The 119,365-nt window shown below is 42.7% G+C and overlaps 1 protein-coding gene across 1 annotated transcript; it reads left to right on the top strand.

The window, feature by feature from the left end:
• The first annotated feature begins 48,036 nt into the window (after positions 1 to 48,036).
• LOC124757432 (tubulin alpha-3 chain-like) lies at positions 48,037 to 118,885 on the top strand. The gene is made up of 6 exons (XM_047249065.1): positions 48,037 to 48,280; positions 63,243 to 63,544; positions 77,599 to 77,769; positions 110,097 to 110,453; positions 115,348 to 115,597; positions 118,830 to 118,885. The coding sequence occupies exons 1-6, from the start codon at positions 48,037 to 48,039 to the stop codon at positions 118,883 to 118,885; spliced, it is 1,380 nt and encodes a 459-aa protein (XP_047105021.1).
• The last annotated feature ends 480 nt before the right edge of the window (positions 118,886 to 119,365 follow it).

Genomic DNA, 119,365 nt, shown 5'->3' with positions numbered 1-119,365 from the left:
TTATTGATGATCTCTTTATAATCTGTACCCAATGCTAGGACACCTCCTTCCTCCACAACCTCCACACCTTCTCTCCCACCCACTTTACCTGGTCCTCCCCCACTCATCATGCAACCTTCCTAGATGTTGATCTCCTCTTAGATGGCTCCATCCACATCTCGGTCCACATCAGACCCACCAATCACCAACAGTACATGCAATTTTGACATCTACCACCCCTTGCACACCAAAAAATCCCTCCCATACAGCCTGGGCACCCATGGTAGATACATCTCCAGTGATGACAGTCCCTTTCCCAATATGATGAAGACGTCACAAAGGCCTTCGAAGACTGGCCCTCCAGAACTTATTCACAAACAGATTTCCCATACTATATCCTTACAAACACCTGATTCTCACATCCATCCCAAGAATCAACCAAAAAGGAGCACACTCCTTCTCACCCAGTACCACAGGGGACTGAAACCTGCCCTTCGCCATGGCTTTGATTATGTATCATCATGCCCTGAAATTAGGGAGATCTTACCCTAGATACTTCCAGCCACTCCCAAAGTGGTGGCCTACCACCCATCCAACCTCCACAATATCCTAGTCCATCCCTATGCCAATTCCACCTCCAATCCCCTGCCACAAGACCTGCCCAATCCACTCATCCAGCACCACCTATTCCAGTCTTGTGACAGGCTTATCCTACTCATCAGAGGCTGGGCCACCTGTGAAAGCAGCCATGTTATATACCAGCTCTGCTGCAACTACTACATAGTGTTTTACATTGGTATGACACCCAACCAGCTGTCAACTAGAATGAATGGCCACCGCCAAACCATTGCCAGAAACAAGATGGACCACCCAGTGGCACAATATGCAGTAAAGCATGAAATGTGAGATTTCAGTGGCTGCTTAATATCCCATGCCATCTGGATCCTCCCTATCACCACCAGCTTTTCTCAGTTTCAAAGATGGGAAGTATCCTTAAGCATATCCTTCACTCTTATAACCTCACTGGCCTAAACCTAAGGTAACTTTCTGCCCCCCCCCCCCCCTCCAATATTGTGTTGGGTGTGACTGTGTGTACACCATTCCTTACCGCAGTACCCTGGCCAGTTAATGTCAGCTGGTTGTGCGCTGCTATCTCACACCCTAGTCTATGAAATCGCGTGCCCATCCATCTACCACCTGCTCCCCCTAGCTAGCCCATAGACGGCTCCCCACTCCCCACTCTCCCACAATCCGCTACACGCTTCCCACCAACCACCTCCCTGCATCCCGCCTCTCTCCATCCCTCACCCCACCAAACCTGCAAGCACAGGACCCTAGTACACTCACCAAGAGCCAGGAAAGAGCTGTCAGTTGACTGAGTACAGTGTAGAGAGACAGGTGTGCGCATGTTTGTGTTTTTTGGCTTGTGTGCATTTTTCCTACAAACTTGAAAAAGTAAGTTCATTCCAAAAGCTAACAAAACTCTTTACCTTTTGCTTGTGTACTTATCAACAACGCAATACTTCTGCCTTTCAGTGACTTGTTTCCTTTATTCCTAAATAATCTATAATTCTCAGCCAGTACTTTCCGTACTTTATAATACACCGATGTCACTGAAGCCCCAGCGCTTTAGAATCGCAATGTGGCAGTGAGCGGAAAGGACGTATAAACAGCCAGTTGTTTAATGATAAAACAGTCTTAAGAAATGGGGATAAACCGATGTAGCTACGTTATCTTTAGATTCTCGACATAATGGTCAATACATGCGTCGTGTTTGGCAGTAGTTTTTCGTACAGCAGACGGAAGATACAAGGAACGTGTCTAATTGCAAGCATGACTAGAAACGTCTTTCGTATTTTTGCTTTTTAACTGTATTGAAGCCTAAATAATTACGTTACAGTTTGTCTCATATGAAAAAACCGTCAGTCTTTAAATAGCTCATGTATATTTTCAGGGGTTTAATCAATGTAGTTTTAACCAGTTTTGATCAACTTTGGCTTCTCTTCGAATAGTATATTTGTTATGAAAGTGCTCCTATAAGTAGAATACGCTATTTGTAATTGATAAGAAGTGTCTTTATTCATTTGAGTGTTATTATGAAAACCACAGTCTGCTTTAAATGTGTTTATATGTAAGCTGATATTCTCATAATGCGATTCTACAAAGTATGTGTTAAACTCAACTAGTACACAAATATTTGCTCAACTGCAGAACTTGTTTAGTCCAGCTAGTAAAGTTTAAAACGTCATTTCGTTTCAGGAAATTGTAGTAGTATGTTGACAAACTTCCTGATGCTGCCATCTTACCTCACCAAACGTCAGGCTTCAGTAAAAGATGTGCCTTTGCCAGTCTAAGAATGTATGTCTGTGCAAGTAATGAGCACTACAGAGTATAAATTACACTCCTGGAAATTGAAATAAGAACACCGTGAATTCATTGTCCCAGGAAGGGACTGCAGAACTTGTTTAGTCCAGCTAGTAAAGTTTAAAACGTCATTTCGTTTCAGGAAATTGTAGTAGTATGTTGACAAACTTCCTGATGCTGCCATCTTACCTCACCAAACGTCAGGCTTCAGTAAAAGATGTGCCTTTGCCAGTCTAAGAATGTATGTCTGTGCAAGTAATGAGCACTACAGAGTATAAATTACACTCCTCGAAATTGAAATAAGAACACCGTGAATTCATTGTCCCAGGAAGGGGAAACTTTATTGACACATTCCTGGGGTCAGATACATCACATGATCACACTGACAGAACCACAGGCACATAGACACAGGCAACAGAGCATGCACAATGTCGGCACTAGTACAGTGTATATCCACCTTTCACAGCAATGCAGGCTGCTATTCTCCCATGGAGACGATCGTAGAGATGCTGGATGTAGTCCTGTGGAACGGCTTGCCATGCCATTTCCACCTGGCGCCTCAGTTGGACCAGCGTTCGTGCTGGACGTGCAGACCGCGTGAGACGACGCTTCATCCAGTCCCAAACATGCTCAATGGGGGACAGATCCGGAGATCTTGCTGGCCAGGGTAGTTGACTTACACCTTCTAGAGCACGTTGGGTGGCACGGGATACATGCGGACGTGCATTGTCCTGTTGGAACAGCAAGTTCCCTTGCCGGTCTAGGAATGGTAGAACGATGGGTTCGATGACGGTTTGGATGTACCGTGCACTATTCAGTGTCCCCTCGACGATCACCAGTGGTGTACGGCCAGTGTAGGAGATCGCTCCCCACACCATGATGCCGGGTGTTGGCCCTGTGTGCCTCGGTCGTATGCAGTCCTGATTGTGGCGCTCACCTGCACGGCGCCAAACACGCATACGACCATCATTGGCACCAAGGCAGAAGCGACTCTCATCGCTGAAGACGACACGTCTCCATTCGTCCCTCCATTCACGCCTGTCGCGACACCACTGGAGGCGGGTTGCACGATGTTGGGGCGTGAGCGGAAGACGGCCTAACGGTGTGCGGGACCGTAGCCCAGCTTCATGGAGACGGTTGCGAATGGTCCTCGCCGATACCCCAGGAGCAACAGTGTCCCTAATTTGCTGGGAAGTTGCGGTGCGGTCCCCTACGGCACTGCGTAGGATCCTACGGTCTTGGCGTGCATCCGTGCGTCGCTGCGGTCCGGTCCCAGGTCGACGGGCACGTGCACCTTCCGCCGACCACTGGCGACAACATCGATGTACTGTGGAGCCCACACGCCCCACGTGTTGAGCAATTCGGCGGTACGTCCACCCGGCCTCTCACATGCCCACTATACGCCCTCGCTCAAAGTCCGTCAACTGCACATACGGTTCACGTCCACGCTGTCGCGGCATGCTACCAGTGTTAAAGACTGCGATGGAGCTCCGTATGCCACGGCAAACTGGCTGACACTGACGGCGGCGGTGCACAAATGCTGCGCAGCTAGCGCCATTCGACGCCCAACACCGCGGTTCCTGGTGTGTCCGCTGTGCCGTGCGTGTGATCATTGCTTGTACAGCCCTCTCGCAGTGTCCGGAGCAAGTATGGTGGGTCTGACACACCGGTGTCAATGTGTTCTTTTTTCCATTTCCAGGAGTGTATATACATAATAATATTTATTCTCTATAGTGAGCAACAGGGAGTTAGCATATTATTTTAACCTCCTTAGTTACCAATAGTAGGCCTGTTGATTTCACTGACGTCAAGTGAACAGACACTGCAACTGGAATCAATTAGATTGCTATCACATACAGACCGTTTTGGGAATCATTCAGTCACTGTTTTGCCAAGGCTGAAGGGTGAAGCGATTAGTTTCCGCCACAATATAATGGACCACATTCTACATGTGTATGTCATTTCCAATAAACAAGCAACATGAAGACGATTAAGTCCAATTCACATTGGCCATTAGGAATGTCACGTCAATGTTTCTTGGGAAGAAAGTTTCGATGGTGTCGTCAGCTGATGACAATTGAAGTTAATCTAACTGGCTGCTCTCACTCACAGAAATGGGATCTTGTGCTTTTGTTTCTTCTTAACCTTTATTTTTATTGTTGTGCCTTTTTTTCGTGGCAAAGTGCAAATCTTCCATCATGACTTGTATAATTTTTCTATGCAGTGATCTTCCACAAGCGAGGTCAGACATTTGAAAGCGAAAAATTATTTAGGTCGTACAGTAACAGAACAGAGCTGATGCCTATACTGTATATAAATAAGAATGTAAGTTGATGAAGCAGTTTTCAGTAAAAAAAAAACGTTTCAAGTGAAAAAGTCAACAAATAAAGGAAAAAATCAGTCGTTTATGATGTTATTTGCGATACAAGGAAAAAACATAATGGGTAAGGCATACAGGCTCTATTTATTCCCTTATACAATGTGTTTGATGTGTTTGTATATATATTTTTCCGCTAACAAATAAACGTTGATGTTTTGAACTGTTGTTCCACTTCTTAGCACTTTATCACACGAAAGTGATCAAGAACATACGTTATGAAGTTTGCTTTGGCCATTAATAAACTTTATCCTCGATTCTGACACTATACTGTGACTTTTTGTATCACAGATGATAACTCGTGACCTCACTTTCGCCATCAATATTTTGCTAAGAGAATAAAGTGAGTGTTTGAACACATCCTGATGCGACGGTTCTGTGATGTTATGGTCAGTGAGAATTGGCCTTGAGCGTCCACTGCACCCAAACCCAGCGTAATCTACAAACTGGCATGGCACTTATTCTGTTTGTCGAATTACAGTTAATTTGTAGCAAGGGCAGCGGATTGAGGAATGCCTCCCTGATATGGATGGTAGGAGGGCAATCAAATATCTCCTGCAGACCAACAGGCAACTGCAGTGTCCGACTCTGAGTGAGTGAGTGCAAACGAATTTTGACCCAGATTGGGTGGCTAATATCGTATGTGGAAAGCAACTGAAGGCTACCACATCACTATTCACAAAGTACATTTGTCATGGCCATCTATGTGCAAAGTACTGGCACTAGACGTAAAACATCCCGTCAATCAGCTCACCAGGAGAGGAGTACAGGCAATTATAATTAAACTATCACTACTGTAGGATTACCTTAGGGACAGGATTTATCAATGGGTCTCTAACACAAATTGGAAGATGAAGATGAGCATAGCAAGGGAACAGTCAACATCCCACCTGAGATATTTCAGGCAGCGGTACAGCAATCTGCCGTGTGGTTCCAGTCTGTTGTGGGCGTAGATAGTCGTCATATTGTGCAACATTTTTAACCTGGAATCTAATCATGGAACTCAGTTAACAAGTGTTACCTCCTCACATGGAAGTTAAAATGTGTTTCTTTCAATGGTTTATTTGTTATATCTCTTGCAGGTGCCCTCACAAAAGTTTCCACGAAGTTCTATTGTTCTATGATCATTCGTTTTTCATGGGACCCCTCTCAAGTTGTGAAAGCTTAATTATAACTCCCCTGTACACTGAAGTTAATGGAAGCAGTAAAGACAATAAAAAGGAAGAGGAAAAGTTGTGGACTGGTACATGGGGATGTTTGCACTGTGTTAAAATCTGGCAAACTTGAAAATGCAAAAAGGAAGATGAAGTGAAAATACTGGCAGTGATACACTGGTAGATGTACCACTTGTTGTCCCATTTCGTTTGCCAGTTGATCTAACTCGTAAGTGTTTTTGGCACCTTCGATTTCTTTCTTAGACAGGAGTTCAGCCGTCGTTTCATCGACTGAAAATGAAACATTCTTTCTCTTTAAGCACTTCATAATATCTGTCTTGCGCCAATTTGAACGTGGCAGCTTTTCTATCCGAGTGGAGTGGCTGCTGGCGTTATTCATCACGATAACTGACCCTTCTTCCAGCGCAGACAACAGTTGAATAAACCAATTCTTAAAAACTTCTCCATTAATTTCTATATGGAAATCGCATTGGCAAGATCTTTTCCCAACACGAAAAACAAGTTTGGCTTCTGGTATAAAGCCTATGGTTAATGAACCAACATGGGCGATGATTAATCTGCCACCTCTACCAGTCGGCACTTTCAAACCGCCGTTTCCTTTGGAGTCGTGCCATATATACTTATTGGTGTGGTTTTGTGAAACCCAAGTTTCATCCATGTACACTACAGGCCTGGTGTCTTCAGCACGCAAGAAGTGCATTGTACACAAAAACTTCGCTCTTGCTGCTGCAATGTCTCTTCGTTCCATTAAGAATTTCCGTCCGTCTTTACACTTCTTGAATCCGAAACCAAAGAAGTGGAGAAGACGAAGAACGGAGGTCTCTGAGCCCGAGTAATTAATATTTTCACCGAGGTAAGCCTGTATTTTTTTAGCCGTTGGATACTCTCCTCTGTCGTAATATCCAAGTACAGTTCTAAGCACGAGGTCTTTGTTAAAATCGCCAAAGTTGATTTCCGTTCACGTTCGTATCCCTTTCTTGGAGAATCTAAACACTCATTCACGTCTGGAAATTCTGTAAATGACACAGATTTGCTAATAGGCCTACAGTTGACTTGGAGATACCGCACGCTTTAAAGTAAGTTTATGAATTTACGCAAAATTTAAGCTATTCCTCGCTTCTTCATTGTCGGCCAGATCAGTAAAAAACTTGAGTGCATTCGATATGATAATTTTCGATTGTTTACGAATGTCTTTCCGCCCTTTGTGCACAACGACCAGAGGAGTATTACAAGTAGGCCATTGCTCCTGCATTGTTGTTCACCACCGAACACACGTCAAAGCACCTTTCTAAAGAAAGTAAGAAACTGAGATCAGACGTGAACACTCGATACAGCATGGTAACACTGAACTTTCACCTGCTCTGACCTACCGCACTGCTAACGGTATCTCATGGCAACAAAGCCGAGAGGTGGGCGAATCACAGCCCGCAGCCCCTGCTGGCGGCAGGCAGCGGCCGTGACCTTGAATAGTGCCAGCCACAATAGGCACTATTCGCTTGTCTGGCGAGCATTCCCTGCTTGATATGTGTCCAGGTTAAATATCAGAATTATTCACACTAGATCTCTCGATGTGATGTTAGATCAGCTGACTTGCTGGACTGGTCTCAGGAGATGTGGAGATGCTTGTGCTCTAGCTGCTGTGAAGACAGTTATGCTCGCAGCAAGACTGGTCCCTTTTGGTGTGCAGCTGAGTTGTCATGGTGCTGCAGAAAAAGTTGTTCTCTCAGTGTGTCCAGCCAATGTGTTGTTGATCTGCGCTGTTGCTGGTGGCCCAGTTCCAGGATGAGCTTGTTGTGGGATTGACCCAAATTCTCGTACAAGGCACAAGCAGTCTACCATATCCTGTCCTACAGCAATGGGATCCCTATTTCTTTGTGCAACACTGGAGTTGAATACCGAATCAGACCTAGTTTCAGAGCTCACTTCAACACCCTCTGCAGCATTGTGATATTTTAGTCAGTGGCCTTTACCCACACTGCGGCACTTACTCTAGCACTGGTCTGACCAGTGTTAGGTAAAATGTAATGCTGTGAAGCGGAGGCAGCCATGACTGAGGATTAAATAGACGATACAGAGTATGAAGACATTCCACTGTTCAGCTCCCGACATCACATATTTGCTGGGCACATATGAGTCTATGGTCAAGAGTCTCCTTGAGGTGGGATGATGTCTCCCATGATGTTGATAGGTGCAGATCTGGCATCAGCATCCTTTGGGTGATGACTAATGCCTGGCTCCTGGTGGCGTTGAATTTATGTCGCCACTTTGTAGTGCATGCTCCCAGTGCAATGCATCCAAGTTGTAGGCAGCAATCCGTTATCTGCACGTTCATGCTGCAGATGAACAGTGTTGTATCATCAGCGTAAAGCGAAAACTCTACACTCCCTACCAACAGTGTGTTTGCAGTGTAGAAGGACTACAGAAAGGGGCCAGGCACCCATTCCTGTAGTACCCCCACGAGTATCTGCCAGACTGTGGACGACCTGTAATCTACCCTCACATCAAATGTCTTCCCAGCAGTTAGAACTGAAGAAGAACCCCTTGCAACATCAGCATCCCGAGTGCAAAGAGTCTGGACAGGAGGCTGTGATGTCACACAAAGTCAAATGCCCTAGACAGGGAGAAGTACCACCCCAGGGTACTCCCATGTTTCCAGAGCCCTCACCGCCAGCTCCACCAGCTGCTACAGTTGGTAAGAGGTGGACGGGCTATGAGATCCAAACTGTTTGTCTGGTATGATGCTCTCTTGAGTGATGTGTTGCTTCAGTCCCTTTGCATACACCCTCTTGAACACTTTATAGATGGACAGGGCCTTGGTTGGCTGCCTGACGTCGTTCCATGACTTCTACAGGTTTCTGTGTTGAAGGATAGACTAAAGCATCAGACTGAAGAAAATGGTTAAGGGTCGATGGACCCCCAATGGAAGGTTCTTCAGCAGGTGGCTGTTGGCCCCACCATTGCCTCTTGGCCTACTGACGCTCAGAGATTCTTCTAACCCGGTTGCCAGTAAGGTGGGCAACTGCTCTTTGACCTGGTGGATGTGCTTCTCGTTCACAGCGTCAGTCATCAGCGTGAAGTTGGCTGCGAATGTGTCTGCTAGCACACTGGCACTGTATCTGGTCTGCTGATAAAGTCCTGGCTGACCTGCAGTGGCAGACGCGCTGCAGGCGACGCAGGAAGCTTTTGTCGATTTTCCAGGCACTGCCGACGTCAGGGTTGAGTGTGGACACAGTCTCTACCCAGTCCTGGTTTCTGTGCTTCTCAGCAGCCGCCTAAATTTTCGCATCATGCGATTAACGCGGCGTTTCGTGGTTGGTGCCATTTATGGAACAGCAGATGGGGTCGAATGGCCCCTGGGTAACGTCGTCTTTTCGTTGTAGAGTGTGAGAAAGACGGCGCCCTTCCCTATGCTGAGGTCCACCACCTGGAACAGTCCTCTGGGCAGTTAGTAGGTCACGACAAAGACGATCTTCGCAGTGATGGTGTTGACAGCCATCCCTGTGCCTTCCTGCATCCCAATCTCTGGCAGCTGGACTTGGTTATGCTGTCGCGATATCCTCAAGTAGACGACAGGGCTGGCTACTACAGTCAGCCAGTCGGTGCAGTAGCAGCTGTAGTTGGCTGCCCACATGACCCGAAGTTTGAGAAAAATTTCCTGAACAAGACATGTCAGTCACCTCTCGCTGCAGGAACTGGCGAAATTCACCCTGCTGGGGCCAGAGAGTGTTTGCATTAAACATGCAGACAGTTAGTCCATGGATGAGGCCACCATTCCCGATGAGTCTAGTTGTGGCGGCCTGGAGAGCCATAGTAACTACGTCGACAAGGACCGGTAGTTGAGTCTAATGCTGGTTCAGTGACTGTAGGAAGAGGCAGTACTGAGCTACAAAGTGACAACTAAAACTATTCTATTCAGATGAGGAAAAAAGGAAGGAATGATGCAGGTATTAACAGTGAATGCAGTTCAACCACCCCCTGGAAACAACCGGTAAAGAAGCTGTTATATTGGTGAAGTGAAGGGCAGAACAAACCATGGGTTGCCGACTAAATGATTTTGAAGATAGCAGTAAGGAGAAAGTGGAAAAATGCACAAACTGAAGAAGGAGAAAGGCAATGCAGGAAAATGAACAACGCAACTGAGAAGAGTAACTGACCAGGCCAGGAAAAATGGATGACGGAAATCTGCTGAGAAATTGAGACATTAGAGAAAGAGTGTGAGTGCGAAAAGACGCATCGAGTAGCCAAGGAAATAATGTACCAGGAAAGGAAGAATGTTCAAATGTATGTGGAATCTTATGGAAGTGCTAAGGTCATCAGTCCCTAAGCTTACACACTACTTAACCTAAATTATCCTAAGGACAAACACACACACCCGTGCCCGAGGGAGGACTCGAACCTCCGCCAGGACCAGCCGCACAGGGAAAGGAAGAGCAAACCTAATGTAGGCATACACAGAAAAGACGGAACTCTAACAAGCAACCCACGCGAAGTTCGGAATAGGTGGAAAGAACATACTGACAAATCTCTATGGAACTGATCAAAGGCAATTGATCTACAAACTGAGAAGGAAAGAGAAGACATTATCCTAGGACCAGAGATATGTAAGGCGTTGGAGGAAATGAAAAACAACAAACATTGATGTAGACTGTATTCCAGCAGAAATCTTTAAAAGTTTAAGAGAAACATGCGAAAAGGTGTTGACCTCTCTTTGCAATTACAAGTACGACAAAAGGGGTGGCCGGAGCCCTTTCTTGTATTCATCAGTCCCAGGCCCAAAGAGGACAAATTCTAAAAAGTGCGAACAACACAGGAAAATCATCCTAATACTGGAGGCAGCAAACGTTCTTCTTAGATTTCTGAATAGAAGCTTGCGCAGAATGCTCGCAGATGCATTTGAAGAGGAACAACATGGTTTCAGAATGGGAAAAGGGACATTCGATGCCAATGGACTACTAAGGACTATTGGCTAAAATTAGAAAAGGGAAAGAAGTATTTGCGGCCTTCATAGACCACGAAAAGGCCTTTGATGGAGTGCAATGGGATAAGCTTTTGGATATCTTGGAAGTAAAAGTGTGTAACCTCCCCCTTCCAAATCGGCCAACTGGATCGTGATATAATCTACTGTGATGTCATATGTCTAATGTCATTTTAATCTGAGCAAGGGTATAGCTAGCGAAGGAAAATAGTACTGGTTAGTAGGAGGACAGTGTACAACAGACCCTTCTGAAGGAAGAATATACTCTAAACCTAATTCGAACACTGATGATAATTTTGAAATGGGTGGAATATAGTGCAAACGCTCACGACCCACATGGGGGGGGGGGGGGGGAAAGGGTACCACTTAATATTTAATACAAAAAATACTGATAATACAAAAAACACTGATTAGCTAAAAAGAGCAGCTGGGCAATGAATCTCCAGAATCTTAAGAAAGGAAATGTCAAAGAAATTTAAGCAAATAATCACTGGTTTAGCAACAGAAGGTTGTCAAGCTTTTCTACAACACAACAGTTCGCGAGGAAATAAATGAATCAGAAAGAACTAAGTTTGCGGCTACTTATTCTGAAATACTAAATTTTGAAAGTAAAATTAAATGAAGTTACTGGTTAAGTAAACGCAACTAAAACTCTGTTATGTATAAAAAAACTTTCAGTATCCTCCGTATAACGTAATGCAGGAAATTTGCATTTGATTATTGAAAGACTGGCTTGCGTTTAATTGAAGCAAATGAGCAACTCAATTTACTTTTGAAATAACAACAGTAAAATACATATCAACATAGCAGAAGTCACTCGGTAAGCTAAATACAGAAAAAAATGTAATTGCGCGCTCTTGATTTATACTGTATCTTTAGTTATTAGATTTGCCAGTGACATTTTACATTACTTCAAATGAATGAAGTTAATATTCAAAACTACAAATTAGTTAAGCCTTTGTTATGAAATACAACAATAAACAGTTACTGAGGCAGAAAATTTATACTGAAACTGGTCATTACAAAATGTTGTGTACATAGTTCCGTGTAGTCAACGCGTACACAACTTTCCCACTAGAGCGCGCCCCGCTAAGCACAACAGCGCAGGTGCAGCGCTCGTCCTTCTCCGCACTTCGAGATGGCGCTTCCATAGAGATGGACCAAATTCTGCTTCCACCGATCCGCATATTAATATGTAATGCAGCCAATGAGATTGCTGCTAACGTAGAACCTTTTCTCCTTGCAGATCACACTCGCGCAGTGATACATGAACACATGAGGTATTATAACGAGTGTACAGATCTCTGATTAGTCAGTCTGCATCAGTCTGTACCAGTCTGCATTGGTCTGTACCAGTCTGTATGAGTTCTACATTTGTCTGTACCAGTCTATAGTCAAGTTTCAGTCTGCACCTATTAAGATTGCCATATAAATGTATAGACACTTTTGTCAAGTATCAGAGATATATGTGAGAATAAGATTAACGTACCCATACCAAAGGAACTTCAGATTGTCAATTGTAAATAGCATCCAGAACCAAGTGAAGTAATTTTTATGCTTGTTATTATTTTAATAAATGTGTGTGAAAATTAATCAAGTTCTGTTTAAAGTTGGTCACAGGCACAGTCACTCTAAGCGTGCAAGTAGCATTTCTATCGTCTGACCTAACGGCAGAAGATAAAAACGCCAAGATAAGACCATGAGACATATTGCTGACACTCTCCTACTTCGTTAGAGCGACAAGTCAAATAATCTGATGGTGTGTGTACTGAAGGTCTTACAGTACGCACACCACACACAAAGAAAAAAACTGGCAGTAAATCGTTAATCAGTTTTCATATTCCTATGATGGAAAGGAAAAAGACCTTGCTTGTAATAATGTCTGAGGACAATGACAACACAAGTGCCCTACAAGTTTTAAGTATTGCAGGTTATTATTAAAGTTAGTCATACTTTGTGAAAGAAATGTCACTGGTTAACTGGTTAATGCCTGTACAATATTATATTTTTCACTTAAGAGTCTTACGATGTTTTAGCTGCGCGGAAGACGAAGAATGCAGCCGACGACAATGCTGAGCTGCCGCTGTTGCTGCTGCTGGATGAGAGCCCCGAGTTGTCTCCAGAGCCAAGGATAATTACAGGACAGGCAACCGTTATAACTGCAGCTTCCTCCGCCTGTCCACCTCTACCGTGCTCTCGGTACTCGGGGGTTAACGAATTAGATGCGTCAACACTGGCGCGATCATAGCTGCACACCGCGTCTGCGGGCGCGGCCAACAAACACTTCCGCACTCTCTCATGACCCAAGCTGCTCTGCTTCCTCTCTGCTCGCAGTGCGACAGAGACAATGATGAACAACGGCACAACCACTGCCATTTCGTCGTTGCTATCAATACATGAAAATTAACGTTTCCTTGGCTATTACCCAGCAATTTACAGTATTTACATTATAATTATAATCAGTTATATGCATCCAGAAATATATACAGTATTACATCCATTACAAATTAAATATAATTTCTGCAATAAAGCCTACATATTTAGAATCCGAAGTACAGTAAAAGTTATCAACGGATACTGAACGGCGAAAAATTCTGGATAATGCAGAAGGTACGAGGGTAATCCCAAAAGTAAGGTCTCCTACTTTTTTTATAAGTACAGAACTCTGTGTGGCAGTTGGTCACACTGTTATGAAGAGTGCTTTACGCGCTGTGTGTAAACACGCACATACCGCGCTGAGGCGCTCAGTCTTGGCTTGGCAGCCGTTGAGAATGGAGGTCACGTTGGATGTAACCGGTTAGGTTAGGTTAGGTTAGGTTCGCCAAGTGCGAACTGCGCGCAGTTATTCGGTTTCTGAACGCAAAGGGCACTGCGTCGATTGAATTCCATCGCCAACTGACGGAAGTGTGTGGTGAGTCGTGCATGGATGTCAAAAATGTTCATAAGTGGTGTTTGCAGCTGGTCGGACCGAAATTCACGACGAACAAAGGAGCTGGAGACCGTCAATTTCTGAGGAGACAGTGTTGAAGGTTGAGCACTGGGACCACAATTAACGCTGACAGGTACTGTGAGACTCTGAAAAAACTCAAACGGGCAATTCAGAACCGGAGAAGAAGAATGTTGAGCAAGGGCGTACACATTCGCCATGACAACGCTCGCTCACACATCGCTCAGCAAACCGTTGCACTCCTGCAACAGTTTCAGTGGAACATAATCACCCATCCACCCTATATCCCTGACTTGGCGCCCAGTGACTGTCACCTGTTCCCTAAGTTAAAAGAACATTTGGCCGTAAAGCGGTTCAGCTCCGACGACGAGGTGAAAGACGAGGTTCGTAACTTTCTGAACAGCATGGCAGCGAGCTGGTATGACATGAGCATACAAAAACTGCCACAGTGCCTACAAAAATGCATCGACAGAAATGGTGATCATGTCGAAAAATAGCTAAATGTTCAAGCTGTAAACTGATGTAAACCATTGTAGAAATAAACAGGTCTATGTACTTATAAAAAGTAGGAGACCTCGTATTTTATATGCATTTTCGGTGTCACAAGTAGAAGGAGAGAAGACGACAAATCTGTACTTGAAACAGAAGGGAAGGGTACGAATCGCAAATGAAGAGACGCTGATTCAAATACTAAATGACCTGGATGTAGCCTGTGTAGCGTACGGAATGATAAAAATAATAACAGAAAACGAAATGCATGGTTAAAGGCTTAAATAAAAGAAGAACGAAGTATGAGTTAGGGCCTGAAACTATAGAATAGGCGAGAGCATGCAGGTGTTTGGGAAGGGCAATTAGGGAAGTTATGTATTGTGAACATGACATCAAAGTCAGAATGGCGCTGGAGAAAGAGGCATTTCAGAAACAGAAAATACTATTAGCTAGTGGTTTGAACACAGAATTAAGAAACGGACTAGCGAAAAGCCTGATTTAGAGAATGGCCTTGTAGTGAGTAGAGACATGGACATTGGGAAAACGGGCCAAGATGAAAACTGAAGCTTTTGAAATGTGGACATGCCACCCAATGGAGATCAGATGGACTGATAAAGTTAGGAATGAGGGGGCACGGAGGAGAGTTGGAGAAGATCGGAGGAAGTTGCTGACAGTGAAGAATAGGACGCTAAACTGGATGGGACATAATTTTAGACGAGACTGCCTTCTAGTAGAGGCAAATGTAGACTTTGTTACGGGGAAGAGAGGGAACGGCAGACGAAGATACCGGATACTGGATGACGTCAGTAGACCGCAAGGCGAGAACCAAAGAAGGAAGAGGAAAGCAGATGACAGGGAAGCGTAGTGGACTATTAACTCTAAAACTGCCGCAAGGCAGATAAGCAAACAATGATGCATACCTCAATGACTTTACAAATGGAAACGTCTTAGTGTCCTTAATAGATTGAAATACCAATTGTCTCCACTGGTCTCCTGTGTTATCGTCTTTTAGTAACTCAGCGACTCCATATGGTCAGCACAAGCTTCTTGTTGCAATACGGTTTTGTCTTGTTGTCTGCAGTATCTCCTGAAATTCGATTTCTAATCATTGCTTCAATGAATGTCAAGAATTTTGAACAGATGTTCTCAGAACTTTTTTTTCAATAAAATGGCCAGTTACCACATTAGCGAAAAAACACTTTTTCAAGCAGTTTTCCTGGAGTGTTTTCCTTTTTGCTAGGATAAGGGGTAAATAACTGGTTCGTATTCACATGTCCTTAGAAGCAGTACCGGCATGTGCATGTCCCATCCCACATGTGATGCAAGACGTCATAAAGGCAGAGATAGAGAACTGGCAGAATGAGAACGTGTTCACGACCATAGCAACGAGTCCTTGGGTATCCCTTTTAGTCATCCGATTTCTCCACGTTTTTGACGACTTTAGAGCTGTCAGTGATCACAACATTCATGCTCGCGTTATGAATGGACTGATTTTTTTAAAATATTGATTTATCAGATGAACTACCACAAGAATTATTGGTATGAAACACTGATTTTCGACTACACCAATACTACAGCCTCTGTCTTTTCAAACTTTCCGTGTTCCATCCGTTTTTCAAAGAGCAATTCATATTTTAGCTGTATTGATTATGTTCTTGTTACTGGTGCTATAGACAGGAGCATACAGAAAATTTATAGGAATTTTATGGAACTTTGCAATTTGGAGGTCTTACAGTTAGTTGTAATCCAAACAAACGCTTATACTTTCAAAGACTGATGGTGCGTCCAGGCTTTATTGGCAGTAAAAATGTTTATCACCTACTGAACAAGCGACGTGCCACAACCTGAAAGAACTACAGACAACAGATTTTAGGGTAACAAATTGCTACAGCCACTTATAAAAGGCATATATTTCAAATAGATGCGTGAGTGTGAAGAGGTATTTCAAACTCTAAAACGGAAATTACGAGTAGCACTGTGTCTTTTACCATATTTGTCCTGTAAACCTCTGGTTCTCGCCGTGGATCCGTCAAATTATGTTATTAGTGCAGTGTTATTCCACTAGAAAGAAATCAGTATGGTGCAGCCACAGTTTTAAAATCTAAATGCAAAGAAGTTAATTACTTGCACACTGAGGTGGAGTCTCTCACTATAATATATACGCTTAGAAAATTTCGTGCTTTGCTTTACAGAGAAAAATTTCTTGTAAAGCTGACCTCTAACCTCTGTTGTCGCTATTTAGTTCCACATAATAATTAGTGTACGTACAACACACGAAGACTACACAGGCAAGTTCTCTTTCTAAGCAGGTAGTCCCACAGTATTCAGTATAAGCTGACAAGTCAGGATCTAAATGCTAATGTATTCTTGCAGTAACCAATCAGCCTCAACCTAGAGTTCAACATACAGAACATTGTTTCTTTCCAACTCAACAAAACAGTTTGTCACGTGCTGGATGAACTCCTCATCACAGCATCCCATGTAGCTATCAAGTATTCAAAAGATACAGTTTCGAGGAAGGTAAAAGGGTGAATACAAAAAGGCTGGATGAGTCACCTCCCTACCCACATGAAAACTCTGTATTAAAGTATTTTACAGTACGCCAGCAGTTAATAGTGGTCCGAGGAGTTCTACTATTAGCCAAAGAATATGAATCCTACCTGGTTGTCATTCTGCCTTGTCACTGAAAGAAACTTTTCTGCCACCTGCATTATAGTTATTGGGGTATCAAATAAGCGAAAGCTTTAGGTCTTCACCGTTTCTACTGCTCACCCTATGATAAAGGCATCGAATTCTTTGTGCCATCATTTGAAGAAAATGATTGTATGCTGACCTTTTACAGATAAGTCGACGAAACAGCAGTTTTTTTTATGTAAACAACAGATGCAAGTAACTGATTCTTTTGCATAATAAACACAAGTAGCTAAATACACATTGTTAGTAAAATAGAAGAAATTATCCTGAAGAAGACTTTTAAGCTATCTTTGGTGTATTATTTTGTATCATTTCTTTCTCATATGGCAAACTAGGTTATACATATTACAAATATTGTAAAAGAAAACCAAGTTGCGGACACAAATTCAACAAAAAATTCATATCCCGAATTCGAAAAAAACACAGCTAATAAATTATGTAAAAATATCATTTTACTGCAGACATAGACTTTCACAAATCCATACAAATATTAGCTGTCCAATTAACAGATTCAGATGTTGATCTTAGGACATCACTGCACTTCTGGAGTTTTCTTCTCCTGGAGCGCTGTTGGATGATGTCGACCTAGGTCCGTTCTGCTGCTCTGCTGTCACGTTCAGGGCTATTGAGAATATCTCATGTATGTGGGGCTGCCCTAGGTATGGCATGGTGTGTTCTGAGCTCGTTTTTGAGGGCATGAAATCTACCTGGATAATTTACAGTCTAACGTTGCTGTAGAGGGGTTTTGTTCGACTTCCATTTATATTTCCATTCTTTCTCCAGAATAAAAGGTTGCCGCTGAAACAGGACATCATCTCAATGCATATCTGCGTGACTTCAAATGGGAGCATGGAGCATTATTCGTAATTGTGGATTGGAATTGTTCTTGGTAGTCTGCCACTTATTCGGTTTTGAATTGTGGGTTGGGGTCTGCTAAGGTCTGGCAGAGTGAGGTTTGCGAGTACATGGAGCCAAAGTCCCACTGTGGCTTTAGATACAAATTGCACTGACTCATTTAAGTATATATTTATTGTGTCAGTGTGCCTGCTTTTGCACCATACTGGTACACAAAGTTCCAAGAGAGTACACTAGCGATTGGTTGGTGGTGTGTAGAATATATACTCGCAGCCGCCAAGTTATTACAGCCAGTTTTCTTAATGTATTGTTTCTGACCTTTTGTTTTCGTCCACATCAAATGAATAAAGATTTACAAAGCAACTTTATTCATCCCTTTTGTGAGTAAAAACACTTTTAATGAAAGTATTATACTAAGAATAACGAAAGTCATTTTTTCTCTTGATATATGACAAATATGATACCGATCACAAGCGAATCTGATACATAGTATTTCTAGTATTTCAACTAACAAAATACAAACGCGTTTTTTCGAGTATTGTAGTTTAAAGTGTATTATTTTGAAAATAAACCAATCAAATCAGAAAATATAATTTAATTAAGGTTGTTGTAGATGTGATCGATGACTTACCCCGAGGCTTCCTCTGCGTGATATGTTAGGCAACAAATAATACTGTTGTAATTTGGGACCACATTCACACACTAGTACACAGCAGAATCAATAAGCATGTACAAACAAGACAAAACTGATAATTTCATAAGCAAAATAATGATGAATATTTTTGTAGTCAGTAACGACTGTGGTAGTATTCAGTTACAAATTAAAACCGTGGTTATTACGTAAGACAAAAGTGTGATTTTTTAAAATGGACTTAGTGCTAACAGTAGTAATTTCGTAACGAATGCAAGAGTCTCTACTCGAAACTCTTATTATTTTGCAAAATTAATACAACATTTATTCATAACTTCGGTCACATGAATTATCAGAGTTTAATTGCAGGCCTGATTATTAATTCTAACTGAACTCACAGCACGCAAATTTACGATCTCTTTTTGCCACATTTTCTGGAAAAACAATCTTTTTACTTAAATAATCTCGATACCTGCTTATAACAAAGTCGTTCAGTGCAAGTCAGTATGGGGCCTTATATTTCTTACCTTGATATGCCTCTCCATTTACGTCTCGACTCCACGAGTCACATTGTAGTGTGTGGGGGAGGGTTTTTTGTGTAACACTGTGACTCCCCACTTTCCTGTTCTAATCACAAATAGTTCGCCGGAAGAATATTTGTTGGTAAGCCCCATTGTGAGCTCGAATCTGACCAAAACTATCTGGGTATCTATTGGTGGATGCTGTTACAGGGATGTGTTCACCTTCGCCTTTGTGAAGGGTTGAACTCTGCTGGGAACACTTTCAATGATATGTCTGAATGTCTGTGGGGGAATGGCAGAAGCCGGCCGATGTGGCCGAGAGGTTCTATGCGCTTCAGTCTGAAACCGCGCGGCCGCTACGGTCGCAGGTTCGAATTCTGCCTCGGGCATGGATGTGTGTGATGTCCTTAGGTTAGTTAGGTTTAAGTAGTTCTAAGTCTAGGGGACTGATGACCACGGATGTTAAGTCCCATAGTGCTCAGAGCCATTTGAACCATTTTTTTTTTTTTTTTTTTTTTTGAATGGCAGCCCATTCTTCCTCGTGAATCGAAACCCGAACAGGTAGTCATGCTGTACGCTGGGGTCTGGAGTAAAATCTACATTCCAACTCATCTCGAAGACGTTCCACTGGGTTCAGGTCGGTACTCTGGGCAGGCCAGTCCATTTCAGCAATGTTATTGCCCACAAAACGTAACCTAACAGATGTTGTTTTATCACAGGGTTCATTGACATGCTGATTCAATCACCGTCTCCGACCTCTACTGCAACGCAGAACACGATGCTGCAAAACATGTTCATGTCTTTCACATTTAGCATTTTCTTAAGCGCAATAATGGGAACACACCCCTTAATCACGAAAAACATCCCCATACCGTAACACCGCCTGCTACGTACTTCACTGTTGATGCTACACGTGATGGAGGACAATGTGATCCAGAGATTCGCTAAACCCAAACCGTCCCACCAGATTGCCACAGGGTACGGCGTGATTCATCACTCCAAATAAAACGTTTCCAGCCGTCCACTGTCCGCTGGCGTCGCGTTTTATACCACCTGAAGTAGAAATATGTGGTTTATGAGGAGCAACTCGACCATTGTACATTATTTTCAACTCCCTAGGCACAGTCACTCTGCTAGCTGGATAGCCGGTAGTATTTTGGAACTCACGAGTGACTCCTTCCGCCGATTTCTTGTGATTTTTACGACCACCCTCCGCAATTCTCGATGGTCAAGGTCTGCCAGTACATGAGGTCTGATTGATCTTGGATTAAAATATGGTTGTTCCTGTGCGTTTCCACTTCACAGCCATATCGCGAACAGTCGAGTTAGGTAGCTTTTGAAGTTCTGAAATGTGTCTGATGGATTCGTTACTTAGCTGGAATCCAATAATTTGTCCACGTTCTAAGTCACTAAGCTCGCCTGACCGACGCCTTCTGTTATTTATGCTTCTCTACCGACTTCACAGCACCCCAAGCTTTCTTTTATACTGGTGGTCCTGTTATACTGGCGGTCGTTTTATACAAGCGGGTCGGCCTCTTACTCCGCATTACACTGGAGTGTCCGGATACTTTTGATCAGAGACTGAACATAGGAGGGAGCATTAGATAATAGGCTGACTCCTCTAGGAAAGAACACTTTCGAAATTTTAACAGTAAACCACAATATGATCCACATATATCTCATGCTTAGTAAATGAACCTGCGACGAAAAGCCCTGCTCTTCTTCGGATCTTCTCTAATTCCTCTGTCAGTCTTGTCTGATACGAATCCCATACTTATGAGCAATATTCAGGTATTGGTCGAACAGATATTTTGTAAGGTATCTCCTTCGTGGATGTATTACACTCCTGAGGGTACTTGCAATTCGTCTTAGTCTGCATTTATTCGAATGTTTCTCTTTAAATAGCTTCGTATACTTGTTCCCATATGCTTAATGAATGTGATTGCTTCCAGTGATTGTTCCACAATCGAGTAGTCATAAAATAATGAAGCTTTCTGCTTAGTAATGCTCATTAAGTTGCATTTGTTTGTACAGAAGGTAGACCGCCAAATGAAAGCATTCATTTACTGTAATTTGCGATCTTAGGCTGAACTAATGAACCTCTTCATTGATTTGACATTTCATTTAACATGTAACACACTAGGTACTGATAAACACGATTTTCATTGAACAAATTCTAGATCAGATAATCTTCAGAAACAAACGAATTATATCATTATCCAGAAAAATGAAGTGAGGTGGTTGACTTACTTTGAATTATTCTAGTAGTTATATTGTCTTTGGTCTAAAATTTGTGTTTCCAGCAACTTAGCCGAAAGAAGGTGAGGACAAATAGTAATTAGTTTACTTTATAAACACAAAAATATATCTACCAGATCTATTCTTTATGTAATGTGGAGAACGTATGTATTAAGTTCTTAACATAGCAGTTTATTTTCTTGTACATTTGTGAAATATGTCCATGTCCATAATTTATTCTCAGACTATTTGTCTCACACACTACGAGGGATGGTAAATGAGACAGTATGCCAGGAAAAGCTCGAGAATTCATTAATGCTTTTGTTCGTGAGACTAAATCTTTCCGATGCTGCGACATGATCCCGCGCTCCAAATACGAGGGGGCTTCAAAATGTTAGCTGCACATGTCGTCCCTCGCTAAGATCATTGCTTATCAAGTGTGCCTCATTGTTAGAAGAAAGAAAAACTTCTGGGTACCCTGCGGACGCAGTTCTGTTGCGGTACGAATAACGCGCTCATTAAAGTGTGCGAATGAACTGAATCGGTAACCGGAAACGTATTCCAAAGTCAAAGTACCCGACACAGTACGATTCTTGCGGGCAAAACGTTTAAATTCCGCACAAATTCACTGTGAAATTTTGGCAGCCGGTGGATCAAAATGCAATGATGCTTCCAGGTCATTGTGAAATGTTTCCGACAATTTGACGGGTGCCGCACAGACGTGGGTGATGTTGATCAGGAAGGAAAGTCTTGCCATCGACGTCGAACACAAACAACAATGTCTAGGCAGTGAAGGAACGGATTCGCAGCAGTTGCAGATTTTCCGAGCAGCAGTCGCACATTTTCCGACGATGAGACGTTCACGGAGCGGTTCTGGAATGGCTCCGTGACCGGGGAGCGGATTTCTTTATCCGAGGAACTGAACGATTGGCAGGACGTTCCGACCGTTGCCTACAGCTACTTGGTGACCGACCACCTTAGTCCTGAGTTTAGAATTTATGAGTGAAAAGTTTGTATTGGTGGTCAAGGCGTTGATCTGGGTCAAAATAAGTTTAAAACACTAAATTTAAAGAATTTTGTGTGATTCACCAACATTTTTGAACATGTTCAAAGTGAATGCTATTTATGTTAGAAAGTAGCTGAAATACGTGCAATAATCAACAACTCAGTATTAATCACCTAAAAAACGTGAAAAGAGAGCTACTGGAATGTGAACTTATAGGTCATTGCCGGATATACGCTCAATGCCACATCCGAAAATGATGAAATAAGCGTCCAATTATTTGTTAGTTTACATTATATTAAAATACTGCAACATATTATAAAAACATTATAGTCAAAAATTACTAAAAACAAACAGAAATTACGTTTTTTTGTGGAACACATGCTGACACTGCGATAAAAGCTTTCTTGAAGTACTTGCTGTCAACTATAAGAAACATAGAAACGAAGACGAGTGATCTACTGAATGCACGTAGTGTAAAATACCTGCCACAAACCGGCACAGCTGGTCTAGATTATTCTCCGAGCTGTAAGGGGCGATAAAAAGTTTCCGTAGGAAGGACGTACAATCCAGAATCGGTACGCCAATCAGGCAAAATCACCGTGAGTACTGAGGCAATCACAGCACCGACGCACTAGGTTGAAGATTGTCGTTTGATAAACCACCGTGTCCTGCTGCGTAAAGAAGCCAATAACTAGATACTGCACATTCTCACCCGACAGAAATCGTCGATCCTTCAAGACCTTTTTAAAAGGACCGACGGCTTGATAATCGCATGGGAAGAGACTTGAGATGGCTTTAACTTCTGCATTACGACATTTGCGATATGCGGACGTGCGTTATCAAGAAGCAGCAGCAGCAGCAGCCCTTGGCGCACCATTGCACTACTGTGGTTTTCCACAAACATGCTACCCTACACACATTCTACTGGTGTTTTTCCTACGGCAACTAATAAAAGAATAACGGCGCTTTGGTCCTGTCTGACTGGATTTGGTAATAATGTCGCCATAGTTCATGTTTCCGCATTTACCGCACTCACATCCGAAGGACACGATTGCTACACCAATGCCTTGCCTACATGTCGGTGCTTATATACCTGCAGCGGTGCTTACCGCATAGGTGTCGTATTACGTCGTATATATCCTGCAGAAATGCCCTCAAACGAAAACTTCCTGAACGTCCCTTACAGAAAAGTAAAATTTGATGATACATGAGGATGGAGGATGCTTTCTTTGTTGAAAAAAAAAAAGTCATGCATCGGTGTCACTTTGAAGTGTAGTGGAGCATTCAGTAAAACTTACTTGGCCTGCCATAATAATTTGTAACTCAGTTTTTGGAATCACATCGTATTTTAGGGGCTCTTCGACAGGAAACAGAAAGTCACTTTTAATACTTAGAACAAATAGAATAGCTAATTCAGAGGATAAAGTTAAAATCGTATGTTCAGTTGTGAAGGAAGTGTCTGGTCAGCAGCACAAGGTTGACGATATAGTCAGTTCGCAATAACAATATTTCTGTTACAGATAAATCAGACAAATGTACAGTATTTAACAATCATTTTCTGAGCATTGCTGGTGAATTAAATAAAAATTTAGTTTCTACAGGAGATCATATAACTTTCTTGGCAAATGCCTTTCCAAGATTGATGTCTGATACACTCCTCTGTGACACAAGCAAAAGGGAGATTGAGTCAATAATTAAATCACTGAAGATAAGGATTCTCGTGTTTATGATGCACATGTTAGCCCTGCATTTAAGCATATTTGTAATTTTTCCATTAGGAATGGTCAGTTTCCTGAGCGATCTAAGTACTCAGTAGTAAAGCCGCTTTATAAAAAGGGAGAAAGGGATTTGAGACCTATTTCTATGCCATCAATGTTAGCAAAAGTTATTGAAAAGGCTGTGTATGTAAGGATAATTGATCATTTTATATCATACGATTTGCTATCAAATGTACAGTTCGGCTTTAGAAGTCATTTAATTACTGAAAATGCTATATTCTCTTTACGCTTGGCGTATTTTTGGATTTAACTAAGGCATTTTATTGTGTTGATCACAAAATATTGCTCCAGAAGTTGGACCATTACAGAACACAGGGAGTAGCTCACAATTGGTTTACATCTTACCTTAGCAACAGGCAGCAAAAGGTCATTATTCACAAGTTTGATAACGGCTGTGATGTGGGATCTGAGTGGGGTACTGTCAAGTAGAGGGTGCCCCAGGGATCAGTGTTGAGGCTGTTCCTGTTCCTTATTTATATAAATGTTATGCCCTCTAGTATTATGGGTAACTCTAAAATATTTCTGTTTGCTGATGACACTAGCTTGGTAGTAAAGGATGTTGTGTGCAACATTGACTCGGTTTCAAATGGTACATGACCCCAGTTCATGGCTTGTAAAAAAATAAACTAACGTTAAATCACAGTAAGGCTCAGTTTTTAGAGTTACAGTTCAACAAAACCTGACCTTTTAATTTCACAGAACGGTCATATGATTAGTGAAACTGAACAGTACAAATTTCTAGGTGTTCAGATAGATAGTAAGCTGTCGTGTAAAGCCCACGGTCAGGATATTGTTCAAAGACTTAATACTGCCATTTTTACTATTCGAACGGTATCAAAAGTGAGTGATACTTCGACGCGAAAATTAGTCTACATTGATTATTTTCATTGGATTATATCCTATGGTATTATATTTTGGGGTGACTCTTCCCATTCTACAAGGATATTTTTGGCTCAGAAACGGGCGGTTCGGGCAACAAGTGGCGTGAGTTCACGAACCTCTTGTCGACCTCTGTTCACGAGTCTGGGTATTTTGACATTGGCCTCTCAATACGTATATTCCTTATTGTCGCTTCTTGTTGCCAATATTAGTTTATTCCCAAGAATAAGCAGCTTTCACTCTGTTAATACTCGTCAGAAATCAAACCTGCATTTGGATCGGACTTCCTTAACTCTTGTGCAAAAAGGTGTGCAGTATAGTGCTGCATCTATTTTCAATAAGCTGCCACTCGAATTTAAAAATCTTAGCAATAATCAACGCGCTTTCAAATCGAAACTGAAGAATTTCCTCATGGGTCACTCCTTCTGTTCTGTCGAGGAGTTCCTTGAAAAATTAAGCTGATTCTTATTGTATTGCTGATAGCGTTTACTTAAACTTATGGACCGACTTTTTTTCAGGTTCATGAACATTTATTTTTATGTTATTACTTTTATGTTGTAATTTCGTGTACTGACACTTTCCATGACCTTGGAGATTTACTCCTCAATTTGGTCCTAAGGAACTTCACGTGTAAATAAATAAAATAAATAAATTCGGGCAAACTGGAAATCCAGGCAACTTGAGGTAACGGATGCACGCGTAACGTGATTTCGGAGGGAAAGAGGCGCCGGGAGAAGATGGTTAGGTAACGAGCTATGAACAATGACATGAGCGCACATTTCATTTCCATAACAACGCATTTGTTTCAAGATGTAGATTGTGTTTGGTTAGCAAAATTCCTTATCTCCTTTTTCGTGCTTTAGATTTGGGCTACATGGTGAGTGAGTATCAATATTGAGCTATTCCATACGGTTAGGTTATGTCCATTAACTACGGAACTCCATACGATGATTTGAAATAAACGTTCTAGATGTCCTCGTGTAAATGTATTTTTTGTCGTGTAAAATTCCGCAACTGTAGATGATCGAAAAGTTTTTCCTAACTTGAATGTATAGTATTATCTTCATCATTGCAGTCAAGGGATAGTGTTCCTTTCGCAGCACTTTCGTGTGTTGAACAGCTTCGATCTCGTCGAATATTTATTTAGGTCAAGAGCCCCCACTTTCAAAACATCAGATTTTAAACACTATATTTGCTGGAATATTTAGACAACTTATATATAAGCCCAATCTCATAGTCTTCAGTAGTTTGTTTCCCAGTATATGTAGTGGAAGTTCCTGAGAGGACAGAAAGGTAAGGAATTTCTTTTTAACTGGCCATGATGAAAACGACTTATTACACCAATCCTGTCCGCAGTTAAAAATAGTACTTTATTTTAGTACAACGCATTTAAAAACATAATTTCAGTACGAGTGCATTACTGTGCTGAAGAGAAGTTTTATCAGCCGTTCACTGCAGTTTTATTTCTGCTTCTTTCAGGACAAAGAACAGGAGTAAAGAGATGGCGGAACTACATTCTGTCAAGGGAACACCCTAAACAGGCAATTTGGGAAAGAATGAACTGTTCTACCTAACGAACGACAAGTGGCTACAATGGTGAGTTGTTTTATAACACTCTTTTTCCTAGCGCTTATCCATCGTCCGGAGCCCACTGCTGTCATGAATCATGTAAACCAAAGTTTTTCTATAGCGGTAGAGCCAGATTTGCTATTGGTCGCTGAAATGACGTCAGTGACGAAGCTTAGCTGATAGTTAAGGGCGCGAAGCTCTGCTGCATCGTTAGGAATAAGGCTACGAACACAAAATTTACTATCACTTATCTCGTTAGATCCTTCCGAGGATTTCACTTTCTCCACTGTGATGCTGCTATTTTAAGCTTTATAATGAGGTGTGTAAGGATATTTTAATTGCCTTCGGAGCCGCGTGAGGATTCTCATGAATTCACTGTCGACTAATCTCTTAGAGATATTTGTTCTCTTTTGAGCAGGTGCCAGTTCTGCTTCCTTCACGGATAATGAGCTCAAATTCTAAAATCAGTCGTATCCACTTATCAGAGAGCACTACCAAACGTCCACTTGATAGTAATTTTGGTCATCCGTGTTCTGAGAGGAGCGTTGGTGGAGGGTAAGATATTTCTTGCGAAACACGACGTGCAGAGTAAGCTGCCAGATATATGAAACCTTCCGTTAAGCATACAACGTCTGTCGTTGCAGAGAGTGCAGCAGCCTCACAACGGAAACGTATGTCCGGTATTTCTGCTTCCCTGCCTAGCATGGCCATCGCTTCATACATTTCAGGTTAAACTCCATGAAGTAAAGTCGATTACAGGAATTTCTGGTAGTCGTCTTCCAGTCAATAGGTGAAGTACTCGAAAGTGGAATGTCTTCAGTGTTCTTTCTCAGAAGCAACAAACGCAAGCGGTACTCCATTTCTTTTCAGCAAGATGCTGATAACAAAGACCAATACATCAAAGTTTTTGAGGCAATCATGGGTCCGTCGTCTTGCTAAAAAAAAAAAAAAAAAAAAATGCAACACCAAGAAGGAGTTGCGCGACATAAACGAAATTTGGTGGGCTTGTTTCTACATCTGAAAGATGATGTCTATTAAAACTTTGCTAGTAACGCCACTATGAAGATTCGGATCAGGTTTGCTCTAAATACGCGCTGCAACGGTTATGAGTGTTAGATACCTTTGAAATTGGATGTGGTTAGTAGATGTTAATCAAGAATGCCTTTAAGGCGACAAAGCCGCCATTATCAACACCTCACTGATTTTGAACGAGGTCGTGTAATAGGGCTACGAAAAACTGGATGTTCCTTATCCGACATTGCGGAATGTAGCCACTGTACAGGATTGTTAGGGTCGCAAGAAGACCAGGCTCTAGATGGCCACGTGGCACTATCCAGAGGGAAGACCATCGTGTTCCGCGTTTGGCTCTGGCGCATTGTACTGCATCTGCAACAGCACTTTCAACAGCAGTTGGCACCACAGTGACATCTATTTTTTTTATTTTTTTCATCTTACAAATTACTACTGGTCTGTTTTCTAGAGGACAGTGAACAGACCCTCAGCTTGCTACGACTAAACAATTCTACTTCTTTATTATACGTTTCCTATTTACAGTAGTTTTGCTTTCTACTTTTTATCTTGTTACAATATATCCCGCCTCTTACAATCCCCAGAAGGTGGCCAGTACCCGTACCTAGCTACGTGGAAGTGGGCGGGGATTAGCACGTAGCACAAACTTCAGCCAATTCCAGAATAAGATTTTCACTCTGCAGCGGAGTGTTCGCTGATATGAAACTTCCTGGCAGATTACAACTGTGTGCCGGACCGAGATTCGAACTCGGGAACTTTGCCTCTCGCGGGCAAGTGCTCTATCATCTGAGCTATCCAAGCACGACTCACGCCCCGTCCTCACAGCTTTACTTCTGCCAGTACCTCGTCTCCTACCTTCCAAACTTTACAGAAGCTCTTCTGCGGACCTTTCAGAACTAGCACTCCTGAAAGAAAGGATACTGCGGAGACATGGCTTAGTCACAGCCTGGGGGATGTTTCCAGAATGAGATTTTCACTCTGCAACGGAGTGTTCGCTGATATGAAACTTTCTGGCAGATTAAAACTGTGTGCCGGACCGAGACTCGAACTCAGGTCCTTTGCCTTTCGCGGACAAGTGCTCTTACAGCCAATTATATAACATACTTTTTAATACTCATTTTTCAATATTAACAGTTATTTATTTTTCCTACTGGTGCTCACATTAACAAATTCACCACCAAGAGCATCCCCATACATTATTTGATTTTAGTTAGGTTAAGTTTGAAGGTCAGAAAATGGCAAACCATCGGCTATTTCCATTCCTATAGATTTCACCCTGTCCCTAGATTTCGCTAGGTGGGGAAGTGTCACCTGGTCTTCATCCCTGTCTCTATGACCTTCCTAGTGAGTCAGGTATTTATATCCATTACAAGGAGAAGCGGCCTGGCCAAAGGCCGGCCTGCCCTCGTCGGCGGAAGACACTGATTTAGTGTAACTCATGTCCAGTTGCTGACAATGTATGCCTCTCAGCACATACGGCTTTTCTCTCCATCTTTCGCGCGCTGCAGCATTGCTCTTTGATAGATGTTCTGAGCGTGGACCTAGATATTTTCGGTCAAATCTAGAAGCATCTTGCATTTATCTACACTACGTAAAGCATTATATGTATCTTGACCCCCAATTATTTGCTCTCCCTATAGGCAACTTGGGCACCCGAAGACTATATGTTCTGGGGTGCCAACCTGTGCTCCACAGTCACAGGCTGGCCCTGGCCTTTTCTCTATCGAGTTTAAATACAACGGATAAGGTTCCTGACCAGTTAGAATGTGTACTATCCCTCTTGCGGGCTGGAAATATTTCATTTTTAATCTTTCTCGAATAGAAGGTAAGAAACCATGTACTCGTCTATCTGTCTCTGAGGATTCCCACTCGCTTTGCCAGATTTCTTAGATTTGATTTTTAATATGTGTACTACTCTGACAAGCACTTCCCATTATGTTCTCTACCCTGATATAACCCTGATTTTTCAACCAGTACATTGCAGCTCGATGCCTTATAATTAAATCAACTGGACATGAACCCCTTATAACGTTTATCCCATCAGTGGGGAAGTTCCAAACGCCCTAATCGATCTTATAATTAAGTTTCTCTGGACTCATCTAACGGCCATAGACGGCCTGACCAGCCTGAGTCTATGGGCCCAGACACTTGCCCCGTACCTAAGTATTGATGCAAGCAGACTCGTATGTTAGATCTTTATTGCATTTGATGGGAGATGAAATCTCTGTTGCCCTATATTTATTATTTTATTGTATAAAGCAAGAGTTTTACTTGGAGCTTGCTCAATATGTGAGTCAAAGTTCAGCCTCTGGTCGAGGTGGACATCCAAGTATCTTGCCTCTATTTGACATCTTATCGCCACATCATTTATATTGATACCTGTATCTCTTTGGATTTTGCCTCTGAACATTATAAAATTAGACTTTTGTGGTGCCACTTCCAATTTGGATCTTTCGCACCAGCCCATCACCCTTAGCATTGCTAATGCTGCTCTTTCTTCCATCTGCCTTCTAGAATTGGATTGGACCATAACTAGCAGATTATCTGCATAAGCCATGGCCCCCAGGACGATTGCCTCTTGCTGCAAGGTGTTCAGCAGCGGCTCCATGTTGATGTCCCAAAATATGGGACCACATACCGAGCTTTGAGGGCAACCTTTAATTATCCTCTTTGTGACAGAATGTCCTGGGGCCTCTAACTCTACCAACGCCAGACACTCCATCTCCCTTAACTGGGGGAAGGGGGAGGGCCACCACAGGTTGTCGAAAGCGTCTGCAATATCGACCGTGATTCCAGTTACATATTTGCACTCCAAAGAGCGTACAAGATTGATTGCCTTGTAATTGCGTCTTCCATCGATTTTTCTTTCCGAAATCCGAATTGCCACTCTTTCATGCCGTGCAAAAGCCGATGACTAGCCAGTCTATAGCAGAGAAGCTTTTCAAACGTTTTCCCCATATGTCCAGTACACGAATTGGTCTGTAAGACTTTGGATTCGCCGGATCTCTGTCCTTTCCTTTTTGAAGAACTACTACTTTGGCCTTCTTCCAGCACTTGGGAAATTTCGTCTGTTCTAAACAGACAATATACAGTTGAGCCAACACTGGGGCCAATTTAGGTAGCTTTTGAAGCACAACAACTGGTATACCATCCGGACCAGATGCTTTTCTCTTTTAAACATCATTAGTTTCTCTGTTACCTCACGAATCGAAAATGGATGAATCGATCACAATTTTCTTCAAGAGCAAGCCTTAATTCGACCTGTACAGGTGTGTCCTCTTGGGGATTATCGTCTGGTAAGAAAATCTTTAATAATTCACCTGCTGCACTATCTCAGTCCAGAGTAGTCTCAGCATCCCTGTTGTCCTCTTTGATGGTGGAGAGGACTGTGGGCGCTCGAATTTTCTCTCAGACGATCTTATGGATCCAGAGAAAAATTATCCTTAGCAAATTTATCCCAGCTTCGTTTTCGTACCTCCTTTATTCTTTCCTTATACGTCTGACGATTCCTTCTATAAATTTGTAATAAAAATTGTCTTCCATCCGGTGTATAGATTTTGTGGTATCTGGAGACCACGGTACAAGACTCGGAGCAAGTGATCCCCTCGTCTCTGGTACTGTCCTATTTATTACGTCCTTCACAGAAGCCGTCACACTCTCTGCGGTTATGTCAACTTCGGACAAAAGTCCGCCGTCCTGCTCTGTAGGTTGAAACTCCCGGAGAAGCAGTTCCCAGTTAGTTTTAGTGTGATTCTTCATTGTTTGCCACTGATGTGGGTATTCCTGATCATCTCCTACCTCTGTTTCAATCACATTATCATCATTGGTGGTAACAGAATCCAGGACCCGCCAGCCCTGAACTCTGGTCACCATTGACTCAGTTACAAGCGTTACATCTATTTTAGTATTCACTCCAGCTCTATATGAGTAGGCAGTAGGATTCTCGTCTTCATTAACAACATGTAAATTAAATTCCATTATAAAATATTCTAAGGCCGCGCCTTTGTCATCTTGTGTTCCAATATACCACATCAGTGACTCAGCATTCGCATCAAGAGCTATTATGACTCTTTTACCCTCTAATGCCCGCACTGTTTCTCTCAACTGTGCCATATATATTTCTATCTTATGCCTGTACTGGAAATATATATTAACTACAAACCAATGACAGTTGAAAATATTTACAATACGACTACATGTTCGTTACGATAATTAGTTAACTTCTCTACTCGTATTTCTTTATTAAGTATTACTACAGAAGTCATTGGAGCATCTCCTTCTACAACTAATTGATATGTCACAGGCATGTTTGGGAGTCTGCACCTCCAGGTATAAGGTTCCCGAACAAATAGTATGTCTCCTTGTCATTCTTAGGCCACTTTTCTAATTTCTTGTGTTACAACTTGGGCTTCTCATAGCATTTAACTGTAAAATTTTAATTTTAAATAATGATCAAGGAATTTGAGGGGGAGGGGGATGACCCGTACAAACAGTCGAGTCAGACGACGTTTTAGAACCATCTACTTGTACAGATTTGTTAAATCTAACTTCCTACCCCGCCTTTTGTATACTTTTTCTACTAACTTCCAAAGCTGTTCATGATTTGTTGGGAGATTTAGAGAAGCCAACTGTATGAAATCAACATCCTCCAGAACAGGATAGGTAATTCTATCTCCCTCCGGGTGCCTCTAACGCACAAGCTGTCTTAAAGCCACTTTCAACCTTGCTAAACGCAAGGCATCTTCCCAGGCTACTGTTCTCAACTCATCCGGATTCTTTTCTTGCCAGCTGCCTGCCAATCCATGGTGCCATCTTGTTCCCCTGTTTGAATCCCAACACCCCGAGCGGGATGTTTACTTTCATCACTCTGCCAGGCTTCGCCACACTTATCTACATCATCGTTGTTCTCAACTTCAACACTCGAAGCGCTCCCATGAAGAGCTGTTCGTCTTAAATGTCCCCTCCTTGCGTCCCTCCTAGCCTTACTGGGTGATCTATACCTTTGGCCTTGCACCTTCACTAGCCATAGTCCGTTCGTTGTATCAATCTTGTCAGCTGCTTTTTATTTGTCGGACAGTCAACATCTTGTGACTCACACTTTTTGCCCCGATACTTGCACGAAATGCACACTGCTTTCTCGTCCTTTTTCGGACAGTCCTTCTTCATATGGTCAACTTCGCCACAATGGGCACACACTGATTTCTCATTATCACAGAATCTGGCCAAATGGATCCAATCACAACATTTATTGCACCTTGACACTACCGAGTAGTCCTTAACAGGACCAGAACTGAACCCTACATACAGTCTTCCCGTCACAAAGATCTTTTTCCTTAAATCTGGCGAAGTTTCCAATACACGATGGACAGTTTCTTTATCCTTCTGTCCTCGTTTGAAACGAAATTTAAATTCTTTCATAAACTGTTCCCTGGTATAAACCTCTGCAAAATTTTGACTGTAAATTGTCTCATAACATCCTCATCCCTCCTGTATGATGGAACACCATACATTATTGACAATGGACGTCTTTTACTAGGCGTTTCACAGTTATACTTACCTTTCAACACACCATTGATCAAAATTTTCGCAGAGTCCTCAATTGTTGATAACTCTGAATGCATTTTTTGCCATTCTTATTTTATTAATCTTTACTTTTTCCTTTTTAGGATCCACTGTTTTAATAAATGTCTCTCTCACTTCCTTGATATCATTTCCTTCTTTAGGCTTTATAAATAAGATTGTTATTGGTATCACTGGCGCTTCAGTGGATCCCTTTCCAGCAGTTGTACTAGCGACTGCAGAATAAGACTTTGGTGGAATTCTTACCAATATCTCATTTTGTCTTTGCAATTCCTGCACCTGTTATTCGAACTAGGCTGTTGTTACCACCCAGTTTACTAACTTCTCTCTTAGTGTCTTCAACTGTTGTGCGGTCACCTTCACATGACCAGCACTGATGGAGTCAATTAATCCCATGACCTAGAAATACTGCGCAGAGGCAATAAAACCGAGTTCCACTTCTTGTCTAGTCTCTGACTTTGCCCCCCTCAGCCAAGCATCCCGTCGGCGCATACAAGCCTTGAGACTGGGGGTGGGGGTTGTTTATAGAGGACCATCCTTGCAATCCGGGCGGTTAAGCCAAGATATCCATTCCTATAGGTCCACAACGTTCGTCCGCGCGCCTCATGGCGGTCGCTAAAGTCCACTGCACATGTACGGAAACGGAGCTGGCAACACCTTTCCAGCTCTGCGCCCCCTGTCCTTTGGTCGCCCGAAGGCTTAACAGTTTCACCACGAGAAGGCGGACAGGGGCATTTGGGAAGCAGAGGCTATTGGAGACGCGTACTTCTCTTCCCCCCACCCCCACATCCCTCCACCCACCCACCCGGTTCGAACACCGCCCCGAGACCGACCACTCGGTCGCTTGGGCAGAAACCGGCCAAGTAGACACCGAGCCGGTCCCGTTGCGGCTCCTCGCTACCGGGACTATTACCAGCCGCGAAGCCGCCCAGCTGATGGCAATGGATACATCCTCCTAACGGAGAAAGAACCGAAGACCAATCCGGCCAAGAAGGGTCACAGCATGAGACAGCCGGAGTTCCAGGGACACAATGACCTGTTACAAACCGGTTAATTCGGCGACAACTCCGAGCCAGACGCCCTGTAACGTGCATTCCACTGACCCCAAACCACAGCCATTTTCGACTTCAGTGGCCTCAAGCGAGAGCTGATTGGAGATCTGTTGTGTTTTCTGATGAAAAGTGGTTCTGCCCCATTGCCAGTGAAGGTCAGAATAAGGACAGTTGAGGGCATGCAACCAATCTGTCTGCGTGCTAGGCACACTGGACCTACACCTGGGATTATGGCGTGGTGTGTGATTTCGTTATGACAGCAGGACACTCTCGTGGTTATCCCACGCAACCTGACTCCAAATTTGTCAGTCAGTCTGGTGGTGCGACTTGTGCTGCCATTCATGAACAGCATTCCAGAGGGTTTTTTCCAGCAGAATAACGCTCGTCTGAATACCATTGTCGTGACTCAGTATGCTCTACAGAGTGTCGACATGTTCCCTTAGTCTGCTTGATCACCAGATCTGTCTCCAGTCGAGCACATTTGGGACACCATCGGACAGCACCAGCGTCATCCAGAACCAGCATTAACCGTCCCTGTATTGACCGACCGAGTGCAACAGGTATGGAACTCCATCCCACAAACTGGCATCCGGCACCTGTACAGCGCACCGCATGCACGTTTGCGTGCTTTCATTCGATATTCTTGCGGCTACACCGGTTATTAATGCACCATCATTTCACATTTTCAATGGCTTATGTCGTGCTTACATTAACCTGTGATTTCGCAGTGTTGATCACTTAAATATGTTACTTAGACAAATGTATTCCCGAAATTTCATTATTGTATATTAACAATTTTTTGGTGTTGCGATTTTTTTCCCGTCAGTGCATTCGAGGGTGTGCTGAAAAATAATGCCTTCGAATTTTTTATGTGAAAACTGTTAAAGCTTTTTCAATAAAACAAACGTTATTAACTTTCTGCATCTTTATTGTTCATGTCGACATATTAACAACCCTGTGCCGCTAGGGGGCTTCGAATTGTATCGTGTAACATGATGGTGCGTAGCGTAACTGTGTCGACGCGTGAGAAGCAGCGTATTGTAATCAAGTTCGAATTCGAAGAGTTCGTCCACACATGGAGAACCCTCTCCATCAGCATGACAGTGCCAGACCATACACAAGCGCAGCAACATCTCCAACAATCCGCCGCCTTGGGATCACTGCCATCGATCATCCCCCATCTGATTTTCATCTGTTTCGAATGCTTGAAGAACATCTTCGAGGATTTATCTTTGATGGTGACGAAGCGGTGCAAGCAGAGGTGAGGTTACGGCACAGTGGGATAAACGTATTGACAGCTTTGGCGATTGCTTTTGAAATAGTAAGCAGTTTACTTCCCTTTTCCCATCTGTCTCGATTTCATTTGACTAGCCCTTATAAATAACTTAATAAGTAATGAAATTAACTTCAAACACTAACTGAAAACACATCTGCTGGACAACTCCTCCTGCTGCATAGAATAATTTCTGAATGCGTAGCACTCGTGTGTGTGAGTGTGTGTGTGTGTGTGTGTGTGTGTGTGTGAGAGAGAGAGAGAGAGAGAGAGAGAGAGAGAGAGGGGTGGGGGGGGGGGGGAGAGAGAGAGAGAAAGTATGCATGTGAGAAAGAGAGAGAGTCTGAGAAAAGAGCATGTACTACCGGAAAAAAATTAGCACATCCTTTTACAGGTTTCCAGTTCACTCAAGACTTATTGTTGCAATAGAGCATAAGGAGCGCATGAAATGATTACATTCACAGATCAAACTTCCTGGCAGATTAAAACTGTGTGCCAGACCGAGACTCGAACTCGGGACCTTTGCCTTTCGCGGGCAAGTGCTCTACCAAGTAAAGCTGTGAGGACGGCGTGTGAGTCGTGCTTTGGTAGCTCAGTTGATAGAGCACTTGCCCATGAAAGGCAAAGGTCCCGAGTTCGAGTCTCGGTCCGGCAGACAGTTTTAATCTTCCAGGAAGTTTCATATCAGCGCACACTCTGCAGAGTGAAAATCTCATTCTATTCACAGATCAGTAGCACAGGCGTTCTGAGGCACCAGGTCTCGATCCGTGCTGAAACACCCTTGTTATTGTGTGGTTCAAAAAATGGCTCTGAGCACTATGGGACTTAACTACTGTGGTCATCAGTCCCCTAGAACTTAGAACTACTTAAACCTAACTAACCTAAGGACATCACACACATCCATGCCCGAGGCAGGATTCGAACCTGCGACCGTAGCAGCCGCGCGGTTCCGGACTGCGCGCCTAGAACCGCTAGACCACCGCGGCCGGCTTATTGTGTGGTGTAGCGTCCGTGGACGGCAATGCAGGCGCTGACATTGGCATCAAGTAGATCCTACAGACGGCGAATACTATGCTGAGATCCATTATGCCACAGCTGCTTAACCTGTTCACGTATTTCTATAGGAGTTGTTGATTGAAGAGTCGCACGTTTCACTTGTCGTCCCATCATATCCCACAAGTATTCGGTCGTACTCGATTGGAAACAAGTCTGGAGATCATGCTGGCAAGAGAAGCTGCTGCAAGTCTTGCAAAGCACGTTGAGTTTCACGGACAGTGTGGGGGCGAGCTCTGTCCTGGTCACGAGAACATTCTCACACCCATAGACGTACATCTGCTATCCCCCAGGTGGCATATGCCTTCATCGGATCCAGATCGACGTCATCTTTCCAGGTGTAATAATTCTTTTCCGGCCGTATATAGAGAGACAACATAGCTAAGTATAAATTGCTGCCGGCCGGAGTGGCCGAGCGGTTCTAGGCGCTACAGTCTGGAGCCACGCGACCGCTACGGTCGCAGGTTCGAATCCTGCCTCGGGCATGGATGTGTGTGTTGTCCTTAGGTTAGTTAGGCTTAAGTAGTTCTAAGTTCTAGGGGACTGATGACCACAGCAGTTAAGTCACATAGTGCTCAGAGCCATTTGAACCATTTTATAAATTTCTGTATGTAATAACGTAGCTTAAGAGCATCATGTAAATGACCGAAACATTCCTTCTGTTCATTTCTCAGAGCTTCCATAGCGTCGCACCAAGTCCCAGTGGCGGCCATGTCCTAAACCCAAAGCATACTTAGCAACGTGAGGCGATGTACTGTTCCATAGATATAATCGGAAACGTTTACTGGTGGACCTAGATTATTTAGCTGCACTCCTGTACTAACACTGATTCTAAATAAGGGTCACGTGCCTCGTTCTGACCCGCAAGAAAAAGTTCAATTTTTCAAATCTCCAAACTCAATAATTAAAAGCCCTGTCTAACCACTTTCAGGAAAGATTATGTTACCGAACGTTGGACTGGAATATGTTCATCACTAACAGTGCATTCACAGCCTCACCACAACAACACTGGAATACAGCTGTAAGTCAATAGGCAAAGACTCGCAACAAAAATCACTCAAATTTCTGCGGAAACAAATATAGGTTACTTGCTACTACTAATGTTCGGGAAGTCAGTCTTGTGAACTAAAACACTACCGTCCAGCTACATATTCGCCCCTCGATCTCATGTGAGGGCTCTGCATACCGAGCTCGTACACGCTCACTGAATGACAAAACTCGCCTAGAACACTGGCACCTTCAGTCCAAATCAACGTCCGCGAATGGTAATGCACTTAGGGAGTCTCTCAGTTTCTCGTACTTCAAGAAATAACTCCGCTGATCGTGGAGGATCAGGACCACTCTTCCCGATTTCTTAACTTTTTTTTAAATTTTGAGTCATCAGTCTTTTGACTAAATTCTTCTAACGTGCCAATGTCTTCATGTCACAGTACCTCTTGCACACAATGTTCTCAATTACTTGTTGAATGTATTCCAATCTCTGTCTTTCTCTATAATTTTTGCCCTCTACAGCTCATTATAGACCATCAAAATCATTCCCTGACGTCTTAACAGATGTCCTATCAATCTTGTCTCTTCCCCTTGTCAGTGTTTTCCACATATTCCTTTCCACCCCAATTCTACAGAGAACCTCCACATTCCTTATCTTATCAGTCGACCTGATTTTCAACATTCTTCTGTCGCACCACATCCCACCAACTTAGATTCTGTCCTGTTCAGGTTACCTCATAGTCCATGATTCGCTACCACATAATGTTCGTGCTCCAAACGCAGATTTTCAGAAATTTTTTCCTCAATTTAAGATCTATGTCTGATACTAGTATACGTTTCTAGCCGAGAACGCGCTCTTTGCTTATGCTAGTTCGCTTTTTTGTCCTCCTTGCTTCGTCCGTCTTCCAAGGTAGCAGAATCCCTTAACTCCGTCTGCTTTGTGATCACTAATTTTGATTTTAAGCCTCTCGCTATTCTTATTTCTGCCATTTCTCATTACTTTCATCTTCCTTCGGTTTACTCTCAGTTAATATTCTGCACTCATAAGATTGTGCGTTCCATTCAACATATTCCGTAATTCTGCTTCACATTCAGAGAGGATGATAGCGTTTTCATCAGTGAATCTTATAATTGATATCCTTTCACCTCGACTTTAAATCCCACCCTTCAGCCTTTCTTTTATTTCCGTCATTGTTTCTTCGATATATGGATTGAGTAGTAGAGGGTGAAAGACTACATCCCTGCCAAACTCTTTTTAATACAAGCACTTTGTTTTTGGTCTTCTAGTCCTATTCTTCCCTCTTGGTTCTTGTGCATGTTACATATTACCCGTCTTTTCCTATACCTTACTCCTATTTCCCCAGAATTTCGAACGTCTTGCATCGTTTTATACTGTCGAACGCTTTTTCTAGGACGACGAATGCTACGAATTTCTCTTGATTTCTTTTCAGTCTTGCTTCCATTATCAACCGCAACGTGAGAACTGGCTCTCTGGTGCCTTTACCTTTCCTAAAGTAAAATTGATCGTCATCTAACACATCCTCCATTTTCTTTTCAATCAGTCCTTCTGTATATTAATCTTGTCAGCAACTTGAGTACATGAACTGTTAAGTTGATTGTGCAATAATTCTCTCACTTATCTCCTCTTCCAGTCTTAGGAATTGGGGGAAGATATTTTTCCGAAAAATCTGATGGTACGTTGCCTGTCTCAAAGATTCTATATACGAACTTGAATAGTCGTTCGGCTGCCATTTCCCTCAAGAATTTGAGAAATTTCGATGGATTTCTTAAATACACTACGAAAATACCACTTCCACCCCACAGGGCACACGACTTCTACACCCCAAGAGTGCCACAGCCGACTCTTGGGTTTCGCGAACTCCATACAGCACCACGAAATTATTTAAGCTGTAGACCTTTTGGCCAAACAGAATCAAGTGTAGAGTGTAGTCATTTTCTTTAGCTATTTCCTGCTCTCACTTAAATCACTTCTGTGAGGTGCTGGTTCCTGCGAGGACTTTTACAAGTTTCTCTGCAGTGGGTATTGGAGACCACCGGCCACCACGAGAAAATCACACGTGCTAGAGCCGGCCTCGCATATCCGAATTACTACCCATCTAGGGTGTTTAGGGAAACACCGGGCCCTTAGTTCCAGACTGGGGGAATCTTCTTTTCCTGGGAACACAATAACTGCAGAAACGAGTAAACAGGCTTGGTCTGGAAATGATATGTTGTAATATTGGAGTTATATCGTTTCCTGGCAGGCTGAGCCAAGTAAGTGCGCTGTCGTTGTAACTGCTTATTTTGGTATGGTAACGGCCCTACTACCTTTCAGTGGCTTAGATCAGCAAGTTTAATATACTTAGTGTTCTCTGTCTGTTAAATGTTAATGTTTATGTGCAAAACTTAATTTATATGTCAGTCCATAGTATTGAATCTGACTGCATTTATGAATGGAAACTGATTGCAAGGAAAGTTATTTATAGATTCTGTGACTTGCATAGAACACTGGTATTCTCTAGTCGTTCTCTTCTTGGTCTGAGGTGCTATGCAGCAACTGATGCAACACAATTCTGTTCTTTGTTACCTTAATATGAGCTGAGCTGAGCTGCTGTGGACTGTGTCGCTCCTTTCTTGATGTAAAGTTGTACGCAAATGTCGTACTGAAATGTAAGAGCCCTACATTTATTTATTTTACCTTATGACTTACCATTTCCTCCGTTTCCTTACGTCGCCACTATTATTACCTGTTGCACCAAACCGTTTTCTCTATGTTGCATTTGTTAGAATACCTTTTTTTCAGTCTACAGCACTACCTTCTGTCCTCAGTGTCCTATCTCAAAACTGTTAATTATCTTATTATGTAATTGTATAATGTCTGTGTTGACAGATTACATAGAAAGAAACAAACAAAGTGTGACGATCCACAACTGCTCATTAAACATTTAGAAATCTGATTCGCAAACTGAGAACCTACATTGACTTCAGCTGTGCTGTTTATCAATGAGGTATGAAAATTTGTGGGTGCCCGGGACTCGAACTCAGATTTCCCGCTTTACGCGAGTGGTCCCCTTAAACGCTTCGGCTATCCGAGCACGCGTTCCAATCAAGCACAAATGTTCATACGTCACCGATGAGTAGTACAGCTGATAGGGTGCAAATCACATTTCGAAATATTTAATGAGCAACTGTGTATCGTCACTTAGTGTCTCCTCATTCAGAAATGCATGGATGTCAGAAGGAGCATCGTTTCACGTAATAATAATAATAATTATTATTATTTCGTGTCAGGTAGATCGTTCGCCGGGTACAAGTTTTTCGAGTTGACGCCACTTCGGCGACTTGCGCGTCGATGGGGCTGAAATGATAATGATTAGGAAAACAAACACCCAGTCCCTGAGGAGAGAAAATCTCCGAGCCAGACGGGAATCGAAGCCGGGCCCTTAGGATTGAAATTCTGTCGCGCTGACCACTCAGCTACCGGGGCGGATATTGTTTCATGTGAATTGTTAACGCAGGCCTTGTACAATCACCTAATAAGTATTACATGCCTTAATGGGTTAAAAGGACGGTCACGCAGAATGGCCCCATCTAGCGGGAATCATATAGTGTTTGTACCAGCCTTACGAGAGGTGGATAAGTGTGACATAGAAGACTGGATCGCTCCTGGAAGTTAGCTCGGATAGCCGAAGCGATTAGGGCGACCACTCACAGATTTTCATATGTCACCGATAAACAGCACGGCTAAAGTCAATTTAGATTCGTAGTCTGCGAATCATATTTCTCCCTATTCCTTCAGATAATTCGACCTCATTCGCCACTGTTTACCCAAGACATGCAGGCCCAACTTTCTCTCGTCCCCAAACCTCCTCCACCACCGATCTTTGGCCACAACGGCCTGCAGGTGTCTATGTCTGTTCCGCTGGCAGTAGTGTTCCTATGTCATTTGTGACGATTCACAAGTATTACAAGGCATGTCTTCACATGATTTAACGATGAATGCAATACGATTTCTGTAATTTCGTTTTCTGAGTGGAGCATTTTTCTAATCAAACTGCTACGCAGTCTGGGGTTTGAGTTCAGAATTAATTTATCTGTTACGTTACATATTTCACGTTTGAATGATTGCACTGATATGGCCATCTTACACATGCTCAGCAAACTGCTATGGTTCTCGTTATGGAAATCTATATACACTGAAGAGCCAAAGAAACTGGTAGTATCTGGTACACCTGCCTAATATCGTGTAGGGCCCCTGCGAACAGGCAGAAGTGCCGCAGCACGACGTGGCATGGATTAGACTAATGCCTGAAGTAGTGGTGGAGGGAACTGACACCACGAATCCTGCAGGGCTGTCCGTACATCCCTTAGAGTACGATGGGGTGGAGATCTCTTCTGAACAGCGCCTTGTATGGAATCAGAGATATGCTCAATAATGTTCATGTCTGGGGAATTTGGTGGCCGGCGGAAGTGCTTAAGCTCAGAAAGGTGTTCCTGGAGCCACTCTATGGCGATTCTGGATTTGTGAGGTGTCGCACTGTCCTGCTGGAATTCCCCAAGTCTGTCGGAATGCACAATCGACATGAGATTACGCAGGTGATCAGACAGGATGCTTATGTACGTGTCACGCGCCAGAGTCGTATCTAGACGTATCAGGGGTCTCATATCACTCCAACTGTAACCCCCCCCCCCCCCCCACACACACACACACCATTACAGAGCCTCCACGAGCTTGAACAGTCCCCTGCTAACATGCAGGGTCCATGGATTCATGACGTTGTCGCCATGTCCATCCGCTCGATACAACTTCAAATAAGACTCGTCCGACCAGGCAACATCTTTGCAGTCATCAACAGTCCAATATCGGTGTTGATGGGCGCAGGCGAGCGTAAAGCTTTGTGTCGTGCGGTCATCAAGGGTACACCAGTGGGCCATCGGCTCCGAAAACCCTATCGATGATGTTTCGTTGAATGCTTCGCACGCTGACACTTGTTGATGGCGCAGCATTGAAATCTGCAGCAATTTGCGGAAGAGTTGCACTTCCGTCGCGTTGAACGATTCTCTTCAGTCGTCGTCTTTTACCTGCCGCAGCGATGTCATAGATTTGATGTCTTAACGTGTTACTGATATTCACGTTACACTCGTGAAATGGTCGTACGGGAAAATCCCCACTTCATCGCTATCTAGGATATGGTGTGTCCGTTCGCTCTTGCGCCAACTGTAGCGCAACGTTCAAACCCACTTAAATCTAATCTGCCACCTGCCATTATAGCAGCAGTAACCGATCTAACAACTGCGCCAGACACTTATTGTCTTACATAGGCGTTACCGACCGCAGCGCCGTATTCACGGGTAATCCCAAAAGTAAGGTCTTCTATTTTTTTATAAGTACACATACCTGTTTATTTCTACAATGATTTACATCAGTTTACAGCTTGAACATTTAGCTATTTTTCGACATAGTCACCATTTCTGTCGATGCATTTTTGTAGACACTGTGGCAGTTTTTGTATGCCCATATCATACCAGGTCGCCGTTATGCTGTTCAGAAAGTTATGAACCTCTTCTTTCACCTCGTCGTCGGAGCTGAATCGCTGGGACCACAATCAAGCTGACAGGTGCTGTGAAACTCTGCAAAACTCAAACGGGCAATTCAGAACCGGAGAAGAGGAATTGTGAGCAAGAGCGTACAAATTCTCCATGACAAAGCTCGCCCACACATCGCTCGGCAAGCCATTGCTCTCCTGCTACACTTTCAGTGGAACATAATCACACACCTACCCTACAGTCCTGACCCGGTGTCCAGTGCCTATCACCAGTTCCCTAGGTTAAAAGAACATTTGGACGGTAAAGTGATTCAGCTCCGACGACGAGGTGAAAGAAGAGGTTCATAACTTTCTGAACAGCATGACGGTGAGCTGGTACGACATGGGCATACAAAAACTGCCATATCGTCTACAAAAATGCATCGGCAGAAATGGTGATTATGTCGAAAAATAGTTAAATGTTCAAGCTGTAAACTGATGTAAGCCATTGTAGAAATAAACAGGTCTATGTACTTATAAAAAAAATAGCAGACCTTACTTTTGGGATTACTCTCGGACATACCTCTGCATTTGAATAGGCATGGCTATACCAGTTTCTTCGACGCTTCAGTGTAATTGTAAACTATTAACGACTCTCTCGACATCGTAGTGAGAGGTGGCAGTTTTAACTAACGGATGATGCAACTAACTTAAAGCTAAAGTAAACTACAGTCCACTGTGCCATGGAGAAAGGTCACTTATTTGTTACATAGTTTAATTCTTAACTTCTTTGCGTGTTTTTGGTATTTGCATTGTTTATTCATAAATTTCGGGCGTATTATAGTATTTGAGAGTTGTAGCATCGTGTTTTAGTACCTGAATAGTGTAAAATCGCGTAGTCTCCTTCCGCCGCCGAGCAGTGTGTCAGCAGTGCGCAAGTAACAGCATTACTGCATTTACTAGGCAATCTTTTATTTTAATAACTGTTTAAATTTTGTGTCGAATTGTTTGTGCTCTCTGTAGATTAGTTCAGACGTTCTTTGCACAACAGTTTTTAGCATGAATAGGGACTGCAACTGCAGTGTTCGGATGCGGGCTGAGTTGGCATCCCTTCGCTCCCAGCTTCAGGCAGTGTTGGCTCCGGTCACACAGCTTGAGGCTGTTGCCAATGGGAATAACTGCGGGGGTCCGGATGGGGGTTTGTCGGGGACGGCCAGCTCGTCCCACGCATCCCCAGATCGGACTACGGCTGTGGTTGCCCGGGATACTACCCACATTGAAGCTGCCCCCTCACTCATGGTAGAGTGGGAGGTCGTCTCGAGGTGTGGCACGGGGCGAAAGACATTCTGGAGGGCTGAACGGAAGGCCTCTCCAGTTTGTCTGACGAACCGGTTTCAGGCTCTGTCTCAGGCTGATACTGATCTTCTGCCGGACATGGCTGCTTGTCCTGTTCCAGAGGTTGCCCCTCAGTTTGCAAGATCCAGGCGGTCGCAGAGGGTGGGCTTACTGGTAGTTGGGAGCTCCAACGTCAGGCGTGTAATGGGGCCCCTTAGGGATATGGCAGCAAGAGAGGGGAAGAAAACCAATGTGTACTCCGAGTGCATACCGGGGGGAGTCATTCCAGATGTGGAAAGGGTCCTCCCGGATGCCATGAAGGGTACAGGGTGCACCCATCTGCAGGTGGTCGCTCATGTCGACACCAATGATGTGTGTCGCTATGGATCGGAGGAAATCCTCTCTGGCTTCCGGCGGCTATCTGATTTGGTGAAGACTGCCAGTCTCGCTAGCGGGATGAAAGCAGAGCTCACCATCTGCAGCATCGTCGACAGGACTGACTGCAGACCTTTGGTTCAGAGCCGAGTGGAGGGTCTGAATCAGAGGCTGAGACGGTTCTGCGACCGTGTGGGCTGCAGATTCCTCGACTTGCGCCATAGGGTGGTGGGGTTTCGGGTTTCGCCGGATAGGTTAGGAGTCCACTGCACGCAGCAAGCGGCTACACGGGTAGCAGGGGTTGTGTGGCGTGGACTGGGCGGTTTTTTAGGTTAGATGGTCTCGGGCAAGTACAGAAAGGGCAGCAGCCTCAAAGGGTGCGGGGCAAAATCAGGACATGCGGGGGCCAAGCAGCAATCGGTATTGTAATTGTAAACTGTCGAAGCTGCATTGGTAAAGTACCGGAACTTCAAGCGCTGATAGAAAGCACCGAAGCTGAAATCGTTATAGGTACAGAAAGCTGGATGAAGCCAGAGATAAATTCTGTCGAAATTTTTACAAAGGCACAGGCGGTGTTTAGAAGGGATAGATTGCCTGCAACCGGTGGTGGCGTGTTTGTCGCTCTTAGTAGTAGTTTATCCTGTAGTGAAGTAGAAGTGGATAGTTCCTGTGAATTATTATGGGTGGAGGTTAAACTCAACAACCGAGCTAGGTTAATAGTTGGCTCCTTTTACCGACCTCCCGAATCAGCAGCATTAGTGGCAGAACAACTGGGAGAAAATTTGGAATACATTTCACATAAATTTTCTCAGCATGTTATAGTCTTAGGTGGAGATTTCAGTTTACCAGATATAGACTGGGACACTCAGATGTTTAGGACGGGTGGTAGGGACAGAGCATCGAGTGACATTATACTGAGTGCACTATCCGAAAACTACCTCGAGCAATTAAACAGAGAACCGACTCATGGAGATAACATCTTGGACCTACTGATGACAAACAGACCCGAACTTTTCCACACTGTATGTGCAGAACAGGGAATCAGTGATCATAAGGCCGTTGCAGCATCCCTGAATATGGAAGTTAATAGGAATATAAAAAAAAGGGAGGAAGGTTTATCTGTTTAGCAAGAGTAATAGAAGGCAGATTTCAGACTACCTAACAGATCAAAACGAAAATTTCTGTTCCGACACTGACAATGTTGAGTGTTTATGGAAAAAGTTCAAGGCAATCGTCAAATGCGTTTTAGACAGGTAAGTGCCAAGTAAAACTGTGAGGGACGGGAAAAACCCACCGTGGTTCAACAACAAAGTTAGGAAACTACTGCGAGAGCAAAGAGAGCTTCACTCCAAGTGTAAACGCAGCCAAAACCCCTCAGACAAACAGAAGCTAAACGATGTCAAAGTTAGCGTAAGGAGGGCTATGCTTGAAGCGTTCAGTGAATTCGAAAGTAAAATTCTATGTACCGACTTGACAGAAAATCCTAGGAAGTTCTGGTCTTACGTTAAATCAGTAAGTGGACCGAAACACCATATCCAGACACTCTGGGTAATGGCATTGAAACAGAGGATGACACGTGTAAAGCTAAAATACTGAACACCTTTTTCCAAAGCTGTTTCACAGAAGAAGACCGCATTGCAGTTCCTTCTCTAAATCCTCGCACAAACGAAAAAATGGCTGACATCGACATAAGTGTCCAAGGAATAGAAAAGCAACTGGAATCACCCAACAGAGGAAAGTCCACTGGACCTGACGGGATACCAATTCGATTCTACACTGAGTACGCGAAAGAACTTGCCCCCCTTCTAACAGCCGTGTACCGCAAGTCTCTAGAGGAACGGAAGGTTCCAAATGATTGGAAAAGAGCACAGGTAGTCCCAGTCTTCAAGAAGGGTCGTCGAGCAGATGCGCAAAACTATAGACGTATATCTCTGACGTCGATCTGTTGTAGAATTTTAGAACATGTTTTTTGCTCGTGTATCATGTCGTTTTTGGAAACCCAGAACCTACTCTGTAGGAATCAACATGGATTCCGGAAACAGAGATCGTGTGAGACCCAACTCGCTTTATTTGTTCATGAGACCCAGAAAATATTAGATACAGGCTCCCAGGTAGATGCTATTTTCCTTGACTTCCGGAAGGCGTTCGATACAGTTCCGCACTGTCGCCTGATAAACAGAGTAAGAGCCTACGGAATATCAGACCAGCTGTGTGACTGGATTGAAGAGTTTTTAGCAAACAGAACACAGCATCCAGAATGAGATTTTCACTCTGCAACGGAGTGTGCGCTGATATGAAACTTCCTGGCAGATTAAAACTGTGTGATGGTAGAGTACTTGCCCGCGAAAGGCAAAGGTCCCGAGTTCGAGTCTCGGTCGGGCACACAGTTTTAATCTGCCAGGAAGTTTCAGAACACAGCATGTTGTTATGAATGGAGAGACGTCTACAGACGTTAAAGTAATCTCTGGCGTGCCACAGGGGAGTGTTATGGGACCATTGCTTTTCACAATATATATAAATGACCTAGTAGATAGTGTCGGAAGTTCCATGCGGCTTTTCGCGGATGATGCTGTAGTATACAGAGAAGTTGCAGCATTAGAAAAGTGTAGCGAAATGCAGGAAGATCTGCAGCGGATAGGCACTTGGTGCAGGGAGTGGCAACTGACCCTTAACATAGACAAATGAAATGTATTGCGAATACATAGAAAGAAGGGTCCTTTATTGTATGATTATACGATAGCGGAACAAACACTGGTAGCAGTTACTTCTGTAAAATATCTGGGAGTATGCGTGCGGAACGATTTGAAGTGGAATGATCATATAAAATTAATTGTTGGTTGAGATTCATTGGGAGAGTCCTTAGAAAATGTAGTCCATCAACAAAGGAGGTGGCTTACAAAACACTCGTTCGACCTATACTTGAGTATTGCTCATCAGTGTGGGATCCGTACCAGATCGGGTTGACGGAGGAGATAGAGAAGATCCAAAGAAGAGCGGCGCGTTTCGTCACAGGGTTATTTGGTAACCGTGATAGCGTTACGGAGATGTTTAGCAAACTCAAGTGGCAGACTCTGCAAGAGAGGCGCTCTGCATCGCGGTGTAGCTTGCTCGCCAGGTTTCGAGAGGGTGCGTTTCTGGATGAGGTATCGAATATATTGCTTCCCCCTACTTATACCTCCCGAGGAGATCACGAATGTAAAATTAGAGAGATTCGAGCGCGCACGGAGGCTTTCAGACAGTCGTTCTTCCCGCGAACCATACGCGACTGGAACAGAAAAGGGAGGTAATGACAGTGGCACGTAAAGTGCCCTCCGCCAAATGTAGATCTAGATGTAGATGTATTGGCGATGTACAGAGGTGGCTGCCGCCTTCCGCAGCGGGCGGTGATCTCGCTGCACGTGGGCCAGGCGGGCGTGCAGGTGATGAACGCGGTGTGGGAGCTGTTCTGCCTGGAGCACGGCGTGCTGCCCAACGGGAACCTCACGCGCTGCTGCTACGGCGTCGACGACTACAACGCGTTCTTCGGCGAGGGCCTCGGCGGCAAGTGCGTGCCCCGACTCGTCGCCGTCGACCTCGAGCCTACCGTCATCGGTACGTCCGTGTCCGGATAGACTGCCTTCACGTCGGTCAGCATAAGATATTAATAACAGTTGCTCCTAATGCCGCGTGCCTGTGTTTGCATCACACGCAACAAGATGCACCGGTGCAGCCGCACTTTTTCTTCAGCCGTCCACTATGGCCAGCGGTTCTAGGCGCTTCAGTAAGGAACAGCGCGCCTGCTATGGTCGCAGGTTCGAATCCTGCCTCGGGCATGGATGTGTGTGATGTCCATAGGTTAGTTAGGTTTAAGTAGTTCTAAGTCTAGGGGACTGATGACCTCAGATGATAAGTCCCATAGTGCTTAGAGTCATTTGAACCATTTGAACACTTTCTTCTCGACATGCACGCTTGCGCTATTCTGTTCGCACCTACATACAACGACGCACGCTGTTCCATTGATAAAGATGTCCGCTTTGTTAACATCAGTTGTCGCAGCAACTGGTATATTTTGAGACAGAACGAATTCGTAGAAAATAGCCCAAGTACTAGGCTAATTAATGTAATGGGCGATCGGAAAGTTTCCGTTGGCAGGCCGTACATTCCGGGATCGGTAACCAGTAATACAAAATCGCCGTAAGCATTGAGGCAATCACTCCACCGACGCACCAGGTTGAAAATACCTGTTTGGGAAAACATAATGTCCCGCTCTGTGAAGGGCTCATTAACTGCCTGCTGCACATCTTTGTCCGACAGGAAACGTCGACCCTTCAAGGCCTTTTCTAAGGGGCCGAGGGCGTGATAAACACTTACATCTACATCTACGTGATTACTCTCCTATTCACAATAAAGTGCCTGGCAGAGGGTTTCATGAACCACCTTCATGCTGTCTCTTTACCGTTCCACTCTCTAACGGCACGTAGGAAAAACAAGCACTTAAATTTTTCCGTGCGAGCCCTGATTTCTCTTATTTTATCGTGATTATCATTTCTCCCTATGTAGGTGGATGCCAACAGAATGTTTTCACAATCGGAGGAGAAAACTAGTGATTGAAATTTCATGAGAAAATCCCGTCGCAACGAAAAACGCCTTTGTTTTAATGATTGCCACTCCAATTCAAGTATCATGTCTGTGACATTATCTTCCCTATTTCGCGATAATACAAAACGAGCTGCCCTTCTTTGTACTTTTTCGTTGTCATCCGTCACTCCTATCTGGTAAGGATCCCACAGCAGTACTCCAGAATAGGGCGGACAAGCGTGGTGAAAGCAGTCTCTTTGGTAGACCTGTAGCGCCTTCTAAGTGCTCTGCCAGTGAATCCCAGTGGTTGGTTTGCTCTACCCACAATATTATCTGTGTGATCGTTCCAATTTAGGTTATTTCTAATTGTAATACCTAAGTATTTAGTTGAATTTACAGCCCTCAGATTTGTGTGACTTATCGCATAATCGAAATTTAGCTGATTTCTTTTAGTACTCATGTGAATAATTTCGCACTTTTCTTTATTCGGGGTCAATTGCCACTTTTCGCACTATACAGATATCTTATCTAAATCATTTTGCAAGTCGTTTTGATCATCTGATGACTTTACAAAACAGTAAATGACAGCATCATCTGCAAGCAATGTAAGACGGCTACTCAGTTTGTCTCCTATGTCGTTAATATAGATCAGGAACAATAGAGGGCCTATAACATTTCCTTGGGGAACGCCGGATATTACTTCTGTTTTACTCGATGGCTTTCCGTCTATTACTACAGGAAATCACGAATCCAGTCGCACAACTGAGGCGATACTCCGTAGGCACGCAGTTTGATTAGAAAACGCTTGTGAGGAACGGTGTCGAAAGCCTTCTGGAAATCTAAAAATCTAAAAAAAAAATGGTTCAAATGGCTCTGAGCGCTATGGGACTTAACATCTGTGGTCATCGGTCGCCTAGAACTTAGAACTACTTAAACCTAACTAACCTAAGGACATCACACACATCCATGCCCGAGGCAAGATACGAACCTGCGACCGTAGCAGTAGCGCGGTTCCGGACTCTAAAAATCTAAAACCTGGGGAGGGATAAGAACTGTAGTGCGTGTACTCGAGTGTCCCTCACTTGAGTTCGCGTTACTTCTCCATCGCGACATTTGCGATACGAGGACGTGCGTTATCATGAAGCAGGAGCACTCCTTGCAGCAGTTTTCCCGTGTTTCGACAGACATGCTGCCCCATAAACATTCTTCATTCTCTGGTGGATGTCTACCGGCTCTGTCCTTCGGCAGCCAAGAAAAGAATAACAGCACGTTCGTCCCGTCCGTTCACATTGGTAATAACGCCACTATAGTTCACGTTTTCGCATATACCGCACGCACGTCGGAAAAACGCGAACGCCATACTAATCCCTTGCCTAGATGTCGGTGCTTGTATGCAGAGTCGCGTTGCGTTGCATGTATGCTATAGCAACGGAAGCGTTTTGATTGTCACTTGTACCTTTTGTGTGATTTCGGAAGAAGAGATAAGGATGGAAATGAATTTTATCTTTAATTATTGTAGTCGTGATTTCGAAGTAATACTCCACCCTGTTGGGTCACTGATAGCTAAGGAAAACACAAAATAGGATACACTACACCAGTGGCAATAAGGTTTGCCGTGACACTTCGACTTCCTCAGGTTACCTTCCATTGGGAAGGTGCACTAAATGGAAAAGAGCGTATGGCATCGTTAGCCGGGAGGCCCCTATTCGGGGAAGTTCGGCCGCCAAGTGCGAATCTTATTTCATTCGACGCCACATTGGGCGACTTGCGCGCCGGTGATGAGGATGAAATTACGACGTGGACAACACAACACCCAGTCCCCGAGCGGAGAAAATCTCCAATCCAGCCTGGCCCGCTTGCATGGGAGGCGAGCACGGTAAAAGCCAGCTAAGCAGGCGGTCAGGAAGGTGCACTCAGCGACTGTGATACGATTTATAAATTATAGAGCGCAGCAGTCAGTCGTCCTTTTTTGCAGGTTTTATTTGGTAAATCCAGACTTCGGCTAGTGACTAGCCATTGGAACTGTGACTGACACCCGAACAACAGGGACCTGTCATGCATTGAGACTAGAAAATAGTGCACTGATAATGGCTAGGCACTAGCCGAAATCTGGATTTGCCAAATAAAACCTGCAAAACAAGGACGACTGATTGCTGGGCTCAATAATTTTTAAATTTATAAATAATAATTCGACTTCTTATTACTGGGGACAATTACCTCTGCTTCAAGCTCCAGTTCAAGGTGTCTATTGGATAGAAACCTAACATCGCCAAATGATATTTCAAGGTTCTTGTGAAATCCCTAAAAAACTGCACTCGGTTGATGACCACTTAAAGTGTTAGCTTCGTAGACTTCCACGGCCAATCACAATCTAAAAAAAAAAAAAGCATTTTGAGTACTGCGCCGCATCATTGTGAGATATTAAATAACTCAAATGCCGAGCCACGTGGGATTATCCGAGCGGTCTGAGGCGCTGCAGTCATGGTCTGTGCGGATGGTCCCGACGGAGGTTCGAGTCCTCCCTCGGGCATGGGTGTGTGTGTTTGTCCTTAGGATAGTTTAGGTTAAGTAGTGTGTAAGCTTAGGGACTGATGACCTTAGCAGTTAAGTTCCATCAGATTTCACACACATTTGAACATTTTTGAACATAAATGCCGACGCTTCGATCGACTTTGTAGTGGACTCTTCAGCACTGCTAGTAGTCACCCTGGGGAGGACAGCTGCAAAGTCGGTCGAAACGTCCACATTTCAGTTGTTTTAGTGTTTCATAATGACGTCCTAATACCCAAAAGAATTTTATTCAAATTTACTTTTAATGTTTCTTTTTCCGAAAAACGAAATACTTATTCCATGGTTAACGTTTATCGCCAACAGTTCAACAATAGGCAAATTGTGTTTGTTTCTGAACATACAACACTGTAGGAAAGAAAGCGCTGAAAGGATAACTCATTTATGTTTGCATACACGTGAGTCAAATCCAATTAACCAGCGTGTGTGTGTGTGTGTGTGTGTGTGTGTGTGTGTGTGTGTGTGTATGTGTGTGTGTGTGTGTGTGTGTGCGTGTGTGTGTGTGTCGATGAGGGAAGTACTTCCTTTGTCAAAAGCATTTAATTCGATTTTTTGTTTTGTCTTCTGCGTCCACACTCCTCAAGAGCGTTTTGGACGTCGCGCGAGATTTAGAAGTAAGGTGGAATTTTCCTCACTATCATGGGTTTATGAACGGAAAACATACAGTTCTGCAGTACCCACACAACAGCGAAAGTAGCCATTTCAATATTATAAGCACTATTTATGTATTCTTTTAGTTGCTTTCGTCGATACAAACTATTCGTGAATCAAGGCGACTGGTAAAGGTACCAGGCGACGTCGGCACATGAACGGCTCAAGAATCACACCTTTTCTTCAATATGTAATCGTCGGAAACGCGGAGGATGTCTTTGTTTTCATAATCCGCGGTATTAACCAGCCACGAACAAGAAAATGCACGCTAATACTCTTCCAATTCCTTGTGCTTTTCGTAAGACCAGTCAGGTGACGCAGAGACAGATTTGTATGTATGCGAAAAACTGAATATTTCAATAGTGAGACATAGTAAAGAAATACACCAACTGAGCAGAAGCGCGGACAGGCGCACGACTGTTACACGTGCCTCTCCGTCAGTCAGTGGGAGACTTCTGCGCCTAAGTGCGGCGGCCTGAGTGCTCAAATCAGGGTCATGCGTGACTTCGCGCCGTTGCACACGCTCTCTTGCCTCTTCGTGCAACGGCCACTTGTACGTAGTGCACAAGGAAAGTTGCACAGGTGTAAACGAATGCTGATCCTGCATGTCGTTCGCAGTCTAAATCGGAAATTTTTGTAAGTAATCGGCACCTTTAAGTTCTTTCTCGGTGGTAACATTAAATTCAAATAACTGGCCACTAAATTCAGATAATTAGTAGCTGAAAAGACAAGGACAAAAATTACTCCATCAGTAGTGTATCCATTAGACTTACTGCTATTTATACTGCCACTGCAAGCTCCATCAGACAGTGTTTTGCCAAATCATTAGTGAGAGACATCTCAGAAATAATTAAATCACCAAAAAACAGTAACTCTTTTTCCTATGCTCATGTATTATCCAAATACTGTACCAAGTTATTGTGGTGAGTTCAGCAAGCGTATGTCCTGAAAGACTGAGCTATGCGGTACTAATTACGCATTTATGAAAACGGAGATAAACGATTTTACTCTAACTTCAGACCTACCTCCGTCCTTCCCGTGTTATCAAAACATTTTTTAACCGGTAGCTTACAACAAAATACTGAACCGTTCTGAGGTTACTAGCGCAGTTGGCTACCGTAAAGGCTTCTGTATTGTGAAAGCAATATATGGTCTCACTAACTTGGTTTTGGTTCTGTTAAACAATTAAAAAATCCTGTTGGCGATTTCAGTAGTATTACGAATGCCTCCGGTTGTATACGAGATAAATTCTACTCCGGAAACTAAAATGATATGCAGTTAAAGGCATCGATGCAGTCACTTCTTAACAATAGGAAGTATAAGAATTCATTAACAAGTGACATGAGAGGAATAAGGCTAAATTTGCAATGGGGAAAGATTAAATATGGTGTCCCAGAAAGTTCGGTGCTCGTTGTTGTTGTGGTCTTCAGTCCTGAGACTGGTTTGATGCAGCTCTCCATGCTACTCTATCCTGTGCAAGTTTCTTCACCTCCCAGTACATACTGCAGCCTACATCCTTCTGAATCTGCTTAGTGTATTCATCTCTTGGTCTCCCTCTATGATTTTTACGATCCACGCTGCCCTCCAATACTAAATTGGTGATCACTTGATGCCTCAGAACATGTCCTACCAACCGATCCCTTCTTCAAGTCAAGTTGTGCCAAAAATTGCTCTTCTCCCCAATTCTATTCAATACCTCCTCATTAGTTATGTGATCTACCCATCTAATCTTCAGCATTCTTCTGTAGCACCACATTTCGAAAGCTTCTATTCTCTTCTTGTCTAAACTATTTATCGTTCACGTTTCACTTCCATACATGGCTACACTCCATACAAATACTTTCAGAAACGACTTCCTGAAATTTAACTATATACTCGATGTTAACAAATTTCTCTTCTTCAGAAACGCTTTCCTTGCCATTGCCAGTCTACATTTTATATCTTCTCTACTTCGACCATCATCAGTTATTTTGCTTCCCAAATAGCAAAACTCCTTTACTACTTTAAGTGTCTCATTTTCTAATCTAATTCCCTCAGCATCACCCGACTTAATACGACTACATTCCATTATCCTCGTTTTGCTTTTGTTGATGTTCATCTTATACCCTCCTTTCAAGACACTGTCAATTCCGTTCAACTGCTCTTCCAAGTCCTTTGCTGTCTCTGACAGAATTACAACGTCATCGGCGAACCTCAAAGCTTTTATTTCCTCTCCATGGAGTTTAATACCTACTCTGGACTTTTCTTTTGTTTCCCTTATTGCTTGCTCAATATACAGATTGAATAACATCGGGGAGAGGCTACAACCCTGTCTCACTCCCTTCCCAACCACTGCTTCCCTTTCATATCCCTCGACTCTTATAACTGCCAAGCCCATCTTTATTCTTGAATAACATAAGTGATTTAACCGGAAAATTCAAACAACCTGTTAAATTTTATGTTTACACTAGTATAATCACAAAGTACCCAGACACGTACATACCAGACACAACCACGCGAAAAAGGAAATGGGCTTACAACTGGTGTACAACAAACAGTTTAACACTTAATCTTACAAAGACTCGTGTTCCACAATTACAGACAAATCAAATTACTTACAGGTACCCGAAGTAGAGATGAGGCTTTAGGTGTGAAGCTCCTAGGTGTGCAGATGGATAAGAAACTGAGCTGGTACCAGCACTCGGATAAGACAACTAAAACTCTGAATTACGCCTGTCTTGTGCTTAGAACTCTGTCTCAAAACGTTGACCTGCAAATGAAATGGTTAGGATACTTTGTATACTTTCGTTCATCACAGCCCTGTGGCATACATAATCATCTGGATCAATGCAGCTAAGGTCAAAAAAGTATCTATTCTACAGAAGCGGGCAGTAAGAATATTGTGTAAAGTTGACAACTGAGCATCAATCGAAAACCCCTGAGTGTTGTTTGGATTCTCACATCACCTAACACACACAAAAAAAGAAATCATCGTGTGGCATTGTGTGCCGGAAGGACCCTTTTGGGTAAGTTCGGTCACTGAGTTGCAAGTCTTATTTCAGGTGACGCAACATTGGGCGCCTTGCGTGTCAGTAATGATGAGTACAACGCAACAACCAGTCCAGGAGCGGAGAAAATCTCCATCTTGGCTGGGAATCGAATCCGGGCCAGCTGCTTCGGAGGAAAACATGTTACTACTTTTTTCTTTTGCATTTTGTCCGTTATTGTTCCCGTTGAAGTTCGTTTTTTTCTTTTTCTTTTTTTGCAGAGAGCAGCCAGCTCTCTGACAAGATTAAAATTAAGATGTGCGCTGAAATTCACGACCAAAATCCTGGAAATAAAAACTATGTATAGACGTTTATATACTGGTACAGAAGTCTATAGTATGTAAGTGAGTAAAACCGTCTGGGGTGAATGGCTTGGAGACCATGAAGGTGAGGCCTACTTGGAAAGGTTTTCCCTATCCTTCACGACTGCAGGCATAATTCCTTCGAGAAGCAGGAGAGCCATGTGCGGAAATGTAACTGTTAAGTGTAGTGTGACTGTAAAGGGTGTGTGTGTGTGTGTGTGTGTGTGTGTGTGTGTGTGTGTGTGTGTGTGTGTGTGTGTGTCTAGTGTAGGTCCACGTTCGTGTTGGAGGAGACGAGAGAAGGGAGAGTGTAAAACGCGGTGCCGGCTCATAGGCTACTCCTCTTGATTTGGACCAGGGAATCGTCCACTTTAAAGACACCATTCGATGGACGGATCATCAACAGTGTCCCATACCCTCGCTTCATGAGACACTTCGGAGAGGTTTGGAATTTAATCCAGGACATTGGCTCAACGACTGGTGATAAGAAATCTTAAGGGGAGCCGGAGGTGCCTATGCTGCCCATGTTAAAATCACTAAGTTTGAGGAACATTTATGAATAAACTACCAAGTAGAAAAATTTGAATTTTTTTTACATATAGAATGGTTTAGTATTGCAGTTTTGACAGAGGGATTTTGGAGTATCTTTTCTAGTTTCCTTCCAATTATTTTTTTTTATTAATGACCCAAATTTGTTTTACAAATAATTGCTTTATAATTAAACTGAAATGAAACTACTGAACATATTGCCAAATGGCTGTGTTACAATGTAAGTTTGACCACTAGGAGTGCTGTATAAAAATTTCATCTCTCTAGCTTGAGTGGATTTTGAGAAAATGTTCCTTATATTCGAAAAATTCTAATTTACTGGAAATGGCTATCAAAGTTTCTCAATACATTCCTGCACTATAGGACGGATTATCAGGGTCTTCCAAAAGCTTCCTCTTCTGTCTTCTTTTCTGGCCTGTTGTTCCATCATACTTCATATGCCTTTCTCTTCTTTCTGCTCCTCTTATCCTTTCTCTGTCAATATTTCTTAGTGCTCATACAGTGTTCACCCCAGCTGTAAATCCTAATGCCTTCAGAACTTCACACTTCACACTGTTCCCTTGGTTGTAGGTTGCTATTGCATCATAAATGTCAAAGTGCAGTGTTTTTATGCTTACAAACACCCTTTTAGGAATCACTTTCCAAATCAAATTGTTTACGCTCTCATTAGGATTCTGCATCTTTCCGTGTAGACATTTGTGTAACAATTCTGGCTGTGCTAAGTCATGAAAAATTGGTTTTATTGCATTTATCACAGCTGCTGGCAAACCATGTTTGTGATTATAGCCCTTTTTTGCATTATATTTGCACCAGGAATCTTTTGGGCACAGGCTGTGTTGAGGGTATTCATTGGAAGAGGCAGTATGAAGGAACAATGCCCATACTGCTTTTCGCATGTCACTAAAATTACTAGTATTTTGCCTTATAGCATACCCATAGTATCTCTGTAGACGTTCAATCACCTCATCAGTAAGCCTGCCTCTCCCTCCTATTGTCTTTCCACCACTGAGCTTACTTGAACCCAAAGTTTGTTTGAGCCTTCGAAGCCGTGCACCCCATACGCTTTTGCACATGCCCAATGCATTCCAACTTTTCAACTACAAATTCATTTCCATATGGTTGCAGTTCCTCTATAGTCTTGAAACCTTTGGAGTCACCATCCCCAAGGTAGTATTTGTACCTAACGTTGTATCTGGGAACTGAACATTCAAAAATTTGTTTCACTCCATCCAATTCCATTGCTCCACTTGATCCACTAAAATTTGCCTCACAGGTCCCACTGTGCTCTCCTTTGATTTTATTTTTTCACCTACAATGTTTTGATAATATTGCAACATCTATCACTTTTGCACTATCACCACAAGTAGCAGTTACAACCCCATTCAGGGATTTATGAATCCTCTTTTGCCAGGAACCATCTAATGCCACTACCAAACCCCTAGAACCACCGTTTATTTCTACAGATTCCTCCACTGCTTCCTTCATGGTTTTCAAAGCCACATCATCAACAGAGGATTCTACCAGTTCACAGTAGTACCCAAATTTGCTTGGAAGTGATGGCAAGTTCATAATACCACAAAACAGTTTACCAGCAGCAGACCCTTTTCCAATGGATCGAAGACAATACACAAGTCGAACATTCACATCAAACACTCTAGATCGTCCATTTTCACCAAAGAGACTGGCATGTGAATTGTAGAAAGTCACTTGATACTTGCAACATGCACAGATTATCTTCATCTCACAAGCTAAACCAAAGTGCTTTGTTATCTCTAGTCCCACTCCTACACTTGAACATATTTTGCACAGAACACTTTCTTTCAGCACAGAAGATAATAATCCAATATTCAGTACTTCGTTAATATCATCACTGTCACTAACATATTCACGAAATCTGTCACTTCCACCAGTCAGCTTCTTGCTAGAAGATGTCACAGGGCTATGGCCAGCTATGTGTTGCTTAGCAGAAGAACGCACTGTTTCAGTAATTGTAGTATCGCAACTTGGTATTAGTGTTAATTTTCTTTTCCCTACGTTCTTCCTCTTCTTATATACACGCTTACTAAAACGTGGCATCGTAACCAGAACAACGCTTTACACAAGAAGTGTAATACTACCAACAACAGGCGCAACACTGAACTAATTCGAAACGGTAAACAGTAAAGAGACGATGTTCCGCGTTCTTAGTGCTTCATTTGTCACAGAAAACAATGTAGCCAACCCTTGCACACTCGTTGTATGCGTAACATAAGGCGCTGTATGCGTAACAGGCCGAGAAAATCCCAAGCAGTTCGCCAGGAAGTCACGAGAGGGTGTTAGATGCATTCAGCAGCCGCCCATTTCCTCTGCAGGCGTGGGGGAAAATGGTAATAACTCCACTTCTAGGGCGAGTAGAACAATAATTCAAAGTTTACATTAAAGAGGAATGTTCCAATTAATTTTCGGTAGCAAAAAAATCGTAATTTTTTGGATTTGACCACCTCCGGCTCCCCTTAAACCACCACTTCTCCTCCCATTGCCTGCCAAACGCTGGAAGTGAAAATTTCATCCACCGCCATGATTCGAACCGACCTACCTCGAGTCGAGCACCACCCCACAGGTACGTGTTGGGCACTTCAGTTACGGGGCCTGGTCTGTCATAGATTACTGTCAAACATCAGGCAAGAAATAGAAAATTGCTATATATTTACATACATAGTATAAGAATTCCTTATCAGTAAGTAACTTCTTCTACAATTTATCAGAATATTTGACTTCAGAGATGTAAATGCCACATAAATCTAGTGTTTGAATTAAACAGATGTTGGACTTTCTAATACAGACAGTTGATAGTAGTCTGTGTAAAGCTACATAAATGCTTTGTTTGAAGTATTAGCCAAAAGCAGCAGCTTAATGATACATGGTCCAGTCACATTAACGTGACCACGAGGTCAACGTGCAATAACCGCTCACAGATTGTAGGTTGCAGTAGGAGCACTGGAGGGTATATAACGCGTGTCAGGCGGACAAGAAAAACAGTGAAGCCGTTTTCATAATGCGGAAACGGAGCAATTTATATGACGTCCAAAAGGGCATGCTCATTGGCTTTCAGGCCAAGGTTGGAAGTATTTCCGAACCGGCTAAGTTTGTAAACTGTTCGCGAGCCACCGTGATTAAAGTGTACCGTGGATGGCAGAACGGCGCTGTCCAAAACTGGCATCGAGGCAACTATGGTGCACCATGGGCCATAGGTGACACTGGTGAATGACGGCCACGGATATGTGTACGGACGAATAGATGTGCAACTGTTGAGCAGTGTACCTTCCAACTGAATCAAGGGGCTATCAACAGCTTCTCCTGAATGATTGTTCAGCAAATCTTGCTGCAGATGGGCCTCCACAGCAGGCGCCTGGTTCGTGCATCCATCTCTGATTGCTCTTCATCAGGGAAAAAGGCTTGAATTTGCACTGCATGACCGCATCTGGACTTCTACTGAGTGACTACAGGCGGTCTTCCCAGATGGAACACGTTTGTACTGCATGAAATGTCTGACAGGAAATTGCTCCAGGCTACAGGTGGCGGTGTTATGGCCTGGCGAATGTTTTTGTGGTATTCCCTAGTAGTGCGGGGATGGTGTTTCTAGCTCAATGTTGATATCAAATTGATATGACAATTAATCAAAACGATCAATTAATCACCGCCACCCCCGCCCACCCCCCGGTGGCGTCATGTATTTTCTCAGCTGCACATGTGCTCCTGGCCCCTCCTCCTCCTCCCACCTCCCCCCTCCCCCAGCCTCTCCCTCAACCTATCCTATTGGCAGGAATTTCGAATTTTGGCGGGAATTTCGAATTTCGTGGGAATTTTTTAGTCCCAGGTCTGTGCTGACGTCCTAACCCACCCCCATCCGGGAATTTGCGGGAAATTAAAATTGGCAGTTCCCCTTCTGCGACTCGAACCCTGGTCCTCCTAGGCGGAAAGCCCAAGTGCACCCCTCTAACACAAACCACCAGAGGCGATTGGAACTGACAGGAAATTAAAAGTGGCATTTCCCTTTCTGGGACTCGAGACCTGATTACAGTGGATGGAAAGCCCAAGAGCACCCACAATACATGGAAACCGTCCAGATGCAGGAGAGGATGACTAGGTTAGTGTACTTTATTTATTTTGGTCAGGAAACTGATGCAAAGATCGATCCTAAATGCGTAATTGATCACAAAGATAGGGCCTAATTACATGCCCATATGCATAGTGCTACACAAGGGTGGAATAAAATCGCAGTACAATTCAGAAACTCATGATACCGTAAAACTGGTGTTACCCCACTGGGATAAAATTTCGTAATACCACTCGAAACTAGCGACAGACACTCAGAATCTACCTTACACCTACATGCTGGCAGGAAAAAGGCTGGGGTGTAAGGTACTATCTTTATTCTTTTTGGTGGGAAATACGTTCAACTGACGAGATGCTGGTGTTGGACAAAGAGGAGTTTAAAAAGGGTATTACCTGTAAACATACAGAATCTGTCATTGTTTGATGTCAGAGTTCGCTACAGATGTCTGCTCAAAAACCACCCTGCAGCCCAGGTAATCGAAGCCAATACACGCTACCACAACTCATTGGAAAAAAATGCGTCACAGTTCTAATTGCACTTCGAAATTGTCGTGAGAAACCAGCACTCGTAATGAACGGGTCATAACGCAGTACATGTACTGGGGAAAATCGTCGTCCTAAAAGACTGCAGAGGAGGCGGTAGTTGAAGATGTATGTGGTCTCCTCGATAGGCGTCCACAAACTGCTGAAAATCGAGATCCCCTTTCTCCCTTTTTTTTCCAGGAAAGAACTGTTCGCGTTTTGGATTTCAATCAACTCGCCGTAGGCGTCCACGCATTGTTCTTATTTTTATTATTATTATTATTTTTTATTCGACAGTCAAGGCGTACAGGATAAACTTTTCACACACTTCTACGTTCTTCAAAACATTCTAGAGAATGCCTGGGACACTTGATTTAGAGATGTTGCTCCATTGTGATCTACGACACATCAACGTTGACACAATACAGTCGCACGTCCATTTCTTAGCACTATCTGCTCACAACTAAAAATGGTTCAAATGGCTCTGATCACTATGGGACTTAACATCTGAGGACATCAGTCCCCTAGAACTTAGAACTACTTAAACCTAACTAACCTAAGGACATCACACACATTCATGCCCGAGGCAGGATTCGAACCTGCGACCGTAGTGGTCGCGCGGTTCCACACTGAAGTGCCTAGAACCGCTCGGCCAAATCGGCCGGCTGCTCACAACTGACCGGGCTAATGCACATGTGTTGTTTACAGCTGTTAGTTCAAGCTACCACCGTAGTTACTGCCCTGACGTCACCTATACGCCAGGAACAAAATGAGTCTCGAAACTTCTTGGATGGACGGTGTTTGCACCTGTCATAGTTCTTTGTTTAGAAGTAGTATCCAGTTAATGTACCGGGTGAGCAAAAATCAGTATAAATTTGAAAACTGAATAAATCACGGAATAATGTAGATGGAGAGGTACAAATTGACACACATGCTTGAAATGATATGGGGTTTTATTAGAACCAAAAATATACAAACGTTCAAAAATGTCCGACAGATGGCGCTTCACCTGATTAGAATAGCAATAATTAGCATAACAAAGTAATACAAAGCAAAGATGATGTTCTTTACAGGAAATGCTCAATATGTCCACCATCATTCGTCAACAATAGCTGCAGTCGAGGAATAATGTTGTGAACAGCACTGTAAAGCATGTCCGGAGTTATGGTGAGGCATTGGCGTCGGATATCGTCTTTCAGCATCCCTAGAGATGTCGGTCGATCACGATACACTTGCGACTTCAGGTAACCCCAAAGACAATAATCGCACGGACTGACGTCTGGGGACCTGGGAGGCCAAGCATGAGGAAAGTGGCGGCTGAGCACACGATCATCACCAAACGACGCGCGCGAGAGATCTTTCACGCGTCTAGAAATGATGGTTGGTTGTAATAAAACCCCATGTCATTCCAAGCACGTGTGTCAGTTTTTACCTCTCTATCTACATTATTTCGTAGTTTATTAAGTTTTCAAATACATACGGACTTCTTGATCACCTGGTATTTCGGAGCACAGGGTTCATCGCAAATTGTTGAGCGTGGCACTACGCAACCAATGACCGTTACATGTTCCCATGTTGGCCTAACGAATTATCAATTGCGGTTGCAGACAGCACGGGATTATCGAAACCGGATCGTGAATCAGTGCAAACGGGTCTTCTAATCTCATAACTCACATTTCTTGTTGCACCAGTTCGACAGTCGTGTGTGGAAGTGCTGTCACCCATGGGAACGGCTGCTCGAAACATGCACCGCCCCAAGAACGCTGGTCGGTGGGGGCGGCATTATGCTAAGGACATTCACCTGGCCTCACATGGGACACTTGGCAGTAATCGAAAACAATGTGCCTACTTAACGTTACTGCGGATGATCTGCATCTCTTCATGCTTGACGTCTCCCCCGATGGCGATGGCATCTTCCAACAGGATAACTGTCTGTGTCCCAAAGTCAAAGTTTTTTATTTGGTTCTAATAAAACCCCATGTCATTCCAAGCATGTGTGTCAATTTTTACCTCTCTATCTACATTATTCCGTGCTTTATTAAGTTTTCAAATGAATACTGACTTTTTGATCACCCGGTATATTTAAGGCGTTCCTCGCCCAGAAGACTCTCATTCATGATGGGATTTCTGGACCATGATGTGTGAATGAACGAATGACTGAATGGCTATTACAAAGGATATAACAAATGTTAGTATGGGCGCCAGTAACCACGAAGGTGAGCGCCCGAAACGCAAAGCAATCGAGCTGGCAGCAGCCGAGCGTGAGCGTGTGCGTGTGCGCAGACGAGGTGAGGAAGGGCTGCTACCGCGGGCTGTTCCACCCGGAGCAGCTGGTGACGGGCAAGGAGGACGCGTCTAACTGCTACGCCCGTGGCCACTACCAGCTGGGCCGCGAGATGATCGACTTGGTGATGGACCGCGTGCGGCGCGTCGCTGAGGCCTGCCCCTCGGTCGCCGGCTTCCTGCTCTTCCGCAGCTTCGGCGGCGGCACCGGCTCCGGATTCGGAAACCTCATGCTCGAGTGTCTCTGCCGCGACTACGGCCGCCTGCCCAAGATCGAGTTCGGCATCTTCCCTGCGCCCAGGGTTCGTATCCGTCACTCGCCATATTGTATTAGGAGACAATCTGAGCAGCCGTCTTAGTTTGTTTGCAGGTGATGCTATCGTTTATCAGCTAGTAAAGTCATCAGAAGATCAAAACAAACCGTTAACCGCTGATATTCTTCACGGGTTTGCAGCCGGATCATGTCGTCGTCCACATACAATATTTCGGCGGACCAGCTGGCCGCCATCTTCAGGTGAGTTAATGCTCGTGCACTGCCTCGCCGGAACTGAGTTCCAGCCACAACTACGGAAACCTTTATACACCACGGACAGAGCACCGCGCGTGCGCGAGATGATGGGGAGCACCTTCTGGCGGCAAGTAGACACGAAGTGCGCTAATGGGAGAAGACGGCAGAAACGATAAATCGCAACAGCACTAGTTGCAAGAATCCAATGATGGAAAATAAGACCGTTGTTGTTTAATGTCGGACAAACTCAGATTCCATATCTTACTTAGAAGAAAACCTTTGTCCCTGTTAATAATATTACTTGATAATCTAATTTCAATGGATTCTTTAAGAACACATTCCCAATAGCGAGAAGCGGGAGAGATCAATTGTGTCTTGTCATCCATCATCCTGTGCCCTTTGTTAAGGCAGTGTTCCGCCACTGCCGACTTTTCAGGTTGGAACAACTGAGTGTGCCGACGATGTTCCACACACCGGTCCTGAATACTTCGAATTGTTTGACCAATATACTTCTTTCCACAGTCACACGGAATTTCATAAACCCCGGGCTTCCTCAAGCCCAAATTATCTTTAACTGAGCCAAGAAGGGCTCTAGTCTTGGCCACAGGCGTAAAAACACTTTTAATATCATATTTGCTTAAAATTCTTGAAATTTTGGATGATATACTTCCCGCAAAAGGTAAATAAACAACAGCTTCAAAAGTATCCTCTATTGGCTCGCGTGATGGACCAAACTGAAGAGCACGGCATATTTGTTGTTCCGTATATCCATTCTGTTTGAAAACAATCTTCAAATGATCAAGTTCTTCTTTCAAATGTTCCTCGTCAGAAATGGCATAAGCTATTTTTACCAGAGTCCGCGAAACTCCACTACGTTGGTATGGTTGATGACAGCTGGTCGCATGAAGATAGCGGTCAGTATGAGTAGGTTTCCGATACACACTATGCACAATAGTCCCATCGTCCTTTCTTTGAACTGCCAGTTGGTCCGCCGAAATATTGTGTCTGGACGACGACATGATCCGGCTGCAAAACCTTGAAGAATATCAGCAGTTATTACGCCGGGAAAGTCTACGAAATCACAAACCGTTAACCGATTTAGAAAAGGTATCTTTGTGGTCCTAAATTGGCATTTGACGCTAAATAATGAAAAGTGTGAGGATGCCACGTGATTACTAAAAGGAATGCACTGAACGTCGGTTACATTATAAATCAAATCTAAAACCCGTAAAGTGAACTAAATACACTGCTGGCCACCGTAAATGCAACACCAAGAAAGACAAGAGGTAGCACAACAAGATTTATTTTGTAGATAACATGTTGACCAAGTATCAAATGATTACGTTTACAGACGTCCGTGACATGTGGTTCCTGCCAGAATCAGTAGCCAGAGTAGCCGCCATTGTTGGAGATCACCGCTGCCACACGTCTCGGCATTGAGTCAAAGAGACGTTGGATGTGTTCCTGGGGTACAGCAGCCCAAGCAGCTTCCACACGTTGCCAAAGAGCATCTGGTGTGGCAGCTGGGGATGTAATCTGGGTCACTCGTTGAGCAACCATGGACCACATGTTTTCTATCGGCGAAAGATCCGGAGAGCGAACCGGCCAGGGAAGCAATTCAATCTGGTTATTGACGAAGAACCTTTGGACAATGCGTGCCACGTGGGGTCGCGCATTATCCTGTTGAAATATGGCTGTGGCAGAGCCCTGAAGGTAAGGAAGGACAACTGGCTCCAGCACCTCGGATATGTAGCGCCGGCTATTTAAAGTACCGGCAATGCGTACTAGAGGCGTGCGAGAGTAATATCCAATACCGCCCCGTACCATAATACCCGGTGCAAGACCAGTGTGGCGGTGCATAATGCAGCTGTCCAGCATCCTCTCTCCACGGTGTCTCCACACTCGAATCCGACCATCGTGGTGCTGCAGACAGAAGCATACCTCGTCAGTAAAGACAACGTCATTCCATTCTGCCGTCCACATCCGTCTGTCATCACACCATTGGCGACGGAGACGTCTGTGGTTCTGCGTCAATGGTAGACGAAGCAATGGACGTCTTGCGGACAGACCACTCTGCTGTAAACGGCGTCGAATGGTACGCGCAGACACTGGATGATGCGTTACAGACGCAATGTGCTGTGCTATGGTTCGGGATGTCACTGAGCGATCCGTCACGGCCATGCGCACAATTTGCCTATCAGCACGTGCAGTGGTGCACCGAGGTGAATGCGATCGACCACGTCGGTCCGTCGTACCCTCCTGCATCCAACGGTCACATATCCGCATTACAGTTGTTTGGTTTCGTCCAACACGACTAGCGATTTCTCTGTATGATAATCCACAATCTCGGTAAGCCACTATCCTTCCTCTGTCGAACTCGGATACTTGATCAAAAGATGTTCGCTGTTGTCTACGAGGCATAACTGATCGTCTTGTGAAACAACCACAAGGTAAACACACGTGCCGAACGTACACTCGTCGAAATCGCCAAGCCTTAAATGGTGCTATGAGGTGGCGCCACAGGCGCGCGTGATGTGCGTCTGCGCTGAAATTCTAATCAGTTGCATATCTCATCGCTGCAAACCCATGGTGTAAATTTCACTTGATTCGGATGATTCCTTCAGGGTGTTGCATTTACGGTGGCCAGCAGTGTACTTAGGAAGTACGATTACGGCCATTTAAATTGGAAAGGACGCATATAAAATGTTGTGCGAAAGGCGAACCAAAGACTGCGATTCCTTGTCAGAACACCTAGAAGATGCAACAGGCACTACACTTGTCCGTCCACTTTTGGAATACTGCTGTGCGGCGTGCGATCCTTACCAGATAGGATTCCCGGAATATGTCGAGAAAGTTGAAAGAAGAGCAGCATGTTTTGTATTATCGAGAAATAGAGGAGAGAGTGTCACTGACACGGTACAGGATTTGCGGTGGACATAATTAAAACAAAGGCGTTTATCGTTGTGACGGGATCTTTTCACGAAATTTCAGTCACCAACTTTCTTCTCCGAATGCGAAAATATTTTACTAACGCCGACCTACATAGGGAGAAATTGTCGTCATAATAAAATAAGGGAAATCAGAGCCCTCATGGAAAGCTATAGCTGTTCGTATTTTTTTCCACGCGCTGTTCGAGAGTGGAATAATAGAGACTTATTGTGAAGGTGGTTCGATGAGTCCTCTGCCAGGCACTTAACTGTAATTTGCAGAGTATCCATCTAAATGTAAATCTATCACTTCTGACAGAACTAACGTTCCTGTCACTTCTTGTTTCTATGAGTACTCCTCCTTCAACTTGCAAAGAGCAATGGCGAAACTAGGACATGGTAGCTATGGTGTTGTTAGCTCATGTTTGCTTAGTGTAGAGCATATCGCTGTCTCCCTTGTCCGTTTAATGATCTGTAGCTCGTCGCCTGGCCAATAAAGTAAGATTTAAATTAAGATTGGCCACGATACACCTGCCAGGTTAGCCGAGAGCGCTAATGCGCTGCTTCCTGGACTCGAGTAGGCGCACGGGTCCCCGATCGAATCCGCCCAGCGGATTACCGACGTCAGTCGGTGTCCCGGCCAGCCTGGATGTGGTTTTTAGGTACATACCAGGCTGTTCCCCACGTTCCGCCTCAGCTACACGACTCGCAGACATCTGAACACGTTCGCACTATTCTATGAATTACACCAGACGCAGACAGCAGGGGTACACTAATTCCGTCTCGGGGGTTACGGGGTGGAGGCAGGAAGGGCATCCAGCCATCCCTTCCACTAACCTTGCCAAATCCGTTTCTAACAATGCCGACCCTGCGTCAGCGTGGGACATGGCACCAGTGAAAGAAAGAAGAAAAAAAGAATTGGTCACCATACATTATGCTCTGTGCCAGTCACAATCAATAAGAGAGCAACAAAATAACATATGTTTCTATTTCTTTCGATAAAGCTATCTAATTATTCACTAGCATCTTCTTTTCTTTCACTGCAGCGACAACATTAATCTGACCAACACTTATGTTCAACGTGAACGTGCAATAACCATTCACAGATGGCAGGTGGCAGCACTAGCAGTGTGGGATATACACTGAAGCGCCAAAGAAACTGTTAGAGGCATGCGTATTCAAATTCAGGTATATATAAACAGGCAGAATACGGCGCTGCTGTCGACAACGTCTATATAAGACACTAAGTATCTGGCGCAGTTGTTAAATCGATTACTGCTGCTATAATGGCAGGTTATCAAGATTTAACTGAGACTGAACGTGGTGTTAGTCAGCGCACGAGCGATGAGACATAGCATCTCCGAGGTAGCGATGAAGTGGGGATATTCCCTTACAACCATTTCACGAGTGTACCGTGAATATCAGGAATCCGTTAAAACATCAAATCTCCGACATCGCTGCGACCGGAAAAAGGTCCTGCAAGAACGGGACCAATGACGACTGAAGAGAATCATTCAACGTGGCAGAAGTACACCCTTGTGCAAATTGCCTGCAGATTTTAATGCTGTGGCATCAACAAGTGTCAACGTGAGAAGCATTCAACGAAACATCATCGATATGGGCTTTCGGAGCTGAAGGCTCACTGGTGTACCTTTCATGACTGCACAACACAAAGCTTTTCGCCTCACCTGGGCCCCTCAACACAGACATTGAACTGTTGATGACTGGAAACATGTTGCTTAGTCGGACGAGTCTAGTTTCAAACTCCATCGAGCGGATGGACATGTACGGGTATGGAGGCAATCTCATGAATCCAAAGACCCTGCATGTCAGCAGGGGACTATTCAAGCTGGTGGGGGCTCTGCAATGGTGTGGGGTGTATGCAGTTGGAGTGATATCGGACACCTCGTACGTCTAGAAACGATTCTGACAGGTGACACGTAAGCATCCTGTCTGATCACCTGCATTCATTCATGTCCATTGCGAATTTCGACGAACTTGGGCAATTGCAGCAGGACAGTGCGACAACCCACACGTCCAAAATTGCTACAAGTGGCTTCAAGAACACTCTTCTGAGTTTAAACACTTCCGCTGACCTCCAAACTCCCCAGGCATGAACATTATTGAGCATATCTGGGATTCCATGCAACCCTCTATTCAGAAGAGACCTCCACCCCCTCGTACTCTTACGGATTTATGGACAGGCCTCCAGGATTCATGGTGTCTATTCCCTCCAGCACCTCTCCAGACATTAGGCAGGTGTACCAGTTTCTTTGGCTCTCCAGTGTATAAACCGTGTCTGGGGGGAGGGGGGAGGGGGGAGGGGGGGGAGAGGGGGGGGGCGGGCTGAGCGGGACGCGGAAAGCAGTGCAATCGTTTTCGCAATGCGGACGTCCAAGAGGGTATGACCATTGGCTTTCGGGCCAATGTTGAAACCATTTCCGAAACGGCTAAGTTTGTAAACTGTTCGCGTGCCGTCATGGTGAAAGTATACTGTTCATGGCAACATGACGCTATCCAAAACCGGCGCCGATACATCTATGCTGCATCACTGGCCATAGATGACAGGGGCGAACGACGGGTGCGGAAATGTGTACGGGCGAACAGATTTGCAATTGCTGAACAACTGACCGCCCAGATGAAGCAAAGGGCTACAAAAAGTGTCTCCTCGACGACTGTTCAGTTAACGTTGCTGCTTCTGGGCCTTCGCAGCAAGTGCCTGGTTCATGCACCAATGCTGACATCTGTTCATTGGCGAAGAACGCAACTGGATGCCTATCGAATGACGACAGGTGGCCTTTTCAGATGAATCGCGTTTTATCCTCCATCGTAAATATGGCTGTTGGTGCGTGTGACGTGAAACGTCTCAAAGCAAACACCTTGTAACAATCGTCCGATGGTTCTAGGCCGGAGGAAGAAGAGTTATAGTCCGGGGAATGTTTTCGTGGAATTGCCTGGGCGATATTCTCATTCTGGAGGCACAATGAGTCAACACAAGGATCCGACGCAGCGTATCACTCGGAATACGAATCGATTAATCAAGGCGTCTTCTCTGCCGGCGGACATACAGAGAAACATGCGCAACACAGAAGCCCTACCACCTCGGCTGTATGGATTACCCAAGATCCATAAGAACAACGTTCCACTGAGACCGATCGTTAGCGCTCCTGGCTCACCAACGTATAAACTGGCGAAACACTTGGCCTCTCTGCTCCAGCCACACGTGGGGAAGACCGACACATACATTAAGGACTCAGGACATTTCATTGAGAAGCTGAAGAAACTGAAACTTGCGCCAAACGACATCCTGGTCAGTTTTGATGTTGTTTCGTTATTTATGAAAGTGCCACTCAGTGACGCTCTGGAGCACATCGGTTCCATGTTCCCGCAAGACATCAAAAAGCTCTTCCATGCATGTCTCACCACGAGCTATTTCACGTGGAATGGCGATATCTACGAACAGCTGGAGGGCGTCGCCATGGGTAGTCTTCTCAGTCCAGTGGTGGCCAACTTCTTCATGGAACAGATCGAAGCACAGGCACTGGACTAGGCGACTTGCAAACCTAAGGTGTGGTACGGGTACGTCGATGATACTTTCGTGGTCTGGAGCCATGGTGAAGAACAGCTCGGTGAATTCCTGAGACACTTGAACAGCCTCCATGCCAACTTAACATTTACCATGGAAGTAGAAAAGGACAAGAAACTGCCATTTCTAGATGTGCTGGTCACAAGGGACGGCGAAAACCTGGGACACAGCGTGTATCGAAAACCGACACACACGGACCGATACCTGCACAAACTGTCAAACCACCACCCGAGCCAGAAAAGAGGCATGATTAGTACGCTCGTAACGAGAGCAGGACGAATATGTGAGCCGCAACACCTCAAACGAGAAATGCAACACCTGGAAACTGTTCTGAGGAGCAATGGGTACTCCACAAATTATATTAGAAGTGTAACAGAGCCAAACACTCGGCGAAGTAAGGAACCAAAAAAAGAAATGTCGGGTACGGCCTTTCTGCCATACATTCCCAGAGTGACGGACAGAATCGGCCGTATATTGCGCAAACACGGCGTAAAGACTATTTTCAAACCGACAAGGAAGATCAAAGAGTGTCTTAGATCGGCGAAGGAGAAAAGAGACCCACTTGCAATGTCAGGAATATACCGTATACCATGCACATGCGGAAAAGCTTATGTCGGAATGACTGGACGATCAATTAACACCGGGATCAAAGAGCATAAGCGACATTGCAGGTTGGGGCAGGTGGAGAAATAGGCTGTGGCAGAGCACGCACTGAATGAGTCCGACCACGTAATAAAATTCGCCGACACGGAAGTTCTGGCTGTAGAGAAGCACTATCACACGCGCTTGTTCAGAGAAGCTGTAGAAATCCAAAAACACGCGAACAGTTTCAACAAGAAAGAGGAAAGCCTTAAGGTAAACGGATCCTGGCTTCCCGTGCTGCAGCGAACGACCGTCGATGGTAGCAAGAGGAGAACCGCACCGGAAATGACCGCGGAGAAGCCCTCGGACGTTGGCGCGCCAGGTACATATAGTCTGCGGCCGCGAGCTCGCCTCCAGTTCACCACCGGCAATGGTGGGTGAAGCTTTGACAATGCCAGCCACTCGTGCTGGCGAAACGTCAGAAAAATCATTAGATGAACGTCGGCCGAAGAACCCGAGACAGAAGCCAATAGGCAGTTTGTCAACAAGTGGCCACGAAAGCCTTAACAATTTTGAACTCTTCCTCTATTTCTGTATCGATCCGTTGGTTTCCATAATAACTTTGCTTCGTGCGTTCTTCCATTACTCATGTGTAGAACATACTCTGCAAGCTTCAGTATTCTTCCAATAACGATTATGTGCAGGCTGCGTAGATCACTCCTCACCACATCATTTGAAACGTGATCACGATAACTGACTTTCAAAATTCACTCCAAGCATTGTTGACAAAAAACATTAAGTTTATGTACTGATTTTACTGACATTTACAGATCTGAAAGATTATTAAATTGTATCATAATATTAATACGTGAACACGAAAATTGAAGTACCGATTTATAATATTAACTATACAAGGAGGCCAATGAAACTTACGTAATTCGAAAGGCTCTTTGCCATAGATGTGCACAAAGATAACATCATGTGTGTACGTAGCCGTTAAGAGTGGTAAAACGAACTAGATGTTTCATTTGTAACTCTGATGATACCTTCTCTTCCAATAATTAAAATCTGCAATCAGTGAACATCGATAATTGAAGTGCTGCCAACTTGTGCCCTGCGTACCAATCATGTTCTGTGGTGGAACTGACAAGTAACAACGTTTCGTGGAATCTCATTCTAGGGACGTTCATGTTTATTTGGTTCATTTGCAGTAACACAACCATACCGGGCAGCTACCACGTGACAATTGCTAGGTCGATGATGATGTCAGCAGCGAAAATCAAGTCTGTAAATAGCGTTGTATATTGGTGTCATTATTTCGCTTACTTTTCTGTAAGAGTATCTTTGGGGTCATTTGCGGCCGTTACCAGAAGATTTGAAAAAAAGCTCGTAATTTTTAGTTTCTTCATTTTGAATAAGAATGACTTCTGACTTCCGTTATTATACGGATCCTATGTTTGTTTTAGGCTACGAATAAAAATATTTAGCACAAAACTGGAAAATGCGGTAAAGACCATGTTATTTGAAGAATAACCTGTGTTTAGAATGGGTCTACCTTGAACAGGCGACGTAATGGTTTTTAGTTACACACATTGAGACACACCTTGCTTTTATTGATTACGAAGAAGCATTTGATAGAGGCAAAATGACCATCCTATTGGCTTTCATAAAAGCGTACGCATTGCACAAAATTAATATTGGAAATAGAAAACCTACTAGCCTAGGAAGTACACTTCAACCAAAGAAGTTGGTAGCAATGCGAAGGACAAAGGAAACGTTTTCTCTTTCCTCAGGAGTGTACGTCCACTTGTTTTTACTGCTCTTAATGGCTATATAAACACATGATTTTTTAGTCCACCTGCATGGCAAAGTACCTTTCGAATTATATATAATGTATTGGTCTCCTTGTATAATTAATTTTAAAAATCGGTTCTTCAATTTTTGACGTTCACCTATTAATATTACGACCGTTCACTTAATCAGATGCATTACCATTATCAATGTCCATATTACTTTTTCTTTCACTACGCAAACATTATCTGTCTAGCTCTGCGTTTTTCAGTCCGACCTGTTAGTTCTTTACACTAACTTCCATAAATTATACACGCCTCATTAGAACAGAAGTAACTCGAGACAACGTAAGCGGCTGTATGCTTTAAACACAGTGGTGCTGTACGGAACAACTATTTGCAACGCAGTGACACTATATTCTGCTTGTGTCGTATATACAAAGAAATCATCTCTGTGTTTGGAGTATAGGGATAGATTGTGCTATGATAGAGTGAAGATATGAGGGGCATCAAATGAGACAAATGGAAAAAGTAAGTAAACTGTTTATTACTTTGAAAGTAATTGCCATAACTATTAATACATTTACCCCACTGTGACACAAGGCGGTCGATGCTTTGTTGAATAGATGTGAGCGGTCCCACCCATTGGCAAGGTTGTTTCGAGTACGCTGCAGAAGTTTCGCTGGGAAGCACTTGCGCATCCTCCATACAGTCCCGATCTCTCCCCATGCGATTTCCATATTGTTGGAGCCATAAAGAAAGACATTCGTGGCCGTCAATTTGTTGTGAACGAAGAGGTGCACGCTTGGGCACAGTCATGGCTCTGTAGGCAACCGCAAACACTTTTTTAGCAGAGCACTGACAGTCTTGTCTCACAGTGGGGTAAACGTATAAACGGTTATGGCGGTTACTTTCAAAGTAGTAAACAGTTTACTTGCTTTTTTCATCCGTTTCGCTTGCATTTGACTGCCCCTTATGAAACTCACTCACTTCACTGAGTCATAAGACTGCCCCATAACAAGCAGAGAAGTGAGCCTTTAGAACTAACAAATCCGAGATTGATGAAAGATTCGTTATACTTTCTTTTTTTCCACCTTTAGTTAGCCGTCAGATACTTCACTGCTTGAAACCAAGGTGCTTTGATGTATTTACATCACCTTCTTGATACTCGTAGTACTGATCGAAGATCTTTGGGTCGATGTCGCATCTTCCGGCCACACTGCCTTTGAAATTTCGCTGCAAGATTTTGTTGAAACACCTTTAAACCAATGCTCCACTCTATCTTTTAAAATCAACGGTTTAATTTTATATGTCAAACATAGACTAATATTGCCACAACGTACTGAATTTCACAACTGTGCTCAATAACAAATACGAATGGAATATACTGCGGTCTGAGAGTGTTCGGGATTCGTCGTGCAAAATTGGACTGTGTTTTGTAACTGCGAACTAGAGCAGGAACTATATACTCTGCGCTGCGCGGTGAGGATCTATGCTCTGAGGTGACGAAAGTCATATCGCGTCGGACCTGTTATCGCCCGGGGTAGTACAACAATTCAACGTGGCCTGGACTCAACAAGTCGTTAAAAGTCCTCTGCGGAAATATTGCCTCTATAGCCGTCCGTGATTGCGAAAGTGTTGCCGGTGCAGGTTTTTGTGCACTAACTGAGCTCTCGATTATGTCCCATAAATGTTCAAACGGATTCACGTCGGGCGAACAGGGTGGCCAAATCACTCGCTCGAATTGTCCAGAATGTTCTCCAGACCAACAGCGAACAGCTGTTAAAAATGGTGAGTTGCATATGCACCCACTGACCTCTGTGAAAAATGGGAACAGATTTTCTGGATAATTTGAAACAACGAAACGATTTCTAATATCTCTCTCCAGCCTCATTCACAATTTGTTTCTCGTAATAATGTACATTGGCCGACGTTATGTTAGCGACGACGGTACCGGCTGATCATTCGCGCCTTTCTAGGTTAGCGGTTAATTATAGCAACGGATACGTAAAATAGCAACTGAACGATGAGTAAGCTTGGCGAATGGTTCAGATGAGTGGAATTTGCAGTAGGATTTGAGAAAACATCGTTTTGTATTATATGAAGCGCATCATCTAGACGTTAACAGAAATATTATAAAGGGCAGTGAGAAACTTAAATATCTAAGCTGAACATATAATAGAGAACTTCATTGTGAGAAGGACATAACTGATCTAGTTAAGGAACTACGTACAGTACAAAAACTGATAGAGTTAGTTGATCAGAAAAGACATTTAAGAAAACTATATTATTTAATTGTTGAAGGAATTATTCTGGATAATCATGAAGCGTGGGTAACTGCCAAGACACAATATAATAAAATGTAAAATCTAGAGAAACGTAATGATGTCAAGTTGTATAGTACACTAGATTCTTGCTAATCCGGCCATTCCTGGCACATATGGGTGCCGGATTAACGGAAGTGCCGGATTATTGGGTGTCTGAAAGTTTTTTATTCATTTATGTTGTTTTTTATTTATTTTGAAAACATAGGGGATATAGTGTACTGTACTTTGCTAAGCCGAAGGATACAATTTTAAAACATAGAGGATATACTTTATTAAATCCAAAAATACATTAATTTTCAAAGGAAACTTAGTCCTTGGGTGTATACTGTACATAATTATACAGTCGTATCACTCACTATGAAACATGTCCCTAATTTTTAACTGTCGCAATGATGATACTCGACGGTGGCATACTTTATCACGCAACTGCTTTACAAGCATTACATCGGTACTGCATGTATTTGGTTGTTGCATAATGTACTCCAGGATGACCTCGGAAGCTTCAGCACCAGCAGTGTGAGAAATCTTCATGCTCTCTCCTCCTGTGTCCTCTTCTTCATCACTATCATCATTGTTTTCTTGCATGCTTTTGATTATTTCTTCATCTGTTAAAGTTTGGTCCGTATCAGAGTTTTCCTCATTCAGCCACTTAGTAACATCTTCATCATCAATTGCTTCTCCTCCTGGAAGGTTGTGGAACATGACAGGGTACAAAGTACTGTAATTGATAATTCCAAATTTACTGGCTCATCGCTGTCACTCACTACTGGATCCAACTCGGCATCAATGCATGGCCACAGTTTTCTCCAGCTCTTCATTATGGTAGCGCTCTCCACTTTATCCCTTGCTCCGGCTGCTTGGAAAACAAGATCACGTATGTTAATTGCTTTCCACGCCTTCTGCATAGTCTCGATAGAGCCGCTTTCACTTTCGTTCAGCAAGGAGACGAGAAGTGAATGTCGATAATGACATTTAATTGATTCCAAAATTCCCTGGTCCATGGACTGAATTAGGACATGTATACCATCCGACTTTAGAGAAACATCTGAAGGATGACTGGGAGCATTGTCAATTACAAGGAAAGCTTTCAGTGGAAGCTTTCTCTTCTTTAGCTCTTTTCTCACTGTTGGTACAAATGTTTCATCGAACCACCGAGAGAATATTTGTCAGTCCATCCACGCTTTCGTGTGAGCGCAATACTGTGTGTTGAAAACAATGTGGATGTTGGGATTTTCCAGTCACCATGAGCGGTAGTTTATGACTCCCACTCGCGTTACAAAACGCAATTAATGTTACGCGCTGTTTCTGTTGCTTCTAACCACGAGTTATCTTCTCGTTCTTGACAGTTAATGCTTTTGAAGGAAGCATCTCGTAAAAAAGTCTTGTTTCATCAGCATTATACAAGGCATTAGCAGTTAAATCTTTTTCCTCTATTATCTTCCGTATCTTGCTTGCAAACTCATCAGCATCCTTATCGTTAGCTGAGCGACTTTCCCCGGTGACTGTCAGCTGCCGAATGCCATGTCGTTTTTGCCAGTTTCTAAGCCAACCTTCGCTCGTTGCCTCTATCAAATGCTTCTACCGCCAAGTTGTTTGTTAAATGCAGCTGCTTTTCCTTTATAATCGGCCATTGACTGGAATTCCTTTACTGCGTTGTTGTATGAACCATCTATGAACAGCTAGGTCCAGTTCTTCATTCTCACTCTTTCGCATAACCTTCCGCTTTTCCCAACTCACTATCCATTTGCGTTGAGTACTGTCGAATAACATCTTCTTTCTTTTTGATGTCATAAATGGTTGCTCGTCCAACAATGAACTCAGCAGCAATTTACCTAAAATTTCGCGTTTCTGCTTGACGTCTAACGTAACGTGTTTCCGAACTGTAAGGAGAGCTACAATTTCAAATACAGTATATGAAGCATTGTTTAACTGAGTAATGCTGCGCATGATAATTCATTGTGCACGTGTTTTTGGATGTGCGCCGGATTACCGAGAGGCCGGACTACTGAGGGCCGGATTAGCGAGAGTCTAGTGCATTACTATTATCATACGTACTTCCACAGCCGGTGCAGAACGATCGACGACGTCGGATTATACATGAATCGAAAGTCAGTCTTGCTATGGGCATTAGTATCATCAGTACTTTTCTAATTTTATTTTTATTATTTTACTTGTTACCATTCTTTCTGACAGTCGTGTGAGATTCGTGTTTCTATTTCCTGTTAAACCATTTACTACTTTCTTGGTCCAAGTTTTTTTCGTCCTGTTTCCTTCTCGCAAGACTACTCATTGCTGCTGTGCAACACTACATCACGTAGTCGTGCAACTCGCCGCTGAATTTAAGGATTTTCATACTTTGGCTCTCGAGTTTACAGTAACTTGTTTAATTTTCATTGGAGAAAATAAATTAAGAAAATTACGATAGGCTGTGGAAAGCAACATGGGCGGAAATGACAGAGGGGAATCCACAACTTTTGGTTCTGCATCCTTTACTGCCGAGAATGAGCCACAGCCTGGTTTGAATCGTACGAGCACCTTCTAGCCGGGCAAAGAAATGTCGACGAGTACGCCCAGAAGCAAATGTCATTTTTTGCAGCTAGTCACATTCAGTAACAGACCTGATGGTTTCTTTACAGTTGTCGCCCACAATAGTGGAGCCGTACAACGCAGTTTTCACAATGCACGGCTCGCTCGAGTTCGAGGACTGCAACTTCCTTCTGGACAACGAGGCGCTGTACGACATCTGCGCGAGGTTCCTGGACGTGCCGCGGCCCACCTACACCAACGTCAACCGCTTAATAGCACAGGTCAGCCTCCCGCGGCTATTTTTCTGCCGTCGTTACGTCCGTTTGAATGGCGCGCAGTCCGAAGGATTACGCCATGTTTAAATCTCTCGAAAGCCTAACGCATTATGCCTGACGCCTCGACGGCGGGGGGTGGCATAAACTTATGGGCCCCGCACTATTCAAATCGGGCCAACAGCAGCACCAAAATCTCAACGTTCAATGTGTTTGTACTCAGTAAATCCTTGTCAGTCCTGCGAAGTAGTAATACAGGTCTGTCTGTCTCAAACACTTCCCTTACTCTGTTGCGAAAAATACACTGGTGTTCAAAAGCAAAGGAACAAACGGGAATTTTGCATGGTTGCGTTTATTTTGCCACAAAATAGTATAAATATGTGATAGTAAAGTAGAAACAACGTAAAGAACGCAGAACGCAAACAATTGCTACATGCATAGCGGTAGACAAAAATCTTCTTCGTTTTTTTCAGCTTAACGGATTTGTGCACACATTCTGACAACTGGTTAATGTGCTCAGTAAGTGATGTGACCACCTCTGGCAGCAATACAAGCCTGACAGTGACGGAACATGCTGTGAATGATGTCATCAATCTCATGTTGAGCCAATAACGCCCATTCTTCCTGCTGAACTTGGTTCAAATGGCTCTAAGCACTATGGGACTTAAAGATCTGTGGTCATCAGTCCCCTAGAACGTAGAACTACTTAAACCTAACTAACCTAAGGACATCACACACATCCATGCCCGAGGCAGGATTCGAACCTGCAACCGTAGCGGTCAGGCGGTTCCAGACTGAAGCTCCTAGAACCGCACGGTCACACCAGCCGGCTGCTGTTGAACTGCTCACAAGTCTTGGAGAGTGGTTGGTGAATGCTGACGTGATGCAATCCGTCTCCCTAGTGCACCCCGGACATGCTCTATGAGATTCAAAACGGGAAAGCGAGCAGTCCACGCCATTCGTGCAATATCTTCCGCTTCCAAAAAACATCGACCATCTGTGATCTATGAGGCCGAGCATTATCGTCCATCAACACCAAGTCCGTGCCCACAACACCTCGCAACAATCGCACATGAGATCCCAATGTCTCCTCACGGAACCGACGACAGTTAAATCTTGGTGGTTCAGCCGTACTATTTCAAGAAGAGGTGACCGATGGTCAACATAATCCCTGCACACACCATTAGGGATCCTCCTCGATATCGGTCTCTTTCCACGCTGTTTTGGTCCCGAAATCGTGTCCCACGTGCCCTCCAGATTCGAATCCGTCGAGAATCACTCCGCAGACCAAATTGGGACTCATCTGAGGAAAGAACATTGGCCCATCGTTCGACCGTCCAGATGGCCTGTTGACGGCTCCTCTCTAAACGTTCCCTTCCGTGAAGACACGCCCGAGGTAAACAGACAGCAGACCTCCAACAATAGAGGCCACTCTGCTGAAGCTTTCCGTACACCGTTTGCCTCTATACAACACATCCAGGGGATGGTGCGAGGACAGATGGCAGTTGCAGTGCAGTAGTAAGGCGGTACCGCTGTGCCCTTACAGCCAAATAACGGTCCACTCTTTCTTATGTCACGCGTGATCGGCCCTGTTCTGGTCTCCAAGATACAGTTTCGGTCTCTATAAACTGTCACCTCATCCGAGGAACAACAGAACGATTCACGTTAAGCCATCGGTCCACATATTCCTATGGCTCTCCAAAGCAGAGAGTTTGAAGGCGTCTTTTTTGTGCCATACTGCACCGTATGTGACTGTGTACACAGCGACTGTGGATGTGGCATTACCCCGCAAACACTACCCCGCTTGATAGATGCCCTGACGTCATTGCTGGCGTGGTTGTCCATTGATCAGAATGCCATCTTCCGTGCAGAACACGATCGTAACGACATCTGTTGACAGTTTGTAAGATTATATCGTGAATTAGACACAAATACCAGTTTGTTGCTTTAATTTTGGACCCCAATGTATTACGCCCATTAAAAAAAAATGGAGCCTGGACTTCGTTCCATCAGCCCATTGTCAACATCTGTCTAGGTGGAAAAACATTGCAAATATCCGTAACGGGCCAAAACTTATTCGAGAATCACCTGAAAGTTGTGCCTCTTTAATTTCGTCAGCAGCTCAAGATATCGAAACAAGATTTTCTGAAAATAACAGTGCGAAATCGGGCATGTAATATTGTTGTCTCTTCTATCACTATAAATATTCAAACAAGTACTTTTTTAGGATTTGGTACCTCAGTCGTTAAAAACGGAACCCTTGTAGGATCACGTTGTTGTCCGTCCGTCTGTCTGTCTGTCCGACATTTCAAAAGCCTTTTTCTGAGGAATGGGTAGACGTGTGAAGTTGAAATTCATGTCACATATTAACGTCTACGGCCTCTTGCTGAGGTAAAAAAAGTGAAGCCAGTGCAATCAAAAGATACGACCATTTATGTCACATATTTTGGCACTCGCAAACTCCCTCATCAAAACCTACAGTGTACTTCCCGTTGACCAAGAATCATGAAATTTTTCATTAAGGAAGGTTTCACAGTATAACCAAAGCAAACAAATCTGAAAATTGTTAATTCATAATTATATTACATGAAAAAAATTGTTATTTCTTATCAGACTGTCTGTCTGTTCGTTCGTGTGTTAACATCCCTTTTTCTTAGGGGCGGGTAAACGTATTAAGTTTAACTGTATATCGCATATTAAGGTGTATGGTCCCATGCCAATGTATAAATATAAAGCTTCTAAGTCAGTGCAATCAAAACATACGGCCACTTATGTTACATATTTTGATACTCGCAAACTCAATCGTTAACACCTTTAGGGTACTTTCCGTTGACGTATAATTATAAAATTTGGCAAGGAGAAAGGTTTTACAGTACAAAGAAAGAGAAAAAAATGAGAAATTCGTTACTTTGTAACCATATCACATTCAAAAATATTTTTCATTTGTTATCCGACTTCAAACTCGAAATTAAAACATTCTAGAGAGTTTTGGAATCCTTTGGGACCTATATCTTGCCAGTATTAATGTCACGAAAAGGAAAATTCGTCGATATGCTCGATTCCCAGAACAGATGAACTGTCTGTATACGTAAAAGTTTTTTAAAATGGAATGATACACTTTTCCCGGCATTCGGAACACACCAAGAACAATCCAAGAAAAAGAAAGTATTCAAACGAAACTTTACTACTGGGAGACAGACAGCAAGTGTGAAAATTGTGCTTGAGTGCTGGTGTCTGTAAGGTGTAAGGTCACTTTTACGATTTCGTGGTACTACCTCGAACGTGAAGTTTTGAGGCTAAAGCACGCACCCAAGCGTAGACCAGGCGTTACCCAACATCATATTTGCTCACACTTGGTGAGTATGTTTTCCCAGATCACGATCATCATTTGCTGCTTTTTGTGACACCGAAAGCAAATGCTGTTGGTACTAAACAGTTATTCCGGCTGATATTATACGTAAAATAACAGAAACAACATTAGTGCATTCCTGTTTCCTGCATATAATTTTTCAAACGTAAATTAAGCTCTTTGTATAGCTCCACAAGAGAAATACAAATGATGATGAAATCTGGCGAACCGGAGAGAAGGCCACTGGGTCGTCCTGTTTATCCTCAGCTTTCTAAAATGGTTAAGAGATGCACATGAACTCACCACAGTACAGTAGCAGCATATTTCGTTCTGATGTCCATAGTTGCATATGAAAATAAATGTAGCAGTGTTTGCCCAAGGAATACATATTATCTATCACTTCGAAACAGCAGTGCAGTGCCGGCCGCTGTGGCCGAGCGGTTCTAGGCGCTTCAGTCTGGAACCCCGCGACGCTGCGGTCGCAGGTTCGAATCCTGCCTGGGGCATGGATTCGTGTGCTGTCCTTAGGTTAGTTAGGTTTAAGTAGTTCTAAGTTCTAGGGGACTGATGACCTGAGATGTTAAGTCCCATAGTGCTCAGAGCCATTTGAAGCAACCAGCATTGTAGTAGTGGCAAGAAATGCCATTTCTGTGAGAAACTAGACCTGTTCTAAACGTCTGGTGAAAAGCAGTGTTGAGAAGAGTTTTGATCTATGGTCCTTTCTTAGATCGGACAAGCGTTTCACACATACAGTACCTTTCTTGCATCACAGATACTTAAGAAAAAACAATTTTAACATGACAAATAGTATTAAAACGATTTGACTATCAATAGTGATATGTGTGTAAATAATACTGACTATGAAGTAATAAAGTTAATACTAGCAGTACTTCTGCTGCTGCTGCCACTAATAGTGATAACACACTGACGAAAAAAAAAATCGCAACAGCAAGAAGGAGTTGTGCGACATAAACGAAAGTTGGTAAGCGTATTTTTACATCAAAAAGATGATATCTATTCAAATTTAGCGCCAATCGCACAAGAGTGGCACTGGTTGCACCTTTATGAAGATGTAAATCGGGCTTGCTATAGTTAACTTTGAGATTGGACGTTGTTGATCTTAGTCAGTAATGCCTTTAAGGCGACAAAGATGCCATTATTAACATCTCACTGAGTTTGAACTAGGTCGTATAATAGGGCTACGAGAAGCTGGATGTTCCTTCTGCGCTATCGCAGAAAGACTTGTCAGGAATGTAGCCACTGTACATGATTGCTGGCAGCGGTGTTCACGGGAAGACCGAGCTCCGGGCGGCCACGTGACACTACCAAGGGGAGACCATGCCCTGGCGCATCCTGCTGTATCTGCAACAGCAGTTTGAGCAGCAGTTGGCACCAAAGTGACATAACAAACTGTTTCAAATCAGTTACTTCAAGGACATCTCCGTGCCAGACGCCATGCAGCGTTCATTCCACTGATCCGAAACCACCTCTATTTGCGACCTCGGCGGAGGGCAAGGTGGAGGTATGCTGTGTTTTCTGATGAAAGACGGTTCTGCCTCCGTGCCAGTGAAGGCCATGTGCGGGTTAGGAGGAGGCCAGTTGAGGGTCTGTAACCAACCTGTTTGCGTATTAGACGCTCTGGACCTATACCTGGTTAAAATGGCTCTGAACGCTATGGGACTTAACTTCTGAGGTCATCAGTCCCCTAGAACTTAGAGCTACTTAAACCTAACTAACCTAAGGACGGCACACACATCCAGGCCCTAGGCAGGATTCGAACCGTAGCGGTCGCGCGGTTCCAGACTGTAGTGCCTAGAACCGCTCGGCCACCCCGGCCGGCCTATACCTGGAGTTACGGTTTGGAGCACTCCCGTGGCTATACAACACACCCTAACTGCAAATCTGTACGCCAGTCTGGTGATTCGAGCTGTTGGTTGCTGTTTGTGATCAGCATTACAGAGAGTGTTTTCCAACTGGTTGACGCGCGCCCGTATACCGCTGTTGTAACCCAACAATCTCTACAGAGTGTCGCGTTTTTGCCATGGCCTGCTCGATCGCCAGATCTGTCCGCAGCTGAGCACCAATGGGACATCGTCGTACAACAAATCCAGCGTCATCCACAAGCAGCATTAACCGCTCCACCAGCCCCTGTACAATACAATGCATGCACGTTCTCATGACTGTCTCCAACATTCTGGCGGTTACAACGGTTATTAATGTACTAACATTTCGCATTTGCACTGGCTTATCTCGTTCTTACCTGTAACCTTGCAACGTTAATTACTAAAATGTGTTAACTAGGCAAATGTATTCCAGAAATTTCATTACTCTACATGAGTTATTTTTTGGTATTGAGATTTTTTGACGGAATAATAATAAAAATAATAGTGACAAAAGCAAAACGAGGATAATGGAATGTAGTCGAATTAAGTCGGGTGATGCTGAGGGAATTAGATTAGGAAATGAGACACTTAAAGTAGTAAAGGAGATTTGCTATTTAGGGAGTAAAATAACTGATGATGGTCGAAGTAGAGAGGATATAAAATGTAGACTGGCAATGGCAAGGAAAGCCTTTCTGAAGAAGAGAAATTTGTTAACATCGAGTATAGATTTAAGTGTCAGGAAGTCATTTCTGAAAGTATTTGTATGGAGTGTAGCCATGTATGGAAGTGAAACATGGACGATAAATAGTTTGGACAAGAAGAGAATAGAAGCTTTCGAAATGTGGTGCTACAGAAGAATGCTGAAGATTACATGGTTAGATCACATAACTAATGAGGATGTATTGAATAGGATTGGGAAGAAGAGAAGTTTGTGGCACAACTTGACCAGAAGAAGGGATCGGTTGGTAGGACATGTTCTGAGGCATCAAGGGATCGTAAATTTAGTATTGGTGGGCAGCGTGGAGGGTAAAAATCGTAGAGGGAGACCAAGAGATGAATACACTAAGCAGATTCAGAAGGATGTAGGTTGCAGTAGGTACTGAGAGATGAAGAAGCTTGCATAGTATAGAGTAGCACGGAGAGCTGCATCAAACCGGTCTCAAGACTGAAGACCACAACAACAACAAATATAAAAATGATTTATGGGTGTAAAAATAGAGGTTTTCTGACAACGAATTCTGCGGTAAGGAAATTTAAGGAGATTGGAGAGCTAAGAATACTGGTAATGAAGGAAGATCTGGTTCTGAACAAGGATGTACAAGTGTAACAAGTGTGTACAAAGACAATGACAATCCATATTGTTGCTTTAGTAGATATTTCGTTAACTGTCTCCTGAAACCGTAGATGTTATTCAGTTCTCTAATACAATACCGAAAGTTAATCCAGAATCGAGTTCCTGCTATTGAGAAGGTCTTTGCTTTCGGCGGGCAAGTGCTTATCAACTGAGCTACCCAAGCACGACTCGCTACCCGCCATCACAATATGGAAGGCAACAGACGAGCTCCTGGCTGAAGTAAAGCTGTGAGAGGAAAGGGCGAGTTGTATCGTGCTTCGCGAGCTCCGTCGATAGCGCACTTGCCCGAGAAAGGCAAAGGTCCCGAGTTCGAACCGCGGTCCCGAGTTTTAACTTGCCAGAAAGTTTCGTATCAGCGCAAACTCAACTGCAGATTGAAAATTTTATTCTGGAGAATAGTATTGGTCTGCAATACTCGCAATCGTCGCACTGTCAAAACTACTGTTTGTCACAGCAAATGCGACTTCTTTGGGCGACTAGGCTGTGTAGGAGCGGATATTTTGTGGGAAGCAGCACCAATTTTATAATTTTTGCAAAAATTACTAAATTAAATTTATTTTCTTAATGGAAAACTAAAATAATTATAAAATCAAAATTAAAAATATTGAACAAAAATGTAATCTATAGCTCATTCAAAGCCGAATATTAAATATGTATTATAGGTTAATGTACCTTCAGATGTTATCACCTAAAGAAGAAATAAGTTAATATTTAAACTTAAAGATTCAGTAAAACAAAATTTAGTATAAAAATTGTTTTCATCTTAAGAAATAAAATACCTTGAATATGTTTAACATTTAATTTCTACAAATAATTATATTAACTACGAATTATAAACCAACCTATATTGAGGTAAATAAAAAAATAGTAAGATTTAGGTAAACTCTAATACGAGAGGTACAATACATAAAATGTACTTCAATAAACATAAAAAATTTCATAGTCACTTATTTTACAAATCAACTACAATAAAACCAATCCATTTTTACAAAATAGGCTAATAAAATGAATTCAATAATATTATTTCCATTAAATAAAAAAATATAAAAAGCAACCATAGTACAATCTGCGGACAGGAATCTTGATTTGCACAGAAAAGTTTTCAGTGTAGATGAAATACTTCCCTAATGTTAGATCTAATATGTATCAGAGTTCTCTAGTCATTCTCTGTGAGGCATGACAGTCCTGCTCCTCCTGGATTATTATAAGCGCTGTTATGATCCAACAACAATGTCTCAGGTCCTTATAGCGGAGAGAGGTCTGTCAAGCATCTGTTGTACCAGTCTACTAGATCGGCAGTCGCTACGAACACTGTTAGTTCTTTTTCGCTCCAATTTCAGTTGTCTCAGTAATATTATTACCATTTATCGCCGTTTAATGTGTTTTCCAAGTCTCAACCTATAATAAAATGAGAGTGTAGCTACAGAAGGAAAACGATTGTGTAGGCGTAATGCACTCAGGAAAAAGTTTTTGCTATACTTTAGTGGGTCGTTAAGAGGCTAGTTACGCATTAAAACAGTTCTGTGGATGAGAAAGAGACTGTTCGTACCGCAATGTATGTCTGTTCTTGCTTTGTTTTAAATAACTTAAGAATGCAATGATTCGCCGCCACTTATCCATTACAGTTACAAAACGCTTCAGACCTTTCCCTGCGTTTGAAAGAACGCGTACTGTTAACGTTAATACAGCAATGCATTCCAATTGCACAAAAAACTTCATTTTTAAAATCGCAATTTGTTTATTAGTTTTACTCACGCAGCGGTTTTTTTTAATGTTCTGTATTCTACGTAAGAAATAAACGTCGTAGCAATCGTATAATTCTGTATTTTTCTGTATTAATGATTAACTTCTTCAGTACGGGTGCAACAGCCTCGATAAATGTGAAGAATGATGTCGTTTTCATCAGACTGTTTTTTTAGTAGTACTTTATTGAACATAGATAGCTAGTTCTCGGCTTTGCTCATTGTCAAGAGCGTTATATATACGGGTTCATCATTACCGTAAACATTATAAAATCAATGTCGCATACCACGCACGGTTTATGCAATGCATGGTCTGCAATATATACGGCCTCGAAATAAATATACAGATACAAGACTTATACACAGCAGTTTAGACTTTCCCATACACATATCTTTGTGTCCCCCAAACTCACAGATATTCTACAAGTGCAGCAGATGACGTATGCTGCAAAGATCGAACGGCATTCCGTTACCTTTGTATTTTTATCGTCTGATTCGTGCGTATGAATACATTCGACCAGGATCGGTAAGTTAGAAGTGGCAAAGACTGTACTGTTCAGCGCTTTATTTTCTGTGTTACTGTGGTGTATTTCTTATCCGTTCACCCAATGAAGTTTTTATTTCTAATCGTTAGATTTAAGATTATGACGTGAATTAAATGCACGGAAATGTAATGTACTAATGAGAATGGAAATAAGCGCGGAATTTGTTGTGGGATATCGTGAAACATTCCCGCTTCAGCCTCTATAGTTTCATGAAGTTCCGATAGGTGGCGGCGCTATATGTAGCCTTCAAAATGGCTTCTGTAATGCAGGTCCATTCCAAGCATGGAGTTGCCATTGAATTTCTCTTGGCGAAATACCATAGCATTGTAGATATTCATAAGCACCAGCAGAATGTCTATGAAGACTTGGCAGTGAACAAAAGCACAGTGAATCATTGGATGAGGCGTCCGTCATTATCGCAACAAGGTCGCGCAGACCTGTCCTATCAACCCACGTGCCGGCCGGCAGCGTACAGCTGTGACTCCTGTGATGTTGGAACGCGCGGACACTCTCATTCGAAGTGACCAATGGATCACAATCAAATACCTTGCTCCACAACTGGACGTCTCTGTTGGTAGTGCTGACGCTCTGGTCTAGCAGCTGGGGTGCTGAAAGCTGTGTGCCCACTGGGTTCCTCAACGCCTAATAAAAGGCCATAATGAACAACAAAGGGCCATCTGTGCAGAATCACTCGCTCGTTGCGGAGCTGATAGTGACAATTTTTTTCGAGTACCGTCACAAGCGATAAAACATGGAATCATCACTTCGAACCGGAAAGAAAACGGCAATCCATGGAATGGCACCACACCACCTTTCCTCTGGACAACTAGTTCAAACCGCACCCTCAGCTGGTAGAGTCATGACGACGGTCTTCTGGGATTCTAAAGGGATTTTTCTATATGATGTCCTCCATCGTGGTGCTACGATCAACTCTGAAGTGTATTGTGCTACTCTCAGGAAACTGAAGAAACGATCTCAGCGTGTTCGTCGCCACAAAAATGTAACAAGCTTCTCCTTCATGGCAACGTAAGGCTCAAACAAGTCTGCGCATCCGAGAGAAGCTCACCAATCTTGATTAAACTGTTCTTCCCTATCATCCTCACAGCCCGTATCTCGCACCTTCAAACTTCCAACTGTTTGGCCCAATGAAGAATGCACTCCGCGGGAAGCGATATGTAGATGGTGGGGAGGTTATTGATACAGCAGGACGTTGGCTCCGACATCGACCAGTAGAGTGGTTCAAGCGGGCATACAGGCCCTCCAAAATGTTGTTGTAAGGCTGTCGGGCTGAATGGAGATTATGGTGAAAAATAGGGTTTTGTAGTCTAAAGAGTGGCGAATAATGTGGCTGTAATTTTTTCTCCTATCTACGTAATTCTGTAGCTCTCAATTCGTTCGAGCAATCAATCATTCATGATAGGAAACACAGTCATAGCTCAGTCACTCAAAATGATTCTGAAATTTTACTTGTTAGAATGAAATCAGGCGATGATTCTTCTTCTCTGCAGGCTCGTGCTTTGCGGCAGTCTACTAATCTGTACAAATAAAATGCCTCGTAATTTTGGGAGCGTTGTATAATCAGTCGGGAAACCTCATATCAAGCGGATATTTGGCTTTGATGAAGTTTAACCTTCCGAAGAAGTAATGGAGCTCTTGGATTATTAAATGCAGGTTCGTATCCAGTCTTTCGGAAGTTCCCTTCTGATTAACAACTACGCAATATATCGATACATATCATTAATTCTCAAATTTCAAATACACACCTTTCATGTGAAGGAGCAATCTATATATATTTCCTTTTAATCGTACAGTTCGTATCAGTTATGTTCTGTGATAAATCTCAATAATCAGATTACAGTTCATCCAAACCAAGCTCAGGCTCGGAAGCTCTCTTTCTTTTTTTTTTCTAACAACCACCAGAGAGAGTACTACAAAGAATACTTATGCGCTCATGGCATAGCTATTGTATGAACTACTTTTCGCATGGATTCTGCGAGTATGTAGATAGAAAATTAGTAAACGTCATTCAAGGGTAGAATTGTATCTGAATAATTCATCGAATATAAAGAGATATTACAATTGCTCCTCGCAGCGAGCAAAGTTAATGATAATACACTTTGCGAGCTAACAGAAAAAATTTGTTGGGTTGTTTATTCAAAAGAGAAATATTTTGAATTAGTAGAATTTTACTATAGAGAGTATGGGTAACATGTTAAGACAATAAGTTACGAGAATACGTAAGCTGTAGCTTTTACATGTACCGGGGTATACCCGCATCCCGAGTACATAACCAGGGAAGATGTAGATTGGTGTAATTACGAAAAAGGTCTACCCATTTGGGAACTGGCCTTCACAGGGAAACCCTGGAAAACCCGGAAGAATAGACCCCAGCTCAGGTATTAAAGAAGATAGGAAAGCCTAAATCCAGTAATTTTGAAATGTATAGAAGCTCCATAGATTAGATCGAAGGAAAAGTGCCTCATAGCCAAAAAAAAAATTTACAATATTGCTCAAAAAAAAAATAATTTCAAAATTCTTCTTTCGACGATGTAGCCGGCGATCTCGTTGTGAAGTCGATGGAACAGGAACACGTACAGCGTTTGTTGGAGGCGGCACGGAGGACAGGCGATGGCTTATGGTACAGGATAGAAGCTGGTAACGTGCCGTAGAAACAGGAAGATGATCTCAGAAACAGATGGTCAGGGACGTGAACATGAAACAGGTTTAAAGTGGAATAAGAAAAGGTTCTGACTGGATAAATCCCTGGAAGAGAGTGGATTAAGCAACGAAGTCCATATTTATCGTTGAACTCAAAATCGGAGTGGATTCTTATATTCTTCCATCTGTACCAGACTGGAACATCCATCAGTCCTGACAATCGCGAATTATTTTTGCGGTCCTCAATACCAAAGTTGTTTTGCATTACAACTGCTGATTGTCCAAAACATTGCCAAATAGACTGTGGGCATTTAAATTTTGTTGTAGCTCATATCGAATGTATTCCTCTCAAAAAAATTTTTAATCAAATCTTCGTTTTGTTATAGTGCAGGTGGAAGTAGAGCATTGAATCTGTCTGAGGTTTGCTTTCAATTACGAAATTATGGATAAAATTTAAGTTTACACTTGATGAAAAATTTTAAACATAGGCATATGACACTGACTGCACAAAAGGAATAATTTGAAAAATTTTCATTATTCTTATAATTAATTGGTTTATAGATCCACTTGCAAATAAATATCATTAATGATGACATATGTTCATTTAACAAATCATCCACTGGCAGAATCTTCTTCATTCTCTCATGAACATTTATGGAAATATATTTCAACAATTATGTCCATAATATGAAACACACAAACTGCTATTCTTAAAATGTTAATTAAAATTCTTAAATTAATTCTCCTGGTAAAGAAGGCATAATGAAAAATCTAAAAATTATAATATTTTCTCTCGCGCAACCAGAGAGTTTCTTCAATTGTTTGCAACAGTGATATTATCGACTAATATTTACCTACATATCCCACACTGTTCAAGTTTCACACGCAATTCTCACATAAGTGCCGTGTCTTGAGGAAATGTAGATGCACTTTCATTGTATATCACTGTGGCTTCTGCTCATAGTCCACACTTACAAACACTAGTAATTAACAAATTCTTCTACCTATCTTAAAATTTTTGTGCTAAGCTATCACAGGAGTAATCTCACTGTCTCTTAACTTGTCACAGGAGTAATCTCACTGTCTCTTAACCTATCACAGGAGTAATCTCACTGTCTCTTAACCTCTAGACAACATAAACTTCTTGATATTTATATACACATTCGACTCATAGTCAAATTCCACTCTAAATTCTTCTGCATATTTGGTATCACAGATCTACGATCCTTCAAAAAATTTCTTAATATCAATATGCGGGAATAATCCCTTTATTCTTTTCGATTCGGGATATGCCAACAAGTATGATCCAGGATTTGGTATATTTACAATAACATATGGTCCGGTATAAATAAGATTCCATTTCTTTGTTCTTCATCAGTTTCGAGGAATGGATGTGTCGCCTCAATAAAACCTTTTCTCCAAGATGAAACGTCTGAATCCGGTGAATCTGTTTATCATATGTCAATTTCTGTTGTATTGCCTTTTTAGTTAAATTGACAAGTGCAAGTCGAATCTTTTCTTCTATTTTAAATTCTGGTCTTCATACCTTTCGTCCGTTGCCTCCAGGTTTTGGAACGACTAAGAGCGGAGAACAGTATGGACTAGTTGATGGCTCAATCAAGTTCCATTCTAACATTCTATTTACCTCCCTTTGAACAGATTGTTTTAAACGCCAGGGGATCGGATAGTGCGTGTAACAGTAAGTCTGATGTGGCTTCACCTGTAGGTGACAAATATACCCTTTAATAATTCCTGGTTTCTCATTAAAAATCTCTTCATATGCCTCTAACAAATAATGAAGCTACTGCCTTTGTTCTCCGGTAAGCTGATTTTTCTCTAGCTTTTATCATTGTTGTTTGGTTAAAGTCCTCCTGTTGTATCAAATCCTTTGAAACCTCCTTCCAACGACCGTTTGTAGTGTCAATTAATTGAATTATGGCACCGCGACAATATTTCTCATGCACTGTTTCCTTTCTATTTAAATCCAGTGCTATCTCTTCTCCATTTAATCTAAATTTAACTATTCCTTCCAAAAAATCAATCTGACAATCGTACTCCTGCATACTCCCAATACCAAGTTTACAGTCCACTAATAACTTCTCCACTACAAGGAACGTGCATTTTATTGCTACATTTCCCATTTTCATCTCTAATTGTGTTTGTATTTTGACATTGGGAGAGCGTGCTCCAACAGCTCCGATGATTTTGCAGTTCTGTACTGGCAAAATTGGTACCTTCTTCTTCCTAATAATTCTCCGAAAAAGAGCGCCTGAGATGACATTGGCGGAAGCGGCGGTGTCTAATATCACATTCGTTGGAACTTCCTCTATTTCAACAAATACTTCCGATACCGGAACACTCGATCCGTCATTATGACACGTTATTAAATCCTTTGTTAACTCTTCAGTCAACAGCTCACCATCATTATATCTTAACAATTGTAATTTTACTGTTTCGCCCCTAACAGATCCCCTGACCTCTCCACCGGGGCATGATGTGGTCATGTTTAGTTTGACTGATTGTTGGTCCGATTGGTATTTGTCTCTTCAGCTACTTCAGTGATTATCGGTTGTTGTGGTGAATTCTGTCTATGTTGTCTTGCTTGATTCGTGTAATTATTGTTGTTGTTCTGCTGGTGTTGGTAGAACTGTCCTGTGTTGCCATACATTGGATTATATCGATTAAAATTCCTACTGTTCCTAAAATAGCCCCTCGCTGCACCATTACTAAAGTTTCCATTATGGTAATAATTATTGTTTGCATTTTGTCCATTTCTAAGTCTCCTCGGAGAGTGTAGTTGGTTATGATTATTGTTACTGCTACCATTACTGCCATTCCCACTCGAGTTGCAGCTCGGATTCACTTCTATTGCTCTTCTTTGATATGACATTTCTCTTGCCCTTTTATTGTCCTCCTCAATTATATCAATACGATCAAGCGCAGTCATAAATGAGTCTATATCCTTATCGTTTATATATAACAGCTGATTCCTTATACTGGTGGGTAGTCTGGACTTGAGTATTCTAAGTATATCCGGCAAAGGAATCGGTACATCCCAATACAAATATTTATTAATGTATTTCTCAAAATATCTCTTTAGAAATCCTCTAGAAAATGAGAAAGGCTCAGGATATAATACTTCCTGCCTAAGTCTTTCTTGTATCCCAGCAGACATATTTTGCTAGAAAAGCCTGCTCAGATTCTTTGTAGCATTTACAAGAAGATGTTTGTTCAGATGCCCACAATGCTCCTGATCCTTGTATATATCCAGATACAAAATTAATCTTTTGTCATTCTGTCCAAGATCGTGGAAATAGACCTCTGAAACTTCGAATAAAGACTACAGGATGAACATTCTTTTTGTCAGGGTTAAAGATTTGAAATTGTCTCTGTTTAATCATCTTTTCCTCAACGGTACTACGATTCCAAAAATTATCCTGTTCGTACTTTTCCCTGTGGCTATCCGTTATATCGAATCTAACTTGTGACGTTCCAGTTTTGTCTACATCGGATCTCGACGTGGACGGAATTTCACGCGCAGATTGAGAATGTTGTTTCCTACTTCTCGCTGTTTCTAAATCCTCCTGCGAGAGATTTAGTGATCTTTCGATATTTTCTTTCCAACGCGAGAATTCTTCGCCAAGTTGTTCTCGAACTTCCTTTAACCCTTTGTTGAAAAAATTCTCCTCGGAACTCTCTGAAATTGACTGTAAAGCTACTTTCACAGTTTCTTCTATGGTTTCCGAAGGAAAATTTTGCCGCTCTAATGTCATTTCTAAAAAGTTTCCCGCAAGTACATTCGTTCTATGTTCCACTATCGTCTGTTTTTCCTTCACTTCGTCAAATTGCTTCTTTAGATTATCTTGGGATTTTTTAATTTCTGGTATCATAGCTACGGAACACTGTATGTCCTCTTGAGCTTGTATTACTTGAGGAAACAGTTCTACTTGTTTTTGCAACGTGTCAATTTTGACGGATACATATTTGGTTAGTTCCGCTTTTAATTTACTATTGTTTTCTTGGCATTGTTGGCGGACCTGCTCAATTTGAGCAATAAGATTCTGTTCGGTCCTTTCTGCCTGTTCTTTTATTTCCTGTGTCTGGGTATTTAATCTCTGATCTAATTCGGTAAAGGTTGCTCTTAACTGATTTTGTAATTCTGTTTGATTTTCGGCTAATTGATTTTGGAGTTCATTTTGTATAACGGATAAGTCTCGTTTTACCTCCGCTTGGCCTTCGGCTAATAGAGACAACTGTTGCATAAGAACAACTAATGTGTCAACAACCCTCTGATCAGCTGTTGTATGAATGGTTTCTGAACCAGCGGGATTATTTATATTGCTACCGCTAGCCACAACAGTCTCAGAATTGCTATCCGTGGCCTCTGCTTCTGCGCAAACAGCTGAAGGCTGTTGCGCATCTCGTGCTGATTTAATGACATTTTAAATGCCGCTCTAGTCAATACCATTAAATAACTGTCAATATCAGGTTCTAATCACTAAATACAGTTTCAAATTTACTGTCGTAGACACACTTAACTTTCAAATTACTTCACAGATGGTATAAAGTTCAATGCCCAGATACGAAAATCACACAATATACAGTTCTACAATCTAACTACTATCTGGAAAAAAGTTCTTTCTAAATTGATTTCAAACTATTTTAACTACAGGATAAAAAAATAAGATTTCTCTGGCCTTGTTCTGTAGTCTCGGTGTTGTCCAATAGTTGAAATCGTTTCTTGGTATCAGCAATCTTTTCCTATGGGCACCGAATCTCTCTTCAGATTAGTTACCTCTCTTTCTCGTTGGTTTTCATGAAACAAAAAATACATATATTACATAACAATCCAAGAGAGTCCTGTCACACTGGCGCCACTGTAATTTTTTCTCCTATCTACGTAATTCTGTAGCTCTCAATTCGTTCGAGCAATCAATCATTCATGATAGGAAACACAGTCATAGCTCAGTCACTCAAAATGATTCTGAAATTTTACTTGTTAGAATGAAATCAGGCGATGATTCTTCTTCTCTGCAGGCTCGTGCTTTGCGGCAGTCTACTAATCTGTACAAATAAAATGCCTCGTAATTTTGGGAGCGTTGTATAATCAGTCGGGAAACCTCATATCAAGCGGATATTTGGCTTTGATGAAGTTTAACCTTCCGAAGAAGTAATGGAGTTCTTGGATTATTAAATGCAGGTTCGTATCCAGTCTTTCGGAAGTTCCCTTCTGATTAGCAACTACGCAATATATCGATACATATCATTAATTCTCAAATTTCAAATACACACCTTTTATGTGAAGGAGCAATCTATATATATTTCCTTTTAATCGTACAGTTCGTATCAGTTATGTTCTGTGATAAATCTCAATAATCAGATTACAGTTCATCCAAACCAAGCTCAGGCTAATCGGCACGAAGACAATCTCGGAAGCTCTCTTTCTTTTTTTTTTTTTTCTAACAACCACCAGAGAGAGTACTACAAAGAATACTTATGCGCTCATGGCATAGCTATTGTATGAACTACTTTTCGCATGGATTCTGCGAGTATGAAGATAGAAAATTAGTAAACTTCATTCAAGGGTAGAATTGTATCTGAATAATTCATCGAATATAAAGAGATATTACATGGCTTATTGGAATCCTGAATGCAACCAACCTGCTTTCAGGAAGAAATATTAGGATTACTTATTGAACGCCCCTCGTACAATTTATAGCAAGAATTAGAGCATTCACATCTACATCTATACTTCAAAACCCATCTCACCATGCATGGCGAAGATTACTTTGCGTCCCACCATCACTTTTGCAACTCCTGTTCGAGTCGTGGATGATTCGCGGGAAGAACGTTTGTTGGATATCCTCCGTGAGAGCTCGAGTCTCTCTAATTTTACATTCATAGTCTTTTCGTGATATATACGCAGGAGGAAGTAGTATATTAGTTGGTAATTCGAGGAAGTACGCTCACGAAATTTTAACTGTATACCACACCATGATGCAAAACGCCTCTCCTGCAACGTCTGTCACTGGAGTTGGCTGAGCACCTTAGTGACACTTCCGCATTTGGTAAATGAACCTGTAGCGAGATGTGCTTCTCCTCTTTCGACTGTCTCTGTTTCCCTGTTAACCGTATCTGGTACTCATCACAGACTGATGAGCAATATTCAAGCCAACAGTTTTGTAAGCTACTTCCATTGCGAGTGGGCTGTACTTCCTGAAGATCCATCCAGTGGATTTCAGTCTGGTATCTAGCTTACCGGTGATTAATATTGTGCTCGTTCCACTTTAAGCTGCTCCATATGCACACTGGAGATACTTATTGATTGCGGCTACTCCAGTAACTGTTCTACTATCACACAATATCTGGTCTTTTTGCCTTATTATTAACGTGTCTATACACATAATTGCAATCTACCAAATGCTGCCATGGACATAACGAATTCTGTTTTCACTCAGTTTTTGAAGATGTGTCTTCATGATCTTGCACAGAATCAGAATGAGTGTGCCAAAACACTGATTTGGATACTCAGGTCACTGCCGTTAGCATTGTCCACATTATCAAAAGTAACAGTCATTTTTCAGTTCAATAAACTTCACCAACAGTCGTACACTTTAAGATATTTTATTTCATTTCGAAAGCAACCAGTTTCGGCAATTCGCTTTGCCATTTTCTGGTCCCATAAACTTTTTGCAGATCAACGAGCTTATCATATAGTGTCATTAAACTGTATATGCTTTCGTATGAATCAGCTGCACAACGATTAGGATCCATGATATCCAGATGTAACACCATATCTAAGTCAAATAAGTGATCTTTAGAAAAGAATGTGTGACAAACAAACTGAAATTTGATTTTAATACTGGTTCAGGAATACTGAAACACACATTTGGGTATGATGTAAAAATCAAGAGCATTATTTTATTTGGAGCCAATGTAAATCGTGACCTGTCACCTACTGACTTCAAAATAGAGATAAAAAGATTCAATGTTGATGAACTGCAAATTTCTTATCCAATACAGTTCAATAATCCAGTCGAAATGGATTCTGGCAAACTGAAAGGAATTTTGAAGACAAATTGAGGATATAAATATTTATTGACTGTTATTGATGTCGTTTCTAGATTTCCTTGGGCTATCCCAGTTAAAGATAAAACGGGTAAGAATGTTGTTTATGCTTTTGAAAAAATATTCAACTCGAGACAACCAAAAAATTTACAGACAGATAATGGCAAAGAATTCTACAATAAAGAGTTTTGTGAGCTGATGAAGAAATGCAACATTAATCATTATTCAACTTTTATAGAATTTAAAGCATCTGTTGTTGAAGGAAATTATAAATGGATCGATCTAGTCTGGAAATTAATTGATGAATACAATAGCGCAAAATAGTCAACTATAAAAATGAAACCAATAGAAGTTAATGAGAAAAATTAAATGATAGGCACCATTGTAGCAAATGAAAAAGCGATATTTTTAAAAAAAGGTGATAAATGGTGATAAATTGACAATAAGTACATTAAAAGGAATTTTTGAAAAAGGATATTCTGCCAAATGGTCGACGAAAATATTTGAAATTGCATCAGTTATGCAGTCTAATCCAATCACATATAAATTAAAGGCCTTAGATGGAAAAGAAATAAAAGGAATTTTTTATGAGTATGAACTACAGAAAACAAAATATTCAGATGTGTATCTCATTGAAAAGTGTTGAATAAGAAAGGTGATAAAGTGTATGTAAAATGGTTGAGTTTTGATAATTCGCAAATAATTGGGTAAATAAAGAGAATGTAATTCTATAAAGTGTAAGAGATTGACTTACACTTAATTCATTATTGATAATTAGGTTGGGATCCAATTTGGGGCCCATATAAATTTAACAAATTTTTCTTATATTTATCAGCAATATGCACTTGCAAAGTTTTTTAAGATTCTGATAAATGATTTTTAATCCTTTTTCATGTGTATGAAATTTCTAAGGGGGGAATTTTCCTCCTCTAGAATTCCATACAAAAAACAAAATGTTTGTTATCAAAACATTTTTATCCACATTTCAGAGTGGCCAGTGTTGCCAAGCTGATTTTTTATGTAAATTACTTTTTCGATCTTCATGAGAATATTCAGATTCGTGTGGAATCCCATAATGAATAAAATATGATATTGATTCAGCGACTGATGAAGCAGATGCGGTCTAAGACTAGCAACAGCTAAAGCTGTCTTAGACTGTGTGAAGCGTATTAATACCATTAATCGACTGTTATTGAGTGTAATTATTCAAAATATTAAAGTAATTGTGTCAACAAATAATTCTTTAAGTTGCTTTCATTCATTGATAAAAATTTATTGCGTTATAATTCAGTCTTAATAGTTCTTCACAATAAGGATGTCAATCTTCTATTCTATATAGCTTTTTTCGTAAATTTTTCCTCTGTGGTTTATCACATAATAATCATATTCACATTGATCATCAAATAACTTCAAAAGGATAAAAGTTGCTTTTAAATTTTCATTAAGTGTTTGAGGAACAACATGTGTAATAATGTACTTATTTCTTCATTTCTTTCATGTAAAATTTCTACGGTCTATCGTGTTATTCATCTGATTTTTTTATACAGTTATCCTTAATTTTATTCAGTTCTAGTAAGTGATTTATTTAATCTTTATACATTTCTTTTATTTCTTTTTTAATTATATATTCTCCAAGTTTCCAAATTGAAGGTGAAACTTCTTTATAAACCTAGCTTGAAAATCTTCTGCAAAAGGCATCTTGGATTTCATAACTAAAGAATATAAACCAGTTTCATTGATAAACGTAATTGTATTTTGTATATGTTTTGGTAGTTCTGAATTTTCAAATGATTTACAATATTTTTGTTTAACAAAGTCTTGAACTGCTTTCCTACGTCAGATAGAGCCTAAAAGATTAGCAGCTTCATTTGCATGAAACCAAGACTTATTCTTTTCATCAGTAATCATGAACACTTGCTTATTGTTGTATGTGAGCATGCTGTTAATGAGATCTACAATCGACTCAATTTACTAGAAATAATTTTTAATAGTTTTCTAAAAACATTTAAAATTTTAGAAATAAGTTTATATAGAGCTGATTAGACAACTGCCTAAGCTTTCTTTAGACTGCATCTCTGTGATGGAAATTGTTTGTTTTTCATTATGCATGAGGGGTCTTTAGTCCCTCTATAAGCTTTCATAATTATTTGTGCCTTCAACATCCACATTCTCTATCATTTTCAGTCATGTTATCATAAACAGCTTGGTAAAAAATGAACCTCTGGAATTCCACAATGAATAGAGTATAAAATATTTTAGATAATTCTTTTCTTTTTTGATACAATTTCTGGCACTATAAATGTAGTGCATGGTATACTGTATAGAATTCAATAGATTTATTCGATTGATGACTCTCATAAAATATCTTTTTTTATAACTAAAAAATATATTTATAATAAATGCTGAGAGTGAATAACCTGCGAAAACAACTCATTGAGCTCACTAACAATGAGATGAATGAAAAACAATTAATTGGGACGAATATGTTATGTGTAAAAATTTAAATTTTGAACAATCATATGCCCTGTATTTAATAAATGCAATGTGTGGAAATACAGTTGTTGAATATATTAAAAAGGAAAATCCATTTAGTGAATATTTCTGGAAGTATGTAATTCCAAGAGTGTATAAATTACCTGCAAAATTTATAAGAGAATTTCATGATAAATTGGATTTGGATTATATAGTAAGAAGCTGTAATATATCTGAAGATTTTATAAGAAAATTTCAAGAACTATTATATTAGAATAATTTATCAATCTATCAAAATTTATCTGAAAATTTTATGAGAAAATTTCAGGATGAGTTGAATTGGATTCATGTATGTATGTGCAAAAAATTATCTGAAGATTTTATAAGAAAATTTCAAGGTAAAATTGAATGGGGTTTGTGTATCATAAAATCAAAAATTATCTGAAGTCTTTAAGAGAGAATTTCAAGATAAATTAGACTGGTTTGATATATCAATGTCTCAAAGATTATCTGAAGATTTTATAAGAGAATTTCAAGACAAATTAAACTGGGAAGAAATATCATATAAACAAATGATGTCAGAAGATTTTTTGAGAGAATTTCAAGATAAATTGAAGTGGGATCATATATCAACTGCTCAAAAACTGTCTGAAAATTTCGTAAAGAATTTCAAGATCAAGTAGATAAGAAACTTATATCAAGATCTGAGTGCAGATTTCATGAGAGAATTTCAAGATAAATTAGGTTAGGAAGGTATATCAAGGTATCAAGATTTGATTGGAGAATTTCAAGATAAATTAGTCTGGGAAAGAATATCATATAATCAAATATTATCTGAAGATTTTATAAGAGATTTCAAGATAAACTGAATTGCGATTGTACATCAACTGCTCAAAAATTGACTGAGGTTATTTTTTAATGGAATTCAAAGATAAAGTTAATTGGGGATTAATTTTAGAATATAAACATCTATCAAAAACATTCTTAGGCAAAGTATTTAAACCTTAAGAACTAATTGAACACTCTTAAAGTATTGCTGAATGGCTAAAAGAATAAGACACTTGTCCATATTGTAGAAAACGTATTAAAATAAATCTTCTATCTCAAACAGATGAAAATGAAATTGAGCATTAACCAATTCTCGCTGGGAAAAAATGTTTTATAGTATGTTAATTACATATAAATGAATATACTTCTGCTGTTGTTGTTTGCAGAGATAATGGTTGCAATGTAGTCAATGTATGGATGAAAAAAAAAACACTGACTTTCATAAAGATATACATCGAAAAGATGGACATAGAAATATTTGTAGGAAATGTGTATATTATTACCAAACTATTAAAGTGACACGTGAATGTGGTAAAACTGTAAAGAGACCTTATTTAAAAAGACATTTACGAACTGCTCTTCATAAAAATCTTATGGCTGCTAGTAAATAATTTTCATTAACCAATTCATTTTATTTATTTTCTTACTTTCACCTTTTATTAGAAATTATATTATATTTATTTTCTTACATTGATCTTTTATAAGAAATTTATATGAGAGTAGGAATAAATTGGGGTACTGGCTAACTTTTGACGAAATAGCTCATGAACGGAGTGAGTGAGTTAGTGAAACAAAAGCGAGCCAGTACCCCCAAATTCATTCTTATTCTATTCCCTCCAAATCATTCGATTTCAGTCATCCACTGTCCAGTGGCGTCTCGCTTGACACCACCTCGAACGTCACTTGCATTAACTACAGCAATGTGCGGCTTAAGAAGAGCTGCTCGACCATTGTATCCCATTGTTTGTTACTCGTTACTCATAGTTATTGTGCTGCATACACGGGATAGGCAAAATAATGTGAACAGTGGTAGTAATGGGATGGTTGTGTTGGATGGTCAACAACGCAGGAAAGGCACATGTCGCTCTGGACTATGCGTGTTCAGTATGGATTAGGCATCAGTGCAGGTTGTTCACGAGTAGTGCACACTTCGTATTTGCGTTCAGGGGCCGATGTCGATGAGCAATGAGAGACCTAACAGAGTTCCACATAGGGCAGATTGCAGGGGCCTTATTAACCGGAGCCAACTTATTGAATGTTTGAAGAGCATCTGTTTCAACAGTCATGGCCACCTACACAAAACATGGAATGGCGTCATCGTCCAAACATAATAGTGGGCGAAATCAAAACTAAATGCCAGAGATCGTCGTATGCTAACACAAGCTGCTCAAAACAGCACAAAACTGTGGCGGCTAAAGTGACTGCGGAAATCAATAGCCATCTTCGAGACCCCATGCCTATCGATATTGTCCGGCGAGAACTCCATAAAGCGAATATTCATGCACGAGCTGCTATGCCGAAACCATTAGTGACGACAACCAACGGAAAGAAGCGTACAACATGTGTGTCAGGAGCATAAATACTGAGCGGCTGCCGGCTGGTGTGACCGAGCGGTTTTAGGCGCTACAGTCTGGAGCCGCGCGACCGATACGGTCGCAGGTTCGAGTCCTGCCTCGGACGTGGATGTGTGTGATATCCTTAGGTTAGTTAGGTTTAAGTAGTTCTAAGTTCTAGGGGGCTGATGACCTCAGAAGTTAAGTCCCATAATGCTCAGAGCCATTGGAACTGATCGGCTGATCAGTGGAAACAAGTCATATATATTCCGACGAGACAACGTTTTCGTTATTTCCAATCCTGCCTGCTTGATTCCACCGGTTAAGCTTGGAGGTGGAAGTGTGATGGTGTGGGCAGGCATATCATGGTATTCTGCTGGTCCCATAATTACTCTCAAAGGACGTGTTACAGCCAACGATTATGTGAACATTTTAGGTGATCAGGTGCACCCCATGATTCAAATGTTGTTCCGCACCAATGACGCCATATTTCAAGACGATAATGCACCCAGTCACACAGACAGAACAGTACAACCGTAGTATGAGGAGCATGCAACTAAACTGCAGCCTCATCACTGGCCAGCACAGTCCCCGGACTTTTAACATTATCGAACCCTTTTGAGAGATATTGGAGCACAGAATCCGGAGCAGATTTTCGCCTCCCTCGCCACTACAGGAGACAGAAGAGGTTCTGATCGAAGAGTGGCTTAACATTCCACTTGTGGCTATAGAATCATTATATGCCAGTAATCCAAGAAGATTCGCAGCTATACTGCGGGCAAATGGGGTTCCAACCCCTTATTAATAAATCATTCCCAAGTAAGTACAGGTGTTCACATTATTTTGCCTATCCCCTGTGCACTGCTGACAGTACTTTGGAATCCACGATTTCTGCCGCTGATTTCATACGAATTTTTACAACCACAATGCGCGAGGATCTCCGTCCGTCAGTACATGAGATATCCATGGTCTTGGTTCAGCTGTGGTTGTTACTCTGTGTCTCTGTTTCACAATCACGTCACCAACAGGCAACTTAGGCAACTTTGAAGGATTGAGGAGTCTCCGATGGATCTGTTACTCAGATGGCATCGAATGACTGGTCCACGTTCGACGTCATTTAGCTCTGCTGACAACAGAATACTCTTCACCTCCCTTTTTATTCTGGCGAGTCCGTCTCTCGTTATATTATTGGCCAATTCCGCATTACGCATTACATAGGGGTATCCAGATGTTTTACATTTGGTGGTGCGAATAATCGATGGAATTACTACAAGTTCGAATGACAGTATTTTGTAGCGAACATGCGACAAACCCGTAACGGCACGTTTTAGAAAGTTATTTAAAATATTTAGAATTAAGTATAACATAATTTTGTCATTTTAAACGGCTGTTCGCGATAAATAGTAAATCTGGGTTCCATTTCTGGTGTGACAGAAATTTTCAGCTATCGCTTTATATTCATAGCTTTTGTTGAACGTAAAAGACCATTGTCGAAAACTGATACGGTAAATTTGATGCAAAATATTCCTCCACGTGGATTCTCTTGCTCATGTGTGTACACTGAAGAGCCAAAGAAACTGGTATAGGCATACATATTCAAATAGAGAGATATGTAAACGGACAGAATACGGCGCTGCTGTCGACAACGCCTATAACACAACGAGTGTCTGGCGCCTGTTGCATTATTGATGCACAGAAGGAACTATCAAACTGAAAAAAAGACGCCATTTAAAGATTGATTTTGTAAAAATTTATTACTCTTCATACAAGTGAGATAACAAGAGTAATGTACACTGAAGTGCCAAACAAACTGCTATAGGCACGCTTATTCATATACACAGATATGTAAACAGACTAGCCGCCCGCTGTGACCGAGCGTTTCTAGGCGCTTCAGTCCGGAAGTACGTGGGTGCTACGGTCGCAGGTTGGAATCCTGCCTCGGGCGTGGATATGTGTGATGTCCTTAGGTTAGTTAGGTTTAACTAGTTCTAAGTCTAGGGACTGATGACCTCAGATGTTAAGTCCCATAGTGCTTAGAGCCATTTGAACCATTTTGTAAACGGACTGAACACGATGCCGCGGTCGGCAACGTCTATATAAGACTTCAAGTGTCTGGCGCAGTTGCTAAATCGGTTACTGCTGCTACAATGGCTATATATATATATATATATATATATATATATATATATTGGCCACGACATCTTGGTAGATGATTGTTGCAGTGTCTGTGTGTTTATGGGTTGCATTTTTTCATATGACTTGTCAAGCCAATGGCAGCACGGCATCTCTTGCCGCAATTGTCACAAGTGTATCTGGCCGCTGAGGCAGGAGCAGTGGTAGCATTGCGAAGTCTTTTTTTCTGCCTTAATCTGTCTAACAAGCCTTCATCATGCTTCGACATTCCAGACGATATATCATCATGCCACTCTGGTCTCATGCTAGCCCGTGCCTTCCATCTGTTTGTGTCGATTCCAAAACTCTCCATATCTCGTTTACGGAAGTCCTTGAACCTCAATACAGGACGTCCTACAGGTCTTTTGGCTACAGAGATCTCTCCAAGCATCACCTCACGTGGTAATCTGTCAGGATCCATACGGTGGACGTGTCGCAGCTAGCGGAGTCGTCTCTGCTTCAAGATAGCTGAAATACTGTTGCAGTTAGTTTTAGATAGCACTGCTTCGTTGGTCACTCGGTCCTTCCACGTTACTCCGAGGATGGATCTCAGGCACCGCATGTGGAAAGCATTAAGGCGACGTTCTTGTTTGGCATAGGTAGTCCATGTTTCCGGTGCATACAAAAGTATGCTGAGGACGCAAGTTTGATATACAAGAATTTTCGTGGTCAAAGAGAATTTGGCAGGTTATCAAATTTTAAGTGAGTTTGAACGTGGTGTTACAGTCACCGCGCGAGCGATGAGGCACAGTATCTCCGAGGTAGCGATGAATTGGGGATGTTCCCGCACGACCATTTCTCGAGTGTATCGTGAATATCAAGAATCCGATAAAACATCAAGTCTCCGACTCGCTGCAACCGGAAAAAGATCCTACAAGAACGGGACTGACGACGACTGAAGAGAGTCGTTCAACGTGACAGAAGTGCAACCCTTCCGCAAATTGCTGCAGGTTTCAATGCTGTGCCATCAAAAAGTGTCAGTGTGCGAACAATTCAACGAAACATCATCGATATGGGCTTTCGGAGCCGAAGGCCCAGTTATGTACTCTTGATGACTGTACGACACAAAGCTTTACGTATCTCCTATGCCCGTGAACACCAACATTGGACTGTTGATGACTGGAAACATGTTGCCTGGTCGGACGAATCTAGTTTGAAATTGTATCGAGCGGATGGACATTTGCGGGTATGGAGACAACGTCGTAAATCCATGGACGCTGCATGTGAGCAGGGGACTGTTCAAGGTGGTGGAGTCTCTGCAATGGTGTGAGATGTGTGCAGTTGGAGTGATATAGGAGCCCTGATACGAGCAGATACCACTCTGACAGGTGACACGTAAGCATCCTGTCTGATCACCTGCATCAAAAATGGTTCAAATGGCTCTGAGCACTATGGGACTTAACTTCTGAGGTTATCAGTCCCCTAGAACTTAGAACTACTTAAACCTAACTAACCTAGGGACATCACACACATCCATGCCCGAGGCAGGATTCGAACCTGCGACCGTAGCGATCGGGCGGTTCCAGACTGAAGCACCTAGAACCGCTCGGTCACTCTGGCCGGCCTCACCTGCATCCATTCATGTCCATTGCGTAATTCCAGCAGGACAATGCAACACCTAACACGTCCAGAACTGTTACAGAGTGGCTCCAGGAACACTCTTCTGTGTTTAAAGACTTACCCTGGCCACCAAACTCCCCAGGCAAGAACATTATGGAGCATACCTGGAATGCCTTCCTACCTGCTGTACAGAAGAGATCTCCACCTCCTCGTACTCTTGCTGATTTATGGACAGCCCTGCAGGATTCATGGTGTCTATTCCCTCCAGCACCACTCCAGACATTAGTCGAGTTCTATGCCACGTCGTGCTGGGGCACTTCTGCGTGCTCCCTGGGGCCCTACACGATATTGGGCAGGTGCACCAGTTTCTCTGGCTCTTCAGTGTATATACGGCTTTAGATTTTCGCTGCGTTCGTATTTACTATCACAAGGAGACCTCGTAATTCTCTTCGATTTTCTTCAGTCTCGTAGGACTTGAAGCTCAGTACCCGTAAATAAATCGTCTAAAGCAGTACGACGCAGTGCCAAAGAAAAAGCAAGAAAAATCACTTTTGAATATTAGCTGTTTTTCGAGGATTGTTATATGTAAAAGAATTCAAAGGTTCTTTACTAATCGCCGGTGGATGAATGGATCTTATCATCAATGAGGTACTTTGTGACACGCAGCTACATTTTTGAAGTGACATATGACGCGTCAGCACTCGCTTGCAATGAAGGAGGATTAAATCTTCATATGTACACTGACTGACAAACAAAGTCAAGCACCAAGAAGTGGAGAAGGAAACGAAATGAAACTTCACAGGTTGAGAGAGTATGTTATGTTACTTCAGTAATTATAAAATTAAGTCAAATTTACAAAGATCTTGACAGCATGAGGTTACTTAACGGAATTAAGTCCATCCCTTATGCACTAATTCGGTTGGGGACATTGTCATAAGTCTGACCTGTTCCTGAAATGCAGATGCAAGTATAAAGGGGTTGCGATGTGCTTGGTGCACAATACGACGATTCTCCCTTGTGATGGCCAGTCGTTGTCGATCAGTACCCTGATGACGGGAATGCATCTCCTCACGCTCACATGCAAATCCAACACCAGGCCATTACCTTATTCGAATGCTCCAAAAATCTGGATATCGCATGATTCGCCCAGCCAGCCAAACGGAGACCCACAATGAAGCCGTTTTGAAACTGTCAGATGCTGATAACGCTGTCTCATAAGAGTACGCGGCACATCCGTATTCGTAAAAGTGATCACTCAGCATCTGATGCTGTTCGATCCCCTTAACCTATAAGCCCTAACAGAGCTTTGTAATAAAACCAAATCGAAGAGCAGTAATGTACCCTGGTGACGGTTTTACCTGTCACAGAGAACTGCAGCTCTCATCACTGACACACCCTCCAACGATACGTACATGTACGAAGTTACACTGATATTCGACTCAGTCTTCTGAGTGCTTCACTTTTTTTGCTAGGTATAGTATGTAACAAATCAATAACGCATCTGTGTATAGTATGTACAGCATTTTAAGTGTATAGGAGGAGGAGGAGGAGGAGGAGGAGATTACTGTTTAACGTCCCGTCGACAACGAGGTCATTAGAGACGGAGCACAAGCTCGGATTACGGAAGGATGGGGAACGAAATCGGCCGTGCCCTTTCTAAGGAACCATCCCGGCATTTGCCTGAAGCGATTTAGGGAAATCACGGAAAACCTAAATCAGGATGGCTGGACGCGGGATTGAACCGTCGTCCTCCCGAATGCGAGTCCAGTGTGCTAACCACTGCGCCACCTCGCTCGGTTTTAAGTGTATAAATGCAGATATTTTTATAGGTGACTGAGGACAGTATATCGAACTTCATTATATCATTTTCAGACAAGTAATTGTAGCTATTAGGAGTAGTATGTTTTCGTGTTGCTTAGTACCTCCAAGTAAATGTAGCAAGGGCAAGCCATTAATGCTTATTTTCTCCTGGGCAGCAGGTCATCAGGTGTTGAAGTTTGGATGCAGGCAAAATTATTACTCTATACTGCCAGACGTAGTCCACTTAACGGTGCAGTTACGGCCATACAGAAAACATCAGTTAGTAAATTATGTGACGTATTTGCGGCAAGATTGTTAGATGCAGAGAAAAAACAATTAACACACTGAAGTGGGTACATAATAAGGTACCGAACACTAAAATATCTGTACAATAGCCCTAACAGTCTGCATAAACAGTGGATAAAGACATCGAATAATTTAATTGCTCACTTGATCAGTAACATAGTTCCAACCAACTTGCATGTCCCAGTTTATGTGAATTCCTTCACCTCAAGTATTTTATATGGAATATGGCGGCTTTCAGCTAAAAACTCCAGAAAAGTTGACATGCAAAGTGAAAGATCGTACACATGAACATAATGGAAGGCAAGGATAAGACCTTCACTCAACAGCAATATTCTGTTTTTGACTGACCATCAATATCGAGAAAATCTATGATCGTGACCTACCATCTGAAGCGAAATTTGCTTTGTATCGCACAGCTAACAGGAAAAGAACTATCAGCTTCAAACTAAATGGCATACATTTAGCCGATTCATCGACCTGTTGCATATTTAATTTAACAGACGCAGAATAGCAGCGATTTGTATATAAAAGCATGGAAAAATAGGGAACTGCGCCAGACAGAATAATCATTTGCGTCAATAGAATGTTTCCAAACGCTGAAACACCGACAGATTTCTTAAATCCCTACAAGGTACCGTTCTCAAATGCAAATAAGGCATGCAACTGATTTGATTAAATGACACATAACATATTTTATTATGAAGAACAAAAAGAAAACCACAGAAGATTACGGATATATCTCAGTACACAACACCACGAAAAAGTACAACGAAAAGTATGTATATTTTCTGAAAATTAGCGTTTGATAAAAATTTCAACGATCACATGAGAACTACTGTGCCGTAGTACAGAAGTGAGACCACAAGAAAGCAGTTTTTTTTTACAGTTTATTTTAAATTTTAATTTGTTAATCAACTGTATATTATTTATTTACAAGACACGTAATTATTGGACTTACCGTGTGAAAAATTAGACAGCTCTAAAGAAAAAAGTGCGTACCTTAGGAGTTTTGTATTCCTAAAGATAGGATTTCGTGTCTTACTTTTAGCAATCTATTTTTTACGTTCATTTAAATTGCATATTTATTAACAAATAGAAATGTTAATTAACAATTATTTGTCGTAATTTTTAATGAGATAATAGTATTTTTGCTTTTAATTATCAACTGTATGAAAATGCGAGTACCACAATAAATTAATATTCGGTACTAAAATGCGAGCCATCAGTAGAAAATAGCATATTTTTAATTCCATGTGTTTAACAGTATTATTGACACATACATGTTTCCTTTATCGCATGTCAGTCTCATATTTCAATTTGATTTCATGCAACTACTATTTTAAAAAAGGATATTGTTTTATTAAGAAGTTGTGAATACGTATTTGTTAATTATCGTTCCCATTTGATAAAAAATACACAACGTAAACAAATGTTTAAAAAATAACCAAAACGAGAATCAGCGATCTTAGGATTACTACACTACTGGCCATTAAAATTGGTTCACCGAGAAGAAATGCAGATGATAAATAGGTATTCATTAGACAAATATATTATACTAGAACTGACATGTGATTACATTTTCACGCAATTTGGGTGCATAGATCCTGAGAAATCAGTACCCAGAACGACCACCTCTGTTCGTAATAACGGCTTTGATACGCCTGGGCATTGAGTCAAACAGAGCTTGGATGGCGTGTACAGGTACAGCTGCCCATACACCTTCAACACGATGCCACATTTCATCAAGAGTAGTGACTGCCGTATTGTGACGAGTCAGTTGCTAGGCCACCATTGACCAGACGTTTTCAGTTGGTGAGAGATCTGGAGAATGTGCTGGCCAGGGAAGCAGTCGAACGTTTTCTGTGTCCAGAAAGGCCCGTACAGGACCTGAAATATGCGGTCGTGCATTATCCTGCTGAAATGTAGGGTTTCGCAGGGATCGAATGAAGGGTAGATCCACGGGTCGTAACACATCTGAAATGTAACGTCCATTGTTCAAAGTGCCGTCAGTGCGAACAAGAGGTGACCGAGACGTTTAACCAATGGCACCCCATACCATCACACCGGGTGATACACCCGCTATGGCGATGCCGAATACACGCTTTCAATGTGCGTTCACCGTGATGTCGCCAAGCACGGATGTGACTATCATGATGCTGTAACAGAACCTGGATTAATCCGAAAAATGACGTTTTGCCATTAGTGCACCCAGGTTCGTCATTGAGTACACCATCACAGGCACTCCTGTCTGTGACGCAGCGTCAAGGGTAACCGCAGCCATGGTCTCCGAGCTCATAGTCCATGCTGTTGCAAACATCGTCGAACTGTTCGTGCAAACGTCCCCGTCTGTTGACTCAGGGATCTAGACGTGGCTGCACGATCCGTTACAGCCATGCGGATAAGATGCCTGTCATCTCGACTGCTAGTGATACGAGGCCATTGGGATCCAGCACAGCGTTCCGTATTACCCTCATGAACCCACCGATTCCATATTCTCCTAACAGTCATTGGATCTCGAACAACGCGTGCAGCAATGTCGCGATACGATAAACCGCAATTTCTCCTTCTTACACGAGGCATAACAACATCGTTTCACCAGGCAACGACGGTCAACTGCTGTTTGTGTATGAGAAATCGCTTGGAAACTTTCCTCATGTCAGCAAGTTGTAGGTGTCGCCACAGGCGCCAACCTTGTGTGAATACTGTGAAAAGCTAATCATTTGCATATTACAGCGTCTTCTTCGCGTCTGTAGCACGTCATATTCGTGGTGTAGCAATTTTAATGGCCAGTAGTGTATATTTTCACGTTACGTAAACAGCTATCGGCGGCTACCGTACTAAACGCTTTTTACTCAAGAGCATTCGGGAACTTTTTAATGTTCAAAGACGATTTATCTAGATGGTTTAAGAAAATGAGCGGCACAGTATTGCTTTAGGAAGCTGGTCGAAGATAGTCAATCCGTGAGGTTCCCTTGTTTACATTGTCTTGAGAGATGCACAGGTTGGTAGTCACGCTCAGAGCAGAGCTTTTGTGGTCCCTGAACAGGTGGTTTCTTCCGTGACGACCTCGCTGCGGTTCCCGGGCGACAAAAACGTGGACCTGATGGAGGTGCAGACGAACCTGGTGCCGTTCCCACGTGTCCACTTCCCTGTTCTGTCGTACGCGCCGCTGATGCCTCCCGGCAGGGCATCCTTCTCGTCCATCTCCGCCGACCGCCTGCTCACGGCTTGCTTCGAGCCAGCCGCGCAGATGGTCCGCTGTGACCCTCGCTACGGCAAATACATGTCCTGCTGCATTCTGTACCGCGGCAGCGTGGCGCCCAACGAGATCAGCCTGGCCGTGGCCAACATCAAGGCCATGCGATCCGTGCGCTTCGTCAGTTGGTGCCCTACTGGTTTCAAAGTAAGTGCCAGTAGTAGTATAAGCAACAAGAGTTAGATTTGTAGGATTTCATTGATATTTATGGTTTATTGTATGCAAGACCTTTACCCGCCAGGGTAGTCGAGAGTGCTAATTCGCTGCTTCCTGGACTCGGGTAGGCGCCCCGGCCCCAGATCGAATCCGCCCGGCGGATTAACGACGAGGGCCGATGTGCCGGCCAGCCTGGATGTGGTTTTTAGGCGGTTTTCCATATTCCGCTAGGTGAATAACGGGCTGGTCCCCATGTTCCGCCTCAGTTACACGGCTCGCAGACATTTGAACACATTCGCACTATTCCACGGATTACACTCGACACAGACAGTTGGCGTACACCAATTCCGTCCCGGGGGGTACGGGGTGGCGGCAGGAAGGGCATACGGCCACCCCTTAAACATTAACATGCCAAATCCGATTAACGATGGCTGACCCTGCGTAACTGCGGGACAAATCTCAAGCGATAGATAGATAGATAGATAGAATTATGCAAGACGTTTACGCGGTCTTGAATTCATAATCAGTTGATTTTCACTGTGTGTGTTATGGAGTTAGTATGAATCTATTTAAATGTAAGCTGCAACACGAGCTCTATCTCAGGAATAATTCTCGAGTGAAGGGCTGGGGAATTATCCCAATTACAATACCTTATTTCAACAACCAAACAACCGGCCAGAACCGACAACACACTTGGGCCGCTAGGGCGCACACCAATTGCCGTTACGCAAGCCTGAAGGATATAGTTGTTTCACAGCATTCTACGACTACTGTCATCCTCGCCTTCCGACGCAAATGGATTTTAATCCGATAACAACGGACAATTTCATAATCATTGAAGTATAATCCAACGGTTACTACTGCGGTTCTAACAGAAATGGTTAATATCGGCAATAGCTGCTTTCAGTTCAGAACTGTCATGAGGACCCGTAATGTCAACTTCCTGACTCGTTAATTAACTCAAAAAATGTTCAAATATGTGTGAAATCTTATGTGACTTAACTGCTAAGGTCATCAGTCCCTAAGCTCACACACTACTTAACCTAAATTATCCTAAGGCCAAACACACACACCCATGCCCGAGGGAGGACTCGAACCTCCGCAGGGACCAGCCGCACAGTCCATGACTGCAGCGCCCTAGACCGCTCAACTAATCCCTCGCGGCCGTTAATTAACTCAAAAGCTGCTAGCCTGAGCAGCGCAGTAATTATATCCACATTAATATACAACAACAAAATCTGCAGCAACGTCAATCACACCAACAGGTGCCCGGCTAATCTTTGTAGCAGTTAAAACCCACGAAAATTGAGTCAACAACTACTACAGCTCAAATGAAGTCAACAGCTGCCCAGTTGATCTGAGCAGTACCTAAAACCACGGTGAACTTAAATAACAAACTGCTACAAAGGCAACGAATACAATGGCTGCCCAGTTGATCTATGTAGCACTTAAAATATACGACAACTCAGTCAACAACTAAAGCAACTCAGATGAATTCAACAGCTGCCCAGCTGATCTGAACAGCCACTAAAACCACTGGTAGGCTTAAGCAGCAAACTGCTAAAAAGCTAACGAACGCACAGCGCACAGACTGCCAAACTCATCTTTGTAGTTCTTAAAACCACACTACAACAACGCAAACGATTTCAATAACTGTCCAGCTGATCCCTCCCAACAACCTTTCGCCTCCGTGCCTTCACTGGAGCTCCCCGTGTCCCCTGCGCTCCGCAAGAGGGCATTCATTGTTAGCTTACGCTGAGCGCAATAGATCGAACCAGCGGGTCTTTCAAAGTAAACCATAGCCGACCCGAGTCGAAAGGCGAAGGATACGCGTATGGCAAGTGATGTGTCGACAGAAGTGCCGACACAATGTGATTTGAGGGGACCGCAATGCACGCTATAAACACACGAAGGATGGCGTGAGGTCTGAAACAGGATACGTAATGAATGCTATAAAGAAAAGTACGTAGCTGCTGGAATACTTAACTTTAATCCATCCTTGTTGTACATCGCTATTGACGATACAAGTGAGACTCTGTAGATTCAGGCAATAAACTACTAATGGCGCCTTGCTAGGTCGTAGCCATTGACTTAGCTGAAGGCTATTCTAACTATCTGCTCTGCAAATGAGCGAAAGGCTTCGTCAGTGTAGTCGCTAGCAAAGTCGTCCGTACAACTGGGGCGAGTGCCGTGTGGTGGCGCTCGGTCTGCGATCACTGACAGTGGCGACACGCGGGTCCGACATGTACTAATGGACCACGGCCGATTTAAAGCTACCACCTAGTAAGTGTGGTGTCTGGCGGTGATACCACAGCAAGTGCCATATACCACAAGTTATGGAAGCAAATTGCATCTCATAGTACCACAAGAGACTAGAATGTCGTGACGCGTACAAATTTTTTAGAAAACTCCGACAGAACGGATGCTAGATGCTAGGTGACTTCACTTTGGGTTAGCGTCCACACTGCTTGCCAGCTAGCTGTTGTTGTTACCCGTGTCAATGGCAAGGGAAAAAAAACGATAACAAACTGCTGCCTATAAAGATTCCAACGCTAGGAAGGATAGCAAAAAATGAAAATTAATCTGTTGTAGCTTTTACAACGTTGCAGAAACAACGCATGATTAAATTTGTAGATGATTTGTGTCTGTGCAGAGTGCGAAATATAAAACACAGTGCTGTAACCTCTAGTAGATACAACAGCTCCGAGGCTCGGTTCACACAGACGAGTAACAGCCCAGCCGCGCGACCCTGCAGCGAGACCGCGGCGTCAGAAACTGTTTCAGTGCACACATAGTGACACCACAGCGATAGCCTCGCAGCGGTACTGTACTGTGTTCACCATAAGAATGAACTTGATGTAAGCGTTACACCACGTATTCTTGTGCGTTTGCTGGGATCTCATGGGATTTCGTTTCATCTCTTTCACGTGGAGCGGAAGCCAAGCTGTCTCGAGTACAGTTATGTACGATAATAAGGTTACATTTTATGCTGCGCCTTACACGCACGTCGACTGGGCGACAATACGCGATAACAGCTTACCCAGTGCGTTTAACTTGCACAGCACTGGGCAGCCAGCTGGTCCATCTAACCTGCGGTGATGTGAGCAGTTGCATTTACGACGTAAAAAGAGAGCAGCAGACAAACATTATAGCTCCGAATGTCTAATTTTTTTTTCTAGGCGACTGATGACAACACCAACAATACCGCACTCTTTTTAGAGGACCAGACGCGTTGCATAACAGGCTCTCGTACTTAGCTATTATACACTGAAGCACCAAACAAACTGGTATAGTCATGCGTATTCAATAGAGAGGTATGTAAACAGGCAGAATACGGCGCTGCGTTGGTTACGCCTATACAAGACAACAAGTGTCTGGCGCAGTTGTTAGATCGCTTACTGCTGCTAGAATCGTAGGTTATCAAGATTTAAGAGAGTTTGAATGTGGTGTTATAGTCGGTGCACGAGCGATGGGACACGATATCTCCGAGGTAGCGATGAAGTGGGGATTATCCCGTTCGACCATTTCACGAGTGTACGTGAATGTCAGGAATCCGGTAAAGCATCAAATCTCCGACATCGCCGCGACCGGAAAAAGACCCTTCAAGAACGGGACCGACGATTACTGAAGAGAATCATTCAATAATGACAGAAGTGCAGCCCTTCCCCAAATTTCTGCAGATTTCAATGTTGGGCCATCAACAAGTGTCAGCGTGCGAACCATTTCTCCTACTTACACAAGGCATAACAGCGATCTTCTCACCAGCAGCCAACATACAAATGCGATTTCTTAATAAGGAGGCCGGCCGGAGTGGCCGTGCGGTTCTGGGCGCTACAGTCTGGAACCGAGCGACCGCTACGGTCGCAGGTTCGAATCCTGCCTCGGGCATGGATGTGTGTGATGTCCTTAGGTTAGTTAGGTTTAATTAGTTCTAAGTTCTAGGCGACTGGTGACCTTAGAAGTTAAGTCGCATAGTGCTCAGAGCTATTTGAACCAATCTTAATAAGGAACACACTGCTTAATCTTTTGTCGTGTACAGGTTATAGATGGCGTTACTCGTACCTACGTAGTGTGACTGCACCGAAAATGCATATCCAAGAGCCGGCCGGAGTGGCCGTGCGGTTCTAGGCGCTACAGTCTGGAACCGAGCGACCGCTACGGTCGCAGGTTCGAATTCTGCCTCGGGCATGGATGTGTATGATGTCCTTAGGTTACTTAGGTTTAATTGGTTCTAAGTTCTAGGCGACTGATGACCTCAGAAGTTAAGTCGCATAGTGCTAAGAGCCATTTTTCTTTTTTTTTTTTTTTACATGTCCAAGAATGTAGTATTTAGAATGTAGTATTTTTCATGACAATTTGATGTTTGTTGCATGTTATCTGATTGAATTGTAGTTTTAATGGAGATTTTGAGATAATATAGTGCTATAATATAGTTAGCTGCAAGGGGAGGGAGGAAATGATATTGTGAGTTAGTTATGCTGAATATATCTTACATCAGAATATTCCAAATAATTATTACAATTGTAGCTGATTAACGACTCACGAATGTGAAAGGTACAATTGTGATTTCTACAGTATGGTTGTGAGAGGTGGTAAACAGAGTGACTGATATTTGATAATAAATTCAAAGTTGTCCTGAAACTTAAACGGTCATATTCAGTAGTTTCACAGTCATTAATAGTACATTCTCGTAATAATGACTTTAGCTGTATTTGTATTGGTTAGAGCACGCACTCATTGTTAAAAAAACAAGTATGATCCTCTGATCTGAGCTTTACAATCAGTTAAACAGCCAGCTTGCCGAAAATTAATTAAACTGTGATAATTTATTATCAGAGAGTTTAAGCATGCAGACGTAGATGTTTTGAGATTGGCACCACTGCAGGTCGGGATGAACAGCGAGCCTCCAGTGCCGGTGCCCTGCGGCGACCTGGCTCCAACGCCGAGCGCTGCCTGCATGCTGGCCAACTCCACGGCCGTGAAGGAGGCGTGGATACGCCTCGGGCGCAAGTTCGACCTCATGTTCGCCAAGCGCGCCTTCGTGCACCACTACGTCGGAGAGGGCATGGAGGAGGGAGAGTTCGGCGAAGCGCGCAGCAACCTTCGCGCCTTGGTACGGGACTACAAAGAGGTGGAGAGAGACACCTGAGCACTGGTACGCAGGCCAAAAAGCAGTAGTATAGTCGTATCAGGTTAAGTGAGAGCTGGAAAAGTGAGAAAACACCGTGATAGTGTAGCTCGAATAATGTAATTTTGTGAATGGCAGACCGCGAGGCGGAGAACAGTGTTGACTAGGTTCTGCACGTACCCACAAAACTGACAACACAGGATGCATGTGGCGCTGGAGAAAGAAGAAATGCGACTGTCTGTTGGCTGTCCCTCCCCCTCCCCCCTCCCCCCCCACTCCTGACGGTGGGGGAAGACAGAGGCCTCGATAAGTGGGAATCGTTTTTCATGTCTGTATGAATGAGACCACCTGACCTTCCATCTCTACAGACTCTCTCTCCAAAGAGTTGTTAGGCCGATTTTTCTGGTTCAAATGGCTCTGAGCACTATGGGACTTAACATCTGAGGTCATCAGCCCCCTAGAACTTAGAACTACTTAAACCTAACTAACCTAAGGACATCACACACATCCATGCCCGAGGCAGGATTCGAACCTGCGACCGTAGCAGTCGCGCAGTTCCGGACTGAGCGCCTAGAACCGCTAGACCACCGCGGCCGGCATTTTTCTGGTCTTTCCACAGGTATCTTCAGCGTATGTTATTCAGTTGATATATGTAGACATTCGAAACAAATAACTGCTTTTACCGTGTTTCTGGTGATACCCGATGCTCACGTAAAACGGGGGATTCTTTCTGGTTACGGATAAAAATGTTTTCTAATATGAAGCCTTACGTGCCCAAATTAGTTCAGCGCAATATTAGGTTTAACGATGTGTCCTGTATCAGGTCACACATCTCGTCGTAAGTGTTTGCTTCGCGGAACAAGATTCGCTGTATATATGCTATTTGTCGTGCTAGACTGTTGGCTAGCTGGTAGTAGGGACAGCTATCTCGCATGCAAAATCTGTCACACAGTTTAACCCTAGAACACTTAGGAAGGCATTGTTACACTGTTACTAAACCATCGTAAATTTTACTACTGCAAATTTAATGCAAAGAAAGTCATAATTATTTTTAGCAACAATTATAAGGTCTCCTGTGGTACGTCACGTAAAAAAAAGTACAAAATATTCTTTTTTACACCTAAAACTGACAATATCAGAACTGGTGATAACTGCAATCGTAAATTGTACGAGAATTTAGTAATCTAGCATTAAGGTCTGCAGTACTGGAATATAATTCCTTCCTCTTTCTGGCAGATTTATACTTAGAATATCTTTCGTTTGTGCCTTTAAGTCCCACGTTAGATATTTCTTACAATTGTTTGACCGACTCGTCTCTTATCATGGGAGACGGAATTTTATAAAACAATTTCTTCTACTTCTGATCCTCTGTGACCACTGTGTTGGAAACATAAAAATTGATTTCGTTATTTGCTTCGGTCACCAAAATGTTGACCGTCATGCAACATGGACTTATCATATAATGCTACGTAAGAGCACTGCAGTAAATATCGCTAAATAATCAGTAACCCGTGGAGCACGTTACTAATGCGCCTAACACTTTGAGCCCGCCGGCCGGGGTGGCCGAGCGGTTCTGGGCGCTACAGTCTGGAACCGCGCGACCGATACGGTCACAGGTTCGAATCCTGCCTCGGTCATGGATGTTTGTGATGTCCTTAGGTTAGTTGGGTTTAAGTAGTTCTAAGTTCTAGAGGACTGATGACCTTAGATGTTAAGTCCCATAGTGCTCAGAGCCATTTGAACCATTTGAACTTTGAGCCGATAAACGTGTACGATACTTTATTTGGTGTCATCTCCGTCTTTGCAAAGAGGGATACTTTTGTAGTCCTAAAAAATAAATGAAATCTTTTCTCTACCCACGGTAGAAGCCAATATCTTTAAATTAATACGTCTGTGCGTGGATTGTGTCACATTAGGAGCGCAAAATAAAACTGAGACGCGACAGTTCTGTCGAGGCAACTGAGGTGACAGAAGTCATGGAGCAGCGATATGCACATATACAGATTGCGGTAACATCACGTACACAATGTTTAAAAGGGCAGTGCATTGGTAGAGCTGTCATTGTAGTCAGGCGATTCATATGAAAAGCTTTCCGATGTGGTTATAGTCGCACGACGGGAATTTGAATGCGGAATGGTGCTTGAAGCTAGACTCATGGAACATTCCATTGCGGAAATTATTAGGGTATTCAACATTCTGTGATCCACGGTGTCAAGACTGTGCCGAGAATACCATATTTCAGGCATTACCTCTCACCAAGGACAACATAGTGGCCGACGACCCTCATTTAACGACTGAGAGTAGCGGGCTTGCAAAGAGTTGTCGGTGCTGGCAAACAAGCAACACTGCTTGAAGTAATCGCAGAAATCAATGTGGGACGTATACGTCAGGAGAGTGAGGCGAAATATGTCGTTAATGTGCTATGGCAGCAAACGACCACTGCAAGTGCCTTTGCTACCCGCACGACATCGCCTGCAGTGCCTCTCCTGGGCCATCGACCATATCGATTGGACCCTAGACGAGTGGAAAACCGTGGCCTGCTCAGATCAGTCCCGATTTCAGTTGGTAAGAGGTCATGGTAGGGTTTTGAGTTTGGGGCACACCCCTCGGAGCCATGGACCCAAGTTGTCAACAAGGCACTGTGCAAGCTGGTGATGGTTCCATAATGCTGTGGGCTGCGTTTACATGGAATACACTGGGTCCTCTCGATATTCGGCTACTTGGATACTATATGCCGCCATTCATGGACGTCATGTTCCCGAACAACGATGGACTTTTTATGGGTGACAATGTACCATGTCACCAGGGCACAACTTTCCGCGGTTGGTTTGAAGGTTATTCTGGACAGTTCTAGGGAATTGTTTGCCCACTCAGTTGGCTCAACTTGAATCCCGTCGAGGAATAATGGGACGTAATATAAAGATCAGTTCGTGCACAAAATCCTGCAGCGCTAACACTTTCACAATCATGGACGGCTATAGAAGCAGTCTTGTTGACTCGATGCCACGTCGAGTTGCTGCGTTACGCCGTCCATCACGATACTAGGAGTTTCCCATTACTTTTGTCACCTCAGTGTATGTCCGCTTCATGTACGGATATTTGTTAGAATAACTGGGTGTTCTCTCAGCATATAAGAACGTCTCTTCCCTGTACGCATTAATTAAACCAATAATATTTTCATTACTTCACTGTGGAGACGTTTGCGGTAATTAAAATGGACTTTGAGCTTATATTCCCTAGCGTAGACACGTTTGATGTGGCTCACTATCTTCCAGGCTGTGGTATCAGACGTTAACAGAACTCCTGATTGGCCAGCGCAGGTAGAATTCAGGGAACACTGAAAGGGAAATGGCATCGGAGCCATCGCGGGAAAAGATGCGAACCTCCCTCCAGAGAAGCAGGTTCGCCGTCGACGGAGAAGACTTGGAGGCTGTTGCGCGACCCAGCAAGTAAGCTTTTAGCGAATGTTACTGTTTGTGAGATGGACTTTAAGGTTTGTTTACACAGGCATTTTTGGCAGTATCTGGGCGCAATAGCGTTGCTGTCAACATTGATGAATGTAGATGCAGTACACGGCAATTTTAATGTTGGTCTGGACAGTATTGCTGATGTAGCAGATTGTTGCCGACGTATTGCCGAAGTGTTGTCCACAAAGGGTGGAGAATATTTCGTGTTGCAGGGCAATACCTATCTCTGTCCCACAAGCTGTGACATAATCACGAATAGAACAGTAGTCCAGAAAGTGTAGGATACATTTCTTTTATTTCCGCCTATA

Source organism: Schistocerca piceifrons, chromosome 1 (assembly GCF_021461385.2).
Source record: "Schistocerca piceifrons isolate TAMUIC-IGC-003096 chromosome 1, iqSchPice1.1, whole genome shotgun sequence".
In the NCBI taxonomy this organism is placed as follows: Eukaryota; Metazoa; Arthropoda; class Insecta; order Orthoptera; family Acrididae; genus Schistocerca; species Schistocerca piceifrons.
The sequence above is the reverse complement of the archived record's forward strand: the minus strand, read 5'-3'. Positions and strand labels throughout refer to the sequence as shown.

Excerpts from the sequence above, each read along its gene's own strand:
- LOC124757432 (XM_047249065.1), top strand. The coding sequence starts at position 48,037 with ATGTACAGAGGTGGCTGCCGCCTTCCGCAGCGGGCGGTGATCTCGCTG. Across the intron at positions 63,545-77,598 it reads GCATCTTCCCTGCGCCCAGG|TTGTCGCCCACAATAGTGGA; the intron begins GTTCGTATCCGT and ends GTTTCTTTACAG. Across the intron at positions 77,770-110,096 it reads TCAACCGCTTAATAGCACAG|GTGGTTTCTTCCGTGACGAC; the intron begins GTCAGCCTCCCG and ends GTCCCTGAACAG.